The sequence below is a fragment of the Primulina eburnea genome, chromosome 3, assembly GCF_022965805.1.
Source record: "Primulina eburnea isolate SZY01 chromosome 3, ASM2296580v1, whole genome shotgun sequence".
Taxonomy (NCBI): Eukaryota; Viridiplantae; Streptophyta; class Magnoliopsida; order Lamiales; family Gesneriaceae; genus Primulina; species Primulina eburnea.
The window spans coordinates 47,920,890-48,065,068 of NC_133103.1; the positions used below are offsets into that span (position 1 = coordinate 47,920,890).

The 144,179-nt window shown below is 35.9% G+C and overlaps 6 protein-coding genes and 1 long non-coding RNA gene across 14 annotated transcripts; 3 read left to right on the plus strand and 4 right to left on the minus strand.

Annotated features, from left to right (window-relative positions):
- Positions 1 to 446: 446 nt before the first annotated feature.
- LOC140827740 (eukaryotic translation initiation factor 3 subunit H) lies at positions 447 to 5,290 on the minus strand. Its single transcript, XM_073190546.1, has 12 exons — positions 5,160 to 5,290; positions 4,993 to 5,072; positions 4,762 to 4,878; positions 4,522 to 4,625; positions 3,664 to 3,730; positions 2,579 to 2,712; positions 2,414 to 2,462; positions 1,631 to 1,702; positions 1,446 to 1,547; positions 1,307 to 1,374; positions 1,037 to 1,189; positions 447 to 752 (listed from the first exon to the last, which is right to left on the minus strand). Exons 1-12 carry the CDS (start codon positions 5,167 to 5,169, stop codon positions 695 to 697), a joined length of 1,014 nt encoding a protein of 337 aa, XP_073046647.1. The 5' UTR covers positions 5,170 to 5,290; the 3' UTR covers positions 447 to 694.
- A 2,080-nt stretch (positions 5,291 to 7,370) lies between these two features.
- On the minus strand, positions 7,371 to 32,248 carry LOC140827741 (histone-lysine N-methyltransferase ATX2-like). The gene is made up of 25 exons (XM_073190547.1): positions 31,445 to 32,248; positions 31,295 to 31,346; positions 31,014 to 31,088; positions 30,691 to 30,910; positions 27,758 to 27,881; positions 27,512 to 27,616; positions 25,934 to 26,142; positions 25,489 to 25,581; positions 25,277 to 25,374; positions 24,540 to 24,707; positions 23,603 to 23,737; positions 22,439 to 22,486; positions 21,239 to 21,356; positions 21,063 to 21,128; positions 20,926 to 20,987; positions 20,613 to 20,669; positions 20,045 to 20,113; positions 19,669 to 19,864; positions 18,721 to 19,002; positions 17,709 to 17,770; positions 17,557 to 17,634; positions 9,145 to 9,240; positions 8,368 to 8,471; positions 8,144 to 8,290; positions 7,371 to 7,543 (listed from the first exon to the last, which is right to left on the minus strand). The coding sequence occupies exons 1-24, from the start codon at positions 32,086 to 32,088 to the stop codon at positions 8,149 to 8,151; spliced, it is 3,303 nt and encodes a 1,100-aa protein (XP_073046648.1). The 5' UTR covers positions 32,089 to 32,248; the 3' UTR covers positions 7,371 to 7,543; positions 8,144 to 8,148.
- A 15,239-nt stretch (positions 32,249 to 47,487) lies between these two features.
- LOC140827743 (zinc finger CCCH domain-containing protein 42) lies at positions 47,488 to 49,692 on the plus strand. Its single transcript, XM_073190557.1, has 4 exons — positions 47,488 to 47,660; positions 47,748 to 47,857; positions 47,986 to 48,173; positions 49,047 to 49,692. The coding sequence occupies exons 1-4, from the start codon at positions 47,488 to 47,490 to the stop codon at positions 49,512 to 49,514; spliced, it is 939 nt and encodes a 312-aa protein (XP_073046658.1). The 3' UTR covers positions 49,515 to 49,692.
- Positions 49,693 to 57,789: 8,097 nt separating this feature from the next.
- LOC140827742 (geranylgeranyl transferase type-2 subunit beta 1-like) lies at positions 57,790 to 64,402 on the plus strand. 8 transcript variants are annotated; one of them, XM_073190549.1, is made up of 11 exons: positions 57,790 to 57,924; positions 58,954 to 59,039; positions 60,004 to 60,154; positions 60,598 to 60,684; positions 60,956 to 61,072; positions 61,802 to 61,868; positions 62,048 to 62,196; positions 63,048 to 63,181; positions 63,284 to 63,382; positions 63,482 to 63,557; positions 63,845 to 64,402. In XM_073190549.1, the coding sequence occupies exons 2-11, from the start codon at positions 58,986 to 58,988 to the stop codon at positions 63,937 to 63,939; spliced, it is 1,029 nt and encodes a 342-aa protein (XP_073046650.1). In that variant the 5' UTR covers positions 57,790 to 57,924; positions 58,954 to 58,985; the 3' UTR covers positions 63,940 to 64,402. The 8 variants fall into 8 exon arrangements, with proteins under 8 accessions (XP_073046650.1, XP_073046653.1, XP_073046651.1 ...); XM_073190552.1 differs by having other exon boundaries at positions 57,807 to 57,941; XM_073190550.1 differs by lacking the exon at positions 57,790 to 57,924 and adding an exon at positions 57,956 to 58,102.
- A 1,528-nt stretch (positions 64,403 to 65,930) lies between these two features.
- Positions 65,931 to 75,850, minus strand: LOC140827744 (importin beta-like SAD2). The gene is made up of 22 exons (XM_073190558.1): positions 75,549 to 75,850; positions 75,159 to 75,294; positions 74,839 to 74,926; positions 74,427 to 74,579; positions 73,978 to 74,140; positions 73,420 to 73,604; positions 73,137 to 73,310; positions 72,321 to 72,466; positions 72,089 to 72,212; positions 71,825 to 72,005; positions 71,301 to 71,460; positions 71,165 to 71,206; positions 70,961 to 71,079; positions 70,678 to 70,876; positions 70,113 to 70,244; positions 68,784 to 68,887; positions 68,505 to 68,684; positions 67,876 to 68,015; positions 67,639 to 67,778; positions 67,348 to 67,508; positions 66,822 to 66,948; positions 65,931 to 66,715 (listed from the first exon to the last, which is right to left on the minus strand). Exons 1-22 carry the CDS (start codon positions 75,636 to 75,638, stop codon positions 66,549 to 66,551), a joined length of 3,111 nt encoding a protein of 1,036 aa, XP_073046659.1. The 5' UTR covers positions 75,639 to 75,850; the 3' UTR covers positions 65,931 to 66,548.
- Positions 75,851 to 80,873: 5,023 nt separating this feature from the next.
- On the minus strand, positions 80,874 to 90,524 carry LOC140827745 (ATP-dependent DNA helicase 2 subunit KU70). The gene is made up of 19 exons (XM_073190559.1): positions 90,327 to 90,524; positions 90,169 to 90,246; positions 89,453 to 89,569; positions 89,222 to 89,336; positions 88,101 to 88,206; positions 87,841 to 87,958; positions 87,607 to 87,690; positions 87,469 to 87,527; positions 86,284 to 86,417; positions 86,157 to 86,200; positions 85,915 to 85,991; positions 85,243 to 85,390; positions 83,822 to 83,883; positions 83,215 to 83,275; positions 82,793 to 82,885; positions 82,593 to 82,713; positions 82,152 to 82,254; positions 81,792 to 81,972; positions 80,874 to 81,139 (listed from the first exon to the last, which is right to left on the minus strand). Exons 1-19 carry the CDS (start codon positions 90,387 to 90,389, stop codon positions 80,963 to 80,965), a joined length of 1,941 nt encoding a protein of 646 aa, XP_073046660.1. The 5' UTR covers positions 90,390 to 90,524; the 3' UTR covers positions 80,874 to 80,962.
- LOC140827746 (uncharacterized) lies at positions 83,890 to 84,676 on the plus strand. Its single transcript, XR_012117027.1, has 2 exons — positions 83,890 to 84,451; positions 84,512 to 84,676. It is a non-coding gene; the product is annotated as an uncharacterized lncRNA (long non-coding RNA).
- Positions 90,525 to 144,179: the final 53,655 nt, after the last annotated feature.

Consider the following 144,179-nt stretch of genomic DNA (forward strand, 5'->3'; position numbering starts at 1 on the left):
TTCTCAAAAGTCATTTTCGTCCGAGCCCGCTCTTGGCATCCAAAGGACTTGAGAGAGTTAATTCCGCAAGTGGGCAATTAAACCACTCGGGCCTTTGTGGAGTCATCTGATATTCCGATCACTGTCATTAGCTTTTTAAATTATTGCGACCCCCTACCAAATTACCAAAATATTGCAACCAAAAGGCAAAAAAATCATGTAGCAAAAACAAATTACCAAAATATCGCAACCAAAAGGAAAAAATATCATGTGGAATAAAACAGCTTTTCTCGTGTTCTTTACATTCCCATAGACCGGAAGAAGAAAAGTAAAAAAGACGATTTTTAAAATTTTAAAAAAAAGAAAGCCAAACTATTGTTGCTTTTTAAAAAAGGTTGAAATTCTACCGGCCGTCGTCGAGTTTTTCTATATCTGTATATTGTCGGGAACTAACTACGATTTTGATCTTGCAGTCTATGCAACTCCAGACCCTCGAATTGAGTATATAAAAATCACATGCGAAGTTCTGAATCAAAAGATTGTTTAAATTAAATACAAAATCTACTCTTCAAAATTCACTGATTCTCATCGCGGAACTGTAATTGTTTGACACTAAAATAAGCCAAAATGGCTCACATACAAAAACGAATACTGCGAGAACCCATCAATGGCCATAGCCAGTCTTCCTTCACTTCTGCTGCGGGCTGGCCTTGCCTTAGTTCTCGTGAAGAGCCTTCGTCAGATACAGTCGACTGAAGCTTTGTCCGGCCACCCTGCATTCAAATCAACCATTAAACAGAACCTCAGAAATAGCAATTCAAGAATATCTTACTCTTGTTGAAAATGGAATAAATTCGAAGGTTGCAAAGGTTCAAAGCTAGAAAGAACTGGCATAAATTCAAAACGTGTTGCAGAAAACAAAATATCCAGAACATGTGCTTAGCAGGCATACACAACAAAGAAATGGTGAAGATAGCAGCTGCTCACAAATACAAAAGAAAATGATAGGTCACAGGTAGAACAGAGAACAAGCTGCTTTAATATGTGGACAACATACCCATTGATTTGGTTGCAATAGTTGGCAATTTGATTTGTTATGAGAAAACTATCCAATCTTGATGGCTCAGGAATAGGCTTAAAGATGGGGTTTGAAGGATCCTCTTCAGGTAATGGCTCTTCCCCAGCATTTTTTCGAGACATGTTTTCAGCCCTGCGGGACAAGACAGCAATGAAGCAAAATAGTATAAGTTTCATCAGCAAGTAAAGAATAAAGAAGAAATCTGCACCATGCGAAACTTGAGACAGCTAGTAATTTGCAAAAAATTACCTTCTTTTTTGAAGCCACGCTTGCTGTTGGGCTTGTTGACGAGAGAGATTGCGATAATAATATTGAAACTGAGAAACAAAAGATTGCATTGTGTCACCAGAAAATTCGTAGTATTCTAACGGGAAAGAAAAGGACAGACCTTTTGTTGTTCCATGGACAAATCATCCATGCACTCGATCAGAAACTCGACATTTCTCTCTAAAAGAGGATTGGTTGACAATTGAAACCTTTCATAGTCACACTACCACAAAGTAACAAATCAATTAAACTCGCTCCCCAAATCAATAAGAAGGAACTTTCGATAAAATTATGATTGATCATTACTCGCGTGACAGGAGTATCAGCTTCCAGTTCGGTCATAAAAGCATTGATGAGAGCAGAATTTGAAACCTTAATCTGACAAGTAAAAAAATTCAATCAAATCTTCAGTAAGTCGTATCTTGCAAACAGTCAAGAACTTATGAGAACTCAAAGAATGTATTTTTTGCATTTTTACCAAATATTCTAATATTTTGCCAGTTTCAAAATGACACTACAATGAATTGGATATACAACTGTGATATCCAGCTGCTCAATTTGTGTCAGTGTGTTATGTATCATCCAGGAGTTAAATCAAACAAATGCCAGTAACAAAACCCATTGTATGCTCATTAAGGCAGACCATTGAACCTCATAAAGGAAATTCTACCAAACAACCCAGTTAGAGTGTATTAATTATGTAAGTCGATATCTAAAATTTCATTTTCAACTATTCAAATAACTAAAACTTTTATAGCCTCAATTCACCTCGAAGAAAATAAAAATGCACTCTAAGTATCCAGTTATTTCAAAATTTATTAATAAATTCATCATTTATTACTTCATAATAAATGCCATGAGTTTTTCATCAACGTTTAAAAATTATTTCAAAGAACAAGCGTAAATTACAATATATGTTAGTCTGTGAATATGTAACTATATATTTCATCTGAAGCATGGAAGGATGCATTATAAAATACAAGGCCAGCAGCAAGACAATGAAAAAATAATTATGTAGCAATATAGCTCTTCAACGCTAAAGTTATTAAATGGGAAACTGTGCAATAGAATAGCCGAGTATCAGCTTACAGGGATCTCCTCAAAGATATCCACCCATGAAAGATTCTTCTCCCTCAACCTGGGGAACAAAAGTTTATTACAGGAAAAATTTTGCAAGCCTGCATAATTATGCTAGTTCAAGATTCAAGACTAGCAAAAATTTTTAAAAAAGAAACAAATTAATGCAGATCATACTTCTCTCCTGTAAAGTTATTACTGCGATACAGCTCCATGAATGAATCAGAAAGCTTTAAGGCCTTCAGTGCCAGGACACCTTGGTTAGATCTTGATGGATCATAAATAATACAGACACATCTCCTTATGTTATCCTGTAACAACAAAACATTATCATGATAACTAACTTCCATTAAATCAACACGAGCAGAATTACTATGTTTAATCACAGAACAAAGATGAAAACATCTCAGATCCAATGAACACTAATCTGAGAAAATAAACTCAATCAGGCCCAGGGGATAATACCTTTAACAAGAAGAAGACACTCCCCTCTCCTTGCCCCGTAAATGCTAGCCCAAAAACTGATTAATGAAAGTGAATATCCTTTAACCAATTCTAGTGTTGTTTATATTGCTTTTTCCCGCTTTCAACATTTTGCCCCTAGTACAAGTAATTCTAGGCCCAACACATTCGAGCCCATAACAATACTCTCCTCTAAAGTTTGAATTATTTGGGCCCAGCCTACTTAAACCCTGACAAAGTATGTTTTTCTACAAAATGACTCATCATGGGTTGTTCAGAACTTATGATGAGGCTTTGAGCCAACTTGCAGGTCCCACGATGTACCATATGTACTAGTTATTGTATACAGCAGAAAACAACAAAAATGCATACAAAAACAAGCAAGACAGCATAAGAATGATCAAGCTTCAATTTCAATGACAGATGCCCAATTACCAATCATCTAGACCCACGTACGAAATGAAATAGGTCAGATATTCTTTCGAAAAACCTCGAGTAATCAATGTTTGTATAAACCACCACATATATCATAAGCAAAAATTTTGAATTTAAAATGCCATTGAAGCCTCTGTATATGTTTTAAAATGTGTTGTACTCGCAAACAATACATGATCCTTCTACTTTTCCAAATTAAGATAACAGAATTCTCATTACGATGAAAATAACAAGGAGAAAAAATATTTCCAGGAGCAAGAACTGAAGTTACCAACATAGCAGCCACAATCCTCATAACCTCTTGTTACATTCGTCACAAACTAGCACAAAGCAAGAGATAACATCAGGGAAAACAGATCGTTTACCTGGTAATTCATAAAGGTCTCTATTAATTCCAAGGTCTGATAAGAGCCAAACAAAGTTGATTGATACCTGTAAAGAGTCGTACAAAATCAGTATCGACAAAGCAGTCAGCACAAATCATACGATAAGATAAGTATTCCAAATTTGCTAATAGACCAGCTGCCTTAATATATTTATAAAAAATTTATGAGTGAAAACCAAATATTTTACTTCATACCTTTGAAGCATAAAAATATGATTGGTTATGGTTGCATATGCCAAGGCCATGAACCATAATTACATAATAATATCGACAAAAAATGCGAGATTTAGTAAAATTAATCCGCACTACCGACAAAAGTCAAATTAATGATTAAGTTAAAAAAGAGTTGGAAGTTTTAATATATTTGAGTACACTATGCAGCAAGTAAAAAAAACTGATTATATTTTCAGTTGACAGTCTTTTAAACTAAAATTGATTATGAATAACTTGTTAAACATGCATTTTATGTTTATGAGTTAAAACTTGAATGAGAGCTCCATGAATGTTAATTATTTGCCTCTTAAATTCATTCTTGAATTAAAATACTTTAATTTTATAGTTGGGATCATGATGATAAAAGATATAATTCTAAGATTGGTAAATTAAGTCAGGAAACAATTTGTGGCTTGCACATTTAAGTAGCTTCTACACTTGACATGATGGTATTTTTAAACATGCATAGAGTAATAACAAAAACTTCTACGGGTTTCATTCTGCATACAAACCAAACACACGATCCACCAAACATATCACTCACATTTACGGTCAAATTTTCTTGTTCTTTTTGTCCTGAAATCTGAAAATTATTATTTAAGCGGTGGGGAGAAGATTCACTCACCATCCAACGGTGTTATTGTCAACATTAACTTCTCTAAGGCACCTCATCATCTCAAGCTGATAAGTAGCACCCTCAGCTTCAATCTCCTCATCTTCCTCCCGGATCTATAACAATATATTTGAAAGACGATAATAATTACAATTACAAGAATAAAATTGCCCAACAATGCACCATACTTTGTCCAATAATATCGAATTTCAGGTATGTTAACGGGAAGGAAATGCCATGGAATTCGCATACCGGAAATGGAAAGCAATTAGTGACTTCAAGGACACTACCAACATCCAACCCCAGAAGCTGCCCAGTTACCAAAGCAGGCGAGAACTCCTTGCAGTGCTTTACTATCTTCAGAATAGCCTGTGTCGAATTCATAAACGAATTGTGTAAAAATTGATTACTTAATGCATACACAAAAGAATCAGCAAAATATCCAAACAAAACTAATTAATCAACAATCCATAATAAGCATACCAATCCTTCGATCTGGACGACTCTGAGTGGTGGCGTCGCCTCCTCCGTCGCTGCAACTTGCAAAAATGACCGCGCAGCATCTGCAATCAATTAAAACCACGACAAATTCACACTCTCGCGTCACCACATGGCAATCGAGAAAAAAAATTAAGGGAAAAGGTACGCACTGTTTGCCATGATTGATTCAGAGCGAAATTATTCGAATAGTACGAATCGAAACGGGTACTATCGCCGTCGAAGATAAACCCTAGCCTTCAGATTCGTTAAAGTTGGAACCGTTGCAATTCGCAGGGGTCGATTATATTTATACCTGCTTCCTGTACATGAGCAAGGAAACTACCAAATTTACCCCGAATTAACGGGTCGGGCTGGCAAACAAAAATTGCACGGCCCATGAAATACTGGATCCAGAAAGAGGCCCAATTACAGTTGGCTATATACTGATTATAGTGGCAAAAGTAGAGATGTAAACGAACCAAACCGTTTGTGAACTATTCGAAACTCGATTCGATAAAAGCTCGTTTGAGCTCGTTTAATGAGCTCGTTAAGATAAACAAACTAAACTCAAGCTTTACAGTATTCGGCTCGTTAGCTCATGAACATGTTCGTTGGTAAGTTCATGAGTAATCTTTTAGATGAAAAAATAATAATTTTGATATTTGATTTATTGATTTTGCATATTATTTATGAAATATATAGAAAAATATATTAAATTTAAAAATAATTTTTCTTTAAATATATAATTTACTTTTTAATTAATTTAATGAAAATATAAATGTATAATTCTTATTTATTAAGTTTGTTTAGGCTCGATAAATGCTTGAATAAGCTCGTGAGCTATGCATATATTCGTTAAATAAAGCTCGAGCTCGGCTCGATTATAAACGAACCAAGCTCAAACATTCAAAAGTTCGACTCGACTTGACTCGATTACATCCCTAGGCAAAAGAGCTCCAAATATGTATTTTTCGATTTAAAAAATTTGTGGTACTGTATTACTTTTAATTTATTTATTTTATCCTAAAAGTTTCACCTAATTCATCCATAAGTTATTTAATAATAGTAAAAACTTGCGTGAGACAGTCTCACAGGTCGTATTTTGTGAGACGGATCTCTTATTTTGGTCATCCAAGAAAAAGTATTACTTTTTATGCTAAAAGTATAATTTTTTATTGTGAATATCGGTAAAGTTGACCCGTCTAACAGATAAAGATTCGTGAGACTGTCTCACAATATACATACTTTTTAATTATTTATCACGTCAATATTAAATTATTGGTTTCCACAACTAATTTAAATTTAATTATTATTAATAATTAAATATACGATGCTGGATTTTTTACATATAGTTTCCTCTATAAAATATTTTGTTATACTCAAAATTAATATTTAATAAATATACCCACGTTATATATACTAGGGTCGCTGGCATGACTTTATTTACTGGTCATATGTTATGCACAACTTTTACTAAATTAATTTTTTTACTACATATGAATTAGAATTAAAATTGAGGAAAAATATGTTGAAGTAGATAGCGTCAAATTGTGTTGCTTTGCACTCTAATATTTTTAAAATTAAAATATTTACCTTATATTATTATCATTAACTATAATTTTTTTACAAAAAATTAAAAAGACAAGATCATACCTCGATTTTAATGACTCAAAAGGTGGTGCAATTATTTGAAATGAACGATATTTTCAAAAACAATAACTAGAAAACATAGATTAATCTTAAATTTGAAGATTTCGTAGTATACAAATAATTCTATTTAACCATTTGATCTATATAAATTAATTTTAACATCTTATTTTAATTTATTTATAATCAAAAATTAAATATTAATATTATTATTAATTGGTTTTACTATACCACATATTGTATCGTTACTTTTCTTTCTACTTTTCAAAAAAAGAATTATTTTCCTTATAAACAGAACGACTAAAAACGAAAACAGAACCATATCCAAACAATTTAAGTCCGGCTTGACATTTCATTAAAATCAAAACCATCGAAGGTTTAAGATTTCATTGGAATCAAACCATTGATTCTGGAACCGACAAAGTTAGTTTTGGAACTGTGGTCAAACCAGGTGGAGATTAAGGATGTTACATAGAAGAAAGAGTATTTCAAAATTATATATAAAAAAACAAATAATTGTAATAGATTAACATACCATTTATTCTACCATCCTACGAATTAATGAAATTAAAATAAAGAACAAACAAGCTTTTAAAAACTGATCATTTTTTTTTTCACATTTTAGGAAACCAATCTACACAGCATTCTGCATGTCAACAAACTTCAAATTTAAATAAATAGCTCCAAAGTCTCTCTTATACCATAAGAACTGGTTTAACTTTTAAATAAATAGCTCCAAAGTCTCTCCTATATCATAAGAACTGGTTTAAACTTTATTGGTTTAATGATAATGTCAAGAATGCAAAGTTGAGCAGAAAGAAAAGCTCAAAGGCTCAAACATGGTTCCGGAAGCCGGAAGCTCCAAAAAACAATTCGATCCAATCCCATGTACCACTACCTACAGAACCTGCATATAGTACGTAAAAATAAGTCATTAATTGCTCACGGATGAAGAAATAATAACCCTCCTGACAGAACTAATTTCTTAATCCGGAGCCACTTAGCCAACAGCCCTAAAGCACACATAGTTTAGGTCCTACCTCGTCTTATCTAGTTCCTTTAATTTCCTGCATACACATGACTTCTACTCTGCAGCAAGGATAATTTCGTCCTACAGAATGTGCCATTTGTATCTCTCCATGTACCAATACGAGAAACAAATAATTTGCATAGACACTTTAAAATTCAATACAAACTCGATAACTTCTATAAATCCAAGGACTGCTCTCTATGTTGGACTGCATAACAAAGGCCATGTTGGCTTCAATGACTTAGGTGACAATAGAACTTCAAACTGTCAAAGTATGCTCTCAAGTTACGGGTTGTACACAAAGGGGTCATGTTTGACAGACTTGACTGCATATCGTGTTTAAGTTCATTAAAGGAACGGGCCAGGCCAGAAGGGTGAGATGGAGAAACTGATGGCTATATTCATCATTGTAACAACTTAAGAATATAAAAGTAAATATTAAAGAAATTAGAGAGAATTGTGGGCTGACTGACTGACCTATTTCATTCACCTTCCCAGTCTTTCAGTTCACTACGGGGTACATATATCCCCTTTTCTCGTTCCACAGATTCAGCATCATTCACCACACCCCGACACCTAGGAAATCCACAATAACAAGCTAGCCGTTGATCTTTTGACGCAAACCTGAATATCGGAGGAAACCCATTAACTGATGTTTTGGAAATCAACATAAAATACAGTTATACGACAAGGTGAAATACCTGTAATCATATGTCAGTTCTTCCCACGGTTTTATATCTCGTTTGGCAAATATAATGATGTGATTGTTGCCATTGATACTAATAGTTCTTGAATAGCAATTCGGCTGAAACAAAAACCGAACTTTTGAGGATAAAATTACTAGAACATGATGCAAAGGATGACTGATGTGACAGCAATTGCTGTTGAACATAGAGTTATTGTTCCGCATGGGAGCGAAAACCTCAAACAAAGAAACACGAAAACACAAATCAAGTTTATAGCTATGGCAATAACTTCACAAGATTACTAAAGTCAGCACTACTGCACACCTAATCATAACTTTGCAGGTATGAAGCAATCTAGGTAATATCACATCCCAAACTTCAATTCCGGATGGAATTTTTTTCCCCACCAGCACAAATAAATTATGAGGACGACAATTTAACCAATCTCCAAGACCGTCGGGCTTAGATTGGAGATAGAATAAAACCAATAGATATTCAATTGATCATAATAGCATCCAACAAAATTATAGTCGGATTGGTGTCTCCAATAACAGGCAATTGCATGCCTTTTGAAACAAGAATATTACACAACTGAAACAAGTTGGAGAAGATGTGCATTTCCATAAAGCACCATAATTTACCACTTCCAGCTGTAGAAAATTTTATTTTAGCATTTTCACACCAAAAATCCGTTAAAACCAGAGAACTTAGTATCTGCGTCATTTTAATCTTTCTCCAATAAAGAGAACATTGTTTCAAGAAACAAACAATGGTTATAAGCTTCATACATACTTCACATGAGTGGTTAATCAAATGTGCTATGCTTCCAGCCCTTGTGGCATCCACAACATGTTCATCATCAACACGAAACATGTAAGTTCCAGCACCCTGCATGAAAGACGTTAAAGATTCAAAAGCAGATTTATTTCACCATTAACGAATGTACAATTGCTATCTAATGAGCTACTTTTACTCAAAATGCAAATAAATTCCATCCTCCAACTGTGAAAAATTATGGACACACAAACCCAAGATGATATATTATAATACTAAGCTTGGCGAACAAATAGTCATTAAAATCATCAAACCATCAAATAATGATCTAGTACCATATTAAATTGCATTGTTATAGGCATTCCATTTCATGGAAGTGTTGAAGACAATAGCATGCATACATCTGACAAAAACAAATGCACTCATCAAACAAGAGTTCACGATTTCAGTAGAAAATGCATCTGGAAGAGTCGATTGCTGTTGGAATGTAATATCCAGGCAGCGGAAAATGGAATTAATTAAATACTTTAACTAATAAACGATGGTGACTCTTTATATAAGATGAGCTGGAGCATATGCGGAGAGGAGGGGGGAGGGAGAAAAGATTAAGAGAGATCTACTGACCAAGATGGAAATGCAAATCAATTTTAAAAAAATGTATTGCTCTATAACCAACAAAACCAGAAAATGTGATGAAAGAGATGCCATGTTCAATGGACGAGATACAACTTGATGTTCTTAAATGAGATGTGCCATAAAAATGTTGCATTTCCTGGACAATCTCTGTTAGAAGGCAGCATTATTATATCTTCCTTCTATCAACACATATGGGAGTTGTTTAGAATGTCTATTAATCGCAGTTCATAATATGCCTATATCATATTTTGTTCACTTTGACAGTTCGTCGTCTTCCCAATCATGGTATCTGCATTTTCGAAGGGTTGTGAAAGAAGAGGTCAACACATATGGGAGTTGTTTAGAATGTCTATTAATCGCAGTTCATAATATGCTTATATCATATTTTGTTCACTTTGACAGTTCGTCGTCTTCCCAATCATGGGATCTGCATTTTCGAATGGTTGTGAAAGATGAGGAATTATTAGGGTTGACCGAGTTACTAGGTGTGTTAGATAAGATTAGGTTGATTGAAAGGGTCGATGAAAGCCGAGTGTGGAGTGGGGATCCTTCTGGTCTTTTCTCAGTCAAATCCTTCTTTGAATCATTTTTTCCCGAAAGTAGCTTTTCCCTTTTTTTTCATATTTCTATGTTATATGGAAGGATCCAGTTCCAACAAAGATCCAGGTATTCTCGTGGACAACAATTCTAGGTAAGTTGCCGACCTCGGAGATTATGCAAAAGAAGTGGCCGTCAATTGATATGTGCCCCAATTGGTGTGTGTTGTGTAGGAATGATATAGAAACACAAGATCATATGCTCATTCATTGTGCATTCACGAGCGGCTTGTGGGCTAGAGCTTTGAAAGAATTGGACTTGGTTCGGGTGGTGTCGAAGTCAACGAATGATTTATTCGCTATGGATCTAGGACATCTAATTGGCAAGAGGGGAACAATTGTTTGGCAAGTGGTGGTCACGACATATGTTGGTCAGCGTGGCTAAAGAGAAATCGAAGAATTTTTTAGAATACGGAAGACAACAATGACGAATATTGGGATAAAATCAATATCAAAGTTATTACGTGGATTGGTACTCATGAAGAATTTAAGAATATGTTGAGCTCAGATATATTGAGAGATTGGGCTAATGAATATCATTGACAGAGCATCGATCTTATGTAGTTTTTGTTGACAAAGGTGTCCACTTAATGTAATTAACATCTATTAAATTATTAATAAAATTTCGTTTTTTTATAAAATAAAAAAAATGTCTATTAATTGGCTGATGGAGCACTCTTCCGGAAATTGACTTGAAGAAAGTAACTTAATTGGCTTAGAGAAAATTAATAATAACTTAAGCAGAAGATATGATGTGATGCATCATTGACATGATATAGTGAATCTTATAACATCAGTCATACAAGCAAATAGACTAAACAGTTGCATCAAATGAAAAAGAGGGGTGCGTGCATTTAATCTCATTGGGATTGAGTGTTGTTATCAAACCAGGTATCCACTAAATTCACTTTTCAAATAGAAGTGACGTAGCAGGGAATCAGGGAAAAGAAGGAATAAGAACAATGAACTTGTAATTCCGACTGAGTTACTAAGGCCAGCATATTTAGATAAGGTGTATCAACAAAGTAAAAATCAATCAAAGATTCCTGTTCAATGCCTAGATTAGCCATGTTTCGGCATCTTATTTGATTAAAATATCTCAGATATTATGAATCAATTGCTAAAATTAAGGGAAGGGATTTCATTTTGTTCACTTCATTTTGAGAAAAAACACAATGCATAAATAAAAGCACGTCAAGAAGAATAACAGAAAACTTTATTTTACGTATTATTTTTATATCCAAGGCTAGTGCAGAGTACACTTAGCAAACACCACAAAATCATATCTAAATAAAATCTCAATAAGTCTTGGAGAATATATTGTCTTACTAAACTTAATTTAAACTAAATCAAATATTATCATAATTGATTCCATTAAATCAATCATCTTGATTCTATCAAATCAACACTCCTCCTCAAGTTGGTGCAAAGATGTCCATCTTGCACAACTTGTTCACTTACTGTTCAAAGAGTTGTATAGATAGGCCCTTAGTTAGGATGTATGCATGTTGCAATGTGCTTGGAACAATTAGCGTGCAAATAAGTCTTTCTTCAAGCTTCTCTTTTATAAAGTGTCCATCGATTTTTCGGTCCTTTCATGAAAATCAGGATAGTGAACAATATCGATCGCTGCTTTGTTGTCACAAAATAACTTCAAAGGAAAATTCCTTGGCCTCTCTAAGTCATCCATCAACCTTTTAGCCATAAAACTTCACACTCTCCTTGAGTCACGGATCTAAATTCGGCTTCTACACTACTTTTTGTAACGACATTTTGCTTTTTACTTCTCCGGGTTACCAAGTTACCCCTGACAAATGTGCAATAACTTGAAGTTGATCTACGGTCGGTCATTGATACAGCCCAGTCAGCACCATTATACACTTCAATTTCTCTCTTCTCATTTTTTTCAAAGAATAATCCTTTTTTTGGTGTCTTTTTTGGATACCACAGAATCCAATATACAGCATCAAGATGTTCTTCATATAGCGAACGTATGAATTGACTTACCATACTTACAGTGAAAACAATGTCTGGTTGGCTATGAGATAGATTAATTAGTCTTCCGACCAATCAATGATATCTCCCTATATCAACTAGAACTTCATTCTTGATATCACCTAGCTTCTCAACATGAGTGTCAGAAGGTTAGCATCCAATCATCCTAGTTTCTTTAAAGAGGTCCAGAACATATTTTCTTTGGGATACTATAGTCCCTTTCTAGGACGTTGCCACCTCCATTCGAAAAAAGTATTTTAACTGCCCCAAATATTGAATCTCTTTTTTTTATAAGAAACATATTATATTAATGATTAAAAAAAGTTTTAGTACAAGTGGCGGATAAGTAATCCGCGAAACTAAATAGATGCTCCTACTTAATTAAAAACGAAGAACAACCCAAGCGTTAATTGAAAACAAAATTCCAATCCCTGTATAAATCTGAGACACTTAGGTGTCCGTATCCCTTCTGTATCTTCGTCCAACTTGCCACTCTGAATTTGACTTTGTCCCATAGTTCATCAACCGCCTCCTCCTTTGTCTTCAAATAATCTTTTGTTTCTTTCCCACCAAATTGACCAAAAAATGCAATGGACGATGATGAACCAGACCTTCCTTTGTGCAAGCTCGGTTCGACAGTAAACATCTCCTTAGCCTTATCTGGTACAACCCACACAAAATGCAGCTCCTTGAAAGCCTTGTGCCAAATCCGTGTAGTGAAAGCGCAATGTAGGAGTAGATGATCCTGACTCTCTTCATTCCTACGACACAGACAACACCATTGAGGACGTAAAGCACTAGTAGGCCATCTTCTTTGCATCACATCACAAGTCTGCAACTTCTCCAGCGCCACAATCCACGAGAATACTTGAACCCTCGGCGGGACAGGTATTTTCCAGATATTGAAATAGTAAGAGAAAGGAGATGAAGCAGTCGAAATGAAGAAAGAATTATAAAATAATTTAACCGAAAACAACCCCGAAGAATCCCCCAACCAAATTCTATAATCCTCAACACCCCTCTCCAACCGAACATCTTGTAGGACCCCTAATAGCTCGCTGAACTCACTCTCTTCTGCCTCATACAAATTCCTTCTAAACCCCAGTGTTGGACACTAAACCCTCCCCTAATGACAACCTCAACAAAACTCGTAATTGGTTTGTTAGTAAGAATAGAAATCGCAAATAATGAAGGAAAGCGAATAAAAAAAAGAACCCCCCCCCCCACCCACACATCCTCCCAAAACCGAATAGAATTGCCCTCCTTAAGCACCCCCCTAACCAATCGATGAAAAGCCGGGAACGATCTAGAAATACTTTTCCACGGGCTTTTGAAAGTAGAGTTCCCCGCCAGCCCCAAATCCCATCCATTATCGTGAGTACCATATAAGCTTGTAATAACTTTCTTCCACAAAATCACCTTATCCACTGAACCTCTTCACCACCATTTACCGAGGAGAGCTTTGTTTCTTAAACGGATATTTCCCAATCCCAAACCCCCGCTGACCATCGGTTTGCACACCTGATCCCAACCTACCACGTGACAATGCTTCTCACCATCCGGCCCATCCCACAAGAAGTTTCTCATCAATCTTTCCATAATAATCCCCACCTTATTCGGAACTCTGAAAATAGACATAAAGTAAGACGGTAATGCACTCAAAACAGCCTTAATCAGTGTAAGTCGCCCTCTCCTTGATAAAAAAGATTTTTTCCAGCTTGCTAGTCTTCTTTTCATATTCACTAAAACTGGATCCCAAAACTCCTTCTTCAAAGGATTACCTCCTAAGGGGACACCTAGATATTTAATTGGGAAAGTACCTTTGTTGCACCCGATCGTGAGTGCCATTTCACATGTTTCCTCGTCGGCCATAAACAAACCCACCACCATACTTTTTTCCATATAAATCTTAAGACCCGAGACTATGCCAAATCTTTTTAGTATGTCTACGATTTCCAACAAATGCTGTTTTTGAGTTTTCTTTCGATCTAATCACCTCTTCTATGTCATCTCCTGTTAAAATTATGTCATCAACATAAACAATCAATACGGAGATTTTGTCCAAATCAGACCTTTTTGTGGAGAACGTATGGTCAGATTGTCCATGATGATAGCTTTGTCCATTGACAAATATTGTGAACCTTTCGAACAACGACCTAGGAGATTGTTTTCGTCCGTATAAGGATTTTTTAATCTGCATACTTTCGATCCAAAATGATAATAAAATCCAGGTGGAGGCTTCATATAGATTTCTTCATCTAAATAACCATTAAGAAAAGCATTTTTCACATCCAGTAGATTTAATGAGCAATCAAGATTCACTGCAACAAAAAAATTTACTCGAATGGTGTTGAGAGAAAAAGTTTCAGAGTAGTTAATGTCATATGCTTGGGTGAAACCTTTACAACCAAGCGAGCTTTATACCGTTCCAAAGATCCATCAGAATTATATTTTGTAGTAAAGAGCCACTTACATCCCACAACAGCTTTCCCACAGCGTAGTTCAACCTTCTCCCAAGTAGAGAGTTATTCTCCAGAGCTCTCATCTCCTCGGAAACCTCTTTTTTTTTATGGGAAACGACTTTTTATTAATGATAAAGTGATTACATAAGAGGTTACATAAGTGGACTAGAAGTTCACTTAGTTAATTTTGTAACCGATATTGAAAATAAATTAGTGATACACATAATCCCACTGTCTCATCAAATCAAAAACTGCAGCATTCTCGAAATCTTTATGAGTTCCGATCCACATCGCAATGGTAGTCTTGATTTTGTCCCAGCACATCTCTGAATTTGCTTCAATATCTTCGAAAATTCTTCTGTTTCTTTCCAACCAAACCGTCCAACAGATGCAATGGGCAACGACTTGCCAAAATATTCTACCTCTATTACATGTAAGGCATCCCAAATCCATGCTGAATAAATCCTTGGTCGACTTAGGTATAACCCAAACCAACTATAGTTCTTGCAACGCTCGCTCCCACAATGATATCGAAAATGGACAATGGATAAGCATATGATCCCGAGTCTCTAAATCATTTTTGCACAGCACACACCAGTTGGGAGACAAAGCACTTCCCGGGCATCTTTTTTGAATTATCTCCGAGGTAGGTAGCTTACCCAGAGTAACTGTCCAAGAAAAAATCTTGATCTTGCTTGGAACCGGAACTTTCCAAATGGCCTGGAAACTTTGGAAAGGAGGATAAAGATTGTTTGGGAAAAAAGACTCGTACAATGAGCTGACCGAGAAAATACCCGAAGAATCCCCACTCCACTGAATAAAATCATCCACCCCTTCAACTATCCTAACCGAATCTAGGACTCCTAGTAACTCTGACAACTGATCAAGTTCCTCATCTCTCACCTCCCTACGAAACTGAACAACCCAAGATTGATTACGTGAGACACTATCAAACTGGACAAAGAATGATATAGGCATGTTGTGAATTGATGAAAGCAGAAACAAAGCTGGAAATTTGACTTCGAACGGAGAGTCCCCCCACCAACTATCCTCCCAAAATCTAACCCTATTCCCTCCTCTCACCTGAACAGAAACTCTTTGTTTAAAAGTCGGGTATATACGGGAAATAAACTTCCATGGACATCTAAACGTTACATTTCTTGCCAACCCCGCATCCCACCCATTTTCTTGTAACCCATACTTGCTAACAATTATCTTCTTCCATAAAGTCCCTTCTTCTTGGAAAAATCTCCACCACCACTTCCCAAGCAAGGCCTTATTTCTGAAGTGAATATTCCCAACTCCCAATCCACCTTTATCCTTTGGTTTACAAACATGATCCCAAGCTACCAGATGAATATGTCCATCACCATCCACCCCATCCCATAAAAAATTCCTTGAAATCTTGTCCATCGAATTCACTATCATTTTGGGGACCCTAAACAAAGACAGATAATATATCGGGATTGAGTTCAAAACCGATAATATTAATGTTAGTCTTCCCCCTCTAGACAAGAATGATTTCTTCCATGTAGCCAATTTCTTCGATATTTTAGCCACCACGGGCTCCCAAAACGATGCTTGTAACGGATTGCCTCCCAACGGTACTCCCAAGTATTGAATAGGCCAATTCTCTATACCACATCCCAATTGTAGTGCTAGTCTTTCAACATCTTCTTGATCACGGTTGATTCCCAACAAAGCACGCGTGTACCTTTTTTGGAATACTAACAGCATCCAACTTAGAAACAAATGAGTAACAGGTGTGTGACAAATTTTTACAAAACACAAAATTAGATAGAGAAAGTTTTGTGAATGACCCCGGGTACCCTTTCTTTGAGCATTTGGAAGATCGATATCACTTGAGGGAATTATGTTGGGAGTGCGAATTACCTGATCCAGTCTTAGAGTTGATTCATGGCTTCGAAGTGGGATATGATCTCCTCAATTCTTTGCATTTTCTCTTCGAGAATAAACAAGACCCTTGAAGGGCTCATATTTACCTCCGTAAAATGTTCAACTACATGCTGGACAGAAGAATCTTAATCCCCAGATTCAATTGTTAAATCTGAGGTTTCACCTCTCCGTTCAAGTAACCCAATTTTCCTTTACCATCGATTACAAGACGGACAGATTGTGTCCATTCAAGATAATTTCTCTCATTCAATCTGTTAATCGTTATCAGCCATCGATAGGGCAACGTTTGAAGGAAGTTGAGAACCGCTCTCCGATGTGCTGCCACCACCACGTGTGGCAGAAGAAGCAGGCTCGGCGCCAACCATGGATGCTTTGAAGTTCATGACCGATCCTCAGTCATGCAGAAATAAAAGCAAGACAAGAAGAAAAGAAAATTTTATTTTGTTTATTGCTTTCTATATCCAAGGCTAGCGCATAGTATTCTTGCAAACACCAGAAATCATATCTAAATAAAATCTCAATAAGTTTAGAAGAATATCTTGTCTTACTAAACTTAATTTAAATCAAATCAAATATTATGATAATTGATTCCATCAAACCAATCATCTTGATCCTATCAAATCAACACATACTCCAGTTTTATTTGTGGACACTAACCACGGATCCCTCGGACTTTAAAGTATGTCAGTCACAGCTATATCCATGGAATATTTTGGATTAGGCACCAGTCTATCCATGACCTCGTTGGCATGCACCTTAACACCCAAAGTTTCAGTGATAGCATGTCAAAATACAATTTCATCAAAACAGATGGAGTGACTTACAACTAGTGAATTATATATTGAAAGCTCCCTTTTATCAGCCACCGAAGGTCGAATAATTTCCCCAGTATACTCAACTATCTACAATGAAAGAATGTAAAATGTTTTAGATGTAAATTATCAGAATTACTATGCAATATATCAAGGCAATTTACCATGTCTCCTGCCCTATGCGGACATTTAGTGAAGACACCAAAAGCATGTATCCTAGATTTCCCTAAAACCAAGAATAGTTCAAATGTGAAAGATTAAATTAACAATTTCCACTGAAAATCCAGAAAAAAGTAAACAATAAATTATTGATTGATATCATAACAAATAACTCAAATCAAATGAGAAAAATGTTAATTAAATAGATCCATCCCCCTCCATTTATCACTTTACTCAGGTGCTGGTTGTGATAAGGCGCCTGTGAACACAGAAGTATTTTTGTGTACCCCATAATAATCTATGAAAAATGATTGGTGATCAGGTTAGGGAAATAATGATTCAAAACATTTGCATGCACATAATTCAATTCTCATCCAAAAATGCTAGATAGAAGGTTGTGAAAGATATGCCACGAAGCATAAGAGTAACTGACATAGCATTGAATCACGTACAAACGACATGAGGAAACCCCAAACAAGTATGGCTGGCTGAATGGAAAAGATCCAGCTGGGATTAGATTAAACACCTTGGCAATGAATGTGAAATTACAGGAAACCGGAATAACTCAAGACCAACTTCTGGTGATGTTCAACAGTCCGATGAATTGAATGGTTCCATGAAAAAGGAGCAGGCTGTAAAGATAATGATAGGATAAAGCAAGTAGCGTGGGAGATGAGAATTTACCAGGCAAAATTTTTTTTCATAAAACACAAAACGATATAAGTTACAGATGAATAAGATATAGTTGCAGCAAAAAATCTACTTGTTCTACCACCTCAGGCATTTACAATTAGAAAGACAACTTAGAGGAGAGAAAAACAAGTGCTAACGTTAACAATCAAATGTTTACATTAAAAATTTCACGGCAAGGCAAACCACACCGGAGACTCCCAGGATTTGAAATAAGATGAAAGGAGCAGAAGAAAATATTGACAGCATAACAAACATTCAAGTGTGACCTTTGGTCCACCAAGCAACAAAAGAAAAATGATCATTAATATCCGCAGAAAAGCTTACCAAATGCTAGTCTCTTTCTGAAGGTGTCCCTCATGAACTTGTACTTATCAGACACCAAAAGCATCTCACTAGATGGGTCAAGTTGATGCATCTGTAGCTTCTGAAGGTCAACAGAATATTTAAAGCCATCCAGTGCACTGGAGGATTTGTTCCAAAATGGCATATGAGGACTGTATCCACCAACCAAGTATGGGTTGTTCTCCAAATACAAGCGCTTTGATGAAGCAGCGGCAAGACCTTCAGGTTCATTTCTCCCTCGCCTTTTGAAAGAATTATAAGGCTCTACTTGCAAAGAAAAATCCATAATGAGATGATAATTTACATACATATAGCAATCCAGATGAACAACTTCTTAAAAATTCTTAAACTCGATAGACTAACACAATCTAAATCTTATTTGTAAAATCAGTTGTTGTGCATCATCAACCCAGTACATCAAGTGTTTTGAGTTAAAGAACTGAAGCTTGGTTTGTGTCGAGGTACAGATCAGTGAGGTGAGTGCTCATATTTACAAACAGAAGCTTTTTTCTCAGTCAATAAGAAACACATAAAGGATAAAAAATTCTCACAACTAGAGAGCAAATAGAAGCTCTTCCACCAAACCAAACCCTATTAAAATCTTCTTTCATATCCCTCACGACAAACCACCACTCATGTGAAAGTTCTATATTGAGTAAGACAATCAATATGGCAATGAACTAAAGAGAGATCCAAGACAGAGAACTGAGCATATAAGATTGCAAGTTTTTTTCCTGGAAAAGATTGCAAGGTTAAAAACTAAGTAGATTAAAATATTTCACAGTCAACCATTCTCAATCACGTAGCACCAAATGAATACACGCACAAGTAGCATTTTCAAATGACACTGATTGTGTATTTCTGAGAGAGTGTCATGTATAGAATGCAAAAAATAAATAAAACAAACAAACAAATAATCGATTAGCATACCTGCACGGGCACAACCAGAAGGGTTTAAAGGTGGATTATAGTCTCCGAGTTCACAGGCTTGCTGCCCAATTCGTTCATCGGGCAAAGGCTCACTGGATAAGGGTCTGTGTTTCTTGCAGAAGGAAAATAATTGAATGCACTGATCCTCCTCATCCTCATCAAATGGAATCAAATGCAATCGATCAACATCCTCGGGCTTCATATAACATAAAAGTACACGTGAATGTAAGAAATTATTAGCAGACAACAATTGACAACAAAACAGTAGGTGGGAATAAGCTGATATGATTAAAAAAAAACACTCCTTCATAGTTCAGACATAGGATAAATATATTCCTCCAGAGTCAGGTGTAGGGAAACTCTAGTCATTTCATACCTCGACGCAAAAGCCAGCAACTCGTGCACAGAGAGGATGATATGCCACACGACAAGTATTGTTTGAACACTGCAAGGTAGGAAAAAGATGACGCAGTGCAACTGAACTAAAGAAACCAAAAATTACTTCAGAAGATCACCATCATAATGATTATGTAAATCTGGAGCAATATAAATATTACATAGCTCAAATTTCAATGGCCATGCCTGTAAACTGCGGCTATCTGTTTATCAATGGAGCGCAAAAAAGAAAAAGTCATCTAGCGTTCGATGAAGATTCTGAAAAATAATATCTAACAAAAGCATACTAAAGGAATAAGATTAAGAAATATGATAAGCAATAATTTTTCCTGGTTCATTATCACTGAAACACGATGCATGAAGGGGGTATGGTATGAAGATCATTGTGTAATGGAAACGTAAAATTAATCGGACTAGCAACACCTTGAAAACAAACAAGCAAAAGAAAAATAATGTGACATCAAAACCTTGTAAGAAGGCAAGAGCAAAAGAAAAAAAAAGAGTGTGACAAACCAGGCACAGGGCAGAAAGAACCAGGAATAATCTACCTGAATACATGCACCATAAGGAACACCACATATGCTACATAATAGCTTCCAGCGGCCCTTCACAATTAAGAAAGTAAAAATGTAAAAATATTCAGTATTATAATTTTCAGTAAAACTAAACTGAACACTAAGAACACTGCCTAGCATTGAATGAACACTGCCTAGCATTTTGAAGCTTTTTTTCAGGAGTAAATCAGCAGATTTTGTAAAAAAGGACCTGGGGCACTTCAAAAGTAGTTAATCAGGATAAGATTTAAAGACTAAAGAGGAAGTCAGAACTTAACACAAGGGATACTAGAATGAGAGAAGATACCTTGTGGATTCTGTGAATCCCATCGATGGGCTCCATTTTCTTAATATCAGATAAACAAGTTTCTGGTTATAACAAATTAATTGATTAACTTCAATATTTTTATGCACGATGGAAAAAATTGTGAACACGACAGAAACCTGGTATCCATATAGCACAAGCAAGATGAGCCCACTGCCCATCTGTTGTCGGCTTCATGGCACCCCCTAAATCATGACATAGTCACATACTTTAATATTACAAAAAGCCAACGCCCCAAATAGATATGCAGACAAAATTGAGGAAGGAAAATTAAAACAGATGAATTTTTAAATACCTAGAATAGGACACAAACAGCAGGGAGGAGGAAGTTCAGGAGCTCCAGGACGACACAAGTTGCACAACCAAAGAGCGCCACCAGTAGGCTCAATTTCACCATAGCATCTAGCATGCACCTGGATGAATATTTACTGGACGTTACAGGTAATAGAGATCAAGCAAATAAAATAATTTCATTTTAAGAAAACAAAAGATAACCAAAAAAATTGCAAGTGAGACTGATGGAAGGAGAGGAAAATTTTAAGGTCGCGTTGCTGATGAAAAGATTGCAGTTTGAAGAGCTTCAAAGATTGCAGAAGTCAATGTCAATTCAATTTAAGGGGCCTTCGAGTGTGCTAGAAAATCAGCCAATAAGCTCATGCTATAAGACGGCAATGAGTAGGTAAATTATTTTGCTTTCAGCTACAGAGAGTTTGTTGCTGGATACAGATCATATTATCAACAAGCAGCTTTATTCTGGATATTTAAAAAGAAAAGACACAAACATCACCGATAAACTGCACCATGATACCGCAAAAACTTTTAGCACGAACATATAAGATAAGAAATTTAAATGATAGTAGTACCGCCTTAGAATGGCATTCTACAAAATATACAACCAAGATGAAATCAAACAAGTGAAGACAGCCAAGATGATTCAAACAAGTATTTCCAAACATAATCATGACAAACTCCCCACAAGAAGCAACCACTCGCTCGCTCAACAAATATAAAGCCAATAGACATGGGATGCTGGATGCAACTATAACTTTAGGCCATAATGGTTCACAAGAATTGGATAAGATACGAATGAGAAGTTTTGGAATGGAACAGGGATAGGAATTGAATGTCATTTATATACCATATCTATGATTGGTATCATAAAAGGTTGAAAAAGGAATGGAATAACGAATCACAATTTGATTTCAATCTTTTGACTGGTTGGTGAAATAAAGGGTAAATAGATTGGCTATTCCCATAGGGAATGGAAGGGATGACTATTCCCAGATTCTATTGCCATGAATCTGCGAATAGACATTACTAATACCAATAATGTGTTTTGGAATAGCTTTGGGAATCCTCATTCCATTCCTATGTACCAAGCATGAACAAGAAAACAACCAAAACAGGAAGCTACAGTAGAAGATGCATAACGTAGAAGAAAGCAGAAGATTTCAATTTAAAAACAAAGACATAACAAGGTAAAACGCAGACATACCATCATTCGGCATTTGTCACATTGAAGGAATAAATTACTCTCGTACTCCTGAAATAAAAAATGTGCATCAGCAGATAAAGTGAAAACTTTGTAGAATTTATACATCAAGAGGCTGATAGAGAGTTTAAGAGACAATATCGTGATGTGATTATTGAAAAGTAATAGAGCCTAAACCAACTGTCTGGTAAGATTAAATTTTAATACAATTATATCCTCCGTTTTACATTTTCAAAAACAATGTTTGTTTTCATTCATTCTTATAATTTCTGTACAGCAAGCATCATATTTTCACTGAAAAGTCCAAGCAGTGGGGCTGCTCAAGGCAACCCAGCTCTGGAATATATTCAAGGGTGCTCTTCCACTGCCAAACCACTTCCAACCACTCTTTTCCTCAGTTACCAGCACTATCCCCACCCTTTAGTCCCTGCCTTCCAAAAATTAAGTTCCATTTTACTTTCAACATCAACACAGCTCCACACCATGGCAGAGCTCACAACTTCTTCCGCCACCACTTCAAGACAACCCATGCACCATCATGACCACCACAGAGCCAGTTGCTACTTTTTCCTCTTTCCAACCCTTCCCATTCCATCCACTTGTTCTTTTCTCGTTTCTCCACTGGCACCCACCATATATAGTTTTTGCTTTGTTATTGAAATATTGAATGCTGTTTTATTTTGATTCATTAGGTTTTGGAGGATATTACGTTGCAGAAGCTGCTGATGAATTTGGAAAGGAATTTTGAAATGTTAACCAGAATGAGATTGAAATAACTCAAGGAATTAATGCTCAACACTATTGCTCTCTTGATAAAACATCGCATCAATTATGGTGTGATGGTTCATCAAAATCTAAAATCCAACTTATTACCAACCACGTGATTTAATGAAGTTTGAGAAAATATAAATCAAATGAGGGAGCGTCGTTTATCAATCATCCACCTAAAATAGTAATGAAAACATCTGCATGCTTATTGTAATTAATGTTGCTAAGCAAGCACAAATGATATAAAGAGTGAACAAATGTCAAATATCTTTTGAGTTATTTTCAAAGAAAAATGTAGCAAAACGCTCTGAAGAAATTCTTGCTCCAGAAGTAAAAGAGGCAAAGTCAAGTTCGAATTTAATTAATACAGCTGACCCATAACTAGAAAATAATATTTACCTCATCCATATGGCAAACATTGCACTTATCAAGGTCCCTCCATTCAACGTGAACAGGTCTGTAACCTTCTCTACCCTTGGTTCTTTTAGATGCAGATTGAGAGGCTTTTGATTTCAGCCTGTAATTTGACATTTCCTGCAAATATTAGGAAGAAAATTTACAATCCATGATAGGCATCAGAAAAATGGGTTCAAACAATTTTTCACTGCAATAAGAAATCACGAAATTACCAACGAGGGTTTACGGCAAAAGCAAACAAACTGTAGCCCTCATGTAACAGTAAATATAGAACAAATACGCACACGCATACACGTGTCCTCCCCAGTATTTATGACACGTGTCATTGATTTTAAAGGTAAATGCCGATTACAAAAATACGGAAGTCCAGATAAGATACAACAAAAGGAGAAATTTACATGGAAGTGTGACTGTTATGTTTAGGAACAGCTGACATATGTAGCAAGATATTTTCCTAATATTCTAATCATAACTTTTGGGGGGAAAGAATATGCTCTCCCAGGTAAACTCTTGAGGGCAAATGCAGAAGGTCCAAGCAAACTGTCAAAAGAAAAATTTATGTCATGAAATGTTGAATTGGGATCACCGGATCAGGCTTTTATTTTGATTCAGTTTCTAGATGGTATAATTTGTCATGCTAAAAGGGAAATTTGAAATTGTTTAAGGCTACACAGGATATTACATTCTAAAATGTTATATAATCAAACTGACTCAAAAAAGTATTGAACTGTCATTTTACATGCATTGTCCGATTGAGAAATTACTGATTTTGCTACATACGTGGACAACATAAAGCAAGCTCAAATGAATTACAGATTCCTAGGGGTAAAACTAGTGCGCAAATCAATTTAACTTGGTAAATGCTTAGGAGAGAAGACTAACTTCTTCGAGTAATAGATAGTACGATTGTACATCCTACCTTGATGAGTTTTGAAACTTTTGGGTGGGAAAAACCAAACATAAATGATCCGGATTTAAAGCTCTGTTCAGTTTTAACAGCAGCTTTGTGATCAGAAAGGCCTGTTCGCACCTTCCTAACTCTTTCATATATTTTATTCCAACAAGCAGATGGAGTTGATCCATTAAACTGCAAGGAAAAATAATTCGACAAAAGGGATAAATCTGTAATTAAGGGTGTATATAACAAGTTCAAACAAAATTTACATAGAATCAATCGAAAACAAAAACACATCAAACAGCAGGTAAGGGAACCCCATAATAAAAGGTAAAAAGCAACAAGAAAATAAAGTAAAACACGAAAAGAATTGATATGTATAATTTTAATTCATTTCATTTCACATAAGTCTCTAGGATGCCTCAATGCCATAATTCACATACTCGAGAAATTTACATTCACGAGGACGCATACTCAGCATAAATTTGACGCAATCGATTTAGGTTCACATCCAAAAAGCACAAGCGCTGAAGTTAAACATCAGGAATGGCAACTCTTGAGAACAAGTAAACACTGAACAACGTAGTACAGTACAGATGAAATAGCATCAGAAAATAAAAAATAAAGGGAAAGGGACATGAAAATAGCAATGAACATGAAAAGTAAAATCATGCAGAGAAAGACAATGAACAAAACGTAAATGCACGAGAATGGAACAAGGAGAAACTGATAATCTTGTAAATCATATCGCTGCCTGATACCTCTTCTCCATCATCTGTTGTAACTCTAAATAGAGGTCTGGTCCTGGAGTCGACATCTCTTAGTACTTGCATCTTATATAAAACGCACACACTTGGATCTGAAGCCGGATTAAAACCAAATATGGAAAAGGATGAAGCCAATAATAATATAGGATACCATGAAATAAATAATTAAGCTACAGCCCAAAGAGACATCAAGAGCAGTAAATCACCCGCTATTGAAGAAAACTTCCTCATAGCAGTATACCCCTCAGGCCATATAAATCTCTCATTTTGGAAATTATCAGAGTCTTTGAAAAGCTTTCCTGCATGTCCAATCACTCGTAATGAGCTTGAGAGTTGCTTCATAAATTATATGGGTAAAGATCTACTCCCTTCACAAGTAAAAATAAAGAATCACGACGCCATAGATGCTATCACAAGTATGCAAAATAGATAGAATAATTAGTGTTAAAGGTCCATAGGCTTTGGGACCGCCTTTTCAAAATCGAGCCCCATCGTATTGCAGGCTCTCATATATTTTCAATATCAGGCAGTGGCAATATGGAACACTCAAAATAGGAGAAGCGAGGCTACTGAAACAGCAAGTCCTATAACATTTAGAGAGAAACATTTCACCAATATAATGTACAGAGATGTTAGCTTATCAAGACCTACCAAGGCTAATCACTTGCAACTCTCCAGATTCAAGTTGGCAGCTCTTGAGGTCTTCAAGTTTCCTTGATATATCTCCATGGCTTAGGCCCTCTTCATCACATGAATCAGCTCCATCTTCTTGCTCCCCACTTCCACTATCATTATTATCAGCCTCACCACTATCTTGCAGCTGTAGCATTATTTTCGGGAGCTTCTGTTCACTAAGATACCTAATCAAATGCATCCAATATTAATAATCGATTAAGTTTTAGCAATCATAAAAGATGCAACATTTTGTTCAACTTTTTTTCTCCACAAAATTTTAACGCAAAAATATCTTTAAATTAATCTATTGTTAACATATTATTCATACTCGTGAAAATGACCCAATACAAGCAAATATTTAATATACAACTCATTAACTGTCATTAAAATTTAAATGCATGAAAATCATGGTTTCAGTCTGCAATTCATCCCAAATCCATACAATAAGGCAATGAGGCATTATCTCCCCATTCAGAGATGAGAGAATCCTGAGGATATCAAAAACAATTGCCAAGATACTTTTTTCTAGTCTGATTAGAGAAACCGTCATTCTATACAACAAAAATGTTGAAAACAGACCTTTCAAACCATGCAAAGTCAACATCTATAAACACGGGTTCGACCATCAACACATTACATAAAGTACTTTGGTCATTTAAATCGACAACTCGCATAATTTCTGGACAGCTAGCCATGGTTTGGTTTGGTATAATCAGGTTCTAGATGGTTTGGTTTGGTATAATCAGGTTCTAGAAGGTTCTCATCGCATTTGTACAGTCGACTATGGGTACTCAAGTGAATCAAACTACTCATGAGTAACTCGTGAGCGGCTCGTCAAAACTTGACTCGAGCTTGATTTGACCGATCTCAAGTTGAGTTTGAGCAGCTCATGAGTAACTCGTGGGGATTTTAGAAGGGAAATAGCCGATCACCACAATGTTCAAAATGGGTAAAACAAAGCTAGCAAAAAAGATAAATATGTACAAAGTTCATCAAGAACTATGGAGAATTGGAACGAATTTTAATGCACTCTAGGGAAACGTATCAACCAAACAGTAACTCAAGACTTGCCACAATTAAAATTATTTCATCAACCACACTTAGTTTTTAACTTGACTGCCGCCCGGGTATGCCCGGTGTCCTATGCATCGCTTGTGTTACTTTGCTACTTGTGTTTGTTGACTCGCCCATATATGGGGGGCCTCAGGAGTATGATGTAACCTAACTCTTTTGGTCAATAAATTCACATTTACTGATTAAAATTAAAAATAAAAAGCGAAAAAAGAAAAGCATCTGGGCTCTCACGATAGAGAACGTGTTACATGTTAAGATACAAAGAGCTGAAGAAAGTATAGATGATAGGTGAAGCATTGTCTCATATACCGTTTTAAACCATTTCTGCATATGAAAATATCTGGACAAAGACACCACACTAGGAAAACGTGATGGGGTTCTACATTCTCACTCTTTCCTCATCTACAGAATGCTGTTTTGCAAATGCTCAGGTTCATTTAGAATTCTAAAGGTCTGAGCTTTGAGGACTTAAAAACTCACATTTTTGCCTCCTGCAATGCTCGAGCAAAAGCTGGTTTCTTGCACTTCAAATGGCAGGAAGAAAGAAGGCCCTTGAGAAAAGAGAAAACCTGTTTTTTCATTACCCTGAATGTTATAAGAAGCAATCAAAAATCCATTAGACTACCCAAAAATTACTCGTGATGTCCAGCAGCATAATCACTACAAGAAAACTGCCTCATAATCTTGGGTAAGTAAATTTCTTAAAAACATTAAAAGAAAAGGTACCTAGCAAAATCATAGGTGCCAAAGAACTGCACTAGGACTGATTTTTCCCCAGATATTTTGTTTAAACCTTTGCGGTCACCCACTTGAGATTCATCTACAACAATAGCTGGCCAAACAGCATGTCCTACATAAAAAATTTGATAATTTAACTGAATAGGGGCTTTAGCTCTCACTGTTTGATAAAAAGTCATACTCTGTGCACCAAAATACAAATGGATTTTTTCGGTAAAGCCAAAGCATTTAGGAATGTTTTTATTTTTTTTGGGGGGGCGGGGGATGGTATGAAGCCCTACCAGCTCGAAAGAATTTAGTACGTAAGAGGTAACGAACAGGCTAACCTCTAAAATTACAAGTAAGAAAGCAAATACCATGTAAACCTAAATAGCAGCCAGTTATTTCAAAAATAACAAAATTTTCTGCGACGATTAGCGCTTTACAAGTAAATGTTACTTTAATATGTGATCGCTAAATTTTGAAAAATGGTAATGGAACTTTCTCGAGAGCAATTAAATGAGAGAAAAAAAAACAAGAATCAGACAAATGGCATCAGATATAAATGAAAAGAAAATAAAAAGGAAAGTTAATGAGCGTTTAATGTTAATTTTAGGCATCCATTGAACAAATCTGGAGACCGAATTATTATGATCGAACCACCGTTATCAAGTGTTAAATGGAGACTGCAATTCCAACTAATCTTTGTTACGTATTTAAAATCCAAATGTTTAGACAAGTCTCCGAAGCTTATGGGAGGAGGGTCGTGGACACTCTTTCCTTTAAAATAAATTTCTTAGTTCTTTGTCAAATATGCGATTGTTTATTTTCAACGGGTAGGGACTGGAGGTTTGTCTTTTTTTAACAAGTAGTTATTGCGACAATATATTGTTTTAAATTTAATTGTGATACTATTTACAACTATTGCCCAGTATGTCAGTTCACTATCTGCATTCTAGGTAAGAAATGGGGAAAATTAAACCCAACCAACTTAAATTGTTTATTCTCTTTTCCGAAACTTAAGAATTTTATTTATGCTAATCACTACAAGGATCAGTAATAACCAAAGAATCGATACATTTAAGTGTTCTACAATTATGTTTGTCAGGAAAGAGTTGTACAAATTCTCGTCGTCGAAGGTACATTAACTCATCATTATTACAATAGCTTAACAAAACCAGCCAATTAAAATATTATGATAACCAGCCAATTAAATTGTTTATTCTCTTTTCCGTAACTTAAGAATTTTATTTATGCTAATCACTACAAGGATCAGTAATAACCAAAGAATCGATACATTTAAGTGTTCTACAATTATGTTTGTCAGGAAAGAGTTGTACAAATTCTCGTCGGCGAAGGTACATTAACTCATCATTATTACAATAGCTTAACAAAACCAGCCAATTAAAATTTTATGATAATAGACACTGAGGTTCCATCTGCAGCATAAATATATGAAGCAAGGCCAATGGAGTTCGCATGGACTTTCACGAGCTTGTAACTTGTGGATTATGCAGTGCACAAGAACCTTGAAATTCCTTAATCATATACACAAAAAGAGGGCAATACAACTTTGAAGAAATAATTTAATACAATGAATTGAACTCCAAACCCATTATATTATATTCTCTCTGTGTCATATAGAACTGCAATTTCTAATTGTCAGATCAAACATTGAGAAATGAAGGGGTGGAAATAGATGCATGTCTGACAAGTGAAGCGAAAGAAATTAAAATTATTATGCACTCCATGGCATGAATTAAAGGGATTAATTGCAATTTTGCAACAAACTCGTGATTGCTTTTATTTCACTACGCAAATATTGATACCATCAAATATTGTGTAAAATCATATTTTAGTCCCTCGATGAACCTTAGAAATGGAACAGACTTTGTTTGATCCGATTCAAGGTAATACAACAATTAAAATTAAAATTTATTCATGTGGGCTTGCTTCTAGCAACAATGCTCCAAGATACTTGGCTATTTATTTCATCATATAATTTTACAAACCATTTTTTCCTACATAGACTAGATTCACTCCAAGTACAGCCATGAAAAAATTTGAGGAAATGTTTTAGGATCTACTATCAATGCTTAGGTTCATTGAACCCAAATTAAATTTTGTTGAACACTTTCTTAGTACCTCATAAAAAAGAATAAGCAAAAATATCTTCTATATCAGTTATTTCACAATTTAAGTTATTAATTTAAACAATGTGCACAAAATGATTTCCCTTCTGCAAACCCTTTATTTCACTGGCATTGCTAGATTATAAGAAATGACTAATTTGAAGCCTCCGATATGAACTTAACGTACGAAAGAACTTGCTTTAACATGGATAATAATTTTCCATGATCAAATGATTGGCTGTGAACAAGGCAACATCTTCTTGCTTTCCACTGCAGTAATCGTGGTGGGATGATATCATTAATTTAACAGCAACAATTATATACATCTTGTTGTGGCACCACGTGCATATTGTTTGAAATGATTGTTCCCTTTACGAACGCTGACTTGCCCAAATTTACTATATCATTCCCATATGTTCAAAAATCTGTATACTCAGCCACTAACAGAAAAGCTGCTAAAACAAAATCAGTATCACTCAACTTAATTGCCAGTACCCAGTTATTTAGCAAAAAATTCTCTTTCCACTTAAAAATGAAGAATCTCTTCAATAATCATCAGAGATGCAATAAATGCATTTTAATCCTACTAGCCAAAGGGAAATCATGAACAATCCTAATGGCACGTAGCAGCTCTTTTTGGAAGGATGAGGGATGGGCAATGAAGAAGCAACTTCCTATAACAAATGATTTCAAAAATATAAACATCGCAAAGTAACATGAAATCCATTACATTATGAAGGGTAATTCAACAGAAACATATACTATAAATGATATGCAATGTTTAAAAAAAATCAAAGGGGCTCCGCGCACCGGTAAGTTTAGCCCAAATTATATCCCCACATTCAACCTCCTGGCAATCATCCAAGCTTGCAGCCAACACCATCATCTCATTCACATCAATAGCATCAGTTTCTGAACTATTCTCGAGGCAACTCAATTTTAAACTCTGCATTTCCTCATGGGAGACATAGAACTTGACCTGTTCATTTGCCAAAATTAAATTCTCCTCGTCGTCATCCTCATATTTCACCTACATTACACACAAAAATTACAAAAATTTCAATGATCCGTGTCATAGTATGAAAATGCACAGCATTATTTATCTCAACTAATCAAAAGTGTAAGAACAATACATGATGTCGCCTAGCCTCCAAATCATAACCAAGCACACTGCCAGAATACCATCGTGCATCAAGTGGCCAGTACACCTGTTACATATAAATTCATGCAGGTACAAGTGCATGTAAAATTCACAAAAACTGTCAAATTTTCCACTGTCGATGTGATTAGCCCATTACCACCAATAACATTAAGAAATTGGATAGAAGTCATGATGGATATATTTATTAACGAAGCAACATCAAATATGCACAAAAAATATCATGCCCACTTTCAATTCAATAAAAGTTCATACCTTGCATTGTAACCCAATAAATTTCTTAGGATCAATGCCCTCAAAGCGGAGCCTGCATACAGCACGAAACACCCAATTTAGATGCCAATCCCAAAAGAATGTTCTCAGTAAGTAAACCTGGGAATGATAAAGAAAAGTAATTTACAATACCAAACCCATTTTTTTGTCCTAACACCTCCGGATTTCTTCAAAATACTTTTGGAAAAAACATCAGGATCATTTTTCCGCTTTTTACTCTTACAATCAACAACACTGGTATCAGGATTAGTATATTTCTCAACACTTCGACATTTAATTTTATCAACATTATGGCAAACGTCTAATTTACTGAACTCCTCGCAATCAACCCCCAATTTCATCAGCTCCGTGCTGCTCCCAACTTTCCTCCGCTTTACAACACTCTTCCCACATCCCTCTTCTACATCAGGTGTCCCACTAAAACCGTCCTCACTCAATTCCGTTTCTATAAACGATCCCTCCTTCCTTTTCTTCTGTCGTGAATAAACCCGAGTTACAGCCGGCTTAATCACCACCACACACAATTGATCACCGTCTTCCATTTCCCGATGTGATGACTTACGGGCGGCGGTCTTAACTTTTTTTAACCCAGAAGCGGTAACGCAAGGCGAAGTCGCGGAGTACACCTCGCAAAGGGTCATGTACTTCAGAGGAGTGTTACTCCTCTGGAACTCATCCTCGCCATGCTCTTCCAACGGCGGAGTTTTCAATTTCACGCCGTGCTTTTCCTCCGCTGCGGTGGGGGATAGATTTGATGTAGGAAATGCAGCAACCATGGGGAGATTGGGATATTTTTAGCCTGAATTAATTCACTTTTCTCCTCTAATTTCAAATCTTCCTCTTGATTCCTGTAATGAAGATTGAAAGGGAATTTTTTATTAGGGTTTTTGAGAGGGCGAAATAATCAGGTTTCCCTCCGTTTGGCACCACCGGTCGATGGGGGATATATATAGTACATGTGTGTGTGAGTGTGTCCTCTCTGTCATTGTCTCCACGTAGGAACATGCGGCAGGAGTTGGATATGCCGTACATATACAAATACACATGTAGAAATATTTCTTTTAGGGATATAAATTATGAATTTTGATACTCTATATTATATTTTAAAAAAAATTGTGATATTTTTAATTATATATATATTATTAAATGACTTATAATCGTGTAACTATGTGATTATTGCAATGTTTTTGTTTCGGACCGGTTGATTCGATCGGTTCGACCGAAACCGGTCACGGATCAGTCCGAATTACTCCCAAAACCATTTAGTTATATAGATGATTATTTGAATTTTGAACTTTGTTAAAATATTATTATAGTAGTATTAGAGATTATTTTTAAAGAAATTCTTGATGAATATATATTTTATTATTTACATACACATATTATTTACATACACATATGATATCTTTATAATTATAACTTAAATTTACTATTTAATATATTATATTATTATTTTATATAATATGACACTATTCTAATCCGACCGTCTGGTTGAATCAATGTTGTGAAGTAAACCGGTTCAATCATCAATCTAGTTATGAAAACATTGGTTTATTGATCAATTTTAGTTTTTTTCTCAAATTTATATAATTAAATTGTTAATTTTTTATAATTATGTGGCTAAAAAAATTTTTGTGACATTCATGCATGTTTAACAATATAATTATAGTTATAAGAAAAAAATATTTATTAAAATCTAACAATGATATTAACAATTTAATTATATTATTTGAAGAAATTGTCTAAAATTAATCAATAAAAAATAATTAAATAACTATCATTAGTTCAATAAAATTTACTAAAAATGTCATACATCAATATATATTTGACTAAAATTAGCATTGCCTCGTGAAAACTCGATTTCATCGGTAATATTTTTTTCCATTTCTAGTTTTTTTTTTTGCATTGTAACACTAATATATAACATCGATACCTTGTCAATGTTTGTTGTCGTGTCAACAAAATTCGATGATATGTCAGTCTGCATTCAAAAAAAAACTAGAAGTAAAAAAAAATGTTTATTGTTTTAATATCAAATTTTGATGTCTTATAGGTATTAGACTAGGTGTCTAGTGAGTCAACTTGTAGTTGAGTCTTTATTGAATATGATGTAAAAACATTCTCTATTTTAATAATATTTTATGATTCTATTAATCATTACATTTAATTTATATGTACACTCAGATAGATAAAGTTCTTGAATATGCAAATGACACCATGAGATTTGTCTCTCAACATAATAGCATGAAACTCATTTGGAAGTATATTGTATATTTTAAACAGGTTATTAGTCGAATCAGCAGCCTAAAATAAGGATAAAGATCGCTTGATCTTAAGACTAATATTTGTGATGTTAACGTCATGTTTCATTGGTAAGGACATGGAGATGTTCATTCATGCAGATGAGTGATCATTTGATAATATACTGAATAACTCTCTGTCGAACTATCTAAGCGGTTATTAATTATTGAGTTGAATAGCATGTGGTTGTGGTTGTACATCATTAGGTGGATTTTACTTGTTTTTCATGTCATGTTTTGTCCCATTGTGTTACATTTATCGTTTAGATTGCATGCATTTTGTTACATTTTAGTTTATATTATGTTTTATTATTAATCATATGTCTCGATATGAAAATGCAGGAGATTCATGCAAAAATGAAGAAAAACAATTATTTTGCAAAGGACTTCCGCGCGGGCGCAAATTCACATTCGCCGAGGCGCTTGAGAGCTGGGAAAAAAACAATTTTTTTCGAGAATCATCCGCCCGGGCGGACATAAGCGCGCCAAAGAAGAAAGAAAAAATGAGAATCTGCGAAGACCATCCGCCCGGGCGGACATAAGTTTCCGCCAAGGCGCGTCTGTATTTTTGGAAAAAAATTGTGGATGATTCCTTACCTTAATTCGGAATGGAGAGGATATGGCAGGGAGGGAGGCACTAAAAAAAGGGTCATTCAGACTTCATTGGAGCAGCAGCGCAAGCTTTGGAGAGGATTTTTGTGCTTGGATTGAAGATTCGAAGCTTTCCGGGAGTCGTTCTTCGCAATTTTCGTCAATTCTATTATTTCTAATTTAGTTTTTATCTCTTAAACATTGTTGTGCTTATTTCCACTATGAATTCTAGTAGCTAATTTTATTATTTGTTGGGATTTAAGGGGATCCTACCCCAAACTTTGATCTAATTAATTTATATTTCGAGTGTTGCGTTATTCTTGATTATACTACTGTTTTATCGTGTTGTTTGAGCGTAGCTAACTTTAACAACATTTTTATATTGCGAGTGAGTTCGAGAGAATAACTTGTGATAGGAACGAGTAGTATAATCCGTGGATCTTCAATTTACATAAACATATGAAATTGGATACGCGCCAATAGTCATAGTCCTAAGGGTCGAAAACTAGGGGATTTCATAAATCGACATGCAATTCACTCTTGATAAATAATTAAAGACATTTAATTACTTCACTTCATTGAGTAGAATTAGTTTGGCATAGCTCAAGAGAGTGTGTTCAATTAAATATGAAATCCTGTCGGAAGCATACAATCATTATCGAACGAATTAATTAATTATCGAGGGGTAGATGAACCGATATTCCCAACAAATTCATTTCTCTTTGAAGTTTAAATCAACCATTTTAGATATTCTATTCCATTATTCATTTTTTTTAATAATTTTAATTGCATGTTTATTTGATCATAGTGGTAATAATCAATCAACCAATTTTCGTTGCTAAAGATTTACTAACTGAAAATAATACTTGTCAAATACAGTCTTCAGTGGAACGATACTCGTACTCACGTACATTATACTATTACTAGACATCGTGCACTTGCGATTAAATTTTGAGCATACAAAATCATATTTTTATCGAGGATTCCACAGTGCAAGTTTTGTTCGATCAAAATACCAATAAATTCTTTTCTTCTATATGAACATACAGAGATGTTCATAAAAAGAATCACACTAAAATATCAATAAATACACTAAAATATCAATAAATAAATTTCTTCTATAATGTTTAAATTCCTCATAATAAAATGTATCGTAAGAATCATGCTATATTTTTAAACAACTATGAATGAGTTTCAAATAATTTCATTATCATTAATTTAAACAAATCATATGTCTCATATGCCCACAATTTATATTAGTCAAAGACAACATATCTCTTTCACTCATTTCATCAAAAATACTTTCAATGCGCAAAAACATGGCCTATAAAAATCAAATCATGAAAAGTAATCGAAAAATAGTTGAGAAGCATAAAAAAAATTAGTGTTAAAAATACTGAACACTGTGGCGGCACACAAAAAGTCACAAGACCTAGCTAGAGGAAGAACTCGATTTTCCTACCAGAAGAGTGAAATGTTGAAACTCTTCATACTTTTTTAAGCTCACTTTCTTAATGGATTGAGAACATATTTATAAGTTATAATTTTTGTAAATTAGATCATTGGGCTAAATTATAACGTCCGAAAAACCAACCTACATAAACCGCATGCATGCAAAATTATTTTAATTGCTTAATTATTTTATTTAATTACTTTTAAATGCTTGCATAATATTTATTATATGATTAAATATATTATTGCATAATTAAATAATAATATGACATGATTATATGAAATTTGCCTAAATATTCGATAATAGGGAGGGGAAAGGAGACCGGGGACGACCAAGACAAGAATATGCATTTTCTTTAATTAATGGCAAGACTTCCTGATATGAGTAAAAATGATTTAAATTTCCTAAAAATGTTAGAGTTCGAATTATTTTACGGGTCGAGCTCGATTTTTCCTGGGAAGTCGGTTTTGGGCAAACAAGGAGTTTTAAAAGATCAAAAATATCATTTTTGGAAACTGATTTTATAAAATTTTATGTTTTAATTAAATAAATGTTATTGGGGCCAATTTAATTATTTAAAGAAGGCCCAATTGCCCTTAAGCTTGCAAGCCCAAAACTAAAACCCATTAACATGTTGTTTAAATCTATAAATAAGTTACCTAGGCTTTCAAAACACCATATTCACACCATCATCAGCCAAAACACACCCTCACACATACATACACTTTTCTAGAATTTGGAGAAGAGAAAAGCTTGTGTTCTTCGTCGTCCGGTCGTCCAACGTCGCACCATTGCCAACGATAGTCTATTCGAGCGTTATAAATGCAAAGACACGTTTTCTAAACCCTTTTAAGCATTATACAAATCATAATATGCATGATTTAATTGTTTATGTGTGAAAAATACGTTTGTATGATTGGCTCATCGTGTTGTCAAATATTTTCAAGTTCCAACGATTTAATGCTTGGTTTTGAAACGTTATAATTCCCAACAAGAAAAGCTGTCAATACATGATAAAATATGAACAAAACATGACACAAATTAAAGGAAATAACAAGATGAAACCGTAACTGTGGGTTTTTGTGGGTTGCACTTGAGTCATGCGGTTGGCTAGGATGCATGGACACTTGGGGGTCGGCCATGTCTAGAGGATGGGTCCTAAGGGTCGTGGTTAGGTCCTAGAAAGAGTCGTAGCCATATCAGGGCTGGGGAGGAGTCCACGAAGGTTAGGACTCTCCCCAAGCAGTTTCCTCGTTCGGTTGCTGCACATGGGGCTGCGGCTCGGCTTGGGGCTGGGCTAGGTGATTTGGAGGGTGACTTAGGATGGTCCAGTGAGGGTTAGCAATGGCTGGGCTCAGGGGTGGCTCGGTTCGGTGAGGGCTCGTGGATAACGTGAAGGAGCACCATGGGGAGCGCGCACAGGCTGCTGTGTTGTTTCTGGTGGCTTGTGCGCGGGTTCAGGGGTTGGGATGGGCTTGGTTGGGTCTGGGCATGGTCGAGGGTCAGCTAGGGTCATGATGGCTCGGTGGTGGCTCGGCTGGAGTAGTCATAGGGTCACTAGGAGTCTATAGGCGTGAGTTTCAAGCCATTTGCAGAACATGGTCTCGGTTCCAGGAGTTTTTAGCGAGCTAGGGCTAGGTTCTATGGGCTGGGCTTGGTCAGGATGGTGCCTAGGTGGGTTGGCTTGGGTTTGGCTCGAGGTGACTTCACCATGGCTCAAGTATTTTGGAAGATGGCTCGGTGTTGTCATATAAGTGTCAAAAACGAGATTTAAAAGAATAAAATTGGAACAATGGGTCCACGGGTGTGGTTCATGGCTCACAAGGGTACAATAGGTAACAAAAATGTTATGTTTAAAATTTCGAAAGAAAATAATGAGTTTGAATTTACTCGGGATTTAATCGTCCCACGAAACGACGAAACATTAATTAAAGAATTATTTACGATATATACATGCTGAGTCTTTAGACTCACTAGACTTGATTGTTGTAGGTACTGATGAGGTCGGGATCAAGGGCGGGGACCAGTGAGCCATCTTGGGTCGGCAGTAGTGGAACCCGAGGACCTCATTTTCAGCATTTACCATTTTTTATGCTCAAACATTTTATCTTTTGTTGGATTATTTTATATTGCTATTTTGCAAACAATAATTACTTCCGCTGCCATTTCGAATATTTTAAACATTGAATCTTTTCTCCAGTTTATTTATTTAAAGAGGCACTTTAATTATTTAAAGAGAAAATTTCAAAATTTTCCGCAAATTTTCAAATACGAATTTCGGGCCTCTACAATGTGATTGTATATGTATTATTTGCTACTCATGTTTAGAATGTGATGAGTCATTAGACTCACTAGGTTTGTATGATGCATGATTTGATGATTATATGGGAGTCGCTGATGATTGAGCGGATCGAGTGCCACAGTACACTCCCGAGGGACCTTTATGTTTCCGCACTGGATTGTTAAATATAATATTTAAAAGATTTATGTTAATGATTTTATTATAGATATTTGTATGCTTTAATTTTATGTTAGTTGATCTTTTTAAAGGTCGACGTAAGATAGATTTTTGGTTAATCGGTGATTTTAAGGATATTTTGATACACTTGAGGTTTAAATGTTAAATTATTATGATTGTTAAAAATATTAAGTTTTTTTATTTAATACATTCGAATTTATGATTTATGATTAGGAAGAAAGAAAGTCGAGATCGTTTATAATAAAAAAAACGCTCAAGTCATCATATACCAAGTTTGAATGTACAGTTAATGAATTCATTATATTGTTTTCAGCAGCACCGTTAGCTGCTCCCCATATATCCTTAGTCTCTGACTTGAGCGTCGGAAGGGCTACGCCAGGACACTCTCCTGGCCTCCTTTTAACGATCTTATTCGTGATTTCAGGCTCAGGACCATTTTGAAACCTGGTCTGGATTAGTGACACTTGCTGGAATTGGACCCTAAATTTCCCATGAGTATCAAGTCTCTTTCTACTTATTTGAAAACAATACTGGAAATAAAAATAATACAAAATTGTAACTAAATCAACAGAAATTCCTTTCAAACCATGGATAATAGCAAGCTCAAAAACCCACACAGATCTTAAAGATAACAAAGCAGTATATGAAACATCCCCCAAACACAATAGGCCAATAAAATTGTTGAAGTTGGACTGCCAAAATGTAGTAGCCCGAATTCCAAATTGGGTAATTAACGGAGTAATGGTGATTAAGAAGGTTTAAGGTGTAATTTTGGCTACGGTCATGATCGGACGGACCGAAGAGGGTTCGGAAGCACCGAAGAGTTCGGACGATCCGAAGTGTAGTTCGGTGAATCCGATCATAGGTGTCAAGTGTTGATCGACACGTCATTTTCCATGCATGTTCGGACGGTCCGAAGTGTATGATCGGAGGATCCGATCATGAGCTGTCAAGAGCCAATGGACACGTAGCGTTCGGACGTTCCGAAGTGTTGTTCGGAGGATCCGAACATGGCCTATAAATAGTGCTCGGATTTCCTCATTTTGACTTGCCAATTTCTTGAGTTTTGCCTCATAGTTGAGAGGATTTGGAAGGTTTCTAGGGTTAGTTGTTGGTCGAGCGATAGCCAAGAGCTGCCAGGAGTAGTAGCGTAGCGGCGCCTGAGTTTCAAGGCAATCGACATCAAAGGGCTGTCGACGGACGAAGGTAAACCCTAAACCTTTGGTAGTACTAGGGAGTACTGGTTTTGCTAGTCGAGCATGGTAGTATTGATTGAGTATGCTTTTGATGCGTAGGCTTGTGCTAGACTTGATTAGCGGTGTTGCGTAAGGCTAGGCTTGCTGTGATAGAGGTACGAAAGTACTATCCGAGATGTCCTGGTTGAGTATACATTCATATATGTGTTGCATGAGTATTTGCTGCATTGTTATATGTCATATGATGCATGCTATTATGTCACGAGTTATGATGCATATTGCATATCATGTTGAGCCGTATCTCCTTCGAGATAGCCTTTACTGTTGAGCTGTATCTCTTTCGAGATAAGCTATATCTTGGGGCCGCTCAGCCCTGTCTTGTGGACGCATGGACACCGAGAGTACACAGTGGCCGACGGGTCGGGAGGGCTTCGGTGGTCCGGGACATTTTAGGTCCACGTCTGTCTTGTAGTGGATGCAGTGACCCAGAGGTTGGACCGCGCGGCACTATCCACTTGGCGCCTCTAGACTGAGCATTTTGAGATCCTTTGTGATTCCTGTTTCTTGACTACCCTGGTATCATATCATAGCATGTGCATTTCATATAGGTTTGTATACTCATAATTTTGTACTGGGCGTTCTTATCGCTCACGTCCTCGGTTTTGTTTATTCTTGGACACCCCATTCCCACGGGGCAGGCCTCAGGTTGGATGGCTCAGGAGGAGCAGGAGGAGGACGTTGAGTAGCTGGTTGGTTTAGTTTTCAGTGTTTTCCATTTGATTCGATATGGTTGTACTGGATATTTCATTTTGAGTTAGTCTAGACTTCGATTTCGATTGGGTTGTATAACTATTGTTGTTGGCCATATTTCCGCTGTTATCTCTGATTATAATTGATTAGGTTAATTGCATGCTTAGTTTTTGATTAGTAGGTGATTCTGGAACGGGTCACTACACAAAATCTCTCATAGCTTGTCAGTGAGTAGTGCCAGGGCAAAATGCTTTTAACTCTGAAAATTTGCCAGTAATGACATACAAAATTGTTTGGCAACGGGACCTTACACATACTTAAAATGCAAGACAAATACAACCATCAGAACTCAGAATCTAGCAACATGCTGAAAAACACCAATATCGTTAATGCAAAGACCACATGTAAACATCATAGAACCACCCAGAAGTGTTGGTAATAATGGTTCTAGTGGTTGTGGTAACAATGGTGGAAGGCATACTTCTCATCAAAGCACCAGCTCTTGAAAAGAACAGAAAACCATTCAACTAGAAAGCTACAAATAATGCAAGGACCAATCAACTCAAGCACCATTTGGTGTGATGGAAGGGATTAGCTAATTACACACCTTTGTTTCCAACATTTGATTTGCATGTGATTAGAGTTAAAATTCATTATGTTATCAATATAACATCCATTGTTCATCGTCTCATCCCACGAGTCACCAAACGGATATAAATTACCATATGAATAAATTGAGAGACTTGAGTAACTGTACAGAGACCATTTAATGTGGTATTTCTGATTTTTCAACATATTACAGATTCATGGGAATGATGAAAGAAATCGGTCACTTGTCTTGTACACTACTAGAATTTAAAAACTTAGGATAATTCCTTGTCGGCTAAGGTCATTTAATGCAGGAAGAATTCTTTTGTGGCAGGCAGGCTTTGTTGAATGGGTCAGCAGGCTTTGTTGATTAATTGTGAAGAAAAACAAGTCGTATTTTGCATACCCTGCAGATGGAAGGAAACTTCCTATAAATGGTTCACACTGGATGATGCATCTATAAATAGATGCATCATTCGGCATTTCAAGATATCCCATTCTGAGTTCCTCTCTCAGTATACACATATTTGAGTGTGTTCTATAATATTTGATAGGTGTTTGTTCTCATGTATTAAGAGAGTTTGTGTTCTCTTTGGAAACACAGTGAGTGAGTTGTACACCAGTAAAATATTATAGTGAAAATCTTTTCATCTTGCCCGTAGTTTTTACCCTAATAATTTTTAGGAGTTTTTCACGTAAATCTCGGTGTCCATTTTATTCTTTATTTTCGAGTTTTATTATCTCAAATTCCGCACGTGGGACCAACAAGTGGTATCAGAGCCTTGGTTTAAAATTTCTTAAAATTCTGAGTATGCTTTGTGATTGCAGCCTAGACTGATCTTCCACATCAGAAAAGATTTTTTTTGAGATTTTTATTTAAGGCGGGATTATTTTGTCCAGTCTACTAAAATTGTTGTAGACATAATGGCGGGAAGGTACGAGATAGCAAAGTTCAACAGAAGAAATTTTATGTTGTGGAAAATAAAGATACAAGCAGTTTTAAGAAAGGAAAATTGCTTGCCGGCTATTGGAGATAAACCGGTGGAGATTACGGATGATGGAAACTGGAATGAGATGAATGATAATGTTGTTGCCAATTTACACGTGGCTATAGCTGACGAAGTTTTGTCAAGTATCTCTGAGATAAAAACAACCAAAGTTATCTGGGATACTCTGACAAAGATGTACGAGGTCAAGTCGCTACACAACATGATTTTCCTAAAGAGAAGGCTTTATACTCTTCGGATGGCAGAATCCTCATCGATGACCGACCATATCAATACACTAAATACTCTATTTGCCCAACTCACTTCCATGGGGCATAAAATAGGGGAAAATGAACGTGCGGAGCTTCTACTTCAAAGTCTACCAGATTCATATGATCAACTTATCATCAACATAACCAACAATATTCTTATGGGCTTTCTAAGATTCGACGATGTCTTAACTGCGGTTCTTGGAGAAGAAAGCCGGCGCAAGAATAAAGAAGATAGGTTGGTATCCTCGAAGCAGGCAGAGGCGTTACCGATGATAAGAGCAAGATTTATGGACCGTGATTCCAGTGGGAGTCAAAGGCGAGGTAGATCAAAGTCGAGAAGTAAGAAGAAAAATATTTACTGCTTTAAATGTGGCGGTAAATGGCACTTCAAGAAAGAGTGTACGAGTATTGATAAAAGTTCTCAAGGAAATGTAGCCAGTACTTCAGGCAATGGTGAAATATTATTCAGCGAAGCAGCAACTGTTGCAGAAGGCAGACACAAATTTTGTGACACATGGATTATGGATTCAGGAGCGACGTGGCACATGACGTCTCGGAGAGAATGGTTTGATCATTATGAACCAGTCTCGGGAAAATCTGTATTCATGGGAAATGACCATGCCTTAGAAATCGCTGGGATCGGTACTATCAAAATTAAAATGTTTGATGGCATCATTCGCACCATACAGGAGGTACGACATGTGAAAGGACTGACGAAAAATCTTTTGTCCTTGGGGCAATTGGATGACATCGAGTGTAAAACTCGTATCGAGAACGGGATCATGAAAATTGTGAAGGGTGCGTTTGTGGTTATGAAGGCGGAAAAAGTTGCTGCAAATCTGTATGTACTTTTGAGAGAAACACACAAAGAGGCAGAATTAGCTGTTGCATCAATTGGTTCAGGAGAAGAATTAACAGTGTTATGGCATAGAAAGCTCGGGCATATATCAGAACGGGGTTTGAAAATTCTCTCAGAACGGAAGCTGCTGCCGGGACTTACAAAAGTGTCACTATTCTTTTGTGAGCACTGTGTTACCAGTAAACAACACAGAGTAAAGTTTGGCACTTCTACTGCCAGGAGCAAAAGCATATTGGAGCTGATTCATTCGGACGTTTGGCAAGCACCGGTCGTATCCCTAGGAGGAGCGAGATACTTTGTCTCGTTCATTGATAATTTCTCTATGAGATGTTGGGTGTATCCAATCAAGAAGAAATCAGATGTTTTCCAGGTCTTTAAAGATTTCAAAGCGCGGGTTGAACTTGATTCAGAAATGAAAATCAAGTGTCTGAGGACTGACAATGGAGGAGAATATACCAGTGACGAGTTTGATGCATATTGTCAACATGAGAGCATCAAGAGACAGTTCACGACGGCTTACACACCTCAACAGAATGGAGTGGCGGAACGGATGAACAGGACCTTGTTGGACAGAACAAGAGCTATGTTGAGGACTGCGGGTCTCGAAAAATCATTTTGGGCGGAAAAGGGTATGCTCAGAAAGAAGGCATTGACTTCAATGAGATATTTTCTCCTGTGGTTCGGCTTACAACAGTCATAGTAGTGTTGGCATTGTGTGCGGTGTTTGACCTACATCTAGAACAGCTAGATGTGAAAACGGCATTTCTTCATGGAGATCTTGAAGAAGAAATCTATATGCTCCATCCAGAAGGTTTTGCGGAAAAAGGCAAAGAGAACTTGGTTTGCAGGTTGAACAAATCTCTGTACGGTCTCAAACAGGCGCCGAGGTGTTGGTACAAGAAATTTGATTCCTATATCATGAGCCTTGGATACAACAGATTGAGTGCAGACCCTTGTACATATTTCAAGAGGTCTGGTGATGATTATATCATTTTGCTGTTGTATGTGGACGACATGTTAGTAGCAGGCCCCAACAAAGATCAGGTCCAAGAATTGAAAGCACAATTGGCTAGGGAATTTGATATGAAGGACTTGGGACCAGCAAACAAGATTCTAGGGATGCAAGTTCACCGAGACAGAAATAACAGAAAGATTTGGCTTTCCCAGAGAAATTATTTGAAGAAAGTCTTGCAACGCTTCAACATGCAAGATAGTAAGCCAATCTCGACCCCTCTTCCTGTTAACTTCAAGTTATCCTCCGAGATGTGTCCTAGCAGTGAAGCAGAGAGGATGGAGATGTCTCGAGTACCGTATGCATCAGCAGTGGGAAGTTTGATGTTCGTTATGATCTGTACAAGACCGGACATTGCTCAAGCAGTGGGAGCAGTTAGTCGGTATATGGCGAATCCTGGAAGAGAGCATTGAAGCACTGTTAAGTGGATCCTTAGATACATTAAGGGTACCTCGAATGCTGCATTATGTTATGGAGGATCGGATTTTACACTCAGGGGCTATGTCGATTCAGATTATGCAGGTGATCCTGATAAGAGGAAATCTACTACTGGTTATGTGTTTACACTTGCAGGGGGAGCAGTAAGCTGGGTTTCAAAACTGCAGACAGTTGTTGCATTATCTACAACGGAGGCAGAATACATGGCAGCTACTCAAGGTTGCAAGGAGGCAATATGGACTAAAAGGTTATTGGAGGAGATCGGACACAAACAAGAGAATGTTTCTTTGTTTTGTGACAATCAGAGTGCCTTGCACATTGCAAGGAATCCAGCCTTTCATTCCAGGACGAAACACATTGGAGTACAATTTCACTTTGTGCGGGAAGTAGTAGAAGAAGGAAGCGTGGATATGCAGAAGATCCATACGAAGGATAACATAGCTGATTTTCTGACCAAGCCAGTGAACACTAATAAGTTTGAATGGTGTAGATCCTCAAGTGGCCTAGCAGAGACGTAAGCAGCAGGTAATGGCAAGATTAAAAGGATGTGTGGAGATGTGTTTGATTTTCAATCAAATCTCCAAGTGGGAGAAATGTCGGCTAAGGTCATTTAATGCAGGAAGAATTCTTTTGTGGCAGGCAGGCTTTGTTGAATGGGTCAGCAGGCTTTGTTGATTAATTGTGAAGAAAAACAAGTCGTATTTTGCATACCCTGCAGATGGAAGGAAACTTCCTATAAATGGTTCACACTGGATGATGCATCTATAAATAGATGCATCATTCGGCATTTCAAGATATCCCTTTCTGAGTTCCTCTCTCAGTATACACATATTTGAGTGTGTTCTATAATATTTGATAGGTGTTTGTTCTCCTGTATTAAGAGAGTTTGTGTTCTCTTTGGAAACACAGTGAGTGAGTTGTACACCAGTAAAATATTATAGTGAAAATCTTTTCATCTTGCCCGTGGTTTTTACCTTAATAATTTTTAGGGGTTTTCCACGTAAATCTCGGTGTCCATTTTATTCTTTATTTTCGAGTTTTATTATCTCAAATTCCGCACGTGGGACCAACATTCCTTATATAATATAATAATAATAATAATAATAATTGGTATTATTAAAATATTTTAGGTTGATTTATTTTTAAATAAAACACAAATTGTGGATATATTCTTTGCGTATGTGCTTTGAGTACAGGGTTTAGAGCGGAGGGCACGTAATTGTGCATCTTACCTATATTTTGCAATACTAGAGAATCAAACATGATTTCAGGGTATTTTACAATTTTAGTATAATCGGAGAATCTCCATCTTCATCTCCGACCTCGCGAGGATTAAATCCCCACTTCAAATACCTATCGAGTTGGTCAAAAATGTTTCAATTTTCCTTAAACAATATCGATATAAGAATCAAATGATATATGTAAATAATAATATTACTTAAATAATGCACATATAATAACATCAATAATCCATGGTATCAAACATCATCATCATATGACTTACTTCTCCACTAATGTCATCCTAGTTGAATCTAGAAGTATTGTAGTTTTTGTTAATTTATTTTTTAACACACAGTCTCAATTTATAAATAAAAAGTACAATACAAATAAATATGCTAGACATCCATGTTTTTTTTTTAATTATTATAAATATTAATGTTTTTATTGTCATTGATAACATTTCTAGCTTTCTTCATATTACAAAATTAATTTTTATTATTTTTTTGTGATTACTATTATTAACGTTAATTTATTTCTCAAACTTAAGTGTTGTACTTAATTACTTATTATCATTATTATAATTATCAATCTATTGTTTATTGTTTATAAGTATTATTATTTTAAAGAAAAGAAAAACAGTACATAATTAAATACGTTTATTAAATATATTAAAAATGGATAATATTTCATTTTTAGAAATTTTTCAGGGGAGTTGATATTTTACACTTCATTTTTTATTATTTATACTCAATTTATGAATAAATTTGACACATATTTTACACATGAAGTGGTGGGTAGATAACATAAAACCGAGTGTAATTATTAACTTTTTTTAATTGAGATGGGGAAAAAGATTTAAAAGGGCATATTAAGATAAACGATTATATTATCTAATCTTTAATAAATAAAAAAAAAAGAGGCTAATTTTTTTTAAAAAAATTGATAGTAGACTAGAATAGAATAATAATTTTCTTAATTTCTATTATTATTATTATTATTATTATTATTATTATTATTATTATTATTATTATTATTATCGGGAGGGTTCAGGGACTTTAGAGATGGGTGCCTCTTATCTGTTACTAGGATTTTTCTGAAAATTTCCATCCTTATCACGTGAGCAAAAATTTATGTGAGACGGTCATACGGATCGTATTTTGTGAGATTTATCTCTTTTTTGAGTCATCCATGAAAAAATATTACTTTTTATTGTGAATATCCGTAGGGTTGACCCGTCTCACAGATAAAAATTCGTTAGACCGTCTCACAAGAGAGCTACTCTAAATCAGAAGCTAGGTTTGGCTAAATTGGTAGATTGATTCTTTTAAAAAAAAAAAAAGACATAAAAATCGATTGACATATATACACACACACACACAATTAACTTGGAATAGGGCTTGACTTTCTTTTGATTTCATTTGTGTTGGGCTTTCTTGAACAAATTGATATTGGGCCTGAACTAACACCCAATTACCGATCAATCAGACAGAGAAAACTCACGCTCCCTTGAAATTTTTTTCATCTTCGTCGTCCCAACTCCCATCGGCGTTGTCTTGCACATTGCCCTAACCCTTACTTTCCAATCGAAGGAAACGGAAAAACTACACGTCTTGTGAAAGGTAAATCCCTTTTGTTTTACTTCTCGTTTTTCTTTCTCATGTTTATATAATTATATGCGAAAATGATTACCGAAGAACTTTGGTAATTTCTTGAGTCCTATTATTTGTTCGAAGTAATTGTAAGATGTATGCTGGTTGTGCGTCTGTATATTCAAAATGTTAAAGCTTAATTTTCCTACACGAATGTTATTTTTCAAGAAGTGGATTTATATTTGTTGTGCCAATTAAAGTTTTCTTTTTTTCTTTTTCAAACTCATACCAGTTAAAATTAGCTTCTGTAGTTGTGGATGAAATCTTTTAGTTTCTGCCTTGGATTGGTTGTCTTAATTTTTTTTTAAAAAAAGATAGCAAGATTCTGATTACATATATACGTATATATATATTGTTTAGCTTTTTAGGGAAATATCTTCAATGAATCCTTTGACATTGGTGAAACGAATTCAGAACATCAACCAGAAAGAAGCAACTCTTGGCATCTCGGAAGGGGCCTCTTGGCATGCTAAATATAAAGACTCTGCTTATGTTTATGTTGGCGGCCTCCCATTTGATCTAACTGAAGGGGATCTCCTTGCTGTCTTTGCACAGTGTGTTCACTTCTTGCTCTTTATCTTAAAATATTTCTTCACAATTGCTGCCAAGAAACGGTTTACATAGTTAATTTGATAATGTAGGTATGGGGAGATTGTTGATGTTAACTTAGTCAGAGACAAAGGCACTGGAAAATCCAAAGGGTTTGCTTTTGTTGCCTATGAGGATCAAAGAAGTACAAATCTTGCTGTAGGTCTGTTCCTTTCCTGAATAAATCTATTTTAATATTAGGAACAACATCTGAGTACAAATCTTCTTGTAGGTCTGTTCCTTTGCCGAATAAATCTATTTTAATACTATTGATTTTTTGGTCACTTGTAGATAATCTAAATGGAGCTCAAATTTTGGGTCGAACAGTGAGAGTTGATCATGTGACTAAATACAAAAAACTCGAGGAAGAGGATGAGGAAACCAGGCAGCAGAAGCGGGAGGAACGAGGTGTATGCCGTGCTTTTCAGAAAGGAGAATGCAAGTATGGAGATAGCTGTAAATTTTCTCACGATGAGCATGTGAGTTTGAAGAATTTCTCGAATATCTGATTTGCTTTCTATGTTCATGCCCTGGAATTTTTAAAAAAAGCCTGCTTCAGTTTGTTTTTTCCATTTTTTCCGTGCTCTCTCTTTTTAATTGAATGCATTTTATTATGTTTACACCTCCACTGATTTATGGCATTTTTTATGATTCTCATGACGGGAAATATTAAATGATTTTTTTAATTTAAATATTCACTGATTGAATACACCAACAGACTATAATTTAATCTTTTTTACTTGCTGAATGTTAATATGTTTGTTGTTATATTTCTAGAAAGGGATTTAACTTGCATTTTTACTACGTCTAACACTCAGATAACTAAGGGCATATGTTGGATTTTATTTATTCAACACATGAATAAACAAGCTGATTGCATTTTTGATATTCCTAGAAAGCTGGTCTCAGTTAGTCAGTTACTTGAGAGTTCCATATGTTTGCCACCGTGCATCTTTTACATATTTATATTTGGGTAGTTTTATATTTTTCTTCTCATCCGTGAGTTGATGCACACCTCTTGCTGTTTGATTGGTTATTTTGTATTTTATTATTATGTTTACTTGCCTAAAGCCAAGGGCAGATCCCAGCAGTCTCCCGTTTCTCCTCCAAAATATCAGGTCATCCACTACTAGATTCTTGGTTGGCCTCTGACTGAAAAGCATTGTGCCGTTTCATTTCGGACTTCTGAGTGTTTTATCGAGATGGATATTTTCTTTCTTTCTTTTTTTTTTATCATCGGTAGATGGATATTTTCTTGCTATGGTCTGCCATGATATCTGATGCATTTTAAAGTTGCAATGGGTTCAGAGTCATTATCTTTTAATAACTCCCTTTTTATTTAAATAATTCAGCGAGCTGCAAATACAGGCTGGGGTGCTGAGGAGGATAGACATTCAAAACGGGGCCACAATAAGTTTGAGGGTGCGGGAAAGGGTGATAGATCCGCCCCTCGGGGAGAAGGGCACAGAAGTAACAAAGATTTGCCGAACTCTCGACCAAAAAGCCATGATACAGACCGAGAAATGTCTTACAAAGGCACTGGAGCAAATGCGAAGGATTTCGGAAGAAGATATGTGGATGAACGGAGAGAGAATGAAACAAGACAGAAGAATGAACACCGTAACCTAAATATTGATAAAAGGCCGATGTCCAGGGACGAACACAATGATAGGAATGATAAGAGATCGAAGAAATATGAGTCCGAATCCCATCGCAGAGAAGAGCACAATGGCATGGAACGAGACAAAGGGTCAATTGGTGATAGAGATGTCACTCGCTATCGTCATAGGAGGGATGAGGAGGAACCTAGACCTCGTTGATGAAGAGAACTCGTTCTGGAATTATGGGTTCAGTTTCTAGCGTCCTGGATTTCATGTTCTAGGACTGTTTTTTCTCTTAAATACTGTACTTCAATCGGAACATAGATATCTTGAAGTTTGTCTCGAATCTTATGTCAGTTCGTGGTATTCCTACTCCTATTTTACATTTTTGTGTAAATAGTAACAGAAATCTCCATTTAAGAGCTATATTTCTTCGTTCGAATTCATTGATAGCTTGCATGAAGATCCTCTGCTGGACCAGGCAGTATGAGACAACAACATATATAATTGCTAATTGATGCCTTCGAAGGTTTTTATCTTTATTACGGGTTGATTCACAATGTTTTATGCACTGAGATCAAAACCTCCCAAAACCCACACGATCATGTCGCTTGACGAATTTTAAGACTTGATTCGACGTCGAAAGATGATGATAATCAAACACATCATAAATCTCACCCAAATTTCCCCTCCTATCATAACCACTGGAGGGGATTCTAATGAACATGCCTCGAGCTGACCACAGTACTTCTAAAAATGGTATCACTGCATGACAAAGTGACATCTATACCTGATAGTTACTGCATCTTCCGACAGAATTATTATTTCGCCGTTAAAATCTATTACAAAAACCTCTACTCGTTTAAGAATTTGTGGGAGTTCCCCACATTGTATGCCACCTTTTTTTTCAGAAAAAAATGTGGTACAAGGTGGGACGATAATGACCGTATAGGCAAGCCGACCAGTCGGCTGGAGCGGCTCATTATTCATGCAGCAGCAATAGCTGATTCTGCTAGCTACTTGAGCCATCAAATTCTTGTTTTAGCTAAGTTGGTTCGAGATAAGTTTTCGTTAACTTGACATTTTTCGGATATATGCTAATATTGATTTGAAGTCCAGCCGAAGGTCATAACATGACAGAGTTATATTTACTAAAGAAATTTCCAATGGTTTTTAATTTTAAACTTTTGTTTGGTTTTTGTTTTTAGCATATGTTTTAAGGTTATTTTACAACAAAATTTCTGAAAAAGCCTGTAAACTATAAAATGTAAACATTTTACTTAAAATGCTGAATTAAAAAATTGGTTGCACTTTTCTCCATTTTAGGTTTAAAAATAAAGTTTCATGCAATGAAATGAACATGTTAGATTATTTAAGAAAATGACCATTTTGTAATGAGTACGTCTTTTATGAGACGATCTCACGAATCTTTATTTGTGAGACAGGTCAACCCTACCGATATTCTCACAGGTCGACCCTACCGATATTCATAACAAAAAGTAATACTCTTAGCATAAAAAGTAATATTTTTTCATGGATGACCAAATAAAAAATTCGTCTCACAAAATACGACCCGTGAGACCGTATCACACAAGTTTTTCATATCTTTTGAAATCATGCAGTTTTATTTTAACTACAGGCCTAATTGCATCAAATACGACATGTAAAAACAATAAACAACCTATTTAAATTAATAACGTTTTAGACTTCGTGGGTTTTAAAATCACGCATAAAACTTCTATTAGAGGGGTAAATTGTGTGTGAGTTTTTAAAAAATATGGATGAAATGTGTTCGATTTTTAATAAATGAAATATGTATTAACCTAGACAAAAACTTGTGTGAGACGATCTCACGGGTCATATTTTGTGAGACGGATCTTTATTTGGATAATCCATGAAAAAGTATTACTTTTTATGCTAAGTGTATTACTTTTTATTGTGAATATGGGCGGGGTTGACCCGTCTCACAGATTGAGATCCGTGAGACGGTCTCACATAAGACCTACTCATTAACCTATTACTCCCTGTGTTGTAACTATATATAAGGCACCTGCATTTTTTGTTTGTGAAGGCAAATATACATGCAAATACTATATTTATCAATATTTTTTTACACATTTACTAATATAACCCTATTTAATTATTAGATCAAGTAATTAACTAACTAACCATTTATACGAGAACTCACTAAACAAGGAGAAAATTGAAAAGTTGTATATTGCAATCGATGATGTGCTTTCCTGATTCAGACCGTGGGTATTATAACAATTTAGGTTGATATGGCCTCATTTTGATATAAGCTCATCTAATTTCATCATAATGATTAACAGGACGTCGCCACATCGAATAAGCAATCCAGGATCTTGTTCAAGGGAAGTTTCATCAAATTCAACTCTTTGAGATTTAGAAGAGGTTCGAGCTCTTCAATAAGAATGGATGCATGAGTCTCAGTCCTCTTGGGTGATGAAAGATTATCAATTATTAACTTAAAGAATAATAGAATATTGTTTCTCATTTTTCTCTCTTGGATTGACATTAAAATAACATAATATAAACAAAAATATTAAATTAAAATTAGAACCAAAATTGTGTGCAAAAATAGAGAAAAAACAAATTAATATATAATGAAACTTCACATTATATTGGCTTAATTAAAAATTTAAAACTAAACATATGATAAAAATTTGGTGTTGAATATAATAAAATTAATTAAGAGTTCGAAGCAATAGAAATATATAAAATAATTACCAATAATTTTTTCCTTCGATATGAACATACACTGATGTTTGAGGTGCATAAAATGAATCATACTAAAATATCAATAATTATCGAAAAATCATACTATATTTTTTAAACAACTATGATTGAGTTTCAAATAAATTCATTATCATTAATTTAAACTAATCATATGCCCACAATTTATATTAGTCAAAGACATTATATCTCTTTCACTCATTTCATCAAGAGTAAGTCTCTTGTGAGACAGTATTACGAATCTTTATCTGTGAGACGGATCAACCCTACCGATATTCACAATAAAAAATAATACTCTTAACATAAAAATTAATAATTTTTCATAGATGATCTAAATAAGAGATCTGTCTCACAAAATACGATCCGTGAGATAGTCTCACATAAGTTTTTGTTTTTCATCAAATACTTTCAATGCGCATTAACATGGTCTATAAAAATCGAATCATGGAAATGGAATCACGAAAAGCAATCGAAAAATAGCAGAGAAACATAAAACAAATCAGTGTTAAAAATACTGAAAGCAGTGGCGGGGCACAAAAAGCCGCGAGAAATATACCTCTTATCTATATCTATGGTGGATGGACCTTGGAACTTCTTTAGGGATCTCATGATTTTCAAGGAGATCCAAGGTATGCAAAATCCTAGATCAATCGAATTTACAGAGATCTCAATATGGGTGCAATGTCATAATCTACCAATTGCACTCATGCAACGTAAGATACTAGAGAAAATTGGTACTCAAATTGGTCATATTGAGGAAATGGATGGTGATGATAATGGGACATTCCTGGGCAGTTATGCTAGAATCAGAGTGAGAATTGATATTTCACAGCCCCTCAAACGGTTTGTTCGCATTGGTATGGACGCTCCAGAAGAGGATCTGATCATTATTCTCTCCTATGAAAGGCTACCCGATTTTTGCTATTCATGTGGTCGAATCGGCCACTCCTTCAGACAGTGTGTCAGCGTCTCAGTGCAAGGGGAGAAAATGGATTATGGGCCTTGGTTACGTTCATCCTTATCTAACGGGACAAAGAAGAATAAACCTAATATTCCCCAAAACACGAAGGCCGACTATCGTGATTCTACTGTGAGTGATGAGTATGATAAATCTGGCCTAATAAGGAAATCATCTATCAACATTGAGGAAGAAAGGCTGGATAATGAGGCCTTGATTCAAGAGAAACGAGACATATTGCAAAATACTTCTGAACTTCTTACTTGTGATATGCCTCTAAACCATCAGAATCTGGCTATGGAGGTTGTAAACTCACCGGCTTTCATCTTAGACAATTGCTCTATGCCATTGGTGGAAGGGAAGGAGAATGCAGTTGGAAATCCGCCAACTGTACATGGAACTAAAAAATTGCATAAAAGCACTCAAATGACTTGGAAGAGGAGGGCAAGGGGTAGTCCGAATAAAACAAGATCTGAGACACTGGATAAAGAACAAGTTGTGGGGCAGAAAAGGAAATGTGATGACACCGAAATGAGTTTTTACTCTATTGAAACCAGTGCAACAAATAAAATGATGAAGTCTGATACAAATCAAACGGCGGTGGTTGCTCAGCAACCCCGCCGACCACAATGAGTTGCGTGGTTTGGAATACCCGAGGGCTTGGGAACCAACGGGCATTCCGAGAACTAAAGCGGCTAGTAGCCGAAAAGAAACCCACCATTCTCTTTCTAAGTGAAACAAGGAGGAGAATGGTAAACACTACACAATGGAGATCTTTGCTTGATTTTGTTGGATGTTTTACAGTGGATTGTGAGGGTCGTAGAGGTGGGTTGTGTTTACTATGGAAGGAGTCAGTTAATATTTCAATTACTTCATGGTCTTCTGGTCATATAGACTGCACAGTGTTGGATGGGAATAAAAATTGGAGGTTTACGGGTTTCTATGGTCACCCCGACCCCCATTGCCGGTCCCAATCTTGGGCGTTATTGCGCCGGCTTGCTGGAATTCAGGAGCTGAAACACCTACCTTGGTTAATAGGAGGGGACTTTAATGAGATTTGCTTTGAAAATGAAAAATGGGGTGGCAATATTCGGCCCTCTTCTCAGATGCAGGGGTTCAGGGATGCTCTCTCTGATTGTTCCCTACAAGATTTGCATTGTACTGGTGATTTGTTTACATGGGCGAATCGTAGAGCAGGAAACCAACTGATTTTGGAACGCCTAGATCGATTTGTTGGGACAATTGAGTGGAAGCTACTATACCCAATTGCCTCGGTTCATGCTCTGGAATACTTTCACTCAGATCACAGACCCCTCCATATCCAGTTGGGCGACCCAAAGCTTCAGGAGCAACATCTTTGTTACAAATCGGGCTTCATCCCTCGATTTGAAATAGGCTGGCTTAGGGAACCAGAGTGTGCAGCGATGGTGCATGAAGGGTGGAGATCCCTAAATGAAGCAATGAGTTTAACAGAGAGGATAGCTAGCTGTTTACGTACACTTCATCAGTGGGCAAGAAATAAGTTACGAGCTCTGCCAAAACAAATTAAAGAGACAAGGTCCAAACTTGAAGAACTCAAACAGCCTCATAAATGGGCCTACTCTACTTTGCAAATTAATGAGCTTGAATCTAAATTGGAGAAACTTTGCACACAAGAGGAAGAATACTGGAGGCAGCGCAGTCGTGTTACCTGGCTTCAATCTGGGGATAGAAATTCAAAGTTCTTCCATATGCAAGCATCTTCCAGAAAGCACAGAAACACGATGAGGGGTCTCATGACGGCGCATGGGGATCTCTGTACGGAGCCCCGAGGTATGTCTGAAATCATTATTGACTACTTTGCTCAACTATTTGAATCTAATGATCCCTCGCCTGAAGATTTGGCCCCAATTGTGAACTGTGTGGAACCTAAAGTTACTAATCATATGAATATGATGTTGTGTGCTCCTTTTACGGTGGGTGAGGTGAAGAAAGCATTATTTGACCTGTCTCCGGATAAGTCACCGGGACCAGATGGAATGCCTGCCGGTTTTTATCAGAAGTTTTGGCCTATAGTTGAACAGGAAGTTACTGTTGCAGTATTAAGGGTACTAAATGACGGAGCTCAGCTCACTGATTGGAACAAAACAGTGATTACACTCATCCCTAAAGTCGCAAACCCATTAATGGTGAAGGAGTTTAGACCTATTAGCCTCTGCAATGTGTGCTATAAAATTGTTGCCAGGGCATTGACAAATCGAATGCGGCCTCTAATGGGTAGTGTCATTGATTCATCCCAAAGTGCTTTTGTTCCGGAAAGATTGATTTCTGACAATATAATAGTGGGGTTTGAGGCCATCCACTGGATGCGGAGTAGGAAAGTGGGGAAATATGGGTATGCTGCATTGAAATTGGATATGAGCAAAGCTTATGATAGGGTGGAATGGAAATTTCTTGAGGCAGTAATGCAAAAGTTGGGCTTTGACATGTGCTGGATTGAGAAAATTATGCGCTGCATCACATCTGTCTCTTATTCCTTTCGAGTTAATCAAGACACTTTTGGCCAGTTGCTACCTAAGAGAGGAATCAGGCAGGGCGACCCTCTTTCTCCATACTTATTTGTGCTATGTGCGCATGGTTTCTCGTCAATTTTATCTGCTTTCCAAGAGAGAAATTGTTTCAGAAGTATTAGAATAGCCACAACGAGTCCAATGATATCGCATTTGTTCTTTGCGGATGATAGTCTGGTTTTCTTTCGAGCAACTGAAGAGGATGGAATACAGGTCAAACTTTGCATTGATCTCTATGCAAAGGCCTCGGGACAACTGATCAACTTTGAAAAATCAGCCCTTTCTTTCAGCCCGAACACATGCCCGGATATGGTGAACTGCATTAAGTCGCTTTTTACAATACCAGTGGTTCAAGGACATGTTCTTTATCTTGGTCTGCCAACCTTCTCTCTTCGTTGTAAAAGAGTACAATTTGCTAATATCCTGGAAAGGGTCGTGGGGAAGATTAATGGATGGGGTAATAAATTCTTCTCAGTGGGGGGAAAAGAGGTGCTTATAAAATCAGTTCTTCAGGCAATTCCAACTTATGCAATGTCTTGCTTCCGGATTCCTCAGTCTATCAGTGATAGTATTGAAAAAGAATGTGCGAAATTTTGGTGGGGCTCGGATTCGGTTAAAAAAAAAACTACACTGGAAACAATGGGATTACTTGTGTAAGCCGAAGTGCCAAGGAGGGATGGGGTTTAGGAAACTTGATGTATTCAATAAATCGTTACTTGCGAAACAACTTTGGAGAATTATCTGTAACCCCCATTCCCTAGTCGCCCGGGTCCTTAAAGCTCGCTATTTTAAGCATGTTGATATCATGAGCGCGTCTTTGGGAAGCAACCCTTCTTATATATGGCGCTCACTTTTGTGGAGCCGTAATTTGCTGGATGAGGGATTATGCTGGAGGGTTGGCAATGGCAACTCAATAAGAGTTTTTCAAGATAAGTGGGTGCCAAAATTCCGTAGTCAAGTTGTTAACCACGGGCCTCATGAGTTGGACCAGCTCACTGTTAGTAACTTGATAAAGGAAGGAAAATGGGATGAAACAAAGGTGCGAGAAACGGTCCTTCCTTACGTGGCAGAGGAGGTGCTTTGTCTTCCCCTACCGCACTTACTCCAACCAGATTCAAGGTTCTGGAAGTATGATACTAAAGGCAAGTATTCGGTTCGAGAGGGATATAGAGTGGGTATCGGACTTCAAAACCCCCCTGAAAACCATGTAGAAAACTCATTGCTTAAATGGTGGAGATTCATTTGGTCTTTAACTATTCCACAGAAAATCCGAATTTTTTGGTGGAGGGTGGCGCATGATATTATCCCAACCGAGATGAATCTATTAGCACACCATGTACCAGTGGCAGGCGTTTGTCCACTATGCGGGTTTGGCAGGGACACAACCGATCATGCATTATTTTTCTGTCAAGAAGTCCGAGGGTTTTGGAAGGGCCAGGTGTTTAAAAAACTTCTCCAACAGGTCCGAGGGCGATCTACACTTGACATTTGTTGCTGGATGATGGAGCAACTTAGTAAAACTGACTTTGAAAGGTTTGCCTGCCGAACCTGGGGTGTGTGGCATGCTCGACTAAGTATTACACACAACACAGAAGGTGTAAGTAAAGCTGTTTCGAAACAATGGGATGATAGGTACATTGAAGAATACTGGGCTGTACAACGTGATGTTCATCCGGGCAATATTGGCCCTACACAAAGCTCACCAATGGTCTGGTATCCACCCCCGGTAGGTCAGCTCCGGCTTGATGTGGATGCTGCCGTCAGGGATCAACAAAATGCCTATGGGGTCGCAGGAGTGATCCGGAACTCTGATGGGAATCTAATTCTTGCTTTTGGATGTCGAATTGAGCAACCTTTATCTGTGGTACATGCGGAACTTATAGCTTTGCAGAAGGGACTAGAACAGTTGAGAGAAAAAGAATTTCTAATGTCCAAGTATTTTCTGACTCACAGATGGCCGTGCAAGCAGTCATGGATCCATCGCTAGATTTTGGTTATGTTGGCTCTTGTGCTCAGGAAATCAAACATATGGTAGTGGAACCAAGAGTTGTCGGTCTTAAGCCCATGCGTCGCTCTGCTAATCTTATTGCTCACACTTTAGCACAATTTGTTTTTTCTTCTCCTTTACCTTTTTGTTGGGTAAATGGAGAATTTCCTTCTTGGTTGGTTAATATTGTATCCATGAATTATCTTTCTTAATAAAAGTGATACGGGTTTACCAGTCAAAAAAAAACAATCGTTGTTGAACTTTAAAATCTTAGATCACGATTCTCTCCCAAAACCGTCGACATCCGCGCACACCTCTTCCACGCGTCTCCGTCGGGTCGCCCGTGTAGCTTCCATCGTCGCCTCTCAAATTAAATTTTAAGTAAGTGTAAATAAAAGGTAAAAAATAAAGTACATTCCACTCCCTTTTGTTGAATAATCACTTCCAACGCTCCCGATTTTCACATTTTCCCTGCCGCGTCCCTCACAATTTCTCTTGAAAAGAAATTTTTATCGAAACTCTACAGTTCAGTCACCAAACGGGCAAGAAATTTTATGTGGTTCTGTTCTTTTTCATCATCGTTTTGATTTTCTTTGCTTGATTACTGTGGCTTATAAACCCTGATCTTGTTGATTTAATTAATGTTCAATTTTGATTATTGGTTGTTGGGTTTTTTCTTTTGCCAATTAAAGTAGGATTCTTGGTAGGAAACTCAAGGATTTACTATTGATAACAAATCGATGATGAGGGACGATTTCATGGATCTTGATCTGAACCAACAGTTGCAGGAATAACCATTGCGTTAGTTCTCGTCGATAAATGAACCGGAAACTTGTAATAGCCAAATAGGGCCATAGAATTCGTTTTCTGGAGGCTGTGACCGGTCGTGCCATTCAACGGCGCCGGCATGAGCAGCAACCAGGCGATCATGATACCCGAACAGATCAGATACCCACTACTCGATTTGTGTGAAAGAATTTAATCAATTGGGATTTAGATATTGACACTGCTTATGCTTTCTTAATTCCAATCTTCCATTTGTTTATACATATAATATCCGTTTATCGAAATACAAGCAGCTTCTAGCGATAGAGAAGAAAATAAATGAAAACAAGTTCATTTCTTTGCATTGTTTGGGCATTTTATCGTTCGAGTAAATAATTGTTATGGAGGAAAATGTGCCAGTTTCTGGGTATGTCGAATTTATTTAGAACTTATCAATGTTTTCTGATGTTTTATCTACGAATTTTTTATTTAACTATATATTTGGCTTCTAAGCATTTATATAGTTTTAGTATGTACCATAAAATTTATCTTCAAATAAGAAGATAGGGCACTGCTGCTTGTTGCTTGACTTCTAAAGATTTTCCCTTTTTATTTTTTTAAAATTTTAGTTTGATGTGTTTTTAGGTGAAAAGATTGATTATTTCATTCAGTAACAGATGGGAGAGCTTAACATTGAAAACCATGCTAGGTACATTTTATCAGTTGAAAAGGTATGCCTTATTTTCAATATCTTATGAACGGCATGCTTAATGTCTGAATATTATTGTGGTATTAAAATTGCTGATGGTACCCTGTGTTTTGTTTTATAAAATATATGGTTCTTATTAGCTTTCTGAAGAGTATATTATGAAAGTCTGCTGTTATATTATTACAATGTATACCAATTTCTAACATATTTTTTTTGAAGTTTCCAATTTTATTTTGGTCATGCTTACTGATTTGCAAGATAGCAAGCTATTAGGCACTGTTGAGCCTTTTTTAAAGCCACTTCTGCCTAGGTGGAGGACCGGTCAACTGTTGTTCATACAAAGAATAGATACATTGATGGGGACAACTTTGAAAATAGCTAGACCCTGATATAAGCCTCCCCCATTTCTCATTCAATCTTTTGTGAAGAATTTAGAACAGAATACATTAAATCTAAGCATTCTTAGTTGTTTCTGAATGAAGCGGATAAAAAAAGGAAGAAGCTTTAGGGATTGGTAACTGGTGAAATTCATGTGGCTGTCAGCCAGAAACTTGTTCCTGAAGAAGATGCAAATTTTGAGCTTCAAAACATTGACATACGGTACAAGGAAGATTTTAAAAGTGATCAGCATATTGGAAGATTCCTTGCATGCCCATTTTACGTATAATTGAGCTTTGATTAAGCTTGAGCTCCACGTGTAAAATCTGATGTTGAGCTTGAACTTGGCTGGTATTATATGCAGCCTTAATCAGGGTATTTACCCAAAGTTATTTCACAGTGTTTGAGGGTAAAGATGTTGCTTTTGTAAATGGTTTGTAGGTTTACATAGGTTAAGCTTTTGTCTTTATGCTGTTAACCGTTTACTAGACATTAGTCTTTAATTAGTTTCTTGTTTCGGGAAATAAATTGCATTTAAGAACACAATGCTCGTCATTATGTTGTGATATTTACTGTTGTTTTGATTGTCTGGCACCCATTATCACCAGAAAAAGGATAGCTTTGAGTCCGTGGTAATGGAGCACCTAAGACTAAATGGTGCTTATTGGGGATTGGCCGCTCTTGATATAATGGGGAAGTTGGATGCAGTTGATCAAGATGAGGTTGTATCATGGATTAGGCAGTGCCAAGATGAATCTGGTTAGTGGTACAGCATTATGTCATACCACTATAAGTTTAATTTTGTTTTACAAACAGGTAGAGACAAGTCAAATAAATTCAGCAGGGAAATTTTTTTTTTAAAATATTGACTGTTCTTTATACCTCCTTAGATATGATTATTATCCTAAAATTATGCTCGTCAATCACATATAAACACATGGATGCATATCGGTTTGAACGGCCATGCATAAGATCATCTAACTATCTGGACTCAAAACTGGATGTCATACTAAAGGACAGGCAGAGTGCATAGCAACATGCTCCACATGTTTTAGATACATACATAATGTATACATAATGTACATAATCTAAAATGATGCTCATCAATCACATATAAAAACATATGGATGCATCTCGATTTGAACAGCCATACATAAGATCATCTAACGATCTGGAACTCAAGATTGTATGTCGTACTATAGGACATAAAGAGGGACTTCAGAATCAAGCCCCCATTTTGAAAGTCTCAACATCCACTCAAGCCATTCAACATGTTGAGCTGCCATATGGTAAGACACTCAGTATGTCCATTAGGATGGCATCCAGTTTTGAGTTCCAGGTTGTTAGATCTTATGTATGTATGTAAGACATGTTGAGCATGTGGCTATGCACCCTCTGTAAACACATATTGATGCATATGCATATTTTTTTAAAACAGGTAGAGACAAGTCAAATTCAGTGGGTAAATTGTTTTATTTTTAAAAAACTTTGGCTGCTCTTTCTTCCTCCTTATATATGATTATTAATTTAAGGGCTCGTAACGTTTGTAGTTCTATGCAGGGGGTTTTGGTGGTAACATTGGACATGACCCTCATATATTGTACACCCTAAGTGCTATTCAGGTTTTGGCTCTATTTGACAAGATAGATGTTCTTGACGCCGAGAAGGTCTCTAACTGTATCCTTCAAATCTGAGCTTTCGGTTTTACAATATTTCTTGAGGACTACCTCGTTGATCGCTACCTTTCTTTTGCTAATTCCCGTTATGATTAACACACATGATAGCTGTTATCTTTTTGAAGAATGTGGGAGGCACCCTCTTGGTGCTCATTACATGAAATCTTAATCTTTCATTAATAAAGATGATTCTTAAGGTTGAGTATTGGCTTTATAAGTAAAACAATGTTCTCACTTCTCTGTAACCTTTATCTGCTAATGATGATTTTTTCAAAAGATATCGTCCTCACAAATGCATAGAGATAACTTGCATTTGATAGTTATACAACTGATCTTTGTCAGTTATATGGCTTTATTAATTGCAGGATCTGAGCTTGGGTTGAGAATACGGTTTGCTGCACCTTGTGTTGTAGATAGTTGACATATACCATAAATAATTGTGCCAGTTATGATGTTGCCTCATATGTCAAACATGTTTGCTTAGTGCTACTGTTTGCCATTTTGCATATTGTCTGAGCATCATGAACTCTTGTTAATGCCAATTAATATCTCACACTTCATCGATGTATCAATACTGCGACTCAAAAGCCAGGAGAGGGCGATAAAAATTTGCAAGCTTTGAGTGTGTTTTGTTGTTGTTCTGAGTGTCAAGTTCTGCCTTTTATACTCAATATAATACACAAGAACAGAATCAGTGAGTTCAGAGTATAGACTTACATTTGTAAGGTAGATATCGCTGGCCTACAAAATGAGGATGGATCCTTTTCTGGAGACATGTGGGGAGAAGTTGATACAAGGTATACCTTTTCTTTCTACCTATCTGTTGATGCTTTTGTACATTTTATTCCCTTCTCGTTCATTATATTCTTTTATTTCTAGCACTTCTAAGTTGTGTGATATGATAATTAGGTTTACGTTTGGTGTTGATACATTATATACACGATGGAATACAAAAACAAGCTAACATTTTCTTTAGGTTTTCTTATATTGCTCTATGTTCTCTCGCATTATTACATCGACTGGACAAAATCAATGTGGAAGCAGCTGTAAAGTACATTGTAAGTTGCAAGAATTTGGATGGTGGATTTGGATGCACACCTGGAGCGGAATCCCATGCAGGGCAAAGTATGTTCATGTCTTGAGTGGTTACATTTACATGTGATCAGTTCTGGTTGTTAAGTAAATATATGCATATTTGGGCCATTTTCAGTTTTTACCTCATGACTTTGGAATATGTGTGCTTAGGACTTCATTTGAATTAACCGAGTAAGTTGATAGCTTAAATTAGAAGTATTTTAGAATGGAAAAGTAAATGAAATAGTGATTTTGATTTTCCAAGTGCTAAATCCAATCTTTAATGGAATGCAAAGTTATTTTTCCCTGGATTTCGTGGTGCACCAAGCTCCGCTCCCTGACATAGCTGATAAGGCAACTTCTTCAAAACTCTCGATGAGCACTTAATCATACCATTATAGCCTTTACAAATTGACTGCCTCCAATGGGCGACTCAGCTCATCTATAGTTATTTACATCTTTGGCCTGAAGTCGTATGCTCGTATTTCAATTGTGGATAGAATTTCTTTGATGGCTTGACCAGATGATAAAGGTTTAGTTCTGGTGTTTTACAAATTATTTTACTGAAAATTCATGTTAATTAACCCATAAAGTATTTGTGAAGCTAAGATTTCTATTCATTTGAAATGACACCGAGCGAGGCTGTTCATAATAATTGTTTGTACCAGACAGTTGTGGAGCCTGAGTTGTCATATCAGCTGTTTGTCACTAATTGGTAGAACCTAACTTCCTATTTGATTGGAGAGAAAAGAACTGAGAAGTCATCTTCCTATTCAAGTGTTTGGCTAAAAACAAGTAACTAGAATATGACGGTGTTTCACTTTTCTTTTGTGTGGCTTAGTCGAGAAAAACGGGAGAGGGGTGATAGTTGTTTTGTGTCATGCCATTGAACGCAATTGCAGTTTTCTGTTGCGTGGGAGCTCTTGCAATTACTGGTGCTCTACATCATATCGACAAGGACCTGCTTGGATGGTGGTTGTGTGAGAGACAAGTAATATCTGGAGGTCTAAATGGGCGTCCTGAGAAGCTTCCTGATGTGAGTTACCGTTTCCATTTTGTATTCTTAATCTTAGTTGAGGACTACTACATTGAGAAAAAATGAATTTTTCAATTTCTTTTACCCTTATTCTCAACCCAGGTCTGCTATTCATGGTGGGTCCTTTCTAGCTTAATCATGATCGATAGAGTTCACTGGATTGACAAGAAAAAGCTTGTCCAGTTCATTTTGGACTGTCAGGTTTGTTTCGATTCTGACAAAGCAGTTCCAATTTGAAATTTCTTTTGATAGGAACATACTGGTAAGGATTTTCAATTGCCTTTGCCTTTAATTATATAGGATAAAGAGAACGGAGGAATTTCAGATAGGCCAGATGATGCTGTCGACGTCTTCCATACCTACTTTGGGGTTGCTGGTAAGACTTGCATCATTTTACCCTTCAATGTAATGCACATAAACTGATGAGAACTCTGGTTAAAGTCTTGATTTGTCTCTGGACTCAACTTCCGAAGAGGTTTGCAATGTATTTCAAATATTTCTTCTAAAAACCTTGCATTTTGTAACATGGCCCGAGTTTTAAATTCGATGGTTCTCGTTTGTAAGAAGTTTTTACATAATTTAACTTCTAGATGAAACTCCGTGAACATAAACGTGGCATCCTTTTCACATTCTTGAACATTTCTTGTATGGTGACTGCTGCAGGTCTCTCACTTCTTGAATACCCAGGATTGAAACCTATAGATCCTGCTTATGCATTGCCTGTCGATGTCGTCAACAGAGTTTTCCTTCACAGATAAACAAAGCAAATGCTTCATTTTCTTATTTGCCATTTTACTGGATCCACTGAATTTCAGACATATATTGTGATATGGTAATAAATTAATACCTTTTATTATTATTAACTTTTTTTTTGTACTCAGAAATCTACAAGCTGCTGGAATTTGTGGAAAATATAGTTAGTGTCAATCAAATAACAATGTTGTATCTATATTTAAAAAAACCTTTTAGTTGGCATAGACGTCATGTAAGCTGTAAAAACCATGTATCTGGACACAGTCTGCATTTGTTGAGGTTGATCGCGACTCTTAACATCGACGATTTGATTCATGAACCGATGGTTCCTGTTTTTGATAAACTGTGGAACTGGAATCAAACTTGTTAAGAGAGGTTTGGTTTACGATGATTTTCATTTGGTTATGGTTTAAACAGATGTGGTTGAGATTATTCTTTTGAATTTGTAACTATCCAGGAAAAAAACAACGATGTTTCAATTTGTTAGTTAATCAATCTATTTAGATTCGATCATATAATAGTAATATTTTTTTTATAGAAGTTAAATTTTATTTACATAAATAAAGTAGTTCTAATATATAAATTAAGTTGTCTATACATACTTCAAATTCGAAACCTAAAAATTTAGTTTGATATGCAGTCAAGGTTCCAAAGGAATCATGTTCGGGTCTTTGGTTTCCCTTAACTTTAAGCATCGAAGGAGCTCTACAAAGAAAACTCTGAGGACTCTCAGGTTGCAAGATTATCTAATGGGAAAGAAAACTCTGAGGACTCTCAGGTTGCAAGATTATCTAATGGGAAACACGCTGAAAGTGATCTCCTTGTCTATAACCTACACCATTGGGCCATTGGCCTCAAGTTAATCTGTCTTGCTTCTCCATCAACTTCTTTACCCATTCCATGTTGGACAGGATACATCATTTATATTATGCTTACATGGGAATTAAAAGTTCATACAGGCAAGTTTGAGATTATATCATAACCATTAAGTAAGCGTATAAGATTCTATATTATCCATAGCTTATGAAGAAAATGTTCATTCATTATAGCAAGTTGCACCAACTTTTTTTTTTATTATTTCAACCACAGTGATGGGGTCTTTATCGCAGTCTCAACGTTAAGAAACATGAAATACATATGGATCATAGGCACGCTCGATGACAATGGATAAGGTATGGATCAGATTTCAGACATCCATCCTCATATTCATTTATTAAATTCATCCCCATACCCATCCCTATACCCATTGGGTATTGAATTTCATCATCATCCCCATACTCATCGGATTATCGGATACCCATACCCTACCCAAATATCCTATTATCATATACAATTGTTTTTTTTCAAATTTAATTGTTTCAATGAAATTATGAATATTTAAAAAATTATTTAAATGAACCATATGAAAAATTATTAATGATAAAAATTTACAAAATAAATTTTATAAAAAAATAACAAAATATTAAAAATAATTTATATTAGTTGAATAAAAGTACGCAATTCAACAAAAATAAAATATTTTTCAATTTTTGAAATCAAACATAGAATAAACTTACTAATGGAGAAGATGAAAAATTGAATGAAAATAAAAGAACGATAAAACCTTGAAACGTAAAAATGAAAGCGAAAAAGAAAATAAAAAATATCGATCTACTTGAATTTGAGAAGATAAATCTTTAATATAAATAAATATTAATATAGATATATATATATATATATTTATATTTAATTTAAACGGGTATTCGGGTCGGATGTAGATCGGATTATATCACACCCGCCTCCATACCCAAACCCGAAAATTCCCATACCCGATTACCCAATTATTTAATCGAGTCTAAAAATCCCTCCATTCCCTCTTATATTCGGGTCGATATCGGATCTTTCAACGGGTTCGGAGGAAATTGCCATCCCTAGGTACGCAATACATTCATCATTCAATTGACGCAATAATGGTCTTCCCGTAGGTAGCAGGAAGAAACACGAGTACCACAAAAAATAAAATCGCAACTCTTTCCCGGCAAAAAATAATACATCCAGTTTTACAGCCCGAGGAAGATTCCAATTCTATGCACAGAGATCAAAACATCCCAAAACTTGGACCGACCAATGGGGAGAAAATATATCGACACAACACAACCATGCCCAAAGACAAATGTCAGGACAGGAGTCCGAACCAAAAGAATTCAAAATACAACCACCAATTATTTATCCAGACCGACGCACAAACACACCTCATGATTCATCTACACCCCACTTTTATACCAAACAGAGGGGCTTATAATTAACATTCCTCAAGTTGACACGGCACTTCATAAAAATGGTACATCTAGTACCTAGCATCTTCTCATAGAGAAGGGCTAAATTCACCTATTGGGGTATTATGAGAACTCACTCGTTAAAGTGTTGACGAGAACCTGAGTTCCCTACATTGTATGGCCACCTTGGTTTTCAAGAAATTTGGCATAAGGCGGAACTATAATGACTGCACAAACAATCTGACACTACCAAAGACCTGAAGCGGCTCCTGGTTTATCATAACCATTATTGGACTAACCAAAAGAATCAGGTGGAACTTGACCTTGATCAAATCAACAACCATCAAGAAAACAAAAAATTAAGAAGCAGCAGCAGTTGCTTCTGCCGCCTTAGCCAATTTTTCTTTTTCAATTTCCATTTTTCTCTGTTCAGCATGCTGGGCAATACCATTTGCTAGTGCCTGATAATGGAAATCGAGCGTCTGTGTGAGGCTCTGGAACCTTAATGGATCAGATGCTTGCAAAACTACACAATTAAATAAAACAGGGATAAGAAAACAATGTAAAAAATATAACAAGACATCATCTTAATGCATTCCAGGCTAGAACAAGACAAAAGGCTAGAGATTCACCTTTGATAGTGTCCACAAAGAAAACAAAAGGGTCGACATCATCAATAGGTGATTGCAACTCCTCATCATCACTGAAATCGTCATCTGAATCTTCATCATCAGATTCAGTAGTACGGAAAGCCTTGGCCTGTATTCCAAAGAGACGGGCCATAAATATATAATTTTAAAATATGCATCAGAAAAAATAACAGATACAAGGAATTTATAATGATCAAAGATGATCTTCAGTACATATCTAGCCTCCCTCATAAATGAAGGCTGAACATGTTGCTGTTTTATGCCAGGGAAAATATAAGTGCATGAAGAAGCCAAGGTTATTACAATTTTAAAATCAAAGAGAACAAAAACCCAATCAAATTTAAGTAATGTAGCCAAATTGAAGTCGAACAAAAAGAATTTTGAAGTAGCTTTCAAGTTCTTCACAAAAAATAAAAATGAAGGGATTATCATGCCACTGCTTTATTTACAGATCCCATTGTGAAAAATCTTCACAGCTAATTTTTAAGCTTTAAGAATTGATACCCACCCGAGCAGCCAATTTCTGTAGTTTCAAGCTGTCAGCTTCATCTGCATCCTCTGCATCAACCCCCATCTCCTTGTCGGACTCATCACCATCATCATCATCGGTTTGAAAATTTTCCATATCATCATCGTCATCACCCTCTTCCTCTTCCTCCTTTGCAGCCTCTGCCCACAAATTTAAACATTCATACACCATACATAAAATATGTAAATGAATCACTTATGTCCTAAACTTGTTTCAATATTTCTTGTGAAATAACATAAATATGAGCTGTAAAGAAGAATAAACCCACACCTGCAACTTGATCTTTGTAGGCCACCAGCAGGTCAAGAGTAGACTTGAAAACACGATCCAGAGCTTCTCCGGGTAACCGATCTGCAGGAAGTGGGATCAATGAAGTCAAGCCGAGACAGCATACTTTTTTGTCTTGCTCCCTGCAAACATAGAAAGGATATAATCCCAAATGGATATTTCTTTCCAGTAAGGAAAATGATTGTGGCAAGGAATCAAGGAATGGAAATAATCCCAAACCTTTTAAAATTAGCACGTGCTCCACTCTTTTTAGTTTGTTGTAGCATCTGGAACCATAGGTTGAAAACTTCTGTTGCAACATTAAGCTTTTGCAGTATGTTGAGTGCCAAAGATGGGTTATAGTATAGAGCATCAGCAACCTAACAAATATCATCAAACTTGCCTGTCTTAGCCCCAATTTTTATATTTGAACACAGGAAAATCCATCAATGCATCAGGCTGTTGAATAAATGCACGAAGCCATAAAGTAATAACGAAAAGTCTTCGATTCCCTTCCCTAATATGCAACACATAATTGTCCAAAATTTATTCCATTCTTGGTCAAAGATGAAAAAAAGCCAGGTAACAAGTAGTGCATCACTCAATTCAGAGTTGAGATGACTTCTCGTCACCATAATATATAAACAATGCCAAAAAAAAATTTGCAAATAAAAAAATGATTTTGCGTATTAATAGCAAATATTCAATTCTGGTCAGTGGCGCATGTGAAAATGAAACACATTCAAGAAACAATTTTCAAGGGAATGACAAATGTCGAAAGGTGATTGTAGTCCATTAGGCTGACTACCATGGCAGAGCAGAATATATGGAAAGGGGCTTTGGCGCATAAAAATAATAATTTTCCTTACCACTAATATCAAGAGGCATTTCAAACTAGGTCTCTCTGTACGACGTAGACGCTCTATAGTGATTCTCAAATAAGGCTCAACCCAATGATCTACATGTCCCCTGCAGTTCTGGAATACCACCTGAATAAGCTTGGGTGCTGGATCAATATCACCATCCTCAAGGTTTTTATCAGCCATAACCTGCAGGATTATTAACACAAAACACATAACTAGATGGTACTAGTTTCCTAGCTCAATTTCAGTTCAGAGACTGAATTTAATAATAATAAATTCACTAACAGATGAAATCATGTTCCAAAGGCTTTGCTGGTAATCTGGTTCCTTGCATGTGAGGAAATGCGCAGTACTTCTAGATATATAGTTGTCTAAAGGCACCAAGATGTCTGAGCAAATCAACAAGAACCACAGTATTACAGAAGTTTACAGAAGCTGATACAAGAAGTCAGTAGTAGTCATAAGGCCAAAGAAAAACAAACACTTAATGGTTGTCTCTTTTTACTTATTTGAAAACAATACTGGAAATAAAAATAATACAAAATTGTAACTAATTCAACAGAAAGCCCTATCAAACCACGGATAATTGCAAGCTCAAAAAGCACACAGATCTTAAAGATAACAAAGCAGTATATGAAACATCCCCCAAACACAATAGACCAATAAAACTGTTGAAGTTGGACTGCCAAAATCTCTCATAGCTTGTCAGTGAGTGCCAGGGCAAAATGCTTTTAACTCTGAAAATTTGCCATTAATGACGTACAAAATTGTTTGGCAATGAGACCTTACACATGATTAAAATGCAAGACAAATACAACCATCAGAATTCAGAATTTAGCAACGCTGAAAAACACCAATATCGTTAATGCACCCTTTGAAGACCACATGTAAACATCATAGCACCACCCAGAAGTGTTGGTAATAATGGTTCTAGTGGTTCTGTGGTTGTGGTAACAATGGTAGAAGGGATACTTCTCATCTAAGCACCAGCTGTTGAAAAGAACAGAAAAACATTCAACTAGAAAGCTACAAATAATGCAAGGACCAATCAGCTCAAGCACCGTTTGGTGTGATGGAAGGGGATTAGCTAATCACACACCTTTGTTCCAACATCTGATTCAACTTTTACATATGATTAGAGTTATATATCATTATGTTATCAATATATCATCCATCATTTATCATCTCATCCCACGAGCCACCAAATGGTTATAAATCATTACGTTATCATATGAGGGATACAAACAAATTACTTACAATCTTCAAAAACCAAGGTGCTGAATAAAATCACTACAGTTCTCAGAAGTTAATTTGGCAGAGTATCACAGAGGAATAGTCAAGAAAGCTAATAGCATTAGAAATTTAAGCACGTACCATGGAATGTTATTGTGGCCTTATCGGATTGGAGTGTCATCAATTAAATTAAATATTAAATAAGTTCCAAATAGTCTATATATAAACCATAAGCAAAATGTCAAAGAAGCACAAGGAAGCAGCAGAACGCAAAAATGTCAAAGAAGCATGAGGAAGAAGCAAAAACAAAACAAGGAATCAAACGGCATCATACTGATGAGAACAGATTTTTCCGGACAAAACAAAACAGCAGCAGCGTACTTGGGAAAAAGTCAATGGCCCAATCAGCCAGAGTTTCCATCATTAATGGCCATAGACTCCACATCTCCAGGGAGATCGTGGGGGAGAAAAAAGTCATGTACGAGACTATCTCCAAAACTTCCTCAAAGACCTCTGCACAAATGCATATAATCATAAGAACAAAAACATAACAGAAGTACTAAAGCTTTTGTGGAGATATAATTCTTTCCCGTTAACAATTTTTGACATATTTTAAGCTAGCAGGTTCCTTAGACCAAGACTCCAAGCAGTTTGACTTTGAGGAATCAAGATTACATTAATAAAAACTCGACAGATAAATTATGGAAAAGTGGATGGTAAAAAAAATTATTAAGTTGATCAAAATGGTTTAACTAGTGATGCATTGTAAGTTGATCAAAGTGGTTAAACTAACAAAAAAATAGGATTTAGATCAAAACAATTGGAGAATTTTTGTAATACAATTATCCAAAGAATCAAAAAATATTAAGCATCTGAGAGACGGAAGAAACGACAAGTCGGATGAGCATGCAAACGGATAAATGATTAAACATGTTCGGATCCCGACCTTGTCCATCAGTAGTCAGCATCCTGCGCATTATCGGGAGTAAAGTTGGTTCAATATGAACAAATAGATTAGGAAGCCTGCTAATTGACTCAAGAATTGTGCTTATGGCACGCAAGCAACCAACAGCAGCCAAAGCACCGGGATCGTCACCTTCATCATTTGCTTCAGAGGTACTCATGCACTTCCAAAATGCAGCAGCCTAAAAATCAAAAGTGTAGGTAATTTAAAAAATATATTATTAAATCTCAATTCAAGATTACAAATATGCGTAGAATAGTCTCACCAGATTCTGGCATAATCCAAGAGCATAAGGAGACATCTCTTCTCCAAACTTGTCCACTATTGTCTCTAGAGTAAACACCAAATCTTCACTCTCGACCTCATTCATAAGTTTAAAGAATTCTGAAAAAATGGACTCAGAATTTAGATCAGAACTGTTAAAAGCTGCAGCTTCAAGAAAAGAAAGGCGGACAGGGTCTTAAAATACCATCAAGTAATTGTGGAAGAATTGGTCTAATCTCGTCCAAGTCTGAACATTAAAAATGGCCGAGTAAATGAATATCAATCATTGAAGAAGTAAATCAAAACAGATAAAAACAAAGACAATGCCCAGAAAACAGAACCTTGGCAAGCTTCCACATACGACCGCAATGCAAAAACAGAATCAACACGAACAGGAAGTTCTGGGTCGCGCATTCCAGCAACAATGCTGTGCAATGCTCTACTGAAGTTATTTGGATCAGAGAAATTGATATGTGCATATTGTCCTGCAACCCATGCTGCCTAAAATCCAATGATATCAACAAGAATAAAACAAGAGCAGAAGCTCAAAACAGTAAGAGTGGTGGCAACAAATGGACTTAAACTAATGTAAAGGATCGGATCATAATAGTATGATAAGATCGACAAATCTTCTCAGCACGGATAAGATCTAAGAACCATGTAATGTCAGACCTTATAACATGATAACTGTATTACGGTAATTATTTGACACAAGTAAATTAATGAAAACAAACTTTCCATATCTATGTTTTGATAACTACCACATGGATAAAATGATGCAACTATAACCTTATAATATATCACCGAGGATGGGAATGAGAGTCAAAAGAAGGAAATAACTGTAATACAAGTTAAGAGACCCTACCTTGGCTCTAAGATGTCCGACAGAACTGCTGAACTCGGGAAATACATGCTGTACAAGCATCCGCTCCAGCTCAGATTTGTAAGGTTCAGTTTGCTTCAGTTTATCACATAAAGCTCCAATGGCAAGAAGGGCTCCATCTTTTTGCCTATACGGCTTATATTCCACAGCTGCTTCATCATATCTAGGTTGAGAAAAGTGGAAAGATTATAGTCATTATATTCTTATAGGATGGGATAAATGTGTGTAGAACAGCATCATGTATACCTGGTAAAAATCTGTACAATAAATGATATGAACTTATGAAGGTTCTCCTTTCCACGTTTTCGAACCAACTCACTCACAAAATCCATAGCAGCAGTTCTGGGACTGTATAAATCTTCGATTATGTCTGCAGAAGCATGAGAAATTTTTTTATTATAAATATAGCTAATTAATGCATCCTTAGCTCTTCAAAAAAGAATAACAAATTGCACAGATAACAAGATATCTAACACACCATATCCCTTCCTCACATACTCAGACGGGTCTTCATCCCAGAGTATTTGATCATTGTCATTGAAGCACATCAGCGGAAAGATGATCTCAAACAGAACAATATCGAGTCTTGGTTGCAGCTGACTATACATATTACTTTTTGAAATACTGCATGGTGGATAAAACATGAATTAAAACCAGGGGCACTGGATATCATTAGCCACAACCATCCTTCTAAAAACAGATATCACATGTTTACACTGAATGGGTTCCAATGAGAGTAAAATTTGCCATCAATATTCACACTATAGTCATCAGTTGCGCGAAAGCTGTATATTCAGTTCTTGTCAGTACTGGAAACATTCCCCACCCAGAAATCACACAAATATCATGACAAAAGAAGGTCAAAGATGAACTGCACTTCAGGTCAGTACTGGAAACATTCCCCACCCAGAAATCACACAAATATCATGACAAAAGAAGGTCAAAGATGAACTGCACTTCAGGTCGTTCATAACCAACTTCTTGAGTTAACTCATATTATAAATACTTTGGCCACAGGGTGATGTCATTGTAAAAGTGCTTGTGTCCAGGCACTCAATGATGTATCATAATACCAAACACCAAATAGAGAATTTCCAAATTCAGATAAGGGACCTTAGAGGAGTTTATTTTCCTTTAAAAGAGATATTAAGGAAAAAACTAAGTCCTGGACCTCATGGTTGGTCATCCCTTACTTGTAAAAATAGGTGGCCAACAGGAAGGTTTTTGGCAAAAAAAATTTAAGGAAAAAAAATCAGTATTTGGATATATATTTATCGAAATCTACGATACAAACCTATTGCTCAGGTATTGCAAAATAAGGTTGATTACTCTGTCAGGCAAGTAGCCACCAACACGGATCACATTCAACAAATTTAGATGGCATTCCAAAATTTTTCCCGCATAATTCTTCTGGAACATCTGGGCAAAAGCTTTATTATCTGGGTTCTGAAGTTTTAGGTCTCCAAATCTAAGACAAAGAAAGAGAAAAGATATTAACTGATTCTGCTCTAGGCAATCAATCCCAAATCACAATCCACGGGATTAGGCCGGAATTAAGCACTTGATTGTGAACCTACCGAGTGAAAAGGCGGTTTAATATGTGGACGGTCCACTTCTTCACTTCCCACCATCCCCATGACTTTCTCAGCTCGGGATCAGCAGGTTGGCCTTCTACAGGCACAGGCCTCTCTAGTATGTTTAAGAAAAGAACCATCCAGGAATTAAATAGATTGGGATCAGACAACTGCTTTGGAATCTCCAACTGAAAGATGTGTAACAACAGTATGAGATCAAATATAAAATAAAGGTCCTGCAGAGTAAATAAAGCCAGAAATAAAATTTTAGCTCGCAGCAAGAGATTGAGAAATTTTCACTACAACTTGAGTCTAAAACCAAACAGATGGAGTTAAGCAATACACTTGATACGATAAACCAGAAAATCAGATAAAATCTGCCAGACTGCAGAACCCTTTCTCATGCAATGCAGGATCTTTCCACCAAATGTTTGAGAAAAGCGGCATCATATAAAAAAATTCAAGCACCTCTAGGTCAAAATACACCTCCCCTAATCCAGTAACGTGTAAATATAAAAGCCACCTGTGACCCATTTGAATATTTAAGAAACACGCACTTACATATATAGATGACCAAAATGTTTTGCAAATCAGCTTGATTAAATCTGCTACTTCAACAGAAGGGTTTGCAATCTCAACGAGCTGTTTAAATATGTATAGCAGATGAGGAAATGTTTCCTCAACAATGTCATGAACTGGTACTCTCTCCTCATCTGATTTAAACCTGATAATGATAAACAGTCAGGAAATGAGATATGAATCAAATAATAACACTTTCGCTATTGAATATCTATTAATTGGAGAATTGGCAGTAGAAGAAAGAGGATTTCACAAGAGAACAACTATATCGCACTGAAACAGACAGTTAAGATTAACAGAGATATATTTCTACTCGTAAAAAGACATAGGAAACAAGACAGACACAGTCACACAGTAGAAGCTCCTGATAATTCAACTCCGACATACATGTATTGTAGAAAATTTGAAAATAGCTAGCTTTACAAACTCACTCGTATTTTCTGGAAATAATTCTAAGGACAAACAAAGCTCCATAAATTTGTTGGTCCTGCTGCAAATTATGCTTCACCCAATTGAGAAGGTTTGGCCATTGCTCTGGGTAGTCTGCATGTACAATCGTTTTCAAGCATTCTCCTAGCTGTGATCTGTTAATAAAGAGATATAACAATGATCGGCAAACTAAACCACTGACAAGATAAACCATTCAAAAACAACCAGGTAGCCTGAGATGATTACCAACAATAAAATTGTATTGTGGGGTTTTAGAAGATAAATATTTAGAAAACATGATGTCATCCCAGACTAGACTGAAAAGCAGATAGTTCATTTTAAACAGTAGTGGTTAACAAAGAGGATAATTTGTCCAGTAGGTTAAATAAGAGATTAGAAATAATTAATCAATACCTCAAAAGCTGGGGAACTTGGGTGACAAAATTGAGAATATTCTGCCTGATAACGTCCTTGTCATCCGGCAAAATTTTTGACTGTTCACCTATCACCACAGAACATGGGTCCAAGTAGGTTTTAATCAGAATCACCACAGAATGTTTATAGATCCTATGCTTATAAATATTGAGAACATGGTCCTGCTAGTTCTAGGATTCACAAAGGGAAGAACGCATTTATGAGTACGACAACTAGGAAACAAAAAACGTGTATCTGATATATACTTCCAAAGGTAAAATAAAACGTTCAAGTACTTCTATTGAGACAAAAAAAATTACCAGGATCATGAGGCGCCCAGTTCTTGGCCACGAAATTCTTGAAATGAATGCTGGCCACCTGTCTGACAGCCATGTCGCAATTCCCGTCTATTATGATCTGCAACACCCTCACTAAATGCTGAGGCGCATACTGAAACTGCAAAACAATCGATCGACATCACAATTACTGCTCAAAATCTTTCCTCCGCATCTTTAAACTTTGACACGTGTAATCAGAATAAATAAAGGATACACGCAAACAACTTTCACTGCAAAACTACACCAAATCCAATCATGAACTCCATAAAGTTCGTCTCATTATAGATTCATCTCATTATCCACAAGCTTCTCACGGGGCACAGAAACAAACATAGCAAAAAATCTTCGGCAAAAAAACTATTCGGTGTTCACCTGATTGAGACTTTCTTCCGCAGCCTTGCGTTCAATCGGATAGGGGCTCAACGCACCTTGAAAGATCACACACAAGCTCTGAAGATCCATCGCACGTATTCTTTTTCAGCTCCCGATATGTATATACTCACACAAATACGACACAAAGTGGGGGATCTAACACAATTAAATTAACTCCAAACCCTAGAAGAGGAGAATTTCCGAGGAATTGATTCTCTTTCTAGGGTTTAGAGAGAGGAATTGGAGGAAGAAGTGGCGGAGGGAGAGAGCCTGTGCTGTGCTACTATAAATAATTAGGGTTTAGAGAGGGGTTGTTTAACCAACACTATATATGCCAACCAAATATTACCCAATTTATTATATATTTAATCGTTTTAAATAGTAATTCATATTTTTAAATATTAATTCATATATTATTTTATAAAAAAATTAATTCGTTTCGAATATTAAATAAATAGATTATATCATTTTTGTCTTACCAATAAATATTATAATGAATTATAAGAAAATAATCAAAGTAAATTTAACAATAAAACACTTAAAAATATTAATTAAAACAAAAATTTGTGTGAGACATGAGAAATAATCCAAGTAAATTAATAAGTAAGACACTTAAAAATATTAATTAAGACAAAAACTTGTGTGAGACGGTCTCACGGATCGTATCTGTGAGACGAATTTCTTATTTGGATCATCCATGAAAAAGTATTACTTTTTATGTTAAGAATTGGGTAGGGTTGACTCGTCTCACAGATTAAGATCCGTGAGACGGCCTCACATTAGACTCACTAATTAATTAATATGTTGATACATCCTCTATTTTTTTCAAAAACAAAGCACATTTGACCTTTGTATTAAAATCTAAAATATATTTATCTTGTTTACAATAGGTTTTACATTGTATTTTTAAAACATACAGTTTTATTGTTTTAAATATGCATTATTTTATATGCGAAGTTTTTTTGTTTTTATTTTTACAACTGGTGTCAATATAATTTTTTCACTTGCAGTGTCCCTCGTCAATCATTATAGTGATAATTATATGGCTTACTATCAAGGATATTTGATGGTTTTTTGCTTATATGAGTTGTATTCTGATTTGACAAAAACTTGTGTGAGACGGTCTCACGGGTCGTATTTGTGAGACGGATCTCTTATTTGGGTCATCCATGAAAAAATATTACTTTTTATGCTAATAGTATTACTTTTTATTGTGAATATCAATAAAATTGACTCGTCTCACATAGTAAGATCCGTGAGACGGTCTCATATGAGACTCACTCTTCTGATTTATATTGTGATTTTAATACACATGTTTCAAATGTGCATGCTTTATTTTGAACATTAAGTTTTTATAAGGCTAATGCATTTTTCTCCACTCAAAGGAATCTCAATCATTTATATGTTTGATTGATTTATATATATATATATATATATATATATATATATATATATATATATATATATATATATATATGGTTTTATAATATTTTTATTTCATGAGCTATATGATTTTGTAAAAAATCAAAGGTTTATGTAAAGATAAATAAATATTTTAGTAATATTGAAATGTGGATGAGATATGATTTTTATAGATGAACAAATTTACTAAAATTGTTCTTTTTAAAATATTGTGTTAAAAAAACAGATAACTTTTTAATCTGAGGGTATTTTTGGTACTTGAAAATTAGAGCATAACGTTAAAATTAATTATTTTACACCTCAATCTTAATAATATATTAACAGATAAAGATTTCACTTGCTATATTGCTTATATTTCTTGACTTCTCTCAAGATTTTTAACAAAATTTCAATTAGTATTTTTTTTATTTGTTCTTGCCCCTTAAAAGCTAGATAAACTGATAAAAATTGTCGAAAGTAATTTTCTCGTATTCTATATATATAGATAAAAATGTAATAATTTCACTTATTCGTAATCGTTCATTAATCAGCTTATTATTGATCACTTGTCCGAAATCGAAATCTAAATTAAAACTTCTATAATTGGAATTATCAGTCTTCTATAATAGTTAGATGAAAATTCAATTTATCTTATAATAATATGAGTTATTAAAATATTTTATAAATATGATATTAAAATATAATAATATGATCATTTCATCGGGTTGACGAGAGGGGTATAGTTTTACTTTCAATTTATCTAGTTGGGCTTTTCTTTTTGGATGCCATGTTTGATTTTTCTTGATCGGACTTTTTATTATTATTATTATTATTATTATTATTATTATTATTATTATTATTATATATATATATATATATATATATATATATATATATATATATATATATATATATTATTGTGCCTTTGACGAAGTATGTAGGATGTGATAATTGAATGATTAATAATTTGATTGATAAATGGTTGATATGATAATATATATAATTTGAGTGATATATAATATCATGTGTAGTGTGAAATTAATGATATGGATAAAATCATGATAAATATTTTATTGACCAAAATACCCTTCTAATTAATATTTTATTTATTAAACCATTAATATTCTTTCTTCCCCCAAACCTAGAGGCCGGCTTTCGATACATCACAGATCAATTGAAAACCCTCTCACTTCTCTTCGTCGGTGAAGATTGAAAGCTGAGGCGAAATCCGTGAAATATCTGAATCGAAGAGGCAACAGAGAGCTTGAGCATGTTTTTCTGAGTTTAATTTTCTTTTCTTACAGGTGAGATCAGATATGAATCGACAAAAAAAGTTCGAGCCAGTGGAAGAGAGCAAGAGCAACCTGTGAAAACAATTAATTGTGAGTTCCTCTCGAGAAATTTATTCACATAGAGTTTTAATTCCGAGTGTAACAGAAATCATTTAGCTAGTTTGCCGCAGCTTAGCCATTATTTAGGCTTTTTTTAACTGCATTATTTGTAACAACAGTAGAAGAACACACCAAACAAACGACACCATAACATTATTCTTTTCTACAATTCATTTTTACCATAAATAAAAAACACGAAAACAGAAATCGCTCAAAAATCTACTGTCCAAGGCGTTATGTAAAAGATTCAACGTCAGAAATCACACGTAGCTTAAATCTAAATTTCTAGTTTTACCTTCGAAGAAGCAACAAAATCTTCAGATCTATAATAGGTATGAGGATTTCGTACTACCCTGTCGACTTCAAAATTCTTCAGCACCGATCAAGGGCACGAAGTGTACTGATGAAGAAATTAGGAAAATGACGTAAAGACTACACATATGCAAATTTGATTTTATAAATCAGGGGTATTTAGGAAATTACTATGTACTGGAGTTGTGGGATATGTTTTATCCTTCTTCTATGACTGGCTCTCTTGTCCAACACACACAGTCAAAGCTGTCCCACAAATAGTCAATGTCAAGTTTATAAATCAAAGCAAACAAACATTAATAATTATCCACCCTTAACCTATACTAACCAAACTGGGCCTTTGAGTACCAGAGATTGAGTTTACTTGAAGGAACAATACAACTATACAAGTTTAAGAATGGCAACGGCCAAACGTGGAACCCTTATCGCCAAGGAAAATAGGACTTGTCCCGTCGTTTTTTTAGACTCGGCCGGTCTTGCCTCAAAATCCGACGAGTCCAACCTGAAACCGATACATTTAATTTTAAAAAATTTAAATAAATCTGAGATTTTCCAGGATCTGCCACTGGATCCCATTGATTCTTCCCTGAAACCCATATGACGGGGTTTAACCTGCTGTAATATTTTGATAATTTTTTTTAGAGTTTGGTTATTACTTAATGTTGTCTTAAAATGGGTCGATTTTTTCGGTATTGTTAATTGGCAAGTAAAAAAATTGTATAATTTTATTTAATTTGTTATTAAACAATCATTTATATCTTTTCCATTGGTGTAAAATGAATCAATCGCTGTTATTTAAAAATTTTCATGAATCAAATCATTATACTCAAATAAAATTTACTGATCCAAACATAATATAAATATTTAATAAATAGATAAACTATTTATATAAAAATCATAGATTATTCAAAGATTACAAATATAATTATTAGGTTGTACAATTACTATTTTAAAAAGTCACATCCATAACAAAGAAAATTACAAATATTTAATTGTATTTTATATATATATATATATATATATATATATATATATATATTAATAATAATTTGTCGAATGTTTTAAAAAACTATCTAAAAAAATCAAATGCACGACATGTAACACGTGCATTGTATAATTTTTAGCGGGTCCAATCGGATTAGGTCTGTTTAGTTTTGACACGGGTTTCAAGTTTGTCCAAACATGTTCGAGCCATGCCACATTGTCATTCCTAATTATAACATCAGTTGTGATATATTTTTAAATGATAATTTATTTTTGACACATTTGAAATCAAAGTGTAAAATTATTTCTCATTAATGAGTTCTATATTTCCAAACGAAGTGTGATTGATGCTGTGGATTTGGGGGATGTCAAAAATTTGTGTGAGACGGTCTCACGGGTCGAATTTGTGAGATATATATCTTATTTGGGTCATCCGTGAAAAAGTATGATTTTTTATGCTAATAGTACTACTTTTTATTGTGATATGAGCAGAGTTGACCCGTCTCACAAATTATTATCCGTGAGACGGTCTCACATGAGACACACTCATCTTTTGATAAAGCCTATATGTTAATTTACATAAATGTTTTATTAAACAAGCTATTTAAAAACAGTAGTAAATAATTACTTAAAATCTGATAATATTATTTATAAATGTGCAATTGGATCCTGAATTAATATTCTCAACATTTACCAAACATTAAAATGATAGTAAAAACTTGTGTTAGACGGTCTCACGGATCGTATCTGTGAGACGGATCTCTTATTTGGGTCATTCATGCAAAAGTATTACTTTTTATGCTAAAAATTTTACTTTTTATTGTGAATATGGATAACGTTGACCCGTCTCACAGATTATGATCCGTGAGACGGTCTCACATGAGACCTACTCTAAAATGATATTCCCATTCCAATTCTAAATCCCATATTTATTAACCAAACACAGGATTTTCTATTTTAAAAAAATATAAACATTTTAATTATTTCAATATCTGGAAAAATATACACATTGGGAAAATAATATAATCAAGAGGAAAAAAGAAAAACATCAACTAAATAAAGGAGAATATAATTTGATATGCAAGGTATTTTATATTAATTCGTATATAGAACTAGCATCGAGATTATTTTGGTTTTTTTTTTTTTTTTTGGAACTATTATTTTGGATATATTTTAAATAAATTTATATGATGGTAAAAGCTCAATTGTCATAATACTACCTTTAAGATCTATTTTTCACAGGATTCTTGAGGAGCACGAGTTTGCTATATTGCTATATTATGATATTTGGAGTCTCCGACATAACCTACCACGCCAAAAATCTTATCAAATCCGTCCCAAAAACGAGTCGAGCTCGAAAAAAAAGTATGATGATAATTTACATAATTCATTTATACCCATATGGGTTAAGATTCTGCTAATGAGAGCTTCTTTTTTCCCAGTAACAGGAAGGTTGCTCACATTCAGGTAGTACTTCAGCTCTGTAACAGTCAGCTCCTTCAACTGCCAAACATGGTAAGCAAAACAAACAGAGGATTGTTACAGATGCATGAAAATGACTACTATATAGATTTTCTGTTGCATGCATGGAGTATACATATGAGTAAATCATCTAAAACAGTATATATAAATAAAAATGTTGAATTCACAATCCCAGTTATGTTCCAGAACTAGTTTTATAGCTAATTAATGATGAATAAAGAACAGAGAAGAGCAGTGATCTGCGTCGCCACATGCCTAACCTTTTCCGAATGCTTTAAAAAACAATTTCAAGGTGGTGTTCAAATGGCAGTGCAAATGATACCGATTTCACAAAATGTTCCAACATTTCATTATCTACAAAGGTTCGGGATCAACAAGAGAGCATAATGAGAGAAACTTTGAGTCAATTTACTGACTTCTCTCCAGGTCAAGTGCACAAACATACATCCTGTTATGCTCTGGTTTAAATTTACTCGATCCCCACATGCGGCATATTCTTCGAATTGAAATTCTCATTTGCTATGTTATGTCAACGGTAATAGATTTGCAGGATATCATCAAGTCTAGTGATCTAACTTGCATCAACTCTCAAGAGTTCATGAAGCATCTCATCATGACAATATATAATCTTTTGGCTAGGGGAATATAACATATAAGGAAAGGTCAGTCCCACCTTTCCATTGTCTGCAAGGTCGGTCCAGTTATAGTTAGCATACTCTTTTGTTGCGTTTTCAGCAATTGCTTTCCTTTTTTTGGATGCTTCGCTTGTTTTTCCAGTAGTCACGTCATTCTCTTCATAATTTTGTCCGAAGACTGAGAGCTTGAATTCTTCTATTGCTTTCACTATACCCGGTCTTCCCCAAAAAAGAAAACTCAAAAGGTTTAGATGAAAGAGAACACAGATTTCACTTCCGAGCGAGTTATTATTATTTTCTTAATTCTTTCTTCTGAAGAAATTATTTTTTTTATTCAAATTCAATCAAACAGATTGGAAAAAGTATATACAAAGGATTCCATTCACGTCAATTGTTACCTGGCCATGCCTTCTTCATCTGGGAGAGTTTCATCTCTCACGTCAGGCATATCATCTTCATCCAATGCTAGAGCCTGTAACACTGCATAGTGTCTCTGCAAGGCTGCAAGATGAATTGTGATAATACTGGCACACTAAAGACAACTGCTTCAAACCAGTGGATTGCAATTTATTCCACAATGGCAAAAGTGTAAAACTTATCACAGGACTTCAAGATTTCAATTCTAAAAAAGTATATATATGCTCATAAATTGGCCAATGTATTTTCACTAATGATTGCATTATTTTTGTGACAATTATTTTTACAGTGAAGACAAATATCCTGGTACATCTCAAATACTTAATTCAGTCGTTTATGGATCCAAACCTATAAACAAAATCCCAGGCCAAACAACAGAGTTCTTGCGATTGTGAGAATGACCTTCAGAGGATGGAACTTACCTGGGTTAGCAAACTGGCAAACTGAAAATTGTTTCAAGTCTACACGCTTCACCAATGAAGAGGCACTCTTTATTTGGTCATCAGTTGCTCGAGCAGCAATGGGATTTGCTTCAGTGTGAAGCTGCAACCAACCACATAGCATTAGCACTAAAAGCTGGCTTCCATCAAGAAACTCAATAATGTCACAGAAATACTTTTACCTCTTCAATGGGTCTTATATCATCAGAATATGGAAGATATATCATATGCATTCCAGGAGGCTCAACCTGACCACTGCCACTCCTAATCTCTTCCTGCAGTTCAAGAATACATGCAATTGTATATTCAAGCTATGCATTTTAAGAAATATCAAATAAAAGAATAAAGGTACACAAAGCTGTTGGAATTTTTTCCCGGGCAGAAGTAGACATCAAGATTATAAAGATAAGAGGATAGAAGATTATATCCTTCATTAGTACAATAATAAGCAAGTAATCTGGGTTTCAGCAAATGAAAAGTCATACATAGCTAAAAGAGTGGTATCACATGAAGTTATTAATCGGGTTCTAACTTTATAAAGCTGACCGACCATCTTAAATTATTACAATTAAATTTCACCGAATAACATAAAATAACAACTTACTTGAGCGACTAAAGCCACCAACTGAGGATGAGAGGGGTTTCCATAAAATGCAACTGCAAAACTGCAACTCAAAATGATTAACTAATGAAAACGAAAGGAACATGTGAAAAAGATGTCCACATAATTCCTTGACCATACTGCTCTCAAAAGTTGGTTCTTCCATACCATACTTCACAATTTCTTTTGATGTCTCGCAAAATTTTGTTTCTCAATGTTTCATCCACTAACTCATATCATGTCACATTATCTATCAGTACTAAAACTCGAGTTATGATGTGAAACCTTTGGCAGTGCAACACAACAACAACAATAACAACATAGGAATTAAGGAAAAGTGATATTGTCCTGTAGTGATTGCATATTAAAGGGAAACATCTGTAAATATGTCTATTCCATTTTTGATGGGTGATCTTCATAAGGAATATAAGCAAGACGGAAACCCATACCTCATACCTTTCAGAAGCCAAAACTACTTTTGATTCATTAATGAGAAAAAAAACAAGTTTCTTTCCGTTCATCAAAACAAATTTCCGGGAAGAAATTGTTACTCCGTAAATGAAAACACAAAAATATAATGCATCAAAGTGCAGTTGAAGGTAAAATTCACCGCTTCAGTTTCAACATGGATCTGTAAATAGCGATGAAAATACACGTACTTCCAATCACTTCCTGCACCAAAACAGAAACATTTAGCACATAACCTATATTCAAATTAGCGGCAACAAGTGTTGAACAAATAATATAGTGTTAAACGAATAAGAAAAAATCAATAGGCTGTAGAACACCAAATAAGACCAGCCAAAGTCACTCACAAATGAAATTCCAGATTTTGAGCTTGAATAGTTGAACTGAGCTCAACATGTCTAGAGAAAGGTTGGAGACAGGTACATGCATGTCGATATTTTAGGTTTTCCAAAGTTTTAATTTATTTGATCACTCAATTTATTCTGAAGGAACACAGCTTGCTTCAATTATCAAGTTTAAGCAAAGGTTTGAATTTTGTGTCCTAAGACAAGCTTGGCTTCGCTTAAAAAATTAAAAATAAGTTCTCGCCAAGAGAATATAAATACCACCAACATTTCCTGCAGATGAGCTTGAATAAGTTTGAAGTCACCAAAGCAGCAGATGAAAGACTCGATTCAGATCCCAATGATTGTATTCAAAGATAGCTTACATAAATAACTTTGTGGATTTGTGATAAAAGAAGTTATAGATTTGTGGAGCTCGAAGTCTTGATGTCCAGTGGGAATGGATGAGAGAGAGAGAGAGAGAGAGAGAGAGAGAGAGAGAGAGAGAGAGAGAGAGAGAGAGAGAGAGAGAGAGAGAGAGAGTTGGCTCACCATCTATGGTTTTTAAAAGTCACAATGAAGGAAGTGATCATTAATATAGAAAAAAAGAACTTCTAAATGAACCACATACTTAAAAATGGTTGATTGCCATGTTCATAGTAACAAAGATAAAAGGACAGAGCTCAAAAAAAGAAAGGAAAATAGAAGTACTGAAAAAAGTAAACCATTCTGACCACAATTGCCATAAAGTGCCATTAGTTTGAGGCTTCCAACAACTTGTCTGCTCAAGATGTTGGTAACAATGACCACAACCATAGCTGTTAGCTGCATGTATTGGCAGAGCTTTTAAGTTGGAATTGGACATGATTTACCAGGAAGTTCTCATGCTTACCAGAAGCTTGAGTATCTCGCTAAAGATGTGCAATAGTTTGAACAGGTGCTACATTAAATAGTTCTAGTCACCAGACCAAATTAAAAAACCACAGTGCTCTGCTCGGCTTTTTTTACAATTCTTCACTCTAGGCACATAATATTAAGATGTGATGTAGTTGTGCTAACAAAAGTCAAAAAGTTAAATCATAGTGTCTGTTTATTTAAAGCACAATGTTTATTACTCGTAAAAAAGGAGAGAAACAACTTCAAAACAAATTTCACAGCACAAGTTAGAGTACCATGTGCATGTGCATCAAAACAATAAAACCGTAATAGGCATCATAACAAAGGAATGGAAATCGGTAACCTCATCGCTTGGGAAAACGAAGGTCGATGGCCGCAAGTTGTGATAATCTTTTAAGCAACTCAAAGGTTTGAACCCAAGAAGACGAAGATGTCCAGTTGAAACCCTCTTAATTTCAGAAAGTTCACTGGCCGAGAACATGATATTCTCACTGGAAAAACCAACATCAATAAAAACCTCGGAAATGGTATTAGAGCGAACATCAAATGCTTGTTTAAAACAAAGCAAACATCTGGGACCAAGGCAACATGAGAACATTTCTAATTTTAGTGCACTGCTGACAAACAATAGCTTATAAATAAAAAAAAATACACCCAAATTGTTTGTAGTAGTGTTGGTATTCTCACAAAATACTTGCAACAAAATATTCATGCTCTTAATTAATAATCATCTCTTGAAGCAACAAATAAAAAATATACACACACTCACACAAGTCACAGCTTTACGCCGACAGACATAAAACAGATGGAAAGATCAAACTTGACCTCACACTGAGAGTCCAACAAGTGATGCCGGTACTCATAAACAACCACATAGAAACCAAACTGCCAAGTGGTATATCAAATTTGACTCATCCATCATCAAAGAAAATAGAGAACCAGGAATCGTTGAAGGTATATTTTCAAGGCCTAGTAAAGTTATCAACTAATGGCTCACACTATAGAGTTTCCTCACTTCTTATAACTCTGAAACAATTTTGGTGGCTCCTGCAGCAGAGTACCAGTGTCTGAACAGATGAAAGATCTTTCTGTCTACAAATGTCAATGACGAACTGATATTAGAATCGCAAGCTTCAGAATCAACCATAATTAATACAATTATTTCAAGTTGAAAAGAACAGGAACTCCTAAACTTGTACAAGAGGGGTCTTAAATTCATAGACAACAAATCTAGTCAATTATCCAAAGAATTAGCACCTGTAGAGGAAGGTTAGTGACTGAGTCAAGCCAAGTGATAGTCCCTGCAACCAATACGAGAGAGAATTAAGTGGTAATTAACCTAGATATGATGATAAAATTTCATACAACCAACAGGAATACAAACCTGGATTGGTTGGACGAACTAAAGCATAGGTATTCAGCTCAATGCACACATCACTGGCGATGATGAAGTTTATTCTTCGAACTCTGCGCTTTCGGAACATGCGCTTTCTGAGCTGGTCTTTCATGTCTTCAAATCTGTCATATTTAGCTAAAAATAATAAATTGCAAGCTTATTGTATTCGTCCCTCAAAGGTAAACATCCAACTTCTTGACAACAAATTTCTAGTGAAGCCTGTTCCACATTTCCACATGTCATGTATATGATCCAGTGGTAACATAAAACACGGTATTAAGATTCTAGAAACAACAAAGCTACTCCCTTTGGTTTGTCTCTGGTACGAGGTAAACACAGCAATGATGCAGCTGATTTAAGAGTCCTATCTCAACTTCATGTCCTTCCATACACCAACATGATCCCTAGCACATCCACCCTATCCAAATTCATAAAATCTCCAGATGCTAAAGAATACAGAACTGAACCAGTTCAGATGGGTTTCCATTTATTTTGCATAATTTTATCCATAGACATTTGTTCCTGTGTTTTGAAGGCTTTGTTTGCTTCAGAAGATGATAGAGTCTTTTTATTTTTCAATTAAGAAACTATACCAAGCATTGCACACCCAAGCACCCTCGTTCATTTACTTTTTAATTCACACAATAAATGAGAAATATCATTTTGGACATAAATGATAAAATTAAGCAAGGACTTCTTCACTTCTCCGTTATAACAATTAGTTAGCCAAATTTTGGTCTTACGTGAACAAGTTTTGGTCCGTAGATGGGCAATATTCTAAATTGTTGAATCAGGGAAGGATAAATATTTTTCAAAATGGATGAAGCTACATTTTTTGTGTAAAAGAGCACTCACTTTTCCTACTTCTCTTGTTCATTCAACTACCATCTAAAGTCATTTTCTAATGCTAGCTCAAAAACAATGCATCAGATAAACCAAAAGTGTTCAAGAAACTGACAAACTTCTGTTAATACCATTTTAACATTACTATAGGGTAAAATAGATAGCTTGTATGAAAGTGTTAACTTGACCAAATCCAGAAACAGAAGAAAAAAATCAAATACTCGACAAAAAATTTGTGACAAAAGCAAAATCTGTCATGATAAATTTTTGGTCTTCGAGGAAATATCAAATAGACACGAAAACAGCCAAAAAACACCGACAAATTCACACCTCTCTCCTGCGGATGCCTTAAACTGAGCCAGCTCGATTTCCTCCATCTCTAGTAATTCCTGAATATATGACAATTGAATTGAACAAGGTGAACTAAATAGTTTGAACCACAGAGCATCCACTTGAGATTGAACATACAGCGTAAAAAGTGGTCATATTGAACTCGTCACCGGGTCTACTCAAGGGAAGGACTTCAATTGAGATGTGAAGATCTTGAGCATCCTGAAAAGAATCCGACAGAACATTTCGTATATCATCTATGAACCAGTCTACCAACATTCTGATAGCACAAAGTTTAAAAGTCTCTGAATTTCTAGAAGTCAATTAAGTCAAAAATTTGAGGGAAGGTGTATGCGCCAAAAGAGACATTACTTTGGCACGTTGAAGTGTAGTTCTCATCATGTCCATTTTTGTTACTCCTTTGATACTTCCAAAAGGATCATCCTCATTTGTAAACAACAGAACCCTTTTGTCAACTGTTTTTGCAGACCTGGAGAAAGTAGCATCAACAATGTTACCAGAAGTTTTATACCATATCAAAGAATTGTGACCAAATGTTTGAACATACCAAATCATAAGCCTACCTCACCCAATTTCTGATTTGTATAAAATAATCTTACAAAAAAGCATACCCTTTACGCAACAGTCCTTGTGCAACCCAAAGAGCATTGTAAAGAGAATTATCACGTGACCCAGACAAAATGCCATATTTACTCCCGATTTCTTTACTAAATGATTCTGCATGTGTTAAAAATGTATCAAGAGTCAAATAATCCATCGGTGGCAGGATAGGAAGGCCATAAAGAAAAGAACAGATATTTAATGTAAAAATATGTGCCATTGAGTCACGTCATGTTAATGTAAATGTAATCTTACATATTTTCTATTTTATAACACTATCACAAACTTCATTGCATTCTGCTAAGGTCAAGAGAGCAATCAAAGCACGAGGAATGGTGAAAAAACCTTTAGGAAACTATGCACCGGCCAAAAATATTCTTAGCCTCGGGAAATTACAAGGACCAATGAAAGAGAAAAAAGACAAGTTTATTAAGCAACTATTGCACTAGTCAACCATGTTGTTCCAAAAGCCGTGTAAGCAATTTTAAGATGTATTCAACTTACGTCAGAAGCAACTTAAAACATCTCAAAAAAATCTTTGCACAACAATGTATAACAAATAAGTAACACATGAGCATACAAGCACCGACATATTGTGCTAATAAGGAGTAAATGTTTTATAAAAATAAAAGCAAAAATCCCAAATTATATTAAATAATAACTTCTAAATTTTTTCTCCCATAAAATATTGTCATAAAATAAATAAATATTTCAGATGGTGAGTAGAGCTGTGAAAGCATCATAAAGGTGTCAGGGCTTGATACTGATGTTTAAAATTTAAGCTTAGCCAATTACCTTCTAAACCTAGATTGTTATTCAGGACTTGAGGCTACCAACCATGTCAAAATTTTCTTAATCATGAATGAGTGAAAAATAAAAATCATGTCAAAGAAAAGTTACCGTCTAATTTCATATCCATACCACAATGTGTGTTATTATAGGGTATCGGCATGTAATCATTACTCAAAGACTAATAAAAAATATGCAAGTGATGTTGTTTTGAGTAAGGGGAAGTAATTAGCCTCGATGCACAATCATCAACAGACAACTTTGGACCTTGGAGATCCAAATATCACAAGCAGTTCCACAAATTAATAGGCTGTTAATTCAGATAAAACCACTAAAAACTAACCTTCGATGCGATCGAACTCTTTGATGAATCTGGCGGTGGGTCTATCCAAATCCTCACGTTCAGGAACATTAAAAACATACACGCCATTCAAATCCTGAATATTCTTCTTCTCCCTCTAGAAATTAAGGAAACAAAAACAAATAAATAGATAACTTCAATTTGCGAATTTATGACTAGATGAGGGGTTGAGATTCTGTAGTATGACTAGATTTGTCAAAAAAAGAAGCTTACGGTATTAAAGAAGCATATCGAAACTTCATCATAAGACCTATTAATTATTTGAGTCTTCAAAGACTGTGCAATGCAACGGACAACAATTTGAAAGTGAGTGACATCCTTCTGATCTTCCTGAAAGTATTGACTTGTCAACAAGGAACATTCATAAAAACATCTCACAGATTTGTCTCTCATAGAAAAGGTGATACTGCTTCATTGTGCGTCCGCGGATGATGGGAAAATGAAGTAAGTAGGCCTCAGCTTTTAAGAATTAAATGCTATGTTCTGAATCCAGAACATAACTGGAAATAATTATCCTAGACCTCAAACCAAAGAATAAAACCAAAAAAATATCAGATGTCCACTAGTTTCATGCTCCGCATTGTTATATCCAACAGAAAAACTGCTTTTAGCATCAAGGGTGTGCATCATGCTTCCATGTAGCTCACACTCCGGAAAAGAAGAATCCAAGAGAAAACGAACATAAGGAAAACATACATCATAATGACCAATCAATATCATGAATCCACTGCTGCAGAAGCGCATCTATTTTTCCATGTTCATATTTGTCTCTTCACTCAAAGTACTAATTTTTGGCAAATAACCAACTATTTACAAATAAAATCTCATCTAAAAATCATCATTACAGCGTAGTAGAAAAGCGGTCCAGATAAGGCTACAAAAAAAATTGCAAAAAATAAAAGTACATAAACGGAGTAACAGTAGACAACCGGAGAGCAAGCTGTGGAGAACATTTTGGGTGAAGCGTCGACCAAATACACGAGCTCCTCCTTGGTTGCATATTTTTCCTGCGCATTTTGAAGCATGTCGATAGTTGCACGCAGAGCTTCAAAGCTTGTACGGTGAAAAGGGGTGTAAAGCAGAAAACCTGGTAGAATTCGTCCTCCGGGTCATCGTCGTCTCGGAAAACATCGTCGGGATCGATATCCATTGGAAAGGGGCCTCTGATACGACGTCGCGCAGTTGCCCGTCAGTAAGAAGGAGACTTTGATTTATATATATATATATCTGTCTCCCCCCGGCTTCTTCTTGGAGACGCTTCGACGTGGTTCAAATGGCAGACCAATATTATTCTCATTATTTTTTTTAAAAAAAAATATATATATATAACGAGTTTAATATTTCGGTAAATTATCCAAAAATACCTCTGTCAATGTTTTCATTAAAATTCAGTACCTAGCAACTATTTTTTAGAAATCAGTACCTGACAAATCTATACATTTAGTTTTAGCTACCCATTAAACAAACTTTACATTTTTACCATTTATTATTTAAATAAATATATTATTTTATCCACCAAAATTATATCATTTTTCTCCATCTAAAATATAATTTTATCAAAATATTGTTTCTCAATTATCATGGAATAAAAGTAAATACTTGTTTTGACATACAAAGTACCTATAATGGGGTTTCACATACTTGATTTCGCTCTTTGAATACTCTAAATATATAATAAAATACTATATTTTCGAGCATTCACCGTAAATTCAGTCATTGTTGGTATTTTCATGAAAAATGTATTAGGATGACTTATTCTTGTCATTTTATTTTTTAAAAAAACATAGGTCATCACTCATCATGAAATAAGATTAGGTATTTATTTTGACCAACAAAATACCTATTTTAGAGTTCCAAATGCTTGATTTTACTCTTTGAATACTCCAAATGTGTAAGAAAATACTGGATCTTCGAGCTATCACAATAAATTCAATAAAGTTGGTATTTTCATTGAAAATGCATTAAGATGGCTTATTCATGTCATCTAAATTTTGAAAAAACACAGTTTTTCACTCATTGTTGAATTAGAAAAATTAGTTATTTTGATCAATAAAATACCTATTTTCGGTTTTCAAATATTTGATGTGACTATTTAAATACTTCAAATCTGTAAGAAAATACTTAACTTTCAAGTAATATTAAGTGACTCTTGATTGTGTTATTTGTGAAGTTAAAATGTGATACTTAAATTGGTACAAATAGTATGTAATTAGAGTATATAAATACATTATTTTACCTCGTAAATACTCATATCCAATTATTTGATGATGCCAAAATATAATTTGAAGTTAATATTAAGTGACACCGATGATGATTTTCGTGAAGCAAAAATGTGATACCTAAATTAATACAAATAATACATATTTCTAGTTCACAAACACTTGATTTTACCTTTTAAATACTCAAATTCGATTGAGTATGTCAAAATATATAATTTGAAGATAATATTGAATATTTTTTTATGATGAAATTTTTGAATAAAAAACGCGCTACCTAAAATTGGTACAAATAGTATCTATTTTGATTTCACATATACTTGATTTTACCATTTTAAGACTCAATTTTGATTATTTCGGGATATAGAAAAATATAGTTAGTAATATTGAGTGACTTTTGATGTGTCATTTATGAAGTTAATAAAATGTGATACCTAAATTAGTACAAAAAATATCTAATTCGAGTCTACCAATACTTTATTTTACTTCCTAAATGAGAAGTATTTTAATTTGAGTTTGCAAATACTTGATTTCGTAAATGAGATACTCACAATATGTATTAAAATACTGGATATTCAAATAAGCAATGTAAGTTCATCAAGTGTTGGTATGTTTATGGAAGATATATTTGGATGACATATTCATCTCATTTAATAATTAAAAATAAATAAATTCATGATTCTCAAGTAAGCATGAAAATTTTAAAGTACTTAGTTTTACTTGAAATTTGCCTAATTTGAGTTTGCAAATACTTGATTCGTAAATGAGATACTCATAATATGTATTAAAATACTATATATTCGAATATGCAACGTAAGTTCACCAAGTATTGATATTTCTATGGAATAAGCATTTGGATGACATATTCATATCATTTTGTGGGGACCCGGACGCTAATCATCTTCTTAATCATCTTTGGGATTTAATTATCAGTTCTGATAAACAGGGTCTAAAAATTTTTCTTTTAATAATGTAACTGCGGAAGGTAATGGAATCTAAATACTATACATGTCTGTATATAAAAATACAAATTCAGTATTAAAATACAATAATGTACAATATGCTAATCTAAGGTTCACTACTAAAGTTCTAGTAGTAAAATCCAATCTACTACAAGTCCGAAATCACCACGCTAACTCGTCTTCTCTTATCGTCATCTCGACCCTGATACAGCCCCACCTGTTGTCATGCACACATACAAAACACGACAACAGCCGGATAACTCCGGTGAGAATAAATCCCAGTATAAAACATGGTAAGCATGTATATAAACACACTAGTTCATAAACCATGCGATCATGCATAAACTCAATATATATTTCATAATCTAGGAAATCAATCAAATAAGCATGCAACTCAAATCAGATAGACATGCATATTGTGGGGACCCGGACGCTAATCATTTTCTTAATCATATTTGGGATTTAATTATCAATTCAGATAAAACAGGGTCTAAAAATTTTTCTTTTTAAAATGTAACTGCGGAAGGTAATGGAATCTAAACAATATACCTTTCTGTATAAAACTACAGTTCAGTAGAAAAGTACAATACTGTACAACCTAAGTCTAAGGTTCAATTACTAAATTCAAGTAATAAACCAAGTCTGCTACAAGTCCGGAATCACCACGCTAACTCGTCTTCTCTCATCGTCATCTCGACCCTGATCCAGCCCCACCTGTTGTCATGCACACATACAAAACAAGACAACAGCCGGATAACTCCGGTGAGAAATAAATCCCAGTATAAAACATGGTAAACATGTATATACATAAAATAATTCATGAAACATGCTGTCACGAATAAATTCAAAACATTTGATTTCATAAGCTATGAAATCTAATCACAACAAGCATGTACTTCAAATCAGCTAAACATGCATATAACCAATCTAAATCATAAAAACATGCTAGCACAACTGGAAGCAATAACGATGGGTCCCATGATCTAGGAGCCACATCTATATAAGCATGCCGTCCTAATCAAACCATGTCTAGACTCGACTCGATCTGTAACTCTAGGGATCTCGGGGTGAATAAGACGTCACTGGCTGTCACATACCCTACCAATCGAGGTGCTGTACGTCTTATTCCTAGACTTCGGCCTGATCTGTATCCACATCTACAAAGGGGCGGTGATCTTCCCCAGAGCTGAGATATCGCCGAACGTCTAGAGTCTGCCTGATCTCCAGACTTGTAACGAACCGTACTTAACTACTTGGAATTTGCAAAAAAATTAAAAATTTTATTCAAATAAAACGTTTGTACGGACGTCACCCAACATTCACATGAATATCGTTAAAATATTCCATCATCCAATAAACGTTTGCTAAAAGAATGCTGTCTCAAAACGTCTCACATAAAAAAAAACAAAACATCAGAGTAGTTTAAAAGTTTGCATAAACATAAGCTCGCGGTCCTCGGGTTTAGCCTGCCACTCAGCCCAAGCCTGCCCCTTGGTCGCCACCTCCTGTCTCCTGCGCATCGTACTCACCTGCATCGATCAAGTCTAGTGAGTCTAAAGACTCAACACGTATAAACTGGAAGTAACGAGTACTACATAATAAAAATCGCATGCTTCTTTAAAATAGGACATACATAACTTTAAATTGGACTTGCATAAACTTCAACTTGAAATAAGCTTGAACTTGAACATACATACTACGACGTGCCATGAACATAAACTTTTCTTAAACATGCTTTCATACTTCAACATACTTAACTGCATAATTTTACGTGGAGGATGTTTCAAAGCAAGTGACCCTTAACATGATAAACGCCTGATCAGACTCACCACAGTACTGGGCTGACAGGGACGTATCCACTGTCGCATACATAAGATCCCTGTTCATGATTTAACAGGCCAGTTGATCCACGTTCATAATTTAACGCTTCACAACCACGATCTAACCCGTTCATAATTTAACGGGCGGATTGGTCCCCGTTCATGATTTAACGCTTTCCAATCCTTAACTTTCGTTGGTCACAAGACAATTAGCATACCTCAAAGCTTAAAATACTTTCTTGCACGTCATACATACTTACTTGGCGCTGTGGGATTCGTTGGACTTCGACTGGGGCCGTCGCTGCGACATACTAACATGAATTTCAATCTTAACTTGCATAACTTAAACGTAGAGAAATGATGCTTACTCTCGAGCTCCATCATATCTTAGGACCTTCTATAATCTCCCATGACATGACCTTAACAATCCTTGCACTAACCCATGACATCAAACCTTGGAACCAAAAATAATATTCTCCCCAAACAGTGTGTACACGGACCCCTAGCCCGGGTCCGTGTACTGGTCCATCTACCTACTGTATCATACGTGCCGTGAACAAGAAGGGGCACGGACCCCGTGCTTGGGTCCGGATGGGGGTCCGTGTAGGCTCTGGAAGAAGGCATCGACTGAAACATGAAGACACAGACCCCGTGAGAGGGTCCGGGTGGGGGTCCGTGTACGTACTGCCTAGACGCACTAAGTGAAAAGTAACGGCACGGACCCCGTGCTCAGGTCCGTGTCCGGGTCCGTGTGGCCACTGTACGTCGAAACCTGCGAGAAATCTTATACACTGTCTACACACCCAAGTTGACACTTGAATATAATGGTTCAACACTTTAAGACCCTTCTTAGGACACTATAACATTGCATCAAACTTATACAAACACCTCAAAAATACGACGCCCACTATACAACACAATGCAACACCAATTATGAAATTGACATCAATCGATTTCCTACGACTTTAAACCGATTCAAACGCCTAACGACGTCCAACGAAAACCATGAAAAATACAACAAACCTCAATACTAACATACTTATACGCAGCAACGATCGCCCGTCGATTTCCAACGAAGCCTGCAACATAAAACTTCAAAAATACAATGATACCAAACTTTTCTTAAAATTACAGTTTGAGCAGTCACACGAAAAATATCACAACTCTCTCATTTTTCGTCCAAAAATCTCGTACTTTATATCAAATCGAAGGTATCGAAAAGTTCTACGTTTTTGCCGTTGAAAGTTTTCCCAAAATATGAACAGAAAATTCGCAGTATTTGAAAAGACAGCAAAAACGAGTTTTAGATCTAAAATTTTACCCTCGAAATTGATCCGATCTATAATCCGCTCAAACTACTAACATGATACATAACTTTTACGCATAAAAATCAACGCAACACATAATATGACTTGATCGACACAGCAAGAACAGAATATACGTGCCTTATGATATTAAACGTTACCGAAACGGCGTCACCGAAGCGGAGATAGAGAGGGGCTTGATCCGGGACGAACGTGGCACCGTTTTCTTGCAATAATATTGACCGAAATCTGCTGGAATTTGAGGGGGAAGGGGGCGGCTGCTCTAGGCTAAGAACCCTAGGTTTTCTTTCTCTCAAAATAATGAAACTTGAATTGAGACTTGTGTGTGTGTTTTGTGCGCTACAGGTGTGTGTAAAAATGTGTAATTTGTGTGTGTAGCGTGTGTTTTAAAATATTAGGAGACTAACTTTTGTTTAATTAAAATAATAGTCTACTAATCCAAAACACTAACTCACACTTAACTTTTAAATAAAGCTCTTTAGTTAAAATTTCACACACCATACTAGACTTTAAAAGTTTAAAAATCACTAATTAAATGTTTAGGCTCAAAATACTAAAACTCACTAAATTATTTAAAATACCCCCAAACTCAACTAAAAATAAAATACCACTTTTAAAATTGCCAAAAATCGTCCCCGGGTCTTTTCCTCAATCCCGCCTCGAATAATCGCCTGAAACATGAAACTCGAAAAATATATTTTAACGTGCATTGCATAAACGTAATTAAATTAAAAATAATGCATTTAAATAATATGCATGACTAAACTTCTTTAAAATTAATTAAATGCTTTAATAATTTAAATAAATGCATGGGTTATACGTGTACTGAAATCGGGTTCTACAAGACTGTCCTATCTTAATGCATGAATAACAATCTATAATCATTGCATAATAATATAAACATAAACAAGAGTATAGTATGTGATTTATTGGGCAACTCAACGCGATCTCAATTGAGTTGTTCTTCCCGAATATCACATGAATTATACCTTTGTCGTCCCCGTCTGATGAAGACGAAGTCTCGAAGTCGAATTTGTCCATATCTGATGTCCAGTTGTAGCCTGTGTTGATACAAACACGGTACCGAAGTCGGATTTCAATTCAGATAGACGAATCGCTCATAAATCGATTTTGAACATTAAGAACGAAGCTTTCCCTTCAAATCTCGATTTCTCCTCTTCTGAAATGAGATTTACGCATGTAAATATATATATATACTTACACTCACATGCAGCAAAGCACATGGCTCGTCCTTCGCGCAACACGTCTCGCGCATAGGCGCGGCCACTACTCGCGCATATGCGCGAGACCTACTGTCTCGGCGAAACTGCTACTCGCGCATATGCGCCATTAATTCCGCGCATATGCGCCACCCCTTCTGGCCCTCCCGCGCATATGCGCCACTCTACTCGCGCATATGCGCCACTGGTTCTGGCCTTGCCGCGCATGTGCGCGCATTTACACCACGCATGTGCGCCAAACCTTCTGGATTTCTCCCTTGGCTTCTCTCATGGCTCGCGCATATGTGCGTACACTTCTCGCGCATATGCGCGAGACCTTCGAGTCACGCACACGCAATATTCTTCCTTTCAAAATCTAACAAGAACGCGTCCCGTCTATAATTATCTTGATTAATTCAATAAATCATTCCGAATTAATCTCCGATTACAGTAATCATATACAAATCATTTCAGATTACGGTAATTAAATTCTCGGGCATTACATTTCTCCCCCTCTTAGATCTGAGTTCGTCCTCGAACTCACCAATCATCAAACCAAATCTATCAGAAGAAATGTATATCTAGAAGAGTTTAACATCCCAACTCATCTCACTAGTCGAATCAATCCCATATTACTGGCTATACAATATCCGTATATACCAACCTGTAAGGTGTAACAAAACAATACCACCTGTAGTTACTATCCCATCTGTTTATTCCAATCAAGAACATATTCCATCATCGGTTTCAGGTACCACTCGTCATCATCCGACATTGGTTTCCTAATTCATTCTGCACTATCTTGATAACTAGTGCTAACATCCAGCACTCGAGTTCTATTAATATCTTTCAATATCTGACTACTACACGCTGACTACCTGTCAATCTGTAACAAGTCTGAGAGAAACAGCTTATGATATAACCTACCATAAGTGCAAACTTAATCGTAATCATAATCTGATATATTCTACTTGAAATCATCATTCTAGTCAGTCTGACTATTTCTTTGACAGGGATCTCTGTCATCTAGTTCTGTTTGTACATCATCTTTACAAACTACTAGATATAGATTGAACAATCTATCAATCACGATCATACCATATCCCAATCTGAAGAAAATGGTGGTAATTTCGTTACAAAAGCTATAGAAATGTACTCCCATTTCTATTCAGGAATATACTCAGTCGGTAATAATCTTCTAATTCCTAGTTTTTGGTTTCTTTTGTTAGCGATCCAGACATATCAGTACCATTTTTACCAACCTTACAACATAAATTGCTGTCCCAACTGATCTCATCTGTCTATACCAACACTATCTGTTCGAATATCATACATTCTGAACCATTTAAATGAAACTGAATCCCTTACTGTGCATTTCTGACACTGCCTGAGAGTTCAGATTTGAACTATGCTGTAAAAGATCAATTAATAACATAAAATGAATAAGAAATACCTACCTGGTATTCGGCTCTGACTATCCATATCAAAAGCTGGAACAATTCTGAAACATTCTGGTATCACACAATAACCAAACCCATAGCAAACGCAAAATCATATAGATGTTATATTGATCTAATCAACAAAATACAGGTCTGAAGATTCTGATCACCGTTCGGGACTACTGTACTTTTCACAAACAACTCTGATACAATTGGAACTGCATAGTATCACACACTAAATAATACTTACAATAACACCAAATCAACCTCAGAATATAAATATCCTATGCTGATCTAGTGAGTTTAAGAAAACTCATAACATAATAGATTCTGGCTGGCTGACCAATCTTCATACTGCCCAGATCAGCTGCTTTATCTCATCTGCAATAACTGCTTTATCTCATCTGCAATTAGAATATACTCCCAAACAATATAAGATGTCTCAATTACTGATTTAAAATCGTAACAATACTCAGCAGATGTAATTCAACACAAGAAGAAGATAATCAGAATAAGATAATCTGTCCAATCAGATAAGAAAGTTCTGACATATCTGACATTCTGCTAATTCTGACATTCCTGATACCGCATAGTCTGAATATAAACCTGTATCAATAACTGCATTCGGATCCATACCTGACCCATTGCTGTATACAATAATCAAAGTTCTCGGAATATTTAACCCAGTCTTCAAATATTCAATATAAACAATCAGATGCTGTGGATATATCCCGGAATCATAGATATAACAAGCATAATTCTTCAAAATACCCTTGAACACATAATCTGTCAATCTAGAAACAGAACTAAAATGTCTTCAAGAGAAATACACAATCAACTGGATTCTTTAGCCCATACTTTAATCTGTCAATTCTTTCAATTCTCTCTGATAGAGAACCCATCTGACATCTTATCTAAGCAAACACCAGTTAACTATTATATTACTATCCAATTTTCGGCTCGATTTCAGTGGATCTATTGAATACATAAGGATGCCATCTGTTCCTTTCTGTAATAATCGAGTCCTAAACCCTAAAATTTTCTAAGGACTTCTGGATCGAAAATCCTCATTTATCAACTAGATCTGGTCTTAATCTTACTATTTCTAGAACACATGCTAGAATATTTCGGTACTTGTTCAGCATATTCATGTCAATAATGCAATTCAAATCAGATAATACAAGTACATCATAATCTAACCCCATCTCATTCTTATCTAACTGTAGTATATCGTATGTCACAGAAATCTCTGATATCAACACATTCCTCAACAATCAAGGAATTAATACTACCGTATACCCAGACCCAACAGATACAGCATATCTCCATACTATTCATTCACAGATACCCATAAAGAATGCATTAGTATATATCAATACGTATGCAATATAATCATAAAGAATGGTACCTGTTGTAACTACTGGGTCGGTTTTTCACGCATTGCCACCCGATGGTCCTGCTCCCCAGAATCTTTGGGAACCCTTCTGAGGACACACTCTAGCAAAATGCCCATGCTGTCCGCATATATTGCATCTACCAGTCACTCCCTGGCATTGTTCGGTGGGATGTCTCCCTCCACACCTAGCGCAATAAACTCCAGTATAACTCGGACTGGAACCACTGGAACTGGAGGAACCACTGCCTAATTTCTTGAACTATTTCTTCCGAGCTTTCAGCAAATCTTGCTTTCCACTCGTGCTGCCACGTTCAAATCTCGAAGGGGATTGTGGTGTCTGGGGTTGCTTCACACACAACCTCGTTAATTGTCGAATCAGACTCTCTTCTGCTCTCTTTGCTTTACTCAAGACATCAGCAAAGTGATAGGGTCGCTGTAGATTCATGAATGCAACTATCTCCGAATTCAATCCTCTAATGAATTGATTCACTACAGCTTCATCATCCCTAGCCATATGAGGAGCAAAACGCAACAGAGTAGAAAATTTAGCAGCATAATCATCAATATTCAATTGACCTTGACTTAAATTATCAAATTCTGCTTTCTTGTCTTCTCGGTACGAGGCGGAGAAAAATCGTTGATAGAATTCAGTCTTGAAGACTTCTCACGTGATCACAGTACCACGTAGTGCTAATACTCTTTTGATTGTAATCCACCAACTTCTGGCAGCCTCTTGTAATTGGTGAAATACCAATTTAACTCTTTGGTCATCTGTACAATCCAGTAGATCAAACAATATCTCTATGTCCTCAACCCAGTGCTGACACGTTTCAGGCGTCTCTGTACCACTCAGAATCGGCGGCTGAAATAACTGAAATTCTGCCAACTTGGTTTCCATCGGAGTCGCTGACACATCTATCTGCGGTTCTGGTATATATGGCTGCTCATACGAAGTACTGCCTGTTTCCAAAATCCTTCGGGGAGGTACATCTGATTACCCCAACATTAGTAACCCAATAATACAATTCTGTTCTAATCTTTTCTGATTATGATCATCTTACTGCTGATCATGAATCCGATCTGATTCATATTTAAGAACACATAATACCAATTCAAATCATATAATCAGGTAAGTATGTATCTAAAAGCAGTAACACATAATCTCATGCTAGCATCACAATGTAAATCAACATCATAAGCAATCTCATGCTAGCACACACACATGCAAGGAAAGAAAATTCATCTACCCCGCTCATTCTCTTCTATCTCAATCTAAGTCAATCTAAAAGATCTATCAGTTCTGACTATCTCAATGATCGAGCAAAACTTGCACAGTAAAATCTCCAATAAAAATAAATAAAAATTCAGGCTCGAAATAATCGCAAGTGCACGATGTCAAGTTATAGTAAAACGTATAAGAGTACGAGTATCGATCCCACAGAGATTGATTAGACAAATTTACTTTAAATTAAATTCTTTAATTAATTAAAACGACAATTGAATTACTTATTAATTAAATTAATACTAAAACACTAAATTGAAACAAACACATTAAAAATAATATAAACTAAAATAATAAATAAGCGAGTGTTAGGATCTCGGTTCACCTACCCGTCGTTAATTTAATTAATTAATATCGACACTGATTTACGCTTTTGACAGGATTTCCTAAGCAATTAACATACTCTCTCGAGCTATGCTAAACTAATTCTACACGAAAGAATAATAAAATCTCTTTTATTATTTACTAACGGTGAATTGCATGTCGATATATGAAATCTCTTAGTTTTCGCTCTACTGGACTATGACTACCAACGTGTATCCAACTTCATATCTCTATGTAAATTGTAGATCCACGGATTATGCTACTTGTTCCTATCGCAAGTTATTCTCTCGAACTCACCCACAATATTAGATATTATTAAAGTTAGCTAGGCTTTAACAATTCAATGTAAAATAATAGCACAATCAAGAATGAATCAAAAGTCGAGAATTAAATAATCAAACAACGGTTCGGGGTCGGATCCCCTAAATCCTAACTACAATAAAAGAGTAAAGAGAAAACGCTGTTGAGTTCTTGTTCCGGTTCCGTTGAGCTATCGCCTGCTACAGTGCTCTCCCTTCCAAATCGCGGCGCGCTTTCTCGTGTATTAGGTTAGGTGGTTTTATAGAGTCCATAAAATTTGGAAACAAATCTTCTCGGATTTCGTCGCTCGCTAGGGCGACCACTTTTTACCGCTGGGGCGAGTGGTTCTCGAATAAAAATCCTTGGCCGCGTCTTTAGTCTCGCTGGGGCGGTCACTTTTGACTGCCCTAGCGAGAGGTTCGCGCAAATACTCCTCGGCTGGATTAAAATGCTCGCTGGGGCGGTCACTTTTGACCGCCCTAGCGAGGCATTCTCGCTGCTCTGCATATAAAATCCTCCTTTTTGGTCCAATTCCTACAAAACAACCACAAAATACACGAGATCAGCCAAATGCTAAATAATGCTAAATGAATGCTAAATTAAACTAAAACAAACTAATATGATGCATGAATGCGACTCAAAACTAACACTAAAAACACGTAAAAACGAGTCCTATCAACCCCCTCATACTAACCTTTTGCTCGCCCTCGAGTAAAATAGGTTAAAGCACGAGATACTAAACAAACTCAACAAAAACAAAAACAAAAATCAAATAAATAAAATAAAATGAAAACTAATTCAATGATATGTAATGGCTCAACTCATGCATCAACAAATCTTAAGTATATTTTCCATTGATCAATGTACAACACAAGTCATCGCACACCCCTTGAAATTTCCACACTAATTTTTATGCGTTGAACGTGAACGTGTGTGAGTGCAATGTTGTTTCCAGTATCGTGTCTTTCAAGTAGATTCATTCCTGAAATTTGCAAGATAACTCGATTTACATGTTAAATGCAAGTTCACTTTCATGCTCCAGTCTCCACTCATTGCTAACCAGTAAGTACAACTAATTAGGACTTCATATTTGCACATTAGGATTCACTTATTATCAGAGTATAGTCAATTGATTAAAAGACGGGAATACACAGCTCATTTTCATTATGCACTTGTCAGATTTTTTTTATCCGACATTCCTCGTCTCCTTACATCTCCAACTTTTTAGCCTAGGAATAGGATTTCATTCCTTTATTTGGCTCCCCGTCACCTTACATTTCCTTTTTTTTTTTTTTTTTCAATAGTTCCTTTTTACAAGAAACTTTTTTTTTTTTTTTAAGTGCACAATTTTCACTATGTACTCCATATTCAAATCCATAAAAAAAAAATTGTCTAATTCATTATTGTGCCACTGGTTAGTAACTCATTTCATAGACATGCACTCAAGTTCAACTCACACCTCATGCTTCTCAAATTCCCCACAAAAATTCAAAATTGCACTACTATTCACAAAATTCACTAGTTACAACATGTGTTTAAAAATATTCAACATTCAAGCAAAAATTTCATGCTTCAACAACAGGGGTGTCTAAAACTTAATGAAGAAACAAGATCAATGAGCTTGTTTATCATCAATTCGCATTCATCATTGGCCAAATTTCATCATCCAATTTTTTTTATTTTTTATTATTTTTTTTAAATGATACCAAATAACTAAAAGAAAATACCTACCCCACCCCCTCATACTAAAGTCGTGCAATGTCCCCATTGCACTAGACGACATAGAAAAATTAAATAGATAGATAAAACCAAACAACTAAATGCATGCGTAAAAAAAAAAAATTATTAATAATTAATAATTTAATAAAAATAAAATAAAAACTCCCCTGGTTGATTATATTGTAGTAGTTGTAGACATCAATCATCTCCTATTGTACGAGCTCCTAAGGCCATCAATCTCCCACGTCCTCCAGTATGCTCACCTGGCACAAAAGAAATTGAGCAAAATCAAATAACCACGAAACCGGGACTCAATGCAACAACTAAAATTAAAATAAATAACTAAAATATAAAACGCTTGGGTTGCCTCCCAAGTAGCGCCTGATTTCTAGTCGTCGGCTTGTCCCTCCGAAGTCCTTATCAAAGAGCGGCTGATGCCCAAAGTAAGTGTCATATGACACCACATCTGGGTCTGGATTCCAAATGCCCTCAAGTCTGGATAGATATAGGCACATTAAGCTCGTCACCTCAACAACACACAACTCTGAATAATCGGCATGAGATGAGAAAAATAGTGTCGGCACTCCTTTATCAGAAAATTCTTCAAAAATCTCTTCCGACTGAGGCTCATTTACCAGCGAAGGATCAAACAACTCTAGATTTTCAGTCTTATCCAACTCATTCTCACTATCTTGGTTGTTTGAGTCATCATCATCAAACCAAACCGGATCGATCACCGGTTGAGTATCTCGCTTCACTTCATGTTCTCGGCGACTCTGAAAGATGGATTTCTTGATATTCTCTATTTGCTCCTCAAGGTTGCGCAGAGAATTAATTTGATTTTCTATAGCTGCCTCAGTCAGTGCCACATACCTATCCACGGTATCTTCTAGTTGAGTCGTGATCAGTTCATGGCTATCTCTCTCATCATTTTGAAACTCAAATGGTTGGTCTATAAACTCTGGGTAATGATCTTGTGTGTATTGATGACTCCAACACTGTGGTGAAAGATCCCAATATCTATGGTAGTCAAAGTCCGCCATATCACCCAACAAAGTATCATTTTCTCATCATCTCGGCAAAATAGTGGACTGCCTGTTGTTAGTGCTCCGTCGATCACCCATCTTCGTGTTAGTGCATCCAAACCATTAAGGAAAAATTTAAGAAGAGAATAGTTAGAAAAATCATGATACAGGAAATTGTTTGCTAAATAATCGAATCTCTCCCAAGCTGCGTAAAAAGGCTCTCCGCGTTGTTGGGCAAATCTTGTGAATACTTTTCGATGAAACATCTCAAAGTATTGCACAAGAAAATTTCCTGCAAAAAGAAAATAGAAAACGGTAGATCACGCAGGAATAAAATAAAATAAATAACTAAAAAAAATTAAATTAACTAAAGAAAATAACAAAAAGAAAAATTTGTCAATTTCAATCCCCGGCAACGGCGCCAAAAACTTGATCGAGCAAAACTTGCACAGTAAAATCTCCAATAAAAATAAATAAAAATTCAGGCTCGAAATAATCGCAAGTGCACGATGTCAAGTTATAGTAAAACGTATAAGAGTACGAGTATCGATCCCACAGAGATTGATTAGACAAATTTACTTTAAATTAAATTCTTTAATTAATTAAATCGACAATTGAATTACTTATTAACTAAATTAATACTAAAACACTAAATTGAAACAAACACATTAAAAATAATATAAACTAAAATAATAAATAAGCGAGTGTTAGGATCTCGGTTCACCTACCCGTCGTTAATTTAATTAATTAATATCGACACTGATTTACGCTTTTGACAGGATTTCCTAAGCAATTAACATACTCTCTCGAGCTATGCTAAACTAATTCTACACGAAAGAATAATAAAATCTCTTTTATTATTTACTAACGGTGAATTGCATGTCGATCTATGAAATCCCTTAGTTTTCGCTCTACTGGACTATGACTACCAACGTGTATCCAACTTCATATCTCTATGTAAATTGTAGATCCACGGATTATGCTACTTGTTCCTATCGCAAGTTATTCTCTCGAACTCACCCACAATATTAGATATTATTAAAGTTAGCTAGGCTTTAACAATTCAATGTAAAATAATAGCACAATCAAGAATGAATCAAAAGTCGAGAATTAAATAATCAAACAACGGTTCGGGGTCGGATCCCCTAAATCCTAACTACAATAAAAGAGTAAAGAGAAAACGCTGTTGAGTTCTTGTTCCGGTTCCGTTGAGCTATCGCCTGCTACAGTGCTCTCCCTTCCAAATCGCGGCGCGCTTTCTCGTGTATTAGGTTAGGTGGTTTTATAGAGTCCATAAAATTTGGAAACAAATCTTCTCGGATTTCGTCGCTCGCTAGGGCGGCCACTTTTTACCGCTGGGGCGAGTGGTTCTCGAATAAAAATCCTTGGCCGCGTCTTTGGTCTCGCTGGGGCGGTCACTTTTGACCGCCCTAGCGAGAGGTTCGCGCAAATACTCCTCGGCTGGATTAAAATGCTCGCTGGGGCGGTCACTTTTGACCGCCCTAGCGAGGCATTCTCGCTGCTCTGCATATAAAATCCCCCTTTTTGGTCCAATTCCTACAAAACAACCACAAAATACACGAGATCAGCCAAATGCTAAATAATGCTAAATGAATGCTAAATTAAACTAAAACAAACTAATATGATGCATGAATGCGACTCAAAACTAACACTAAAAACACGTAAAAACGAGTCCTATCACTCAATCTAAAGATCTATCTCTAAAGGATCTATGGCTCTGATACCACCTGTTGTGGGGACCCGGACGCTAATCATTTTCTTATCATATTTGGGATTTAATTATCAATTCAGATAAAACAGGGTCTAAAAATTTTTCTTTTTAAAATGTAACTGCGGAAGGTAATGGAATCTAAACAATATACCTTTCTGTATAAAACTACAGTTCAGTAGAAAAGTACAATACTGTACAACCTAAGTCTAAGGTTCAATTACTAAATTCAAGTAATAAACCAAGTCTACTACAAGTCCGGAATCACCACGCTAACTCGTCTTCTCTCATCGTCATCTCGACCCTGATCCAGCCCCACCTGTTGTCATGCACACATACAAAACAAGACAACAGCCGGATAACTCCGGTGAGAAATAAATCCCAGTATAAAACATGGTAAACATGTATATACATAAAATAATTCATGAAACATGCTGTCACGAATAAATTCAAAACATTTGATTTCATAAGCTATGAAATCTAATCACAACAAGCATGTACTTCAAATCAGCTAAACATGCATATAACCAATCTAAATCATAAAAACATGCTAGCACAACTGGAAGCAATAACGATGGGTCCCATGATCTAGGAGCCACATCTATATAAGCATGCCGTCCTAATCAAACCATGTCTAGACTCGACTCGATCTGTAACTCTAGGGATCCCGGGGTGAATAAGACGTCACTGGCTGTCACCTACCCTACCAATCGAGGTGCTGTACGTCTTATTCCTAGACTTCGGCCTGATCTGTATCCACATCTACAAAGGGGCGGTGATCTTCCCCAGAGCTGAGATATCGCCGAACGTCTAGAGTCTGCCTGATCTCCAGACTGTCCTATCTTAATGCATGAATAACAATCTATAATCATTGCATAATAATATAAACATAAACAAGAGTATAGTATGTGATTTATTGGGCAACTCAACGCGATCTCAATTGAGTTGTTCTTCCCGAATATCACATGAATTATACCTTTGTCGTCCCCGTCTGATGAAGACGAAGTCTCGAAGTCGAATTTGTCCATATCTGATGTCCAGTTGTAGCCTGTGTTGATACAAACACGGTACCGAAGTCGGATTTCAATTCAGATAGACGAATCGCTCATAAATCGATTTTGAACATTAAGAACGAAGCTTTCCCTTCAAATCTCGATTTCTCCTCTTCTGAAATGAGATTTACGCATGTAAATATATATATATACTTACACTCACATGCAGCAAAGCACATGGCTCGTCCTTCGCGCAACACGTCTCGCGCATAGGCGCGGCCACTACTCGCGCATATGCGCGAGACCTACTGTCTCGGCGAAACTGCTACTCGCGCATATGCGCTATTAATTCCGCGCATATGCGCCACCCCTTCTGGCCCTCCCGCGCATATGCACCACTTTACTCGCGCATATGCGCCACTGGTTCTGGCCTTGCCGCGCATGTGCGCGCATTTACACCGCGCATGTGCGCCAAACCTTCTGGATTTCTCCCTTGGCTTCTCGCATGGCTCGCGCATATGTGAGTACACTTCTCGCGCATATGCGCGAGACCTTCGAGTCACGCACACGCAATATTCTTCCTTTCAAAATCTAACAAGAACGCGTCCCGTCTATAATTATCTTGATTAATTCAATAAATCATTCCGAATTAATCTCCGATTACAGTAATCATATCCAAATCATTTCAGATTACGGTAATTAAATTCTCGGGCATTACACATATAAACAATCTAAATCATAAAACATGCTAGCACAACTGAAAGCAATAACGATGGGTCCCATGATCTAGGAGCCACATCCATGTAGGCATGCAGTTCTAATCAAATCATGTCTAGACTTGACTCAATCTATAACTCTAGGGATCCCGGTGTGAATAAGACGTCACTGGCTGTCACCTACCCTACCAATCGAGGTGCTGTACGTCTTATTCCTAGACTTCGGCCTGATCTGTATCCACATCTACAAAGGGGCGGTGATCTTCCCCTAAGCTGAGATATCGCCGAACATCTAGAAGTCTGGATGATCTCGCAGACTTTCCTATCTTAATGCATGAATACACAATCTGTAAACAAGCATAATCATCTTAATGCAATGCAACATGATCTGTAAACAAAGCATAATTAGATAAAACATAAACAAGAATATAGTATGTGATTTATTGGGCAACTCAACGCGATCTCAATTGAGTTGTTCTTCCCGAATATCACATGAATTATACCTTTATCTTCCCCGTCTGAGGAAGACGAAGTCTCGAAGTTCAGTCTGTCCATATCCGATCTGAAATGACAATAACAAATATACTGTATCAATGTATAATTCAATTCACAATCGGTTCTGGTCAATACTCGACTCAGTACATAATCTGATCAATATCTGAACAAAATACCATCTGATTCATACCAACAATCTCTTGAGATAATCTAAATCATATCTGAATCTGATCAATCTAATTTAACTGATGTTTCAACGGCATAATCACACAATCTTGTAATCCCGTCATTCTCAACATCACAATATCATACAGAATTCATAATATATCTCAGTACAATCTATAATTCAATATCTGTACACTCTGAATCAATAATAACACAATTCTGATATCAAATCTAAATCAAATCATTTCTGAAAATCGTACAAATTCCATAAACAGTCTGTTTCTAAATCTGACTTCAATTCTATAATATCTACGGTAGTATAAATACCATATCTGAATTCTATTCAATTCTGACAACATCATAAACTCAAATCTTGTTTAAACGTAACAAAACTTACGTCCAGTTGTAGCCTGTGTTGATACAAACACAGTACCGAAGTCGGATTTCAATTCAGATAGACGAATCGCTCATAAATCAAATTTGAAATGAAGAACAACGCTTTCCCCCTAACCTCTCGATTTCTGAATGAAATCTGAGGAGAATTCGATTCATACATACATAGATATATACATTTCATGCATGCAAGGCAAGTGGCAAGGTGCATGTCTTGCACGTTTCGCGCATATGCGCGCACAAAGTCGCGCATATGCGCCAGTTCCTTCGAACTAGCAATTTCCTTCTCGCGCATATGCGCCAATATTTCCGCGCATATGCGCCACCCCTACTGGCCCTCCCGCGCATATGCGCCAACATCTTCGCGCATATGCGCCACTAGTTCTGGCCTTGCCGCGCATGTGCGCGCATTATCTCGCGCATGTGCGCGCAAGCCTCGGCCAGCTCCGCGCATGTGCGCCCATCCAAACAGCGCATGTGCGCGGGGCTCTTTCTTGGCACACACATTTACACCTTTCTCATGTGTTCTAGTCCGATCCATTTCGTCTATAATTATCGTGATTAATTCAATAAGTCATTTCAGATTACTCTCAGATTACAGTAATCGTATCCAAATCATTCCAGATTACGGTAATTAAATTCTCGGGCATTACATTTCTCCCCCTCTTAGATCTGAGTTCGTCCTCGAACTCACCAATCATCAAACCAAATCTATCAGAAGAACTGTATAACAGAGTTTAACATCCAAACTCGTTTCACTAACATCATTATAAGGTATATCTCTGATTCCAATCTGAAATCAAAATTCAAGAATTATAATATCATAATCCTTTTTCAACTCGTTCTAGCTGACTCAATCCCACATTACTGGCTATACAACATCCGTATATGCCAATCTGCAGTCTATAACCAAACAACACCACCTGTAGTTGTTATCCCATCGGTCTATCCCAATCTAGGACATAATCAATCTTCATCTTCCAATACCAATCGTCATCATCCGACATTGGTTTCTTAAATCTGTCCATTCTGAACTATCTCAATACTATTGTCATACAGTAAGTCACACAATGACAATATTCCATATAAACTAGTACTAACATCCAGTACTAAAGCTCTACAAATCTTTGTCAATATCTGGTAACTACACTCTGACTATCTGTCAATCTGTGAATAATCTGCACAAGAGAGCTTATGATATATTCTATCATAAGTACAATTTCATCAAAATCACAATCTGATATCATCTACTTCTTACATTCTCGTCAATCTGACTATTTCTTTGACATTGATCTATGCCATCTGGTTTTGTTTGTACGTAGTCTGGTACAAACTGATAGATATAGATTGAGTAATCTGTCAATCATAATCATATCATATCATAATCTAAAGAAATGGCGGTAATTTCATTACGAAAGCCATAGAAATGTACTCCCATTTCTATTCAGAACTACACAAAATCTGTAATAATCTTCTGATTTCTATCTTTTTGTCTTCTTCTGCTAGCAATTCAGACTTGTCAGTACAATTTCTGCCAACATTTCTGTACAAATTCTGTGACAACTGATCTGATCTGTCTATATCACCACTATCTGTTCGAATAACGCACATTCACAACTATCTGAATGAGAACTGAATCCATAACTGTTCGGTTCTGACGTTATCTGTGAATTCAGATTCGAACCATCCTGTATAAACAATTCAGTTAATAACATAAAATAAAGAAGAAATACCTACCTGGTATTCGGCTCTGACTATCAATATCAAAATCTGTAACCAATTCTGAAACATTTTGATATCATAACATAATCAGTCCCATATAACACCAAAATCAAATATCTGTTATTCTGACTGATGCTTTGTTCTGATTATTACAAACAAATTTTGAACATTCTGATCACATGTCTAACTGGTTACACTAATCTGTATCAAACACTGATTCACAATAACAGGAATATTACATCAGATTCAGAATAGAAAGAACCGATACAGATCTAGTACTCATAAAACAAAGATTGCGGCAACACTGATGATTCTGACTACTGATCAATCTTCACAGTGCCCAAATCATCTGTCATACCTCATCTGCAAATAGAATATACTCCCAAACAATATAAGATATCTCAAATACTGATTTAGATCAATCCCAATACGCAAGTAGATATAACATAATAAGGGAATAAGAGAATAAGGAAATCTGTAAAACTCAGAAATTCTGACTTTCTGACATTTCTACTAATTCTGATATATCTGTTACCTGTGTCGTTTACAGTTGCTGATTTCTGTCTCAACTGTGCAAATAATTCGGTATACAAACTGCAGATATCACATATTCTTAATACAATCTGTTTCAATTATGATTCATACCTGACTAATTTCTGTATACAATAATCACGGTTCTCTACATATTCAATAAAATCTTCAAATATTCTATTTAATCAATCAGATGCTGTTAACATATCAAATATCATGGATATAACAAGCATAAACTCATCAGAATATCCCTGCATCTAGGAGTTAGCAATCTGTACCCTTCTATTAATCTTCAATATCATTCTGTACTGAATTCTAAAACAACATTCAGTATCAACTCTAGATTCAATTCTGAAATCTATCTTTCAGATATAAAGAAAAGCTAAAATCTTATCTGACAAACATCAGTCAACTCATCTATTACTGGAAAATCTGTCACCGTTAGACTCGATTTCAGTATATCTACCCAAACACATAAGGATACCATTTGTTCCTTTCTGTGATAATCGAGTCATAACAGTACAATAATCTAAGGAATTCTGGATCTAGAATCCTCATTCTCAACTAGATCTGATCTTAATCTTACCATTTCTGGAACACATTCCACAATATTTCTATACTTTTTTAGCATTACATGTCAATAATGAAATCGAAATCATATAACACAAGTACATCATAATCCAACCCAATCTCGGGTTCATTTCACTGTAGTATATAACATGTCACAGAAATCTCTGATATCTATCTTTCTTTTCCCAGAATACAGGAATCAATACTACAGTACAACCAGACTTAATAGGTACAGCATATATCAATGCAGTTCTTTCAAAGATACTCGTAATGAATGCATTAGTATACATCAATACATATGCAACATAATCATAGAGTAACAGTACCTGTCACTATATCATCAGGTGTCTCCTGGGGCTGTTCTTCGATCACCATATCCAGATGGTCCTGCTCCCTGAAATCTTCGGGAACCTCTCTGGGGACAAACTCTAGCAAAGTGCCCCGGCTGTCGACAGATACGACAACTACCAGTAACTCCCTGGCATAGCTCCGTGGGATGTCTTCCTCCGCAATTCCTGCAATACACTCCAGTATAGCTCGGACTAGAACTACTGGAACTCGAGGAACCACTTCCTAACTTCTTGAATGACTTCTTTTGAGCTTTCAGCAAATCTTGCTTCCTACTCGTACCACCGTGCTCATATCGAAGAGGGGATTGCTGTGTCTGGGGTTGCTTCACACACAACCTTGTCAATTGTCTAATCAGACTCGCCTCCGCTCTCTTTGCTCTACTCAAGATATCAGCGAAATGATAAGGTCGTTGCAAATTCATAAATGCAACTACCTCTGAGTTCAACCCTCTGATGAACTGATTTACTAAAGCTTCATCATTTCCAGCTAGATGAGGAGCAAAACACATTAGAGTCGAGAATTTAGCAATATATTCATCAATATTTAGCTGTCCTTGGCTCAAATTCTCAAACTCCAATTTCTTGTCCTCTCGGTACGAAGCTGAGAAAAATCTTCGATAGAATTCAGTTCTGAATATTTCCCACGAAATCACTGTACCTCTCTGTGCCCACATTCGTGTACTAGTAATCCACCAACTCCTGGCGACTTCTCGTAACTGGTAAGGCACCATTTTAACCCTCTGTTCATCTGTACAATCAAGTAAATCAAACAGGATTTCTATATCATCAAACCAGTTCTGACAGTCTTCAGATGTCTCGGTACCACTCAGAATCGGCGGCTGTAATAACTCAAATTCTTTCATCTTTTCTTCTAGCTGAGCTTCTGATGCATCTAACTGTTCAGACGAAGTACTGCCCTTTTCTGAAATTCTTCTAGGAGGTATATCTGATTACCAAAAACATTAGTAACCCAATACTGCAAATCTGTGCCAATCTTTTTCTGATCATGATCATCTTACTGCTGATCATGAATCCGATCTGATTCATACTCAAGAATACAGGATACCAATTTAAATCAAATAGTCAGGTAGCCATGTATCTTAAAGCAGTAACACATAGTCTCATGCTAGCACACAATGTCAATCAACATTAGAATCAATCTCATGCTAGCACACACATGCAAGGAAAGAAAATTCATCTACCCCGCTCAATCTCTTCTATCTCAATCTAACTCAGTCTAAAAGATCTATCAGTTCTGACTATCTCAGTCTAAAAGATCTATATCTAAAAGAATCTATCAATAAAGGAACTATCGGCTCTGATTATCTTCTCCTAAAGTGTAATGCCCAGAGCAATGATTGACATGTACGAAAATTCATAGATATGTTGTGAAGATTGTACATAACCATAAGAAATAAGAAATGATATCTATTGAGATTAGATTGACCGATATCGAGAATGTTGGATTATTTATATTTCGGTGAGACCGGAAGGACCGAACCAGGATCGGATCGTCCGATGCGTTCGGATCGTCCGTTCGGCGTTCGGAGCGTCCGAGCCAGGTGGCTGGACACATGGATGGCATGCAGAGTTCGGATCGACCGATCGTAGTTCGGATCATCCGAGACAGTTGGCTAGAGACGTGGAAGACATGCAGGATTCGGAACGTCCGAAGTGAGTTCGGAGCGTCCGAAGTGTGTCAGATCGGAGCGTCCGAAGTGGATCGGATCTTCCGATCATTGTCTATAAATAGAGGCGCGAGATTTCATTTGATTAGTAAGTGTTAAAGAAACATTTCCTAGAAAGTGTTAGACATTCTATTGCAGATTCATCTTCACGACTGTAACAGCAATTCTACGACGAAAGGTATAATACATGTTTTGTTTTGGGGAATCACGACTCAAATGAGATCACATTTGAGTTTCCCAACCAAAACCACATACGAGTTTTATTGTTTATATCTTGATATAGGTATTATTATTATAGATTTGTTTATAGATCTTGTATGCAAATCTCGCTATGCTTTGTTTACAGATCATGTTACATTGCATTAGATGTTTATTAGAACTTGTATTCAATTCTTATTATGCTTTGTTTACAGATCATGTTACATTGCATTAGATGATTATGCTTGTTTACAGATTTTGTATTCATGCATTAAGATAGGACAGTCTGGAGATCAGGCAGACTTCTAGATGTTCGGTTCTATCCCAGCTTAGGGGAAGATCACCGCCCCTTTGTAGACGTGGATACAGATCAGGCCGAAGTCTAGGAATAAGACGTACCGTCACCCCGATTGGGAGGGTAGGTGATAGATCGTCTTATTCACACCGGGATCCCTAGAGTTTTAGTCGAGTCGCATCTAGACATGATTAGGCTCGCATTTCATGATTTTATATGAATGACATTCATATCAGCATGTTTCATGTTTTATAGTATTTATATGCATGTTCACATGTTTATACTGGGATGTGTTCTCACCGGTTTTCCGGCTGTTGTTATGTCTGTATGTGTGCATAACAACAGGTGGGGCAGGATTTGGGTCGAGACAGAGATGATCGTGTTAGCGTGGAGATCTCGGGCCTAGCAGACGGACCAGTAGTTGTCTTTTGTTATGTACTGTATTTTATTACTGGTTAGTTGAGGACATACGGAACAGGACATAGATTTTATGTTTGTATGTTGTAAATTAAATAAAGAACTTGTGCTTGTCTAGTTATATTTTGATTTAAATATAAAAGCGAAAAATTGACCCACATTTTAGAATAACAATCCATTTAATCCCAAGAAAAAGATTTAGAGCCCGGGTCCCCACAACAGGTGGTATCAGAGCCGATAGTTCCGTTAGACTGAAATAGGATAGAATGAGCGGGGTAGATCGAGTCTTCTTCCTTGCTTGATGATGTGCTAGCATGATTATTGCTTTCTTATTACATGTTGTTTGGTATTTGATTAATTTCAGCATGTGATTGACTGAATCAGAACCGATTCTAGATCAGAGGTAACTGACTAGATGATGGCTGAGACAGTTGTATATCTTGTTTACTAATCAGTTGGATTATTAGATATGCCTCCTAGAAGAGCAGCCGTACCTCTACGACCAGCAGCGCCAGAGCAGGGGAGTACATCCGGAGATCCTATGGATGTTACGGCGACCCCTATGGAGACGTTGCTGAAGCGATTCCAATCCTTTCGACCTCCCACTTTAAAAGGTACCGAGAATGCCATCGAGTGCGAAAGTTGGCTTGAAGATATTGAGATGCTATTCGACTCATTGGAGTACAGTGATGAGAAGAGGATCAAGCTAATTGGCCATCAATTGCAAGATATAGCAAAGAATTGGTGGTTGAACATTAGGAGAGCTTTAGAGCAGCGGGGTACCGAAATTTCTTGGAAGGTATTCAAGACCGAGTTTTATCAGCGATTCTTCCCTGTATCCTACCGTAAAGATAAAGGCGCTGAATTCGCAAACCTGAGGCAAGGGCCATTGAACATTGAGGAGTACGTTGCTAAATTCTCTTCTTTGCTTCGTTTTGCACCCCATGTTTCAGGAAATGACGAGGCCATGGCGGATCAGTTTATAAATGGCCTGAATCCAGATATCTTTACGTTGGTCAATACTGGGAGACCCGATAACTTCTCGGATGCATTGAATCGTGCCAAAGGAGCTGAAGCAGGATTGCTTAGACAACGGAGTGCTCCGTATGTTGCACCGAGTCCGAGACCGCCACTACCTCCATCCCAAGTTCCTCCTCCTCGATTCGAAAGTGGTGGTAGTGGTAGTGGACGCAAAGAACAGTTGAAGGCGAAGGGGAAGCAGTTTAAGCGACCTGGGAGCAGTTCATCCAGCTCCAGCGGATCAAGACAGACTGGTTTTGATCAAAGTTCAAGGACTTCAGGTGTATATTGCAATAATTGTGGAGGTAGGCATGCGACTGAACAGTGCCAAGGAGTTACAGGCCGATGCAACATTTGTAGGCAACCGGGGCATTTTGCCAAAGTCTGTCCACAGAGAGGTGTACAACAAGGCCAGAGTGGAAGAGCATCCGGTTCAGTACCTCAGTTTGAGCGGCAGGCATCGTCGGTTCACTCTTTTCAGCCTCCACCAGCACCGACTCCACCCAGAGGCCGAGGTAGTCAGACTGTGACTCAACCTCCAAGGCAACAGGCCCAAGTGTTTGCGTTGACAGAGGAGCAAGCACAAGATGCACCAGATGATGTTATAGCAGGTAACTGTCTCCTTTATGGTTATCCTGCTTATATCTTGATAGATACAGGTGCATCGCATACATTCATCTCAGAACGATTTGCATTGTTGCATTCATTGCCTGTTGAGTCTTTGTTAGACGTTGTGTCTATTAATTCTCCGTTGGGAAGTGGATTAATATCTGTAACTACGGTTAGACATTGCATTCTACAGTTTGAGGGGCATGAGATTGACCTAGATTGTATAGTGTTGGGTCTAGCTGATTTTGATTGTATAGTCGGTATTGACATGCTAACGAAGTACAGAGCCACCGTGGATTGTTTCCACAAGATTGTCAGATTCAGACCCGAGATGACAGACGAGTGGAAATTCTACGGGAAGGGTTCCAGATCTCGGATTCCCTTGATTTCGGCTCTTACTATGAACAGACTGTTACAGAAAGGAGCGGATGGTTTCTTTGTTTATGCTGTAGATATGCAGAAGTCGAGCCCGGCATTGGCAGATCTGCCAGTAGTACGGGAATTTCCAGATATTTTTCCAGATGAGATCCCAGGATTACCTCCGGTTCGTGAGGTAGATTTCAGCATTGAACTTGCGCCAGGTACCGTACCTATTTCGAGAGCTCCATATAGGATGGCACCCATCGAACTCAAAGAATTGAAAGCACAATTAGAAGATCTTCTAGCCAAGGGATATATCAGACCTAGTGTATCTCCTTGGGGCGCTCCGGTGCTGTTCGTGCGAAAGAAAGATGGGTCGATGCGGTTGTGTATCGATTACCGGCAGTTGAACAAGGCAACGATCAAGAATAAATATCCTTTGCCTAGGATCGATGACCTATTTGATCAGTTGCAGGGATCCTCGGTCTATTCTAAGATTGATTTACGTTCTGGTTATCATCAGCTCAGAGTTCGAGATATAGACATACCAAAGACAGCGTTTCGAACCAGGCATGGACATTACGAATTTATTGTCATGCCTTTTGGTTTAACAAATGCTCCTGCGGTATTTATGGGCTTGATGAACCAAGTGTTTCAGAGATATCTAGATGAATTTGTGATTGTCTTCATTGATGACATTTTGGTGTATTCGAAGAACAGAAATGAGCATGCAGAGCATCTCAGAATTGTTTTGCAGACGTTGAGAAACGAGCGACTGTATGCTAAATTGTCAAAGTGTGAGTTTTGGTTGAATAGAGTTGTCTTCTTAGGACATATCATTTCTGGAGATGGTATTTCTGTTGATCCGAGTAAAGTGGAAGCTGTGATTAGTTGGTCGAGACCGACTTCTGTACCAGAAATACGCAGTTTCATGGGCTTAGCCGGATACTACAGAAGATTTATCAAAAATTTCTCCAGTATTGCAAAACCAATAACTCAATTAACACAAAAGAATGCACCATTTGTTTGGTCAGAGGAGTGTGAGTCTAGCTTTGTTGAATTGAAGAAAAGGCTGACCAGTGCTCCAGTATTGACGATACCTTCAGGTACAGGTGATTTTGTTGTATATTGTGATGCTTCTCATAGAGGTTTGGGATGTGTTCTTATGCAGCGAGGTCATGTGATCGCATACGCCTCGAGACAATTGAAGCCACATGAAGTTCGATACCCCATTCATGATCTTGAATTGGCGGCTATCGTGTTTGCATTAAAGATTTGGCGTCATTATCTCTATGGCGAGAAATTTGAGATCTTTTCCGATCACAAGAGCTTAAAGTACCTATTTTCTCAATCAGAATTGAATATGAGGCAACGTAGATGGCTAGATCTTCTGAAAGACTTTGACTGTGAAATCAAATATTATCCAGGAAAGTCAAATGCAGCAGCCGATGCCTTGAGTCGTAAGGTATGTTCTTTGTCCTTATCGACGATAGGTGTTAACAAGTTAGTTGAAAATTGCTGTACATCTGGATTAGAATTTGATACAGATAGTAAGCCACTACGACTCTTTACGATCCAAGTTGAGCCCAATTTGATTATGAGGATTAAGGAAGCACAAAGAACTGATCAGAATGTGCAAAGATCAATCCAAATGGTCAGATCAGGGCATGTATCAGAATATCAGGTACGAGATCATGTGTTGTACGTGAATAACCGTCTAGTTGTGCCAGATGTTGCAGATTTGAGGCAGCAGATTCTGACAGAGGCACATTGTAGTCGGTTCAGCATTCATCCTGGTGGCAGGAAGATGTACAATGACTTGAAGACCCAATTCTGGTGGAAACAAATGAAGTCAGACATTGCCGAATTTGTGTCTAAATGCTTGAACTGCCAACAGGTGAAGGCCGAGAGGAAGAAGCCGGGGGGTTTACTTCAGAGTTTATCCATTCCAGAATGGAAATGGGACCACATTTCCATGGATTTCGTGACGAAGTTACCTCGATCATCCAGAGGTTGCGATGCGATTTGGGTCATTATTGACAGATTGACCAAATCTGCTTGTTTCATCCCTTATAGAATGACGTATAGACAGGATCAGATGGCGGAGATTTATATTCGTGAGGTAGTCAGATTGCATGGAGTGCCGAAGTCTATCGTATCAGATCGTGATCCACGATTCACTTCACATTTCTGGCACAGTTTACAGCAGGCGTTAGGTACGACCTTACACCTTAGCACTGCTTACCATCCTCAGACAGACGGACAGTCAGAACGGACTATCCAGACATTAGAGGATATGTTGAGAGCCGTCGTGCTAGATTTTGGCATTAGTTGGCAAGATTCCCTACCTCTTTGCGAATTCTCGTACAATAATAGCTATCAGACGAGCATTGAGATGGCACCGTTTGAAGCTTTGTATGGCAAGAGGTGCAGATCTCCGCTATATTGGGATGATGTTTCAGAAGTACCAGAACTTGGGCCAGATATGATTCGTGACATGACTGAGAAGGTAAAGGTTATTCAGAAAAGAATGAAGACAGCACAGGATAGGCAAGCAAAGTACGCCAATATCAGACGTAGACCGTTAGTATTTGAGGTAGGAGATAGGGTATTCTTGAAAATTTCTCCTTTTAGAGGCGTTGTGCGATTTGGCAAACGTGGGAAGCTATCTCCTCGATATATTGGTCCGTACGAGATTCTTGAAAAGATTGGCGATCGAGCTTATCGACTTGCTCTTCCTCCTTCTTTATCCGGAATACATGACGTATTTCATGTATCAATGTTACGCAGATATATGCCAGATGTTTCTCATGTTATTCAACCGAACGAAGCTGAACTTGATCAAACCTTGAGCTATATAGAACGACCGATACAGATTCTTGATCGAAAGGACAAACAGCTCAGAACGAAGACCATTCCACTTGTGAAAGTTCAGTGGAGTCGACATGGCATTGAGGAAGCGACGTGGGAAACGGAAGAAAACATGAGGCAGAAACACCCCGAGTTATTTATATGATATGAGTATGTATTCAGTTTTAGATTATCAAACTGTTTTAGATACTTTGTATGGTTACTTCAGTTCGAGGACGAACTTCTGTCTTAGAGGGGGAGAAATGTAATGCCCAGAGCAATGATTGACATGTACGAATTCATAGATATGTTGTGAAGATTGTACATAACCATAAGAAATAAGAAATGATATCTATTGAGATTTGATTGACCGATATCGAGAATGTTGGATTATTTATATTTCGGTGAGACCGGAAGGACCGAACCAGGATCGGATCGTCCGATGCGTTCGGATCGTCCGTTCGGCGTTCGGAGCGTCCGAGCCAGGTGGCTGGACACATGGATGGCATGCAGAGTTCGGATCGACCGATCGTAGTTCGGATCATCCGAGACAGTTGGCTAGAGACGTGGAAGACATGCAGGATTCGGAACGTCCGAAGTGAGTTCGGAGCGTCCGAAGTGTGTCAGATCGGAGCGTCCGAAGTGGATCGGATCTTCCGATCATTGTCTATAAATAGAGGCGCGAGATTTCATTTGATTAGTAAGTGTTAAAGAAACATTTCCTAGAAAGTGTTAGACATTCTATTGCAGATTCATCTTCACGACTGTAACAGCAATTCTACGACGAAAGGTATAATACATGTTTTGTTTTGGGGAATCACGACTCAAATGAGATCACATTTGAGTTTCCCAACCAAAACCACATACGAGTTTTATTGTTTATATCTTGATATAGGTATTATTATTATAGATTTGTTTATAGATCTTGTATGCAAATCTCGCTATGCTTTGTTTACAGATCATGTTACATTGCATTAGATGTTTATTAGAACTTGTATTCAATTCTTATTATGCTTTGTTTACAGATCATGTTACATTGCATTAGATGATTATGCTTGTTTACAGATTTTGTATTCATGCATTAAGATAGGACAGTCTGGAGATCAGGCAGACTTCTAGATGTTCGGTTCTATCCCAGCTTAGGGGAAGATCACCGCCCCTTTGTAGACGTGGATACAGATCAGGCCGAAGTCTAGGAATAAGACGTACCGTCACCCCGATTGGGAGGGTAGGTGATAGATCGTCTTATTCACACCGGGATCCCTAGAGTTTTAGTCGAGTCGCATCTAGACATGATTAGGCTCGCATTTCATGATTTTATATGAATGACATTCATATCAGCATGTTTCATGTTTTATAGTATTTATATGCATGTTCACATGTTTATACTGGGATGTGTTCTCACCGGTTTTCCGGCTGTTGTTATGTCTGTATGTGTGCATAACAACAGGTGGGGCAGGATTTGGGTCGAGACAGAGATGATCGTGTTAGCGTGGAGATCTCGGGCCTAGCAGACGGACCAGTAGTTGTCTTTTGTTATGTACTGTATTTTATTACTGGTTAGTTGAGGACATACGGAACAGGACATAGATTTTATGTTTGTATGTTGTAAATTAAATAAAGAACTTGTGCTTGTCTAGTTATATTTTGATTTAAATATAAAAGCGAAAAATTGACCCACATTTTAGAATAACAATCCATTTAATCCCAAGAAAAAGATTTAGAGCCCGGGTCCCCACATAAAGGATTTATCGCTCTGATACCACCTGTTGTGGGGACCCGGACGCTAATCATCTTCTTAATCATCTTTGGGATTTAATTATCAGTTCTGATAAACAGGGTCTAAAAATTTTTCTTTTAATAATGTAACTGCGGAAGGTAATGGAATCTAAATACTATACATGTCTGTATATAAAAATACAAATTCAGTATTAAAATACAATAATGTACAATATGCTAATCTAAGGTTCACTACTAAAGTTCTAGTAGTAAAATCCAATCTACTGCAAGTCCGAAATCACCACGCTAACTCGTCTTCTCTTATCGTCATCTCGACCCTGATACAGCCCCACCTGTTGTCATGCACACATACAAAACACGACAACAGCCGGATAACTCCGGTGAGAATAAATCCCAGTATAAAACATGGTAAGCATGTATATAAACACACTAGTTCATAAACCATGCGATCATGCATAAACTCAATATATATTTCATAATCTAGGAAATCAATCAAATAAGCATGCAACTCAAATCAGATAGACATGCATATAAACAATCTAAATCATAAAACATGCTAGCACAACTGAAAGCAATAACGATGGGTCCCATGATCTAGGAGCCACATCCATGTAGGCATGCAGTTCTAATCAAATCATGTCTAGACTTGACTCAATCTATAACTCTAGGGATCCCGGTGTGAATAAGACGTCACTGACTGTCACCTACCCTACCAATCGAGGTGCTGTACATCTTATTCCTAGACTTTGGCCTGATCTGTATCCACATCTACAACGGGGCGGTGATCTTCCCCTAAGCTGAGATATCGCCGAACATCTAGAAGTCTGGATGATCTCGCAGACTTTCCTATCTTAATGCATGAATACACAATCTGTAAACAAGCATAATCATCTTAATGCAATGCAACATGATCTGTAAACAAAGCATAATTAGATAAAACATAAACAAGAATATAGTATGTGATTTATTGGGCAACTCAACGCGATCTCAATTGAGTTGTTCTTCCCGAATATCACATGAATTATACCTTTATCTTCCCCGTCTGAGGAAGACGAAGTCTCGAAGTTCAGTCTGTCCATATCCGATCTGAAATGACAATAACAAATATACTGTATCAATGTATAATTCAATTCACAATCGGTTCTGGTCAATACTCGACTCAGTACATAATCTGATCAATATCTGAACAAAATACCATCTGATTCATACCAACAATCTCTTGAGATAATCTAAATCATATCTGAATCTGATCAATCTAATTTAACTGATGTTTCAACGGCATAATCACACAATCTTGTAATCCCGTCATTCTCAACATCACAATATCATACAAAATTCATAATATATCTCACTACAATCTATAATTCAATATCTGTACACTCTGAATCAATAATAACACAATTCTGATATCAAATCTAAATCAAATCATTTCTGAAAATCGTACAAATTCCATAAACAGTCTGTTTCTAAATCTGACTTCAATTCTATAATATCTACGGTAGTATAAATACCATATCTGAATTCTATTCAATTCTGACAACATCATAAACTCAAATCTTGTTTAAACGTAACAAAACTTACGTCCAGTTGTAGCCTGTGTTGATACAAACACAGTACCGAAGTCGGATTTCAATTCAGATAGACGAATCGCTCATAAATCAAATTTAAAATGAAGAACAACGCTTTCCCCCTAACCTCTCGATTTTTGAATGAAATCTGAGGAGAATTCGATTCATACATACGTAGATATATACATTTCATGCATGCAAGGCAAGTGGCAAGGTGCATGTCTTGCACGTTTCGCGCATATGCGCGCACAAAGTCGCGCATATGCGCCAGTTCCTTCGAACTAGCAATTTCCTTCTCGCGCATATGCGCCAATATTTCCGCACATATGCGCCACCCCTACTGGCCCTCCCGCGCATATGCGCCAACATCTTCGCGCATATGCGCCACTGGTTCTGGCCTTGCCGCGCATGTGCGCGCATTATCTCGCGCATGTGCGCGCAAGCCTCGGCCAGCTCCGCGCATGTGCGCCCATCCAAACAGCGCATGTGCGCGGGGCTCTTTCTTGGCACACACATTTACACCTTTCTCATGTGTTCTAGTCCGATCCATTCCGTCTATAATTATCGCGATTAATTCAATAAGTCATTTCAGATTACTCTCAGATTACAGTAATCGTATCCAAATCATTCCAGATTACGGTAATTAAATTCTCGGGCATTACACATTTAATATTTTTTCTGTAAAAGAAAAAATAAATTCCCAACTAAGCATAAATATTTTAAAGTATTTGCTTTTATTTGAGAAGTACCTAATTTGATATTGCAAATATTTAATTTTGTACATGAGATACTCATAATATGTAATAGAATACTGGATATTCGAATATGCAACATAAGCTCACCAAGTGTTTATCTTTCCTTGGAATATGCATTTGGATGACATATTCATCTCATTTAAAGAAAAAAATAATAATAAATATAATGAATAATTACCAATAAGTATTATGTCAAATAAGTATAATTGTCAAATAAGTCATTCAATGAATATAAAAAAGTATTGTCAATTAATATTTATGAGTATTTTATAAATAATTGATCCAAGAATCGATAGATATGCTTAAAGTGCAAACTTCAAGCTCATTTACGAATTATGTTCATAATGCATCTCTCGATTAGTCTTTGATGAATAATGAACTATGTTTATTTATTTAAATGATATGAATAAGTATACTAATGAATTTTTCATGGAAAGATTGCATATTCGAATATCCAGTATTTTAATGCATATTGTGTGTATCTCATTTACGAAATCAAGTATTTGAAAACTCAAATTAGGTACTTCTCAAGTAAAACTAAGTACTTTAAAATTTTCATGCTTATTTGAGAATTTTTTTACCAAAAAAATATTAAATAAGATGAATATGTAATCCATGCTTAATGATCGATCAAAACTTTCATTGTAAAATTCTTAGTAAATATTAATAATATTCAAGCTCGAAATAATCGCAAGTGCACGATGTCAAGTAATAATATAGTTATGGACTTTCAATAATCGCAAGTGCACGATGTCAAAATGTTCAATGCTTAGTGATTGAGCAAAACTTTCATTGTCTAAGGACTGCATTTCTCAATTATTATTCTCAGTTATTCAATTTTTAGTAGCGATACTTCAGATGATTGTTTATGTGATGTCTCGAAAATTTTAAGTCCATATGAACCACGTGCGTGCAAGTTATTAAATCTTATGTATTTTATGATTTTAATGCATACTTTCATTTAATTTATGAATTTATTATTTTAATATTTATGTTTAATTGATCTACGTTAAAATATTTTCTCGAGTTTTATGTTTCAGGAGATTATTCGAGGCGAGATCGAGGAAAGGAGACCGGGACGATTTTTAGTAAATTTTATTGTGGTATTTTATTTTAAGTTAGGTATGATGCATTTTAAATGATTTATGAAGTTTTAATATTTTTAAAGCCTAATTTAAATAATAAGTTATTTTAAGATTTATAAACTTTTAAAGTTTTTCAAATGAGGATTTTATTTTAATTAGGGGATTTTAGTAAATTTATTATGAGATTGGAATTTTATTAACTTGATATTTGGCTTAACATTTTTAGTAGCATGATTTATTTAATTAAATACACACTTTATAATTATAATATGTGGGTTACTACACACCACACACACATATTCAAATACTCCAACACTTTTACACACACAACTACACGTGAAGCATATACACAAAAACAACACATTTTTCTATCTAGCTTTTTGACTAAAAAGGAGAAGAGAAATTTATTTAAAACTCTTCTCCCTCAACATCATTTCTATGTTATTTCCTCTCCAAATTCCTCTTGAGCCATCGTTCTTTTTCTCTTAAATTCCAGCAAGTTTTGTTTAGTTTTATTCAAAGAAAATCGAGCCACGTTCGTCCCGGATAGTCTCTCGCTCCGTCTCCGCTTCGGTATCGTCGTTACGGTATTTTTAAATATCAAAAGGCACGTATATTCTGTTCTTGATGCATCGATCTTATCATATTATGCGTTGTGTTGTTATTTATGCAAAAATTATATGTGCGATGCGTAGAAGTTTGAGCAATCACGTCTAGATCAAGTTTGAAACAATTTTGGATCACCAAATTCACGTTTTTGTTGTTCTGTAAAATACTGCGATTTTTCGGTACATATTTTGAGAAAACTTTTAATTAAAAAAACGTAGATCTTTTCGATACGTTCGATTTGATATAAAATTCGAGTTATTTAGATTAAAAACGAGTGAGTTATGGTGTTTTTAGTATGACTGCTCAAATTAGATCTGAAAATTTCTGTTTTGATGTTCTTTCGAAAACTGCAATTTTTCAGTACATATTTTGAGAAAACTTTCAACTACAAAAACGTAGATCTTTTCGATACGTTCGATTTGATATAAAATTCGAGTTATTTGGATTAAAAACGAGTGAGTTATGGTGTTTTAAGTATGACTGCTCAAATCGTGTTTCAAGAAAGTTATGAATTTTAATATGTTCTTGAAGTTTTTATGTTGCAGGCTTTGTTGAGGATCGACGGGTGATCGTTGCTGCATATAAGAAAGTTAGTAATGATGTTTAGAGAAATTTTTAGGTTTTGATTCATGTCGTTAAGAGCTTGAATTATTAAGATGTCGTAAGAAATAAACTTTAATATAAATGACAATATTTTGGGTCGTATGAATTGTAGGGTCATTATAAAATTTTAGTTCATTGTTATGGTGTCCTAGAATGGTCTCATAGTGATGAATCTTGATGCCTTATGTGTTAATTGGGAGAATAGACATGTCGCAAAATTTTCATAAAATAATTCGTCGAACAGAGCGGACACAGACCCGGACACGGAGGTAGGCACAGTGTCTGTGCCTTCTTATTTCATCACAACAATTTTTAAGCGCACGGACACGGACCATGATACGGATCTAGGGACGGGGTCCGTGTACCTTCAGATTTTAGGTATATTCTTTTATTATTTAAGGTTTGATTTGAGGTTTTATACCATGGTTTAATATGATGTTTTACAGGGTTATGTCATGGGAAATTATAGAGTGTTCTTAGAATCTATTTAGCTTGGGATTAAGCATGACATTTACATTTAAGTTGTACAAGTTAAGTTTATGTATTCATATTAGTATGTTGCAGCAACGACCCGATTGACATCCAACGAATCCCTCAATGCAAAGTAACTATGTATGACGTGCAAAGAAAATATTTGAAGTTTTTGAGGTATGCTAAATGTCTTGTGACCAAAAGTGAATGAGTTTGGAAGTCGGTGAACGTGGCCGAGGACCTCTCCACCCCGTTAAATTATGAACGGGTTTGAAGTTAGGATTGGAAAGCGTTTAATTATGAACGGGGACCAATCCGCCCGTTAAATTATGAACGGGTTAGATCGTGGTTGTGAAGCGTTAAATTATGAACGTGGATCAACTGGCCTGTTAAATTATGAACAATGATCTCATGTATGTGGCAGTGGATACGTCCCTGTCAGCCCAGTACTGTGGTTTGTCTGATCAGATATTTATTATGTTATGGGTCACTTGATTTGAAACATCCTCTACGCAAAATGATGAAGTTAAGTATGTTGAAGTATGAAATCATGTTTAAAGAAAAGTTTATGTGATGGCACGTCATATTATGTATGCATGTATGTTCAAAGTTTATGCAAAGCTCAAGTTTATGAAAGTTCAAGTTATTATGCAAGTTCAAGTTTCAAAGTTTGTATGTTCAAGTTCAAAGAAGTTTATGAGAGTTCAAAGTTATTATGAAAGTTTAAGTTTATTAAGAGTTCAAGTTTATTACGCAAAGTTTAAGTTTCAAGTATATATGTTATATTTTAAAGTTGTATGTGGTTTTATTATGTAATACTCGTTATTCCCAGTTTATACGTGTTGAGTCTTTAGACTCACTAGACTTGATCGATGCAGGTGAATATGTTGATGAGGAGACAGGAGGTGGCGACCAAGGGGCAGGCTTGGACTGAGCGGAAGGCTAAACCCGAGGACCATTATGTATATGTTTTATGAAAACTTTAAAATATTATGTTTTTATGTTGGTTGTGAGATAATTTGGAATAAGTACTTTGTTGGAAAATTTGAATATGAGATGTTGATTTTAAATATTATTATGTTGAATGATAAGTAACGACTGTATGAATTTAATGTTTAAGAAAATTTTTAGTTTTTCCGCAAATTTTGAAATAGTAAAAGTACGGTACGTTACAGTTTACTACTACAATTATTAAATAAAAACTCAATGAAATGGTTCAAGGATTAAATGATGCAATAAAAAAGCTAGAATGATTGATTAAAGTTCAATGAGAAGTGAATTTGTTGAGAATCTCAGTTCACCTACCCCTCGCTAATCTACTCAATTCATTCGACAATGATCTATGCTTTCGACGAGATTTCATATCCAACTGAACACGTCTTCTCAAACTATGCCAAACTAATTCAACTCAGTGAAGTAATTAAATCTCTTTAATTATTTATCGATAGTGAATTGCATATCGTTTTATTAAATCTCATAGCTTTCGACCTACTGGACTATGACTATCGACGTGTATCCGACTTCATATTTCTCTATAAATTGTAAATCCACGGATTATGCTAATCGTTCCTATCACGGGCTATTCTCTAGAAGAACATTGTCCGGAAATCCTCAAATCTTCGATCTAAGCCTTTTTTCTCTTTCAAAGCTTTGTGGCTGTTGAAATGTCCTTGAACATGTCATCCAAATACATCTTGGATGGAAACACGAGCACTTGGTGAACTTACTTTACATATTCGAATATCCAGTATTTTAATACTCATTATGAATATCTCATTTACCAAATCAAATATTTTAAAACTGAAATTAGATATTTCGGAAGTAAAACTAAGTACTTGAAAAGGTTCAATACTTAGTTGCGAATTTGTTTTTTTTAACAATTAAAAAAACTATTAGATGAAATGAACATGTCATCCAAATGTATCTTGGATAGAAATGCGAGCACTTGGTGAACTTACATTGCATATTCGAATATCCATTATTTTAATACTCATTATGCGCATCTCATTTACCAAATCAAGTATTTTAAAATTAAACTTAGGTATTTCGCAAATAAAACTAATTATTTGTAAAAGTTCAATGCTTTGTTACGAATTTATTTTTTTAACAATAAAAAAATAATTAAATGAAATGAACATGTCATCCAAATGCATCTTGGATTGAAATGTGAGCACTTGGTGAATTTACGTTGCATATTCGAATATCTAGTATTTTAATACTCATTCTCAGTATCTCATTTACCAAATCAAATATTTTAAAATTGAAATTAGTTATTTCGTAAATAAAACCAAGTACTTGAAAAAGTTCAATGATTAGTTACAAATTTATTTATATTTTTTACAATAAAAAAATAATTAAATAAAATGAACATGTCATCCAAATGCATCTTGGATGGAAATGTGAGCATTTGGTGAACTTCCGATGCATATTCTAATATCCAGTATTTTAATACTCATTCTGAGTATTTCATTTACCAAATCAAGTATTTTAAAATTGAAATTAAATATTTCGCAAATAAAACTAAGTACTTCAAAAAGTTCAATGCTTAGTTGCGAATTTGTTTTTTTTTTTACAAAAATAATTAAATGAAATGAACGTATCATCCAAATATATCTTGGATGGAAATGCAAGCACTTGGTGAACTTACGTTGCAAATTCGAATATTCAGTATTTTAATACTCATTTACCAAATCAAGTATTTTAAAATTGAAAATAGGTATTTCACAAGTAAACCAAGTATTTGAAAAAGTTCAATGCTTAGTTACGAATTGGTTTTTTAACAATAAAAAAATATAATTAAATGAAATGAACATGTCATCCAAATGCATCTTGGATGGAAATGTGAGCACTTGGTGAATTTACGTTGCATATTCGAATATCCAGTATTTTAATACTCATTCTGAGTATTGCATTTACCAAATCAAGTATTTAAAATTGAAATTAGGTATTTTGCAAGTAAAACTAAGTACTTGAAAAAGTTCAATGATTAGTTACAAATTTGCTTTTTTAAACAATAAAAAAATAATTAAATGAAATGAACATTTCATCCAAATGCATCTTGGATGGAAATGTGAGCATTTGGTGAACTTACGATGCATATTCTAATATCCAATATTTTAATACTCATTCTGAGTATTTCATTTATCAAATCAAGTATTTTAAAATTGAAATCAGGTATTTCGCAAGTAAAATTATGTAATGCCCGAGATTTAATCATTATAATCAGACGTTGATTAATTGACATGATTGAAATTATAAGAATTTAAATGAACCAATATGCCGAGACCGAGCGTCGTTGCATTATTAGCCAATGATTTGGGCAGCACCTCCGGCGCTCGAGCGATAGAAAACAACCGCCCGAGCGCCAATGTTTCGGTAATTCATCGTTCGGGCAGAAGGTTCGGCGCCCGGGCGGTAGATTTTGACCGCCCGAGCGCCAAGGTGCATTCGGGAAAGTCTTGGACCGATAGTGCCGCGCTCGAGCGGTACTTTCTTACCGCTCGAGCGCCGACCCAATTTTGAGAAAAGAAGACACGTTTCATTTCATGCAAGTTTGGATATATATATTTATATGTATATATATATATATATATATATATATATTATATATATATATATATATATATCCTTTGGAATTCCTCAGAAATCGAGGAAGGGAAGATCGAGAAAAGGGTTCCGAATAAAAGTTGAAAATCCTTACGCCTTTTCTGAGAAATCCGCCCGTCTGATTTTGAATCCGACTTCAGTACTGTGTTCCTATCAACACAGGCTACAACTGGACGTAAGTTTTATTACGTTTAGACCTGTTTTGAAATTATGCTATGGTCAGAATTGAATAGGATTCATAAATGATGTTCTTGTCATGCTAGACATCATAGAATCGAAGTCAGATTGAGAAACAGACTGTTTATACAATTGTTATGATTTTTGAAAGATATTAACTGAGATTCTATACCAGAATTGTGTTAGTATTCAGATTATGAGTTGTATTGACACAGATTATGAATTCCAGTATTATATTTGTGATGTTCAGAACTGACGGGGTTATTCAGGTTGTATTGTTATGCCGTCAAAACATCAGTTGATTTAAATTGATCAGATTCAGTTATGATTTAGATTTCATCGTGATATTCGTTGATATGAATCAGATGGTATCTTGTTCAGATATTGATCAGAGTAGATTCAGAGTTGAGTATTGATCAGAACAGACTGTATATTGAGTTATTCACTGATACAGAGTATTGATATTGTCGTTTCAGATTTGATATGGACAGATTCGAGACATCGTCTTCGTCAGATCAGGAAGACAAAGGTATAATTCATGTGATATTCGGGAAAAAACAACTCAATCGAGATCATCCTTGAGTTGCCCAATAAATCACATACTCTATTCTTGTTTATGTTTTATCTAATTATGCTTTGTTTACAGATCATGTTGCATTGCATTAAGATGATTATGCTTATTTACAGATTGTGTATTCATGCATTAAGATAGGAAAGTCTGCGAGATCATCCAGACTTCTAGATGTTCGGCGATATCTCAGCTCTGGGGAAGATCACCGCCCCTTTGTAGACGTGGATACAGATCAGGCCGAAGTCTAGGAATAAGACGTACAACACCTCGATTGGTAGGGTAGGTGACAGCCAGTGACGTCTTATTCACAACGGGATCCCTAGAGTTTAGTCGAGTCAAGTCTAGACATGATTTGATTAGGACTGCATGATTACATGGATGTGGCTCCTAGATCATGGGACCCATCGTTATTGCTTTCAGTTGTGCTAGCATGTTTTATGATTTAGATTGTTTATATGCATGTTTATCTGAATTGAGTTGCATGCTTATTTGATTTAGTTCATAGATGATGAAATATATTGTGTTTATACATGATCGCATGGTTTATGAACTAGTTTTTTTATATACATGCTTACCATGTTTTGTACTGGGATTTATTCTCACCGGAGTTATCCGGCTGTTGTCGTGTTTTGTATGTGTGCATGACAACAGGTGGGGCTGGATCAGGGTTGAGATGACGATGAGAGAAGACGAGTTAGCGTGGTGATTCCGGACTTGCAGTAGATTAGATTTTCCTACTAGAACTTTAGTAGTGAACCTTAGATTAGAATGTCGTACATTATTGTATTTTAATACTGAATTTGTATTTTTATATACAGACATGTATAGTATTTAGATTCCATTACCTTCCGCAGTTACATTTTAAAAAGAAAAATTTTTAGACCCTGTTTATCTTAATTGATAATTAAATCCCAAAGATGATTAAGAAGAAGATCAGCGTCCGGGTCCCCACAAATTAAGTACTTGAAAAAGTTCAATAATTAGTTACAAATTTGCTTTTTTAAACAATAAAAAAATAATTAAATGAAATGAACATTTCATCCAAATGCATCTTGGATGGAAATGTGAGCATTTGGTGAGCTTACGATGCATATTCTAATATCCAGTATTTTAATACTCATTCTGAGTATTTCATTTATCAAATCAAGTATTTTAAAATTGAAATCAGGTATTTCACAAGTAAAATTAAGTACTTCAAAAAGTTCAATGCTTAGTTGCAAATTTGTTTATCTTTTAAAAATAAAAAATATTTAAATGAAATGTACATGTCATCTAAATACATCTTGAATAGAAATGCGAGCACATGGCGAACTTACATTGCCTACTAAAATATCCAGTATTTTATTAACTTTTATGAGTATCTCAATTACCAAATCAAGTATTTAAAATTGAAATCAGGTATTTCGCAAATAAAAGTAAGTATTTCAAAATTTTCAATGCTTAGTTACGAATTTTTTTAAAAAAATAATAAAAAAATAATTAAATGAAATGAACATGTCATCTAAATGCATATTAGATGAAATGCGAGCATTTGTTGAACTTACGTTGCATATTCAATTATCCAGTATTTTAATACCAATTCTGAGTATCTCATTTACCAAATCAAGTATTTTAAAATTGAAATTAGGTATTTCGCAAGTAAAACTAAATAATTGAATAAGTTCAATGCTTAGTTGCGAATTTGTTTTTTTAACAATAAAAAAAATAATTAAATGAAATGAGCATGTCATCCAAATGGATCTTGGACGGAAATGAGAGCATTTGGTGAACTTGCGTTGCATATTCGAATATTCAGTATTTTAATACACATTCTAAGTATTTCATTTACAAAATCAAGTATTTTAAAATTGAAATTAAGTATTTCGCAGGTAAAACTAAGTATTTCAAAAAGTTCAATTAGTTGCGAATTTGTTTTTTAAATAAAAAATATTTAAATTCAATTTACATGTCATCCAAATGCATTGGGAATGATGAGTGGAAAGAGAAGATGACCAATAGAAATATGTATTTATATCAATTTTTATTAATTAAAAGGGTAAAAAGGTAAAAATACATAAAACATGTATTAAAAACTAACTTGATTTTTTGTCAGGTATCAAAATACAAAAAAAAACTTCTGGGTACTGAATCTTAAATAAATCTTTGACAGATGTATTTTTCTCAAAATTGCCCAATATTTCTAAAAGTAATTATTATTAATTATTTATCTCAAAATAAATTAAATCACGGAGCTCTAAATAAAAATATATATTAAATCATGTTTACAACTACACAAAAACTTTTGTGAAATAATCTCGTAAATAAATTTTATGAGACGAAACTCATATTTGAGTCATTCACAAAAAAATATTACTTATTACTGTAAATATGAGCACGATTGATTGATATCTGAATAGAGTTGATCTATATCACAGATAAAGATTCGTGAAACCTCTCATATAATATTTACTAAACTATTGACACAAACAAATTTATTTGTAAAAAAAGTGATTTGCTTAAAAAGCCTCTTGTAAAATAGAATAAATAAATTTGGTCTTAAATTAGTTGATTAATCAAATTAGCCCATTATTAATGTTAAATTCCAAATATGTAATGCCCGAGAATTTAATTACCGTAATCTGAAATGATTTGGATATGATTACTGTAATCGGAGATTAATCCGGAATGATTTATTGAATTAATCAAGATGAGTATAGACGGAACGGATCGGACTAGAACACATGAGAAAGGTGTAAATGTGTGTGCCAAGAAAGAGCCCCGCGCACATGCGCTGTATGGATTGGCGCACATGCGCGGAGCTGGCCGAGGCTTGCGCGCACATGCGCGAGATAATGCACGCACATGCGCGGCAAGGCCAGAACCAGTGGCGCATATGCGCGAGTAGAGTGGCGCATATGCGCGGGAGGGCCAGAAGGGGTGGCGCATATGCGCAGAATTAATGGTGCATATGCGCGAGTAGCATTTTCGCCGAGACAGTAGGTCTCGCGCATATGCGCGAGTAGTGGCCGCGCATATGCGCGAGACGTGCTGCGTGAAGAAGTACGCCACTTGTCTTGCATGCATGAAACATATATATATATATATATATATATATATATATATATATATATATATATATATATATATGTATGTAAAGAATCGAAATTTCTCAGAATTGCTGGAGAGAAGAAATCGGTTTTGAGGGAAAAAGCTTCGTTCTTATTTTCTTAAATTGATTTGCGAGTAACCGTCTATCTGAATTGAAATCCGACTTCGGTACTGTGTTACTATCAACGCAGGCTACACAAGGACGTAAGTTTTATTACGTTTAGACAAGATTTGAATTTATGATGTTGTTAGAATTGAAGATGATTCAGATATGGTGTTTCTACTACCGTAGATATTGTAGAATCAAAGTCAGATTTAGAAATAGACTGGTTATGGCATTGTTATGAATTTTAGAGTTGATTTGATTGAGATTGCTATCAGAATGATGCTGTTATTCATTTTAAAGTGTACAGATACTGAAGTTATGGAATGTACTGAGATTTATTAGGAATTCTGGTATTATAATTATGATGTTAAGACTGACGGGGTTACAAGACTGTATTGTTATGCCGTCTAAACATCAGTGGGTTCAGATTGATCAGATTCAGTATTGGTTTCTGTTATCTTGTAATATGGTTGATATGAATCAGATTATAGTTTATTCAGATATTAACCAGACAGATGTTGAATTGGATTATACATTGATACAGTGTATTGGTTATTGTCATTTCAGATCAGATATGGACAAATTCGACTTCGAGACTTCGTCTTCATCAGACGGGGACGACAAATGTATAATTCATGTGATATTCGGGAAGCATAAATCAAATTAGATGAATTTGAGTTTCCCAATAAAATCACATACTAGATTATTGTTTATATTGTTACCTGATTATGCTTTGATTATAGAATTGTATTCAAGCAGGTAAGATAATTGAGATATTCCGTTATGAATATGATTATGCTTTGTTTACAGATTCTTATTCATTGCATTTAAGATAGGAAAGTCTTGACAGTCATTGTCAGACTTCTAGACGTTCGGTGTATCTCAACTTAGGAGTAGCCATTACTCCTATTGCCAGCCGTCGATATAGCTCGGACCGAAGTCTAGGAATAAGACGTACAGCACCTCGATTGGGAGGGTAGGTGACAGCCAGTGACGTCTTATTCACCCCAGGATCCCTAGAGTTATAGATCGAGTCAAGTCTAGACATGATTTGATTAGGACTTCATGCTTATATGGATGTGGCTCCTAGATCATGGGACCCGTCGTTATTGCTTTCAGTTGTGCTAGCATGTTTTATGATTTAGATTGTTTATATGCATGTTTATCTGAGTTGAACTGCATGCTTAATTTCATAGATTATGAAATATATTGTGTGTATACATGCTCGCATGTTTTATGACTTAGTTTATTTATATACATGTTTACCATGTTTTATACTGGGATTTATTTCTCACCGGAGTTATCCGGCTGTTGTCTTGTTTTGTATGTGTGCATGACAACAGGAGGGGCTGGTTCGGGGTCAAGATGATTATGAGAGAAGACGAGTTTAGCGTGGTGATTCCGGACTTACAGTAGACTGGGTTTTATTACTGGACTTTAGTAGTTGAACCTTAAATTAGCTTGTTGTACGTTTAATACTGAAATGTATTTTATACAGACATGTATAGTATTTAGATTCCATTACCTTCCGCAGTTATATTTTAAAACGAAAAAAAAATTTTTTTTGACCCTGGTTATCAGAACAGATAATTTAATCCCAATAAGAACATGATTAGCGTCCGGGTCCCCACAACAGGTGGTATCAGAGCCATAGATCCTTTAGAGATAGATCTTTAGATTGAGATAGTCAGAACTGATAGATTTTTTTAGATTGACTTAGATTGAGATAGAAGAGAATGAGCGGGGTAGATGAATTTTCTTTCCTTGCATGTGTGTGCTAGCATGAGATTGATTTTAATGTTGACTGACATTGTGTGCTAGCATGAGATTGATTTTAATGTTGACTGACATTGTGTGCTAGCATGAGACTAGGTGTTACTGCTTAAAGATACATGTTTACCTAATTATATGATTTGAATTGGTATTATGTATTCTTGAATACGAATCAGATTGGATTCATGATCAGCAGTAAGATGATCATGATCAGAAAAGATTGGCACAGCATTGTATTATTGGGTTACTAATGTTTGTGGTAATCAGATGTACCTCCCCGAAGGATTTTGGAAACAGGCAGTACTTCGTATGAGCAGCCATATATACCAGAACCGCAGACAGATGTGTCAGCGACTCCGATGGAAACCAAGTTGGCAGAATTTCAGTTATTTCAGCCGCCGATTCTGAGTGGTACAGAGACGCCTGAAACGTGTCAGCACTGGGTTGAGGACATAGAGATATTGTTTGATCTACTGGATTGTACAGATGACCAAAGAGTTAAATTGGTATTTCACCAATTACAAGAGGCTGCCAGAAGTTGGTGGATTACAATCAAAAGAGTATTAGCACTACGTGGTACTGTGATCACGTGGGAAGTCTTCAAGACTGAATTCTATCAAAGATTTTTCTCCGCCTTGTACCGAGAAGACAAGAAAGCAGAATTTGAGAATTTAAGTCAAGGTCAATTGAATATTGATGATTATGCTGCTAAATTTTCTACTCTGTTGCGTTTTGCTCCTCATATGGCTAGGGATGATGAAGCTGTAGTGAATCAATTCATTAGAGGATTGAATTCGGAGATAGTTGCATTCATGAATCTACAGCGACCCTATCACTTTGCTGATGTCTTGAGTAAAGCAAAGAGAGCAGAAGAGAGTCTGATTCGACAATTAACGAGGTTGTGTGTGAAGCAACCCCAGACGCCACAATCCCCTTCGAGATTTGAACGTGGCAGCACGAGTGGAAAGCAAGATCTGCTGAAAGCTCGGAAGAAACAGTTCAAGAAGTTAGGCAGTGGTTCCTCCAGTTCCAGTGGTTCCAGTCCGAGTTATACTGGAGTTTATTGCGCTAGGTGTGGAGGGAGACATCCCACCGAACAATGCCAGGGAGTGACTGGTAGATGCAATATCTGCGGACAGCATGGGCATTTTGCTAGAGTGTGTCCTCAGAAGGGTTCCCAAAGATTCTGGGGAGCAGGACCATCGGGTGGCAATGCGTGAAAAACCGACCCAGTAGTTACAACAGGTACCATTCTTTATGATTATATTGCATACGTATTGATATATACTAATGCATTCTTTATGAGTATCTGTGAATGAGTAGTATGGAGATATGCTGTATTTGTTGGGTCTGGGTATACGGTAGTATTAATTCCTTGGTTGTTGAGGAATGTGTTGATATCAGAGATTTCTGTGACATACGATATACTACAGTTAGATAAGAATGAGATGGGGTTAGATTATGATGTACTTGTATTATCTGATTTGAATTGCATTATTGACATGAATATGCTGAACAAGTACCGAAATATTGTAGCATGTGTTCCAGAAATAGTAAGATTAAGACCAGATCTAGTTGATAAATGAGGATTTTCGATCCAGAAGTCCTTAGAAAATTTTAGGGTTTAGGACTCGATTATTACAGAAAGGAACAGATGGCATCCTTATGTATTCAGTAGATCCACTGAAATCGAGCCGAAACTTTGATAGTAATATAATAGTTAACTGGTGTTTGCTTAGATAAGATGTCAGATGGGTTCTCTATCAGAGAGAATTGAAAGAATTGACAGATTAAAGTATGGGCTAAAGAATCCAGTTGATTGTGTATTTCTCTTGAAGACATTTTAGTTCTGTTTCTAGATTGACAGATTATGTGTTCAAGGGTATTTTGAAGAATTATGCTTGTTATATCTATGATTCCGGGATATATCCACAGCATCTGATTGTTTATATTGAATATTTGAAGACTGGGTTAAATATTCCGAGAACTGTGATTATTGTATACAGCAATGGGTCAGGTATGGATCCGAATGCAGTTATTGATACAGGTTTATATTCAGACTATACGGTATCAGGAATGTCAGAATTAGCAGAATGTCAGATATGTCAGAACTTTCTTATCTGATTTGGACAGATTATCTTATTCTGATTATCTTCTTCTTGTGTTGACTTACATCTGCTGAGTATTGTTATGATTTTAAATCAGTATTTGAGATATCTTATATTGTTTGGGAGTATATTCTAATTGCAGATGAGATAAAGCAGTTGATCTGGATAGTATGAAGATTGGTCAGCCAGCCAGAATCTATTATGTTATGAGTTTCTTAAACTCACTAGATCAGCATAGGACATTGCTATTCTGAGTTTGAGTTGATGTTATTGTAAGTATTATTCAGTGTGTGATACTATGCAGTTCCAATTGTATCAGAGTTGTTTGTGGAAAATACAGCAGTCCCGAACGGTGATTAGAATTTTCAGACCTGTATTTTGTTGATCAGATCAATATAACATCGATATGATTTTGCGTTTTCTATGGGTTTGGTTATTGTGTGATACCAGAATGTTTCAGAATTGTTCCAGCTTTTGATATGGATAGTCAGAGCCTAATACCAGGTAGGTATTTCTTATTTATTTTATGTTATTAACTGATCTTTTACAGCATAGTTCGACTCTGAACTCTCAGGCAGTGTCAGAAATGCACAGTAAGGGATTCAGTTTCATTCAGATGGTTCAGAATGTATGATATTCGAACAGATAGTGTTGGTATAGACAGATGAGATCAGTTGGGACAGCAATTTATGTTGTAAGGTTGGTAAAAATGGTACTGATATGTCTGGATCGCTAACAAAAGAAGCCAAAAACTAGGAATTAGAAGATTATTACCGACTGAGTATATTCCTGAATAGAAATGGGAGTACATTTCTATAGCTTTTATAACGAAATTACCACCATTTTCTTCAGATTGGGATATGGTATGATCGTGATTGATAGATTGTTCAATCTATATCTAGTAGTTTGTAAAGATGATGTACAAACAGAACTAGATGACAGAGATCCCTGTCAAAGAAATAGTCAGATTGACTAGAATGATGATTTCGAGTAGAGTATATCAGACTATGATTACGATTAAGTGCGTACTTGTGGTAGATTATATCATAAGCTCTCTCTGGCAGATTTTTCACAAAATGGACAGGTAGTCGGAGTGTCTTGTTCAGATATTGAAAGATATTGGTAGAACTCCAGTGCTGAATGTTAGCACTAGTTATCAAGATAATTCAGAATGGATAGATGTAGGAAACCAATGTCGGATGATGACGAGTGGTACCTGAAACCGATGATGGAATATGTTCTTGATTGGAATAAACAGATGGGATAGTAACTACATGTGGTATTGTTTTGTTACACCTTACAGGTTGGTATATACGGATGTTGTATAGCCAGTAATATGGGATTGATTCGACTAGTGAGATGAGTTAATATGTTAAACTCTTCTAGATATACAGTTCTTCTGATAGATTTGGTTTGATGATTGGTGAGTTCGAGGACGAACTCAGATCTAAGAGGGGGAGAAATGTAATGCCCGAGAATTTAATTACCGTAATCTGAAATGATTTGGATATGATTACTGGTATCGGAGATTAATCCGGAATGATTTATTGAATTAATCAAGATGAGTATAGACGGAACGGATCGGACTAGAACACATGAGAAAGGTGTAAATGTGTGTGCCAAGAAAGAGCCCCGCGCACATACGCTGTATGGATTGGCGCACATGCGCGGAGCTGGCCGAGGCTTGCGCGCACATGCGCGAGATAATGCACGCACATGCGCGGCAAGGCCAGAACCAGTGGCGCATATGCGCGAGTAGAGTGGCGCATATGCGCGGGAGGGCCAGAAGGGGTGGCGCATATGCGCGGAATTAATGGCGCATATGCGCGAGTAGCATTTTCGCCGAGACAGTAGGTCTCGCGCATATGCGCGGCCGCGCATATGCGCGAGACGTGCTGCGTGAAGAAGTACGCCACTTGTCTTGCATGCATGAAACATATATATAAATATATATATATATATATATTTATATATATATATATATATATATATATATATATATATATATATATATATATATATATGTAAAGAATCGAAATTTCTCAGAATTGCTGGAGAGAAGAAATCGGTTTTGAGGGAAAAAGCTTCGTTCTTATTTTCTTAAATTGATTTGCGAGTAAACCGTCTATCTGAATTGAAATCCGACTTCGGTACTGTGTTACTATCAACGCAGGCTACACAAGGACGTAAGTTTTATTACGTTTAGACAAGATTTGAATTTATGATGTTGTTAGAATTGAAGATGATTCAGATATGGTGTTTCTACTACCGTAGATATTGTAGAATCAAAGTCAGATTTAGAAATAGACTGGTTATGGCATTGTTATGAATTTTAGAGTTGATTTGATTGAGATTGCTATCAGAATGATGCTGTTATTCATTTTAAAGTGTACAGGTACTGAAGTTATGGAATGTACTGAGATTTATTAGGAATTCTGGTATTATAATTATGATGTTAAGACTGACGGGGTTACAAGACTGTATTGTTATGCCGTCTAAACATCAGTGGGTACAGATTGATCGGATTCAGTATTGGTTTCTGTTATCTTGTAATATGGTTGATATGAATCAGATTATAGTTTATTCAGATATTAACCAGACAGATGTTGAATTGGATTATACATTGATACAGTGTATTGGTTATTGTCATTTCAGATCAGATATGGACAAATTCGACTTCGAGACTTCGTCTTCATCAGACGGGGACGACAAAGGTATAATTCATGTGATATTCGGGAAGCATAACTCAAATTAGATGAATTTGAGTTTCCCAATAAAATCACATACTAGATTATTGTTTATATTGTTACCTGATTATGCTTTGATTATAGAATTGTATTCAAGCAGGTAAGATAATTGAGATATTCCGTTATGAATATGATTATGCTTTGTTTACAGATTCTTATTCATTGCATTTAAGATAGGAAAGTCTTGACAGTCATTGTCAGACTTCTAGACGTTCGGTGTATCTCAACTTAGGAGTAGCCATTACTCCTATTGCCAGCCGTCGATACAGCTCGGACCGAAGTCTAGGAATAAGACGTACAACACCTCGATTGGGAGGGTAGGTGACAGCCAGTGACGTCTTATTCACCCTGGGATCCCTAGAGTTATAGATCGAGTCAAGTCTAGACATGATTTGATTAGGACTTCATGCTTATATGGATGTGGCTCCTAGATCATGGGACCCGTCGTTATTGCTTTCAGTTGTGCTAGCATGTTTTATGATTTAGATTGTTTATATGCATGTTTATCTGAGTTGAACTGCATGCTTAATTTCATAGATTATGAAATATATTGTGTGTATACATGCTCGCATGTTTTATGACTTAGTTTATTTATATACATGTTTACCATGTTTTATACTGGGATTTATTTCTCACCGGAGTTATCCGGCTGTTGTCTTGTTTTGTATGTTTGCATGACAACAGGAGGGGCTGGTTCGGGGTCAAGATGATTATGAGAGAAGACGAGTTTAGCGTGGTGATTCCGGACTTACAGTAGACTGGGTTTTATTACTGGACTTTAGTAGTTGAACCTTAAATTAGCTTGTTGTACGTTTAATACTGAAATGTATTTTATACAGACATGTATAGTATTTAGATTCCATTACCTTCCGCAGTTATATTTTAAAACGAAAAAAAAATTTTTTTTGACCCTGGTTATCAGAACAGATAATTTAATCCCAATAAGAACATGATTAGCGTCCGGGTCCCCACAAAATATATCCTTTAAAAAAATTATTTTTCTCTCAAAACTGACTTCACATTCATTTCTGCTTTCTTCAAGAAATTTGTTCATCTATCTAATAGAAGAGAAATATGTTAAAATTCTTTAGTTTTCATTTTATTTTATGTAGTGATATTTTGAGGCAATTTCTTGTGCCGTTAACAAAGTTTGCTTGATTAAAAATAATTGAGATTATCCATATATTTGATTTTACTATACTAGAATTTTAATGTGAGGGCGTGTTAAATATGATTTATTAACATACAATTAAGAAATGATAAAATTTTATTTTTGGGTTTATCGAGCTTGACGTACAAAAAATATGAAAAACTCTAAATAACCAATATATATATGCTTAATAGTCTCAAATCACTTATGTTTGGTTGAGTGGATTAAACAAGGATAGATTAATAGTTAAATATTTATCGTTAAAATTTGAAGTTGTTTTAATAATCATTTTGACCCGGTTTAAGATATAATTTTATGGATAATTATTTGATTAATAAAATTGGATCTTAAACCGGGTCAAAATGATTATTAAAACATCTTAAAATTTTAACGATAAATATTTTACTATTAATCTATCTTTATTTAACCCACTCAACCAAACACACCTTAAAGTAATTGTCGGTTAGGCACAACTATAATAAAAATATATCCAACAATCTTATCGAACCGACGAGACTTCGACAAATGTAAAACTTTATGGTTCATATTCCATATATATAATATCTGAAAGACAAGAAAATAACATAAATACATATGAGTTCACTATCAAGAAGCTATGATACATCCTCATGTTTTTTTATTTCGATCATACCATATTGGGTTACTAATCACGATTGTGACTTGGGTCGAGAGATGAATCCGAATATGCAATTAATTGATGAAAAAGTATCAATGATCTGTCTTTATCATGCATGTCTATTTTTTTCTCGTAAAAAATTTATTTATGGTTAAATACTCGTCAAATAGTTTTTGATCTATAATCTTTTCCTACATTTTTTGAAATAAAAAATATCACTAACAACAAACACATAGTTATATACATTGAACAATTGTTTATGAAATCGGATCAGGCCAGCTGGTTCGATCGAGAATAGGTCACAAGTCCGGTCCAGAACAATTTTATAAACTGTTTGTATGGTCCAATCGTTCAGAACCGGTTCAAAATCGATCTGATCGGTTCACCTATATTTATTATATATATATATTTGGATTTTAAAAATTACTAAAATATTATTTTTGTGGGGACCCGGATGGTAATTCATTTCTTAATCGTTTGTGGGAATAATTAAATCAATTATAATAAACTGGGTCTAAATTTTTTTAATACAAGTGTCAAATGCGGAACGTAATGGAATTCATTCGAATATATACATCGAAAACAAAGTACGAGTCTTGTACCATATATAGTCATTTAAAACTAAGGTTTAACGACTACATATCAAGTGTTCAAACCCTATCTAAAATCCAAGTCCGTAGTCTCCACTCTAATCACGATCTCTCCTCATCTCCTCGACCCTGATCCTGTCCCACCTGTTGCCATGCACACATACAAACACGACAACAGTCGGATAACTTTGGTGAGAAATATATCCCAATATAAATCAACGATACATGCAATCATATAATCAATATAAAGCACGAAACAAATATCAGTAATATATACCAAAATCTGAAAATATAATTCAATACAAATCTGATAATCAACTAATGACTTTGTATCTCAGACTAGACTCATTCCTAGTCTAGGGAACCCAATTTGCAGACGTTGGCATACTATATCGAATCTCAGTAATAGAAGTAACTCCACTTCTAATCAAACATCGATATAAACTAAACATCCAGTGTCTTGACCTATCCGTCAAAGACTTTGGCACCTCCGCCAATCACTATCCTGTGACAAAGTGCAATGGGTCAGTGACGATTCCATCACCATCGGGCCCTTCTGTCACGGGACCAATAATCTAATACATGCTTTCTATAAATCAATAGAACAAGCCTATCAATCCAAATCAATGCACACAATAACAATAAGTATGTGGTTTAGGGAAACTCAAGTATATCGCACTCGAGTCATTCTCCCGGTTCGACATTGACTTATACCTTTCTTTTATTGCAGTTCTAACAACGTTCCCGTCTGGAATTCAAAGTCCGTCAACACTCAATCTGGCAATGACAATATCAAATAATACCATATCAATATACTGCTCAGATCAATACCGAATCTGATAAATCTGGATTTAACTCAAAATCAGAGGCACAACAGAACAATATCGATATCCCGGTCACAACAGCAGATAATAATTACAATCCATAGCTGCTATCCAATACAATCTGTAATCAATTCATAATTCAAATCTGTCCAATATCAATCAATATAATCTGAAAAACCATAACAATTCCATAATCAATCTGTTTTTCAATCTGACTTCGATTCTATGATGTCTAACATGTCAATAACATCATATATGAATTATATTCTATTATGGTAATATCGTAATTTCAAGACATATCAAAACTTAATAAAACTTACGTCCAGTTGTAGCCTGTGTCGATAGAAACTCGGTACCGCAGTCGGATTGAAAATCCAACGGTTAGATTTTTCGTAAATCCAATTCTAGTATCAAGATGGAAAACCTCTCCCTTGGCTTCGATTTCTTTCCCTTTTGCATTTTCTGGAGATAAGTTGATTGATTATATATATATATATATATATATATATATATATATATATATATATATATATATATATATATATATATATATATATATATATATATATATATATATATTATATATATATATATATATATATATA

Bases quoted from the DNA above. Each gene is read 5' to 3' on its own strand.
- LOC140827740 (XM_073190546.1), bottom strand. The intron at 2,713-3,663 runs GTAAACGATCTG...TTGTTGTTACAG, and splicing joins AGACCTTTATGAATTACCAG to GATAACATAAGGAGATGTGT. The intron at 1,190-1,306 runs GTAATTTTTTGC...CTTGTCCCGCAG, and splicing joins GCGTGGCTTCAAAAAAGAAG to GGCTGAAAACATGTCTCGAA.
- LOC140827745 (XM_073190559.1), bottom strand. From the start codon at position 90,389: ATGGATATCGATCCCGACGATGTTTTCCGAGACGACGATGACCCGGAG. The intron at 88,207-89,221 runs GTTAGTTTTTAG...TAACACATGCAG, and splicing joins AGAGTTCGATCGCATCGAAG to AATCATTTAGTAAAGAAATC. The intron at 81,973-82,151 runs GTAACAATTGAC...TTTTTGGGGAAG, and splicing joins GATGAAGAAGGCATGGCCAG to ACCGGGTATAGTGAAAGCAA.
- LOC140827744 (XM_073190558.1), bottom strand. From the start codon at position 75,638: ATGGATCTTCAGAGCTTGTGTGTGATCTTTCAAGGTGCGTTGAGCCCC. The intron at 71,207-71,300 runs GTTCTGTTTTCT...TTTAATGTTCAG, and splicing joins GTATGTGGAAGCTTGCCAAG to ACTTGGACGAGATTAGACCA. The intron at 66,716-66,821 runs GTGAATCTCTAG...TTAATTGTGTAG, and splicing joins CTTTGTGGACACTATCAAAG to TTTTGCAAGCATCTGATCCA.
- LOC140827741 (XM_073190547.1), bottom strand. From the start codon at position 32,088: ATGGTTGCTGCATTTCCTACATCAAATCTATCCCCCACCGCAGCGGAG. The intron at 20,670-20,925 runs GTATCTTCTCTC...TTAATTGTGAAG, and splicing joins GGATTCACAGAATCCACAAG to GGCCGCTGGAAGCTATTATG. The intron at 9,241-17,556 runs GTAAGTCACTCC...TCTTTCATGCAG, and splicing joins CAATATATAATTCACTAGTT to GGTGCTGGAACTTACATGTT.
- LOC140827743 (XM_073190557.1), top strand. From the start codon at position 47,488: ATGAATCCTTTGACATTGGTGAAACGAATTCAGAACATCAACCAGAAA. The intron at 47,858-47,985 runs GTCTGTTCCTTT...GGTCACTTGTAG, and splicing joins AAGTACAAATCTTGCTGTAG to ATAATCTAAATGGAGCTCAA. The intron at 48,174-49,046 runs GTGAGTTTGAAG...TAAATAATTCAG, and splicing joins AATTTTCTCACGATGAGCAT to CGAGCTGCAAATACAGGCTG.
- LOC140827742 (XM_073190549.1), top strand. From the start codon at position 58,986: ATGGGAGAGCTTAACATTGAAAACCATGCTAGGTACATTTTATCAGTT. The intron at 59,040-60,003 runs GTATGCCTTATT...CATTATCACCAG, and splicing joins ACATTTTATCAGTTGAAAAG to AAAAAGGATAGCTTTGAGTC. The intron at 60,685-60,955 runs GTAAGACACTCA...AGTTCTATGCAG, and splicing joins ACATGTTGAGCTGCCATATG to GGGGTTTTGGTGGTAACATT.